The sequence below is a fragment of the Hypanus sabinus genome, chromosome 28 (assembly GCF_030144855.1).
Source record: "Hypanus sabinus isolate sHypSab1 chromosome 28, sHypSab1.hap1, whole genome shotgun sequence".
In the NCBI taxonomy this organism is placed as follows: Eukaryota; Metazoa; Chordata; class Chondrichthyes; order Myliobatiformes; family Dasyatidae; genus Hypanus; species Hypanus sabinus.
Window position 1 is genome coordinate 33,073,626 of NC_082733.1, and position 129,955 is coordinate 33,203,580.

General features: G+C 42.1%; 1 protein-coding gene across 1 annotated transcript; it reads left to right on the forward strand.

The window, feature by feature from the left end:
* Nucleotides 1–31,287: 31,287 nt before the first annotated feature.
* Nucleotides 31,288–104,011, forward strand: rlbp1b (retinaldehyde binding protein 1b). Its single transcript, XM_059952479.1, has 8 exons — nt 31,288–31,386; nt 81,596–81,638; nt 82,154–82,285; nt 88,333–88,537; nt 93,336–93,514; nt 97,649–97,807; nt 98,638–98,748; nt 103,433–104,011. The coding sequence occupies exons 2-8, from the start codon at nt 81,627–81,629 to the stop codon at nt 103,583–103,585; spliced, it is 951 nt and encodes a 316-aa protein (XP_059808462.1). The 5' UTR covers nt 31,288–31,386; nt 81,596–81,626; the 3' UTR covers nt 103,586–104,011.
* Nucleotides 104,012–129,955: the final 25,944 nt, after the last annotated feature.

Sequence of the window (129,955 nt, forward strand, 5' to 3'; positions counted from 1 at the left end):
GTTCTCAGCAAAGGTCTTGCCTTTGTTCCCCTTTCCCGCACCTCAGTGGGTTCTGCTCCCACCATGACACTGAGCTCTTCCCCTGTCTTCAAGCCCACTTTGGCAAGAGTTTTCCGTGACACACTGATGACCTCTGTCTCCACTCTTGCTCCTCTTGGGCACCCCACCCTGATTGTCTGCCTGTTCTGGATCTTTTCTAACTGCTGATGGGACATTAATGGGATTGACTTCAGCACTCATTTTCTTCCTCGAACCTTACCCCCTCTGAATCCATTGCTGCTTCACTCTTTCCACACCAATCCAACCATCATCAAACATACAGATAAAGGGGTTGCAGTTGTAGTGTGACTGACTGACCTTGCTGAGGCCAGATGGCAACTCTTAGGCACCTCCTCCCCCTTACCCCTTGAAAAGGACCCAATCCCGAACCATCAAACCACTGTCCCTTGCACCATCACTAACCTAATCAACTCTCAAGATCTCCCATCCTCTGCCGTCAAACTCATAGTTCCCTTACCCTGCGCTAGTAGTTTCTGCCTCCTGCCACACTGATATGTCCACATACCTCTATCCCCCTTGGTTCAGACCCTTCCCACTTAATCTGTGACAGTTCACATGCTCTTGAACTTAACTTTCAATTCCCTAGCCCTGACCACCTCATTTCACCATGCCTATATACTTGCATCCCCTATCAAGACTGTCTTAAAGCTCCGCTTCTTTCTTGACCAAAAAAACCCTAACCAGTTGCTTTCCTCTGCCTGGCAGATCTGAGTCTTTACCCTGAACTATTTCTCCCACTTTCACCAGGCTCTAGGGGTGGCCACAGGCTCTAACTAAGCGTGCCTTTTTGTAGGCTACTTGAACAATCCATGTTCCAAGCCTTCCCTGGTGATGCTCCCCAGTGCTTTCTGTGCTACATTAATGACTATACCTCTTCCCACCCTGTTCCCTTTTCACTGTTCCTTCATCTTCACTGTATCTGTTCCCAGGATGAGGATTTCCTTTCCAGGACTTAAGAGGTGTGCTTCTTTTAAAGAACAGTGTTTCCCTTCCTCCACCGCTGATGCTGCCCTCACCTGCATCTCCTCCATTTACTGGACATCCACACTCACCACTTCCAGTGGCCTTAACAAGGAAGAAGTTTGTGTTCTCAGCTGCCACCCCATGAGCCTCTGCACCCAACACATCCTCTTTTGCCATCTTCAATGTGATCCAGCAAACATATTTCCACTCTCCCCAGTTTCCTCAGGGATCACTCCCTTCGAGATTCCCTTGTCCATTTGTCCCTCCCCACTAATCTTCCTGGTTTGTGTCCCTGCAAGTGAGGGGAAATGCTGCACCTGACCATTCATCTTCATTCAAGGCCCCAAGTAGTCCTACCAGCTGAGGCAATACTTCACCTGCAACTCTTTTTGGGGTTGTCTGTTGTATCCAGTGCTCCCAATGCTGCCTTTTCTACAATAGTGACAGCCAACATAAATTTGGGGCTGAGTGTTGAGGACCTCTGCTCAATTTGCCAGAAGTGGAATTTCCCTGCCCAACCATTTTAATTCCTATCCCCATTCCCATTTTGACATGTTGATTTTGTGGTGTCCTCTTTGGCCATGATGAGGCCACTATCAGCGTGGAGAAGCAACACCTCGTATATCATCTAGGTAGCATCCACCCTGATGGCATAGACATCAATTTCTCCTTTTGGTATATTATTTTTCTCCTCCCCTTTCCCTCTTCTATTCCCCACTCTGGCCTCTTGCCTTATTTCCTTTCCTGCTTACTACCTCCCAATGGTGCCCTTGTTCCCTTTTTCCCATGGTCCACTCTACTGTCAGATTCATGCTTCTCCAACCCTTTACCTTTCCCTTTCACCTATCACCTAGCTTGTACTCCTTCCCTTACCCCCATCTTTTTATTCCAGTGTCTTCCATCTTTCCAAAATGTTGACTGTTTATTCATGTCCATAGATGCTAGCGGTTATGCTGAGTTTCTCCAGTTTTTTGTGTGTATTGACCTGGATTTCCAACATCTGCTGAATGTCTTGTGTTTAGAATTTACAATCTGTCTTCCCACCTTCCTTTCCAATCCTGAGGAAGGGTCTTGGCTCCATACATGCTGCCTGACCTGAGTCCCTCCAGCATTTTTGTGTGTTGCTCTGGATTTCAAAATTTCTTATATTTACTATTTACGTGTCCCCTCCATTGTCTCATTTTCACTCCCCCTTTTTAAAAGGTATTGAGGATTTTGCAAAATATAGAAGTGGAATTGTGATGATTTCCCTGTGATTTTTATCTTCGCCCTGTGACTATCTTCAATCTGCATCCTTTATTTCTGTAATTTACCTTGGCAAAATCCCTTATTGATTTTAGAGCTATCCATATTGGGAGCTATAATTAACCTGCTTCAGTGCAAGTCATAAAGATCATTGGCTTTGGAATGCATAGTTCTGTGCACAGCACAGTCCTACAGGAAATGCATCATGAAGTGAGTGGCTAATAATTTTGGTGGCCTGTTAGTTGAAGCAGCATTCCATGTTGTCTTGAGAGCAAAAATGAGATGATTCTAGAACTTGATGCATTCTTTGAAGAAATTTGAGTGTCCTGTGCAATTTCCACAATTATTACTATACATAGAAAGGGGGTTACAGTTGGTTATACTAATGTCAATTATTTAATTAAAAATGAACAGTACTGACATTTGGTCATTATGTGCAGTTTCATCCACTTCTTCAAACACTTGTACAAACCTACATAACACTTGCCCAAGCCTGAGGTTAGAGTTAGTCCATATAATAAAAAAACAGCATTTGGTTCTAATTCAAAACCATAGTTTCTGGATGTGTCTAGGACTCTGCCAACATCCAATGTTTTTCCATGAAATGACCTAGCCTGGCGCTGTTGCAAATTGCTTGGCACTTACAGACAAGTACTTGCTAATCAATCTTGATTATCAAGGGGACTGTTGCTTGGTTTGGAATGCATGCAAATACAAGGTAATATCCTGCACATTACAGAAATCTGGTTTGGGATTTTTAACAATGGAGGCATAGACCACAGAAAAAGGCTTTTTGCTCCAATTATAGAGCATTATTTTACTACTAATCCCATTGAAATTTTCTCCACATTTGTTAACTGTTTCCTTCCTGCTACATTCACCTGCATACTAGAAGTGGTTTGCCATTGCCTCCTTCTGGGTGTTGTCTTTATAAGATGGGTGACACCAGCCATTATCAATTCTCTTCAAAGATTGTTTGTCTGGTGTCAGTTGTCGCATAACCAGGACTTGTGATATGCACCAGTTGTTCATACGACCATCCACAACCTGCTCCCATCGCTTCACGTGACCCTGATTGGGGGTAAGGAGGTGCTGCACTTTGCCCTGCTGTCTAGCGGAGGGAAGGAGTGCCTTACTGCCTTCGGTCGAGACATATCTCCACCCTACCACCCTTTTTGTGGAGTATGTATTCATTTGAATCAATGTTGTACAAATAGCCTGAGGGCTAATGGTAAATGGTGAAAATCTGCTGTGTTTACAGAGATGGAGCAGTGGTGTTCTCTGTTAAGATACTTTGTCAAATAAAGTGGCCCTGAGACGACTAGCTATTTGTGCACCACAGGGCTGTGTGTTTAGCCTCCTGCTTGACTCACTTTACACTTATGACCTTGTGGCTAGCTGCAGCTCCAACACCATATTCAAGTTTTCCGATGACAGCACTATCGCAGGCTGTATCAAAGGAGGTGATAAATCAGCATACAGGAGGGAGACTGAAAATTTGCCTGAGGGGTTTTATAGCAACAACCTCTCACTCAATGTCAGTAAGATCAAGAAACTGTAGACTTCAGAAAAGGGAAACCAGAGGTTCATAAGCCAATCCTTATAGGAGTATCAGAGGTGGAGAGGATCAGTAACTTTAAATTCATGGGTGTTACTATCTTGAGGATCTGTCCTGGACATCATATAAATATAGTTGCAAAGAAAGCACAGCAGTGCCTCTATTTCCTGTGGAGATTTGGCATAACATCAAAAACTTTGACAAACTTCTATAGATGTGTAGTGGAGATTGTACTGACTGGCTGCATCAAGGCCCAGTATGGGAACACCAATGCCCTTAAATGGAAAATCCTACAAAAGGTGGTGGATTTAGCCCAGCACACCAGGAAATGCTGTTGTAGGAAAATAGCACCCATCTTCAAAGATCCTGCCCAACTAGGCCATGCTCTTTTCATGCTGCTGTCAAAAGTTACAAGAGCCTCAGGACTCACACCACCAGGTTTGAGAATAGTTACTACCCCTCAACCATCAGGCTCTTGAACAAAAGGGGATAATTGCACTCATTTACTGAGATGTTCTCCCAGCCAATGATCTCACTCTAAGAACTCGCATGTTATTTCATGCTCTCATTATTTATTTATTATTATTTAGTTATCTATTTGCATTTGCACAGTTTGTTGATTTCTATACTCTAGTTGATCTATCACTGATCCTTTTACAGTTACTATTCTATATATTTGCTGAATATGCCAACAGGAAAAAGAATCTCAGTGTTGTATGTGATGACATATATGTACTCTGATAATAACATTTATTTTGAACTTCATTTCTAATGATAGGTCTCGATCCATAATAACCAATTGTCTTCCTGACAATCATTACATTTACATCATTGCTCCTTACAGGTTATATTTCCTATACAATGTGTTCTTCATCATACCACCAGATGTCCCTCATCCCTAAACAAGATTCAGTTTTTAAACTTTGTGTCATGTGCCAAAAGTTACACTGAGGTCATATTTATCTTTTTACTACTAACAATTTGAATAAGTTGGCCTCATTTGAGCAAACTGATATATAGAATGGGTCAACTTAGTTTAAAACGCTTAGATTTTTTTTCTACATTTTCCTTCACTCCTTAAAGGGTTGACTACTCTTGTAACTTAATTACCCTTGGTTTGTCACTTCGTTCAGAATGCCTTTCATAAAATATACCTAGATAATTGGAGAAGGCTGTTGTGATTCAAGATCATTTAATGTCATTTCCAGTATACAAGTGAAACGGAGAACAAAGAATTGTTGCTTTGGATCCAATGCAGCACAAGAAAAAACAGTAAGATAAAATATGTAAAATAGCTTATATAGACAGATTGATTGTATGTCCGTAAAGTGACGCCTGGCACAGGAGTGTCTGTACATAAAGTGACTGACAGGAAATGATAAAGTAGTGGTGGTCAAGGGCGAGGAACGGTGGATTAGTGGGTGGAGGTATTGAACAGCCTTACTACTTGGCAAAAGTAACTGTTATTTGAGTCTGGTGGTCCTGACATGGATGCTACATAGCCTCCTGCCTGATGGGAAGGGGCAATCAGTCTATCAGGGTGGGAGGGAGCCTTCATGATGTTATTGGCCCTTTACATGGACCTTCCTGTATATATGTCCTTGATGGGGGGCCCATCAGTAGCTGACAATGAAAAGGTCCAGAGCAGGCAAAAGACCAGGGTGGGGGCACAAGGAGGAGGAGGAGGGTTGAAGATGGGAGAAGGGATCATCGGACCTGCCGAAGGGTTTCAGCCCAAAACGTTGACTGTACTTTTCTTCCATGGATGCCTCCTGGACTGCTGAGTTCCTCCAGCATTTTGTGTGTGTGACTCAGACTTACAGCATCTGCAGATTTGCTCTGGTTTGTCATCGCTAAGTAAGGCTGAGTTTATGTTTTTTTTAAAGTCTTATGATTTGGAGGGAAAATTTGTAAGTGACAGCATAAGAAAAGAAAAATTGGTGTAGATTACAAGGTGTAAAAAGAGTAGAATATTTCCAAAAATAGAGATGAGGTATGAAGGTCAAAGTCTGGAATTTAGAGACTAGTGTCCTGTTTTAAACTTGGTCTTTTTGCTTTATGGAAGTGGCAACGGATGACAGTGATCTATATGAGCTGGAAGGGAAGCAAGCATTGAATCTGACCTTGGGTAGGTCTATAGCAATGTTCCGTCTGATTTATTTTACAGCCACGCAGACCAACCATTGCTCTGAGCAGGAAATTTTTACACGGCCTGAAAATTGCGTGGCACTTTCATAAAGCATTATATAAAAGGCAATTCCGGCTGTGCGGCAACAAAGAATATGTGGGCGAGAGCATTTCAGTTACGGCGTGGCCGCGCACCTGCACAGCTTAGTGGGCACAGTAGTCTATATGGAAAAGGGGCTATTGTCAAAATGTGCTGCACGAAAATTGTAAAATAAAATTGAATCCTTTCTCTGGAAATCCTCTAGAGGGCACACAATGTCCAATTTTAAAGGTATTTGCACTTACAGATAAGAGTAGTAAATTGAATTGGTGAATTATGTTTCTGGGAAATATAGAGTTTAATCCATTTTAATGTTTTGAAGAATTAGTATTTTAGATCCTCAGTCCATTTTAAATATTTAACTGTTTATCAGATTCTCTTTTATGGTATTACATCGGTGAAGCTTCATATAATTGTAAATTACAAGGCTTTATTCATCAATAGATGACCAGCTGGAACTGGTTAACTGAAGTCAGCTGATTAAAACTAGTAAAACCTAAGAGTATAAATCTTCTAGATTCTGCTGAGGCACAATATGTTTTTGCACAACATGTAGTGCCTTAGTGTATGGCTATTGAGTAAGGGGGTTCTGTGAGTGAGGGCCAGAGGTATAACTCTGTATTTATGCCAGTTAAGACTAAAAGGCTGACAGGCGATGCTAGAACCTGATATAAACTTCAGAAAGTAGTTGAGAAGATGTGCAGGATAACGCAAGTATTAATGATAAGCGGGGTCTATCAGGAAGTGTGAGAACATAATTAAGAGTTAGAAAGAAAAGATAAAAGCACAAAATTAGAAGCTCTTTATCTGAACACATATAGCATTCATAACAGCATAGATTAATTAAAAGTACACAGAAGCCAAGTCTTGAAGCTATTAGGAAAATGTGGTTCTAAAGTAACCAAGGCTGGGAATTAACTATTCCATCATAATCCACTTTATACCTATTCCAAAATTTAAGAGGAGAGAATGGTGTCCTTAGTAATGAAGGGTATGAGAAAGGCAGAGGAGCAAAAGGATTTTAGTTTGGAAATTTCTACATGTTGCAAAAATGTTGCACTAAACCTGATGAGTTAAAGGGAACAGGAAGTCAAGCCCTGGTAGATTTAAGTGGCCTGTGGAAAACAGAGTTTCAGCTTGTTTGTCAGAACAAACTGAAACATACAAACATTTAAATTTGTGTGTTTCTCCAAGTAGAACCAGCTAGGGTCGAGCTAAGGAACAGAAAGGATCAGAAAACACATTTGTGAATTGTCTTACGTGCCCAAACTGTAAAGGTATAGTATAAATCAAGAAAGTAGATGGTGCATATAACAAGAAAAATACAATAATTTGGGATTTTACTCTTTTAAACATTCCTAATACAGTAAAATTGCAATAACCTGATGATTTGGCAGCTTGTTGATTTGGCAGGCTGATTCAATCATTAGTACAGTAAGTCTTTGTTATCTATGGACCCCTACTAAGCGCATAACCGCAGGATTGGCTGTGTGCACGGTTCACATCAATGCCGGTCCCTCAATACCACCTCTGTGATCAAGAAAGCACAGCAGCGTCCCCACTTTCTGAGGTGGGTGAGACTCCCATTCCCAAAGGTTCAAAAAGGTTCCAAGGTTTATTTTCTTGTCAAAGTATGCACTCTGATGTTCATCTTCTCCAGGTAGCCAGGAAATACTGGAAAAACCAGGGGAGTTGTTTAAACGCCATCATCCCACCCCCGACACAAAAAAGAAAAAGAAACAAAACTCACAAAACCCCTCAATCCACCACCCCCACACAAAAGAAGATTGACCCCCCCCAAAAACCACAAAACCCAACCCCTTTCACAGAAAAATAGTGACGATAACATCAAATCCCCAGCCTCCTCCCTCACAGAAAAAAACAGTGACAAAAATATCAAATCCCAAGACCCCTCCCTCACAGAAAAAAGAGCAGTGGAAATAACATCAAATGGCAAACCCTTTCTCACACACAAAACCTAACAGATTCGTCCACACAGGAAGAACACCCACATCAGACTCCAAACTCACAACTTTTCTCTCACATAAAAAGCAACACATTGCCCTTCACCAATCAACAATAAGAAAGAAAACACCGAAAGCTGAAGGAAACTAATAGAAAGCATAGTCTTATAATCACGTAAGTATCAGAATATCGAAACCATCCTTCCATCAGCTTTCGAGGAATGCAGCCGCATGAACTCAGACCTTCAGTGAAGAGCGACCGCCATGTCAGGTCCAAGCGTGAACCTGGCTACTGAACCTGTGGCCTCCGTTGAGAGCGACCGTTAACCTCCTCTACATTCACCTCGATGCTCAAATCTTCCTCAATGCTTCGAAATGGAGTTATTCATGACCCCTTCTGTTCTTCTCCATGAGGCCGCTTGCTCTCTCGGTCCTCTTCGGGGCCCTGTCTCTGGTCATCTTCACGAGGCAGCTCATCAGACATAGCACAGCGCTAGATCATTCCGTCAAATTCCAAACCGCACATCACAGGCTCCAAGAGTTTCCCTAACATTATCAAGACAAAAAGAACAAGCAGAAGATGTAGAGAAAATAAAATAATTGAAGAGATTGGCTATCTGGAAGATGTCACCCAAGGAATCATTGTTCGCTGTTGTCATCTTGACCTTCCCCATTTGAACCAATTTTTGCAGGAGCACCACTGGGAGTGTCCTGACCAGCTACATTTCCGATTGCAAGGCATCTGACTGCAAGGCCCTATGAAGGATTGAAAGGATTGCTGAAAGGATCATTGGGGACTATTTATCAGGAGCACTATGTACACCAGGCTCTTAGCATTGTCAATGACCATAATATTGACCCACGAGACGATGGAAATGCACAATAATGTAATGGTTTGTAGGGTTTCTTCCACAGAATAGAGGGAATGAGATAGGAATTACTTGTATTTTACACTCAATGGACACTTTATTAGGTGCACCTGTGTAACAGCTTGTTAATACGAATATATAATCAGCCAATCACATGGCAGCAACTCAATGCATAAAAGCATGCAGACATGGTCAAGAGGTTCAGTTGTTCAGACCAAACATCAGGGTGGGGAAGAAACCAAATGACTTCAACCTTGGTGGTGCCTGAAGGTGTGGTTTGAATATCTCAGAAACTACTGATCTCCTAATATTTTCATTCAGAACAGAGTTTACAGACAAAGTTGCAAATCAACAAAAAAAAACATCCAGTGAGCGGCATTTCTGTGGGCAAAAATGCCTTGTTAATGAGAGAAGCCAAAGGAGAACGGCCAGACTGGTTCAAGCTGACAGGAAGGTGACAGTAACTCAAATAATCAGGTGTTGTAACCGTGGTGTGCAGAAGAACATCTGTAGTAGCACATGTTGAACCTTGAAGTGGAGAGGCTGCTGCAGCAGAAGACCATGAACATACATTCAGTGGCCACTTTATTAGATACAGGTGGTGCCTTATTAAAGTGGCCACTGAGTGTTTGTTAACTGGGCTCATCAGGTTCAGGAGTCAATAGTTCCAGCTTGTCCACATCCCCTGGAATTAAAGCTATGTCATTCAAAGAACTATTCTGGAAACTGAGGTAGAATTTTTGAGGTGAAGTTAAATACGGTTAGATAGTGAATAAAACCTTGCACTAGAGTGATGAAGAGCCAATTTGTTTTCCAATTGGAGGAGAGGCAGTTAGTTTACAAGAATGGTTATTATTTCTGACAGAACCATCCTTCATCATGGACTGTGGCTATGTTGGCTTAAACTTATAATTTTTCCCTTTGTAGCAGAGGTGGGTTATTGCTGAGTCTCCTACTCCCTACCGCATCCTACCCACTCACTGTTTCCCCCTCGACAGGATTCACTGGATTGTGATTCAAAGCAGAAAGCCTGGGCAACACTGAGACCAATTGTTTACAGTATTTCATTTTTGTCACACTGGCTGAGTGTAACTTGCCATGAATTGGGAATCCAGCCTGAAGCCTTCCTGTTCTGCCTGACCCTGTGTGGCTGACAACATCCATGCAGGGGGTAGATGGGCAATTTGCATGTTACCAGGAGCAGCTTAGGTACGTGGATGCTGCTTAATGCTCACTCCTGCCATCCTCACCAGATCTCTAAGCATGGTGGCTCAGATTTAGGAACAGTTTCTTTCTTCTCCACCATCAGATTTCTGAATGGTCTATGAATCCATAAACGCTATCTCGATATTTTTGCTCCGTTTGCCCTACTTATATATACAGCACTGCGCAGAAGTCTGAGGCACATAAGGTGCTGTAATTGGGCGCAGAAGAGTTTTACAAACATGACAAAATCTTCAGATGTTGGAAATCCAAAGAAACACACACACACACACACACACACACAAAGTACTGGTGGAACTCAGCAGGCCAGGCAGCATCTAAGGAAAAGAGTAAACAGTCAACGTTTTGGGCCAAATCCCGTCATCAGGACAGACTTTTGCGCAACACTGACAATTTTATGCTGCTGGAAAAAAAAATTGTGACGTACGTGAGTGACGACAAACCTGATTCTGGTATGGGTCTTCGTTGTGGGTTGAGAGTGGGAAAGAGGCAGGCAGAGGGGAATCATGGTTGGGAAAATCGGAAGGTAAAGTGGAGGGAGTCAGGAAGCACCAGAGAGACATTCTGTCATGACCAATAAACCAGTTGTTTGGAAGCAAATGACCTTGCATAGTGTTGCAGGGTGAAGTGTGTCTGCACCCATACCACCGTCCACCCTGGGCACCCCTTCCATGCCACCTGTCCCACACTCCTCCCATGGTGCTGCACCCTCACCATTCCCAACATCTTTTGCTCTCGCCAAATTAACAAACTTGCTTTCCGCTCCACAGTATAACATACAATGTATATATTATAGACAATAGACAATAGACAATAGGTGCAGAAGTAGACCATTCGGCCCCTCGAGTCTGCACCGCCATTCTGAGATCATGGCTGATCGTTCACTATCAATACCCAGTCCCTGCCTTGTCCCCATATCCCTTGATTCCCCTATCCATTAGATATCTATCTAGCTCCTTCTTGAAAGCATCCAGAGAATTGGCCTCCACCGTCTTCCGAGGCAGTGCATTCCACACCTCCACAACTCTCTGGGAGAAGAAGCCCTTCCTCAACTCTGTTTTAAATAACTGACCTCTTATTCTCAATCCATGCCCTCTGGTACTGGACTCTCCCAACATTTGGAACATATTTCCTGCCTCAATCCTATCAAATCCTTTAATTATCTTAAACGTTTCAATCAGATCCCCTCTCAATCTCCTCAATTCCAGCGTGTACAAGCCCATTCTCTCCAATCTCTCTGCGTAAGACAGCCCTGCCTTCCCAGGAATCAACCTAGTGAATCTACGCTGCACTTCCTTAATTGCCAGAATGTCCTTCCTTAAACCTGGAGACCAAAACTGTACACAATATTCCAGGTATGGTCTCACCAGGGCCCTGTACAAATGCAAAAGGACATCCTTGCTCTTGTACTCAATTCCCCTTGTAATAAAGGCCAACATTCCATTTGCCCTCTTCACTGCCTGTTGCACTTGCTCATTCACCTTCATTGACTGGTGAACTAGGACTCCTAGGTCTCTTTGCATTTCTCCCTTACCTAACTCTACACCGTTCAGACAATACACTGCCCTCTTGTTCCTGCTTCCAAAGTGGATAACTTCACATTTATTCACACATATAATGTATGTGTGTATTATTTATTATAATTAACAGTAAATATAATAAATATATATTTTTATTTTAAATTTAATTTGTAGTACATTTTATGTATTGCACTGTACTGCTGCCACAAAATAAATTTCTCAATATATGTCAGTGGTAATAAACCTGATTTGGATTTTGATCTCAATGCATTTGAGCATTTCATCATTTTAAAAAATAACCTGCTTCATTATTTTGACAAGTAACGTGACTAGGCTGCTGCAGGGTAGAGAATGGGTCCTGCCCGAGAGGCCAATACCCCAATAAACTGGCTGCTAAATAAATGTTCATGGTCTTTGGCTGCTGTATCCCATCCACTTCAGGGTTTGAAAAGTTATACATTCAGAGATGCTCTTCTGCACACCACTGTTGTAACACATGGTCATTTGACTTCCTGTCAACTTGAATCAGCCTGGCTATTCTCCTCTGACATCTCTCATTAACAAGGCACAGAACAGCGGCTCACTTCTTGTTTTTCTTTTGTTTTCTGCACCATTCTCTGTAAGATCTAGAGACTGTTATGCATGAAAATCCCAGGAGTTTAGCAGTTTCTGAAATACTCAAGCTGCCCAGCCTGGCGCCAACAATCATTCCGTGGTCAGAGACCACATTTCTTCCCCTGTTCTAATGTTTGGGCTGAACAACAGCTGAACCTCTTGACCGTGCTTTTATCCATTGAGTTGCTGTCACGTAATTGGCTGCCTACCCACCCACTCACCACCACTCACCACCACTCACATGTACACTTCAACTCCAATCTCAAGGTAGTATGGGTTAACGTATATGTACTTTGATAATTAAGTTTGCTTTGAACTTTGAACTGTAATGCTAGCATTTTAGCGACATTGACATTCTGTGTTCAGATAAATTTCTGAATGTTCTACTTAAATCAAAAGATTCTTTCATAAAGGAATGAAACACTGCCCTTTTTGGACAAATTATAATTATCAGCGTTATAATAAAAGCCATCAATGGACAACAGACACAAAATGCTGGTGGAACACAGCAGGCCAGGCAGCATCTATAGGGAGAAGCACTGTCGACGTTTCGGGCCGAGACTCCAAGTCCTGACAGCGCTTCTCCTTATAGATGCTGCCTGGCCTGCTGCGTTCCACCAGCATTTTGTGTGTGTTGTTTGTGTGCGTTGTTTGAATTTGCAGCATCTGCAGATTTCCTCGTGTTAGCCATCAATGGATCAGTTTTCTAATTAATAACTGGTTTTTCAATGGCAGGATGGTCAATCCACTCAGATCCATTATGTACACGCTGAAGAACTTATGCCCAATGAAGATGAAGATATCCCAGTTCCAGATCAGTTCCATTCTCACCTTGTGGAAGGAATAGCTTAGAAACAGGATCGCATCCCCTCAGCACTGTCCCGACTGTGCAATCAGGTTCAGATTGCCTCTGCAGTTGGCAAATGCTTAAAGCCTTTCGATAATGACTTAATCTGTATGCATCAACATTCTGACCCACTGGAACATTGAGTCTCTGGCAGGTTAAAGAGGTACAAACATCAGAAACTTGGCCATCCGGTGAAAAATTCCTGACTTTTGCCAACTGCCCACGTGCCAGTATCCGGGCCAACTGGGGCTCCGAATTCCCATCTCTCTTTTTAAGTACTCCTTTGGACAAGCTTTAATCTCTGAGATCAGATGCCTCTGAGTGTGAGCCAAGCTAGGTAAACAACTTTAGAAAGTAACAGCATTGATCGGTGCTAAAGAAGAGCATGAGGATGGTAGCATATTGCATTACCAAACACAGATGATATCGCAGTCATTTTCTCGTACCACCTTCAACACAAAGCTGTTATAATAATTTGTGTTTAGAGCAGAGAACGTCAAGTAAAAGAGGAAGTAGCTCATGATCATTAATGTAAGATTCAATCAGTGCGCCTGGATTACATGTAGCAATTGGAACAGCTTTCCATATCCTAATAGATGGTTTTTCCATAGTATACATCAGAATATTAGGAAGGTTGGTTGGGAATTCAAATGAATTGACCCCTTCTAACTGTTGTGTTTTCTTTCAGCTCCCACCAGGTTTCCTGCTCAAAATAACCCTCCTCTGTGCTCCAGTGACTGAGAGCTGTGATAAATTCCAGGAAGGGCAACGTTCGGTTTGAATTTCCAACACCAGCCATTTCCTTCTGCTATAGTCAAAGCCTCGATTGTCTGAGATGGCTGTGACCCGTAGGTAGTGAGCAAAGCAACTGAGCACCATGGAAGACTCCCTGTCTCTCCATAGGATGTTCAATAATCAGAAAGCACACAAGGCCTGTCACTTGGCAGATGATCATTCTGCAATCCAGCTGTGACCAAAACAATTAAACTTTGTGAAAGTGAGGGAGAATTTTTAACTTTGGGTCTATGCTTGGAGTGCAGAGTGGCTTGAAATGTCACTAAGATCTCATTTTTCTTTGAATTACCTTTATTTCTGACTGAGCAACCTTGCAACAATAATTTCCTTTGGGATAAATAAAGTTTTATCTTATCTTATCTTAAAGCTTTTCACTTAAAGCTTATCCTGCTAATTGGAGATGGAATATATAAAGCTGTGCCTGAAGACATTTATCAACAAATAGGCTGTCAAAAATTGATTCCGAGGAAGATGTCCGGTTAGATCAGAGGCTCCCAAGCTGGGGCCCATGGATCTCTCATTTAGTGGTGTTGGTCCATGGTATATAAAAGATTGGAAACCCCTGGGTTAGATGACCAATGACCATACATTAAGCAACTTCTCTGAGGACGAGAGTGGAGATGAAAGCCACTCTCTCCAATGCAGAAGAAATAAAATCATTAGAATGTTAAAAGCCAAAACTGGGGGAACAAAAAGATCTTTGAGAATAGTATGGCTTCACAGAAAAAAAGAAGCTGGTGGAATTGAATTGGTCAGGCAGCATCTGAAGAGGGAAATGGAGGACAAATGGGGCATCCCATCTACTGTGGTTGACGTAACATGAACAAGGTCACCGGAGAGGCACGGAAGCTAGTGGATATTGAAGTGTTTTATTTATCTAAAACAAGCAGTAGGCATCATGTTGAGACCTTTTTGGAGGAAGAGGCCTCCCAATCCAATATTACATGACATTTTTATATGCTAAAGATCAAAGGTAACAGCTGGGATAATTCTATAGATTCAAGGTATTTACAGCGCTTCCTTTGAATTACATATAGTTTTCACACACCTCCTTCTTTGCACCCACACGCCATACACCTAAAATAAATGTTAATCAGCATTGTCTGGTTTGCAATCAACTCCAGAAAACTATTGTTCAGGGCTGCATTTTATATTCAATCTACAATCCATGTCCCTCATGGATTGCTATGGAGCTGGTCCCTCAACACCAGCTCCATAACAAAGAAAGCACAGCAGCATCTCTACTTTCTGCAAAGGCTGGGGAAAGTCCATCTCTCACCCCCCCCATCCTCATCACATTCTACAGGGGTTGTATTGAGAGCATCCTGAGCAGCTGCATCTCTGCCTGGTTCCGAAATTGCACCATCTCGGATCGCAAGACCCTGCAGTGGATAGTGAAGTCAGCTGTGAAGATCATCAGGGTCTCTCTTCCCGCCATTACAGACATTTACACTACATGCTGCATCTGCAAAGCAAACAGCATTATGAAGGACCCCATGCACCCCCTCATGCAAACTCTTTTCCCTCCTGCGATCTGGGAAAAGGCACCGAAGCATTTAGGCTTTCTCAACCAGACCATGTAACAGTTTGTTCCCCCAAGCCATCAGAATCCTCAATACCCAGAGTCTGGACTGACACCAACTTACTGCCCTCTACTGTGCCTATTGTCTTGTTTATTATTTATTGTAATGCCTGCACTGTTTTGTGCACTTTATGCAGTCCTGGGTAGGTCTGTAGTCTAGTGTGGTTTTTTGTGTTGTTTTACATAGTTCAGTGTAGTTTTTGTATTGTTTCTTGTAGCACCACGGTCCTGAAAAACGTTATCTTGTTTTTACTGTGTAGTGTGTAGGCCTCCGTTAGTCTCGATAGACCATGGATTTGCACCTTGGAAAGTTTCCAGGGCGTAAGCCTGGGCAAGGTTTTTTTAATGGAAGACTGGCAGTTGCCCAAGCTGCAAGTCTCCCCTCTCCACACCACCAATGTTGTCCAAGGGAAGGGCATTAGAAGGGTGTACTGTACCAGGAGTTATAGTCGAAATTACAATAAAAATGACTTGATTTGACTTGATGTCCTTGTCTGAAGATTGGTCGATGGTGAAGTTAGTAATTGCTGGAACCCCAGCATCAGAATATGCCCTAACAGATGATGGAACCTTAATACATATCTCCTCTAATTCCCAATATTCTGCTCTTACCCCACCTCTCCCCATACAGATTTCTCCCACATTCCCAAAGACGTACGGCTTAGTAGGATAATTGGTCACATGGGTGTAATTGGATGGTGTGGGCTCACTGGGCCAGAAGGGCCTGTTACCACACTGCACTTCTAAGTAAATAATAAACTAATACCACCTAGGGAGGTGCTGGGGGCAGCCCGCAAGTTTTGCAGCACAATCTGGTGCCAATATATTATGCTCCAAAATCCTGAACTCAACTACTGCAGCATGAAGCCAGTGAGATGGCCATGGTGGGTAAAGGGATAATGAATGAAAATAAAGAAATGAAAAAATTACATAGTATCAGGAGACCATAAGTTATAAGATATAGTAGAAATTAGGCCACTTGGCCCTTCGAGTCTGATCTACCATTTCTTCATGGTTGATCCATTTTTCCTCTCCTTTCCTTTTAAGATTTCTCAAAGCACTATACTTTTGAAGTGTGGTTGCTACTGTACTGTAGTAAAGAATGAAATATGTCAGACATTTTTTAAAAATTATGTTGGTTTGTGCATTGATGGTGAATCTCTTGTTCAACATTTTATTCTTTCCTGTCAGACACCCTATGTATAGATAATACTGTATTTAGTGTTACGTTATGTACAATCAGTCTACGAATGTATATAAGCTAATCTTATGTATTTATACTTATTGTACCTTTTTCTGCTCTTTATGCTTATTATGTTTTTTCCCATTATAACAGATCCAGAGTAACAATCATTTCATTCATCAGTACTTGCATAAAATGTGGACCAAATATTGAATCTAGTGAGGCAAGAAGCCGGTAGACAGGATGATAGAGGGAGGGCGACGAATAGGAGAGATGCTGCCAACAAGACTGGGTGACCGCAGTCAACTGCAGGCTTTCCTGTGACATCGGCGGAAAGAGCAGGCTCATCCTACTCCCGGCATCGCCAAAGAATGGCTGGAAACAGCTGCCGCGAGAATCGTGGCTGAAGGGAAATTGTGGCAAGATCAAAACAAGCCCAGTGGCAGGAAACACACGGCAGCCCTGAGCTCAGAGGGTCAATTAAAGGGGGAAATGCATATCCATTATCCAGGATGACACAGAACCTCCACAACAAAAGATTCATTGCTTTCTTTCATGGGACAATAAATGCTGATTATCTTCAGGCTCCTGACATTATTTTCACTCTATTTAATTGCTATAACAATTTCTTCTCTGCACTTTCCTGAAGGTGAGGGACTGTTCCCTCAGACTTCTAAACTAAATCTAAGCTCTTTACTGTGGAATTTGCACCCCTCCATTTGTTTATTTACTTTTAAAGTCTCTACAAAGTATTTTCTCACAACTATTTATTACTTATTACTACTATTTGTGTTTTTTTTTAGTAATTGCTTAGTTTGTCTTTTTATGCATATTGCTTGTTTGCCTGTCTTTGTGTGTAGTTTTTCACTGATTCTATTAATTCCTTGTATCTAAAGAAAGTGATTCTCGGGGTAGTGATGATATAAACGATGATATATTTGAACTTTGATAATAAATTTACTTTGAACTTTGAACTGTTATGACTAAATAGGAACCAGGCCACGTCTAAAGTTACACACAAAGAGCCGGAGGAACTCACTGGTTCAAAGTTCAAAGTTCAATGTAAATTTATTATCGATGTATGTTTATACTCCAAGAAGATCACAACCTTATTGTTGTTTGGAGGCTTGTGTGCCTCAAAGGCCCAGAGAGCTTTGCTAGCTGGAGTCAGAGCTTTATGCTTTGACTCTTGCTAGGGTCAACAGGTCAAAGGGTAGAGGCTAGACTAAGAGTGGTCCACCATTCCTCTAGCTCAGGGCTAACAACCCTGACCTGTCAAAAGCAAAATTGTCTGAGTATGACAATATTCCTGATACTTCACCTGGGACCTGACTGTAGAGAAATCCGAGAGGGAGCTACTGACACAATGAAGGAAGCCCTGAACATCGCTAGAGATGGAGGAACTAAACACCACAGTGTAACAGGTAGTTAGTATGTATATGCTGCAAAATACTACATTGACATTCATTTTCTTACATGCATTTACAGGAAACTAAAGAAATACAATAGAATTTATGAAAAACTGTACACAGGAAAAATGCATCTATGGAGGGAAATGGATGTTTCATGTTTTGGGCTGAGTTCCTTCGTCAGTATGGGAAAGAAAGAGGGGAGGTAGCCAATGGAGGAAAGGGGTGGAGCAAGAGCTGGTGGGTGATAGGTGGATCCAGGTGAGGTGGGGGGGGGGTGATAGGCAGGTGAAGGATGGGGCAGAGTGGAAATGATGTCTTGAGTTGGGTAGTGATAGATGGAAATGATGGAGAGCTGAAGAAGATGGAATTTGATAGGCGAGGTCAGTGGACCGTGGAAAAGAAGCAGCCGGTGAAATGTAAGTATTGGTCACCCTTACTGAGGATGAACTGAGAAGTCTTAAAAATTAATATCACACCTTTAAAAGTGGTGCTCCTGCTTTGATTTGTGCAAACTTCATGGCTGCCAGGAGAAATGACAAAGCACTGGTGGGAAACGGGCCACAATATCCCCTCAGTAGACTGAGTAAATGAGACTGCGTTAATCCTATGGATGGAAGGCAGACTGCCAGACCACCCAGAGAGCTGCTTCTGACTAGAGAACAATAATAAGCGCAGTAATGGCTTTAAACCAGGGGTTGCAAGCCTGGGGTCAACAGACCCATTGCTTAATGGTATTGGTCCATGGCATAAAAAAGGTTGGGAACTCCTAGTTTAAACTAAACTTTGTAATTAAAGCAAGATGGTGAAAGTCCATGAATAGAGGAATAAAGTGAAAGTAAAAAATGGGTTGGCCGGTGGCATAAGCACTGGACTTTAAGGCGGGTGGTCCTGGGTTCAAATCTGTGTGGCCCCAACCTGAGCAGCAGTAGCCTGGCAACCTACCTCCAGATCTTGTCATGTAAACCCTACAGACAACAGTCCACATTGTCACCATGAGTCGATAACAACTCGATGGCACTCAACCACAACAAAGGTGTAGAGATTTGAGAGTTGTAATGTCACTTTGGTGGGGGGGGGGTGCAAAAGTTACCATGTCAACCTGGGACATAAAAAGATTCTTTGGATGTTGTAAATCTTGAGCAATGCTGCAGGAACTCGGTAAGTCAGTCATCATGAATAGAAGGGAATGAACGGTAGACGGTTCGGGCTGAGACCCTTCAGAAGGAAATCAAAGTTGAAAGTACATTTATTATTGAAGTATGTAAGCAGTATACGACCCTGAGATAGCCACAAAACAAAGAACACCATTGTCAAAATGAACCCATGCAAAGAAAACATCGAACACCCAAAGCGCAAAAACAAATCACAGGAACGGCAAAAACAAGCAGAAAACGCATAATATAAAACATCAAACCACAGAGCCGTTGAAACAGTCTAGGAGTGTTCAGTTTAGATCAGTTCAGCTCAAATTAGCACTGTGCTGTTCATCGACTGCAGGCCACAGAGCCAGTCCACTCCGAGCCAAATCGCATAAAAAGATCAATAAAAGAAGGTGTAACAAAAAACAAACACACGTATAACATAAACTTGAGAGTCTAACCACAAACCAGGTTGATTAAATCTTGCCCAAGACCCAAGACACTGGCACCATTCTCCAGCAGCATCAAGTGAGAGGGGGAGAGAGAGGCACCTTCCTCTGGGAGCAGTGACCGAGAGCAATAGAGAGAGTCCGATCAAACATCAGACGGTGCTGAACACCCGCTCACCTTTCGCTCTTATCCTTGTCGATTTCGATCTTGCTCGACACTTTAGTCGGTGAGATCAGTGATAAAAGGGTTGATCGTGGCCTCGCGCCTCTAGGCTGCATGCTCCACTTGAAATCTCACCAAGCTCCCTCGGAGTTTTTGGGCTGATCGCTCCATCAGCCCAAAATCACACCATCAAAATGTAAATTACAGGTTCCAATAGTAGCAGAATCACATTTGAAAGAGGTAAAAGAAGCACTTTTTGTGAATGGTCTGGAGGATGTCATCTTTGGTCGCAGTGTTTACTGGTGCCAACTTCAAACTGGGGACGTACTGTGTGGCATCTGACTCACTCACATCCAATCTAGGCTGGGTGGAGATATTTTTCATGGCAAATAATATTCTTAAGTTGGAAGCCATGAATGAAAGTTGAGAAGCGTTGGATGCTGCAGGGATGAAGTGTGTGAGGACAATATAATTTACTTGACCCAATGACACAGGAGCACTATTAGGCCATTCAGCCCACTGAGTCATCTCTGCTATTTGATCATGGCTGATTTTTTTATACCCTCTCAACAATTTTTTCCTGCCTTTTCCTGATAACCTTTGATGCCCTTTCCAACCCAGAACCTATCAGCCTCCACTTTAAATATACCCAATGAGTTGGCCTCCACAACCATCTGAGGCAATGAATTCCACAGATTCACCACTCTCTGCCTAAAGAATTTCTTTCTCATCCCTGTTCTAAAGGAATGTTCTTCTATTCTGAGGCTGGGCCCTCTGGTTTCACAATGTATCCCAAAATTTCTGACTTAATTGTTCTGCAGAAAGTTGTAGTTGTAGTTGATGTAAGCATGATACTAAATCTATTCCTGATATTATTTAATAACAATGAATTAAGCCAAACAGTTGCAGCTCTCCCCAGTTCCAGAAACAAGTAAGAAAGTATGCAGCAGAAATCATAACTTCAAGAAAGTCAAGAACAGACTGAATCTATAACGTCTTTGTGTAACTGCAAAAAAAAATTAGATCAGTCCCTCCTCCCCTTCTTACCCCATCCCTGATATATTTGGTTTTTTCCCCCTCCTTGTTTGTTTTTCTCTCTGCCCATCACACTGCCTGTTCTCCATCTCCCTCTGGTGCTCCCCTCCCCCTTTCTTTCTCCTTCGGCCTCCCATTCCATGATCCTTTCCCTTCTCCGGCTCTGTATCCCTTTTGCCAATCACCTTTCCGGCTCTCAGCTTCACCCCACTCCCTCCGGTCTTCTCCTTTCATTTCGCATTTTCCCCTCCCCCCACTACTTTCAAATCTCTATCTTTCTTTTCAGTTAGCCCTGACGAAGGGTCTCGGCCCGAAACGTCGACAGTGCTTCTCCTTATAGATGCTGCCTGGCCTACTGCGTTCCACCAGCATTTTGCATGTTTTGCTTGAATTTCCAGTATCTGCAGATTTCCTCGTGTTAGATCAGATTAAATTAGTTTTATTTGTCTTATGTGTCTCAGATTAGTTTTATGTGCATTGAAACATATTTAGCATGCCCACACAACTCTAACTATAACCCTGACCATACATCTTTGTAATGTGGGAGGAAACAGATGCTCTCAGAGGAAACCCACATGGTCATGGGGAAAACATACAACCTCCTTACAGGCAATGTTGGGAATTGTACCCTGAACAACGACTGCAGATGCTCTAAAGTTTGCGTTCAAAAGTCAAGAGGTTATGCTGCAACTTTATAAAACATACTACATACCGTTCTGGTCGCCCCTTATTGAAAGGATGTTGAGGCTTTGGAGAGGGTGCAGAAGAGGTTTACCAGGATGCTGACTGGTTTAGAGGGCATGAGAGGTTGTTTTCTTTGGAGCAGCAGAGGCTGAGAGGAGAACTAATGGAGGTTTATAAGATTATGAGAGGCATAGATAGAGTAGATAGGGGGTGTCTTTTTCTCAAGGTAGAAATCTCCAATACCAGCGGGCATGCATTGAAGGTGAGAGGGGGGTAGGTTCAAAGAGGATGTGAGGGGTACATTTTTTTACTCAGAGTCTGGTGGATACATAGTATGTGTTGCCCGGTATGGTGGTAGAGGCAAATGCATTAGAGGCTTTTATTAGTCCTGACGAAGGGTCTCGGCCCAAAACGTTGACAGCGCTTCTCCCTATAGATGCTGCCTGTCCTGCTGCGTTCCACCAGCATTTTGTGTGAAAGGCTTTTAAAAGATGTTTAGATAGGCACAATAATATGAGGAAGATGAAGGGATATGAACATTGTGTGGTTAGGAGGGATTCGTTTTTTGGGGAGGATTTTTGATTTACTTTTTAACTGGTTTGACACAACTTTGTGGGCCAAACGCCCTGTTCCTGTGCTGTACTTTTCTAAGTTCCATGCTAACGTGCTAAAAAAATCCTAATACACATTTTCTTCAGAGGGAAAGCAATATGGTGTACTTATTTATGGTTACGTATGTAAATCATGTGGTCAGCAGCTGTAGTGGGTTTCCTCCAGGTGCTCCAGTATGTCCAAAGACGTACCAGTTTGTAGGATATTTGGTCATTGTAAATTGTTCTGTGATTTGGCTAGTGTTAAATAGATGGGTTGCCCAGCGGTGTTCGAAAAGCCTGTTCTGTGCTGTATCTCTAAATAAATAAATGTATATATCTGATGTGTAAGCACTGCATGGAAAACATTCCTTATTGTTGGATAACAAGAAAGGCACCTTTTTCTTCAGTGCTTTTGTCTTGTAACTGCTAATGATTGTTATAGAGAGAATAAATATTTGGGCAGGAGAAATAGTGGCAATCATACACATGGCTCTGAGTTTCTGGAATGTTATTGAAGCTGCCCTCACCCAGGTGGTTGGAGAGAATTCCTTCACACTCCTGGCTTGATCATTGTAAATGGCACAGAAGCCTTTGGAAATCAGGATGTGAGTCACACACCGCAGAATTCCCTACATCTGGCCCGTCTGCAAGGCAGTGTATTTATTCAGGTTAATCCACAAGGTTCTTCAATTGAAATCAATATTCTAGCAGGAATGCAGAGGCCACTTCCTCTTCAATGTTCCCCAATACAAGGATCTGGAACTCCATCCATCACCTTGGATTCATTCACATAACGAGATGTAATCAGACCTGGTCAGCGATGATACAGGGTTTTGATCTGAAACATCAGCAATGCTACCTCCCACAGATGCTGCCTGAGACACAAAGTTCTTCCAGCTGGTGTTCATTGATCCATATTCCAGCATCTGCTGTCCTTTGTGTCTATAATGAAACCTCTCTTCTGCTCCGACTGACATTTAAAATATATGCTATTTCAAATCATTTCTACGTGTTTTAATTTTTGTTTCAAAGCTCAAGTAAATTTTTACAGAGTCCCACAAATGTTTGCAATATCTCCCTGGGTAGAAGAGCCCGAAGTGGTTTCATCATCTTCTATTCAGATTTTCTTGGTCAGGAAGGTGGTGTTGTTATTTCCATGATTTGCACACCGGATATTTGGCTTTCTCTAACTTGTGGTATTCTCACCTCTATAGAGGGCCAAGAAGACATTTACCTAAATGATTCCAAAAATGAGTGCCTTCTGTTAGGTGGATGGACTTGTCAAGATGGGATTGAACTGGTTGAAAGCCCAAATTGGTTCAATTTGATTCTATTTTAATTCTATTTTGGATTTATTGAGAATTCCTGCAAGAAAATGAATCTCAGGGTAGTATATGGTGACATACTGTATATGTACTTTGATAGTAAATTTACTATGAACTTTGAGCTTTGAATGGAGGAAAATTCAAGGTGATCTGACAGAGGTGGTTAAATTGATGAAGAGTATGGCCAGAAAATGTAGGGAAAAATCTTCTCACTGCAGAAGGAGAAACGCCATGATACGTGGCATGGTAGCGTAATGCTATTACAGCACCAGCATCCCTGGGACAATTCTGCTATAAAGGAGTTTGTACGTCTTCCCCTTGACTGCACGTGTTTTCCCTGGGTTCCCAACCACATTTCAAAGAAATAAAAAAATAATAATAAAGGAAGAATGATGGTGATTGGCAAAAGAACCAAAAGTGATGAGAGATTTTTCTTTCACACGATGAGTTGTAAGGGAGTGGAACGTATTTATAGATTTAGAGATGCAGCACTTCCCATTTCCACCCCTATGACCACTCCATCACTGGTCAAGCCATCCCCACTGAGCACATCTATACAAAGCCTTGTTACAAGAAAGCACCATCTATCATCTGGGATCCCACCACCCGGGGCATGCTCTCCTCTCGCTGCTGCGATCAGGAAGAAGGTACAGGATTCAGACCACCAGATTCAGGAACACTTATTACCCCTTTACAAATAGGCTCTTGAACCAAAGGGGATAACTTCACTCATCTCCATTTGCCCCATTATTGAAAAGTTCCCAGGACCAAAGGACTCACTTTCAAGGACTCTTCATCTCATGCGCTCAATATTTATTGCTTATTTGTTATTATTATTTCATCCTTTTTGTATTTGCACAGTTTGTTGTCTGGTTGGTGTGGTTTTTGATTGATTCAATTATGGAGTTATTGAGTATGCCTGCAAGAAAATGAATCTCAGGGTTGTAAAAGGTGACATATGTGTACTTTGATAATAAATTTACTTTGGACTTTGAACCTACTAACCCATACATCTTTAGTAGGTTGGTGTAAACTGGAGCACTTGGAGGAAACAGACTGAGTCACAAGGAGTATGTACACACTCCTCATAAGCATTGGGAGAATTGAACCTGAGTCACTGGCGCATTACAGTAACCGCTAGCTACTTTATCATCCCATGATATTTTATGACAGTTAACTTAATTGCAGCAATCAAAAGGTAAATGTAAGTATTTGAAAAGCAATAATTTGCGAGGCTAAGGGGTGTGAGCTAGTATGGACTTGTCAGGCTGAATAGCCTCCTTCCCTATTATAACCATCCTGTGTCTGGCTGTAACCAAATGTTTTCCTCCCCAGCAAAATGTTTGGTCAAGTTTCACCGTGGGAATTATTGACTTGCCGTCTCCTTGCCCTGTGAACTAATCTACAGCAATTTAACCTTTGCCCTCAAATTAAGATCAGTAGATTCACATCAGCAGTTATAACCTACACTCTGACCCCTCTGGGTTATAGGCCATTAACATCTTGTGTCACTGGCTTTTCACAGATGTCCTTTGGGGCCTCTCTTAATTAGCCTCATCTCAATTAAGTACAGTTCACCCTATCCTCCTTAATCAAGTTGTCTATTAATCATATCATGACAAAATCCTGCTTAATCTGATTGACATTAAATGTGATTTTTTTCACAGTTGCGTCACATTTGTGTCTGACATGTTGAAACTTCCAAGAGTTTATTGTTTATGGTACAATCCACAGATTTTACAGGACAGTTCTCTCTTTCCACATTGTGACATAATGAAAGTAATCTGTCTGTTTAACAAAATACAATTACTAATAGGGAAATTGGTGAACAAGTATAACAGTGTGAAGGTGTCCATTCAAGAGTGAAAGAGTTTTAAGTCATTTTAAATCATTCACTTTTGCATTTTGTTTATTATTTCATTTATTTCTATTGTTCACTTCAATTGTTTGCATGATTTGTATTTTTTTCTTTCTCTTGCATATCGAGTTGGTTTTTAATTTTAATTTTTATTCTTTTATTAATTGGGTTCTTTCAGGTGTCTTACTTTGTGGCTGCCTGTGAGCAAACAAATCTCAGGTTGTATAATTTATACATTCTTTGATAATAAATGTACTTGAATCTTGAATCTTCAAATTGCATCTTTTTTTTCCATTGTATGTATTTTCAGTGATAATTTGCTGGTTTTGTACTCGTAATCAACGGGTGCCTGATGTTGTTCCAAGGTGTGGGCGTCCAGCCTGTAGGAAACTGGGGGCTGAATCAGCTGAGCTGCAGTACCCAGATCCCAGGTACTTCAATCACCAGCAGTCTCACCTCATTCCTCAATATCGACGCAGTGATCAAGAAAACTCCTCAAAAAAAACCTAAAAAAATGTTGGCTGTCCACGAGGATCCTCCTGAACTCCTGCAGATGCACTCCAAGAAGATAGGTTGGTGACACGCCATATGTACACAAAGTTCTAAGAAAGTAGAGGTGCTGGTGTATCTTCTTTGCTTCTTCTGCAGGTGCATTCCAAGGAGATCATTCTATGCTAGTGGGCTGGATACACTTTGTTCCTTGTCCTTCAGATTTTAAATAAGGTGGGTAATCCTTACTAAAAGCTTTGGTGAAATTTAAGCATTTCTTTCTATGCAGAATTTTTGAACAAGTAGGCCTGTTGACTTCATAACTGTTGATGGCCAAAATATAGCTGGTGGCAAATCAGTGTTCAGGAGAAAGTCTGAAAACCTGGTTGAATGGTGTCACAACCTCTCACCCAATGTCAGCAAAATCAAAGAATGGATTATTGACTATAAGAGAAAGAAGCTGGAGGTCCATGAGCCAGTTGTCATCACAGGATCGGAGGTGGAGAGTGTCAGCTATAATTTCCTTGGCATTATCATACCAGAGGACAAGGCCTGGGCCCAGCTTGTAGGTGCCAACACAAAGGAGACACAACAGCATCTCTACTTTCTTAGAAGTTTTTGTAGATATGGCATGTTGCCAAAAACTTTAACATCTATATTTGCACATTTGTGCAAATCCTAATTGGTTGTATCGTGGCCTAGTATAGAAGCACCAATGCCCAGGAATGGAAAAATCTTCAGAAAGTGGTGGATACTGCCCAGTCCTCCCCACCATTGAGCACTTCTACACAGAGTGCTGAAACACGAAAGCAGCGTTCATCGTCAAGGACCACACTGCCTCCCACACACCTACCGCCACCATCAGGAGTATGTTCTCTTCTTCCTACTTCCATCAGGAAGGAGGTACAAAAGCCTTGGGTCCCACACCACCAGATTCAGGAAGAGTTATTACTGTACAACTATCAGACTCTTGTACTGGCATGAATAAGTTCGCTCACCCCAATTCTGAAATGATCTTACCAACTACAGACTCACTTTCAAGAATTCTTAACTGATGATCTTATTATTTTTAAAAAATTATTTGCACAATTTGTTATCATTTGCATGTTGCTTAGTTGTCAAGTTCAAAGTAAATTTATCATCAAAGTACATATATATGTATATATATATATATATATATCATCGCACACAAGGTGCTCCCCCCCCCCCCCCCCGTACAAAGGTAGAGTGTTCCTGTGAAACATTTCTTAAGCCAAAATGGTGTAAAGCAAAGAACCATTAATTTATATGGGAAAAATTTTTGTTAAAGCGAAAATCCTCTTTGTAATGCGAAAACAGGTTACTAATGTAGGTCTTTTGTAAAAGCGAAGTGGGGTAAAGCGAACTTTGGCAAAGCGGGGTAACACCTGTACTACAATGAGATTCATTTTCTCGCAGGCGTTCGCAGTGAAAATGAAGAATTACAGTAGTATCAATGAGAATGAGACACAAAGACATACAAACAACCTATGTGCAAAAGACATAGAAACGCAGAAACATAGAAAACCTACAGAAACATAGACATACTATGCAAATACAAAAAAATCAAATAGTAATAAATAATAGAAGTGATCCAAGATGGCGGCGCGATGCAGCTTGCAGCGGCCACTCCGGAACTGATTATCTGTTATTTGTGAAGTGGGGTGCCGTGCGCAATCATAATTGATTGAAAACGGACGTGGAAGCACGGAGAAACATCGGGAAATTCCAGGAAGACCTTCTTCATTGCTGCTGCTGTGAGGTCCTGGACTCTGCTGGGAAGAACAGGCCCCCAGTCCTCAGGGTCACATTGCCGATGGCCGTTGGCGGGGCCGTCTTAATACGCTCGGCAGAGGATGGTGCTCGGAGAAGCTGTGCCGGAGGGGATGGTCATTGGCTCGGAAGTTCGACAGACTCAGGTCACTTTCGATGTGTGCTGCGTCTGTGAGACTGAGTCGGGTGGCGCCATGGAAGTCCGTAGCGGGGGTACTCCCTTCTGCCACCGCCGTGGGATGGTGAGTCTGTCAGTACTCTGGGGACTTGTGGAAACTGTGGTGATTTCTTTTGAACTTACAGTCCTTTAACATCTTGGGCTATTTTTACTGTGCCTATAGTCTGTTTTTTTTAATCAATTATGCTATTGTTTGCACTGTTGTAACTACATGTTGTATCTATGTGGTTTTGTGCAGGTCTTGTAGCTTTAGTTTTTGGTCTTGTTTTTGTCTGGTGGATTTGGAGCTCCTTTCCAGGGAATGCACTAGACGGTAGCATGATATTAATATGCAGCAGCCTCTCCGGACTCTGGATTGGGGATTGCCAAACGTTATGTGGATTTTCTGGTGTAGTCTTGTTTTGTCATGTGCTTTTGTGATATCATTCTGGGGGAACGTTGTCTCATTTTTTAACTGCATTGCATTTGTGGTTTCTAAATGACAATAATCTGAATCTGAAATAAATAATAAATAATATTGAGAACATGAGCTGAAGAATCCTTTAAATATATCTTTTTATAAATTCTATTGTATTTCTTTATTTTTCTGTAAATGCCTGCAAGAAGGTAAGGAATCTCAGCTTAGTTAGTATATGGTAACAACATATGCATGCATTTTGATAATAAATTTTACTTTGACTTTGATCCAACCCAGTGAACAACAGTGCAGGCTGGTGGGACTATATAGTTTAATCCTATTTCTAATTTTTACATTCTTATGTAACGCATTTTCAGATTGTGATCCTGAGTTTGCTGCAGCAGCAGTCCTAACACAAATGGAGAATATGGTGCCCTGATAGTTACTCAACACCAGCCAAATCCAGTCCATGAATGAAAGGCCATTGTCCGTAAATTAAGCTGGGAGGTGGAGTATAATTTAAAGTAAATATTCTAAGTAGCAATCAAGGTAAGCAAAATAGAATGTAGTCTTTATGTAGAAAGGGATAATCTCTGTTCGGATTACTTTTGGTGAACATTTGACCCAGAATCTTTAGCGGAAAACTTTTTATTCTGTTAAGCCTTATGATGTCACTCAGACAAGTTGCCCAGTTGGTGATCTTTTCCCTACTTTTCAGAATCAGAATGAAAACCAGGTTTAGTATCACTGGCATGTTCCTGAACTTTTTGTTATGCAGCAGTGGTACATTGCAATACATAATAAAAACTGTAAATTACAGTATTTGTGTGTGTGTGTGTGTGTGTGTGTGTGTGTGTGTTAAATTAAATTAAAGCTAAATTAAATCAGTAGTGTAAAAAGAGAAAAAAAGTTGTGAGATAGGGCTCTTACAGATACCTGGACTATACCTCGTCCCACCCTGTTACTTGTAAAAATGCTATCCCCTTCTCTCAATTCCTCTATCTCCACAGCATCTGCTCTCAGAGTGAGGCTTTACATTCTGGAACAAAGGAAATGTCCTCCTTTTTCAAAGAAAGGGGCTTCCCTTCCTCCACCATTAACACTGCTCTCAACTGCATCTCTTGCATTTCATGCACGTCTACTCTTACCCGGTCCCTTCTGCCACCCTACCAGGGCTAGGTTTCCTCTTGCCCCCACCTACCAACCCACCAGCCTCCCCGGCCAGCACATAATTCTCTGGAGCTTCCGCCATCTCCAACAGGATCCCATCACCAAGCACATCCTTGCCCTTCCCCCCACATTCTGCTTTCCACAGGGATTGCTCCCTACATGACTCCCTTGTCCACTTATTGCTCCCCACTATCCCCACCGCTGCTGGGGCCTCCTGGCACCATCCTTGCAAGCAGAACAAGTGCTACGCCAGTCCCTACACCTCCTCCCTCATTACCATTCAGTGCCCCAAACAATCCTTCCAAGTGAGGTGATAATTCACCTGTGAGTCCGCTGGGGACATATACTGTGTCCGGTGCTCCCGGTGTGTCCTCCTGAGACCCGACATAGATTGGAAGACCATTTTGCCGAGCACCTATACTCTGTCTGCCAGAACAAGCAGGATCTCCCAGTGGTCACCCATTTTAATTCCACTTCCCATTCCCATTCCAACATTTCAATCCCTGGCCTCCTCTCTGTTGCAATGAGGCCACACTCAGGTTGGAGGAACAACACCTTATATTCCATCTGGCTAGCCTCCAACCTGATGGTATGAACATCAGTTTCTCGAACTTCTGGTAATGGCTCTTCCCCTTCCCCCCTTCACCATTCCCCATCCCTTTTCCCTCTCTCACCTTGCCTGCCCATCACCTCACTCTGGTGGTCCTCCCCCACTTTCTTTCTTCCACGACCTTCTATTCTCTCCTATTGGACTCCCCTGTATCTTTTTCACTAATCAACTTCCCAGCTCTTTACTTCATCCCCCCCCCCTTCCTGGTTCCACCTGCCACCTTGTGTTTCTCTCTCCTCTCCCCCACCTTTTAAATCTACTCATCATCTTTTTCTCTCCAGTCCTGTCGAAAAGTCTTGGCCGGAAATGTCAACCGTACACTTTTCCATGGATGCTGCCTGGTCAGCTGAGTTGCTCCGGCATTTTGTGTGTGTTGCTTGGCTTTTCAGCATCTGCAGATTTTCTCTTGCTCGCGGTTGAAACCGGATTTATTGATTTAGAGATTCAGGCTATTCTGGTTCAACAAGCCACACTACCCAGCAACATTTAAGAAAAGTTTGGATATGTACAAGGATGAGAGGGGTAACTTCACTCACCACAAATCTGATCTGATTCTACAACCAACAGACTGACTTCCAAAGACTCTTTCCAACTCATAGTTCTTTGTGTTATTTTACCCATCTTCTTTTGCACAGTGTTTGTTTGTCAGTCTTTGCTTATAAATAGTATTTTTGTAATTTCTATCATGTTTCTTTATTTTCTTGCAACTATCTTCAAGAAAATAAATCTCAAGGTAATGTATTGTAACTTATATGTACTTTGATAATAAATCTTACTTTGACTACTTTGGAGGGCTGTAGTCTGGTTGCACTTAGATGGGACTAGGCGGAAGACCAGACTGACGCAGACTAGATGGGCTGACAAGCCTGTTTCTGCACTGTACTGCTTTAGGACTATGACATCATGCACAGAGGCATTTTTGTTCCTATTCTGAAGTATTTGCACCGATTTCCTGTTAAAAACACATCCAATGGGAAATTGGACTGGACACTTTTACGCTTGAATCACTTTGGCGTGGAGATCGATTTCCCATCATTGTTGCGTATGTGGTGATGTCATCAGCTGTGAGTTTCTGACTAATTGAGAGAAATTGGAACTAAGGTTCATAGCCTACAACGTTCGTTAATCATTCATCATCAAACAAGGAACAAGTCATGCAGCAGGTCAAGAATCAAAGGGGACTTAAAGGTTCCCTGTAGGGATACTGCTTTTCCCCTTTACTGAACCTCCCATATTGATTATCATGCCGGCAGTTCACTCTCTAGAATGAGCGGGTTAAAGTCAGAGTTATTTACTTGCTCGTGGTGCTCTAGTTATTTACTGTATTTGCTATAAGTATCTCATAAAATAGCTGTAACCACAAGCCTTACACCTCATTCCTAGCTTCTGAAGAACCTTGTGGACAATATCATCTCCAGATCCAACAGTGAGGACATCCCAGGTTAGTAATATTTTTGTCGAAAGCCTATTTAATTGCGCCACTCATTTAGTGCATCACAGTAGGTGAATTCTAACTTCTAACCTTATATGTTTAGTGTTTTACATAAGGGTCATGAAGTGGAGATACATCACTACCAAAGGAGGTGTAAGGCACTCTTTCCCATCACTAGCTTGTAGGTCATCCTTGGGCAAAGTGTAGCACCTGCTTAGCACTCAGATCAGGGTTACATGAAGCTATGGGAGCAGGTGGTGGATGGTTGTAGAAGCAGCTGGTGCATATCACAAATTCTGGTTATGTGACCACTGACACTAAGCAGACAATCTTTGAGCTGTATTGATAATGACTGGCATCACCTGCTTGTAAAGACACTGTCTCAAGGAAGGCAATGGGAATCCACTTCCACAGAAAGATTTGCCAAGAATAATCATGGTCCAGACCATAACTGACCACATCATATGACATGGAACGTAATGAACAAACGTTTAACATAAAGAGCTCGTAGAACATGGTTGAAGAACTTTCATCCAAAATGTTAGCATTGTAGTAGACTGGAATAACAGACTAGGTCTGGAAGACTCAAAATACAAGAATAATGGACCACAAGAAAGTTTATGAAGGCTAGGAGAAAACAGGTTTCTTCAGCGATCTGATTTACAGAGATTGAAAATGACTGAGAATCAGCTTACATTTATATTAAAAAAGGATCACTTGCTGTTTCCTTCTGGCACTGAGAATGATAAGAGCTATTTTTGAAAATAATTAATTCACTAGTGGAATGTTGACATCATAAATAATTCCACTTTTTCCTTTCATTAACTATCTTTGTTGCATTTCTCACCCACTGCACACATGGTGAAAGTATCCCCTTAGAGTTGAAATCTAGGCAATTCTAGGATTTAGCCTCAACGATATGAAGGAACAGTGCTATATATCCCAGATGGGATACTGTGAGCCTTCAAAGGTGATCTTGGTGGTAGTGGCATTCTTTGTACATTCTGATGAGAAGAGAGATAATGTTGGCATGGAACGCAGAGAACATAACATGTAGAAAATGGGAACAACAACACACACAAAATACTGGTGGAACACAGCAGGCCAGGCAGCATCTATAGGGAGAAGCGCTGTTGACGTTTCGGGCCGAGACCCCTTTGTCAGGACTAACCGAAAGGAAAGATAGTAAGAGATTTTAAAGATCAGTGAGTTTTGAACTTTGACTTCTCTAACTTCTGTTAATGCCCCTCCTCCCCTTCTTACACCATTCCTGATATATTTAGTTGTTTGCCTGTTCTCCATCTCCCTCTGGTGCTCCGCACCCCCCCTTTCTTTCTCGGGAGGCCTCCCATCCCATGATCCTTTCCCTTCTCCAGCTCTGTATCACTTCCGCCAATCAGCTTTCCAGCTCTTAGCTTCATCCCACCCCCTCCGATTTTCTCCTATCATTTCTCATTTCCCCCTCCCCCCACTACTTCCAAATCTCTTACTATCTTTCCTTTCGGTTAGTCCTGACGAAGGGTCTCGGCCCGTAACGTCGACAGCGCTTCTCCCTATAGATGCTGCCTGGCCTGCTGTGTTCCACCAGCATTTTGTGTGTGTTGTTTGAATTTCCAGTATCTGCAGATTTCCTCATGTTTGCTCATGTAGAAAATGGGAGCAGGATTAGGTAAATTGTCACTTTAAGCTTGTTCCGCCATTCAGTACAATCCTGGCTGATTGTCAGCTCCAAGCACTCACACCTTGATGCCTTTTTTCATATAGGCCAGGCAACCTGCTTCTTAAACATCTTCAATGACTCAACAGTGGTCCCTCTTTGCTAGAGAGTTCCACATTGACATTCAAGGAGTGATAGCATGGTCGGGGGCTGACAGTCTAACGAGTGTCATACTGGTTGGGTTGAGTTGTTCTCTGATCTTGGCAATTTACTCGCAAACGTTTTGTCACCATGCGAGGAGATATTGTCACTCTTAATTGTGGTGTGTCCTCTGAATGCTTGGCCTTTATATAGTTTTCAACCTCATTTGTGACATGGGGAGGAAACCTCATCGCTGATTGGCTGTGTCGCGAACTTTGTGCGTTGTGGTCTGGAACTTTGCCAGCATGCACTCATAAATAGGATCGAGGTCAACATGTTTGCTTACAGAATTGTTAAGGGAAAACCCCTCTTCTAGGAATTCTCTTCCATGCCGTGTAGTTACCTTGTGACATGACTTTCACTGATGTCCAGTTGAATTTGTGCCCGCTTGATTTTCATGGGTAGAGACTGTTACGCTGTTGGAAGTGGAGAGTTATAAATGGATCTTTAGGGAGCAGGTTGCAATGAGTCACCACCCTTCTGCACCATCTTACAGTAAATGTTAAGTTTTTTTGTAACCAAACTAACAAACAATTCTGCCAGTATAACTTCCCAAAATTCCTGACTTGTTAGATGCTGGAAAATTTTGGGGAATAATTGACTGTAGAATTCCTGGCCTTTGACCTGCATGTCGACACACATGACTACTTGATCTGTTTAGTCATTTTTCAGATCAATGGTGACTTCCAGAATTATTGATACCGGTACTGTTGAATATCAAATGGAGATGGTGTTCCGCAAAACTGATACCCAATAAGAATAATTGTGATGGGTGGATCCTGCAACGATTTGGTTTCACTTGATCAAATGGACCCAGACTCGGTAGTTCCTCCAACTCTCACTTTATTGTTAATACAGAGAAGAAATTAGAGAGTTGTGATAAATGCTTTATATTGTACACTACCTACACACGAATAGGTAGGGCTAACTTCAGCAACCCCTAGCAGTCTACACCACAGAGTATACTTAGCAACATCTGCGTGGTCCCTGAGGCAGGCGATCAACCGTGGACTGGCTAGGGTGGAGGTCAATTGGCACCAGCTCAGCTGTTCGGCCCGAAGGTGGGACCCAGGCGAGTGGTCTGCCCAAGAAGGAACTTGCCCATCTTTATAGCACTATCACCACCTCCTAGTCCTGTTAGAAGGGGCTAAGCATCCAATCCGATGCTTACACGACCCTAACTTGGGCCAATCCAATTCCTGGCCACGTATTAAGCCAACATATGTCCTCCATACCTGCAAGTACCATGGTTGGGTGACCTGTAACAACCTGCCTTTGCCCCCTCAGGGACAATGCATCCTATTAATCTTACAACCAAACAATATAAAAAAACATTCTTTAGAGACAAGGTGATTAGTTACTTTTACACAAATCATCACTTTTAGCTTGCTCTCAGGCATGTTATCTGGTAGACCAGAGCCACATATTGTTCCCCCCTTATCTGGTATCAAGGGTCAATCTGCCCAACAACATAACAGGCCCACAAATTCCTAATTGTGAACCATTTTCCTGCCGTGCCAATTTTCATACCCACACACCTAACCATACACCATACACTTACCTATACAGATGGTTAGTCTCTTAGTGTTTTGCAAAATTACTTCCCACTTTTCAGTCTAAGCCTGGACAGTTTTAAGGTTCTAATGAGTGTGGATATGAGCTGCTTCTTCATCTGAGGAACTGAGAATGGAATCAAAACATTTTGCAAACACCAATGAATATAAACATGTGTATGCTGGGATGGAAAGAGCCATTAATGACGTGACAGAAAGACAATGGAATCCATGGTTGGTATGTTTCTTTGGGGACAGGATATGCAAGGTGGTTTCCTAACTCCCTGGATAGTTGCCGGCATTGTAGCTTCACTGAATATAGTGCTTTGATTTCTTTTTTTACAAAAGGATTCAAATTCAGATTTATTTATCACATGTACATCAAAATATACAATTGAATGCATCATCCGCGTTAAAAACCCTTACACATGATGGTGTGTTAGGGACAGCATGCTAGTCTCACCTCACATTCTGGCACCAACATACAGCACTCTGTAGAAGTCTTAGGCATATGTATAGAGCTAGGGTGCCTAAGTCTTTTCCAGTTACTTAATAACTCTTAATACTACTGAGCTAATACAAAACTAAGTACTCTTATTCCTGTTTCCCAACCATCTTCCTATTGCAACCAATATGCAGTACTGAGCAGAAGCCTTAGGACCCTGGCTATAAATCTGTGCCTAAGACTATATACTTATTCATGTTGCATAATTTAAAGTTAATTTGTTATCAAAATATATATGCTGTATACAACCCTGAGATATATTTTCCCACAGACAGCCATAAAACAAAGAAACACCATGGAACACATTCAAAGAAAACAGCAAACACCTAACGTAGAGTACTATAGATTATGTCTTTCCGGTTACCAAATAACCCTTAATACGACCAAGCTAATACAAAGATAAGGACTCTCATTTCTGTTTCCCACCCACCTTTCTATTTTAATCACTATAGCACACAGTGCAAAAATCTTAGGCACATACAGTATGTATAACTCAGGTGCCTAAGTAGTTCTTGAGCAGTACTCTACCTGTAGTATGCCCACAGTGCTCGGCAGAACAACACAGAGAGCAAAAAAATTATAATTATCTTTTTCATGGTTAATTACTAAGAGATTGGGAGGTTAGACTCCATTTGTTACTTGGAATATGTGTTTCTACATGGTAACCGTTATTAATGTGTTCCTGATCTCTATGTATTAGTATTAATATTGTTTATTGGAAACTTAATTAAAGATTGAAAAAGAAAGAAAGAGAACAAAAAAACAGAGCGGAATAAGCAACAGAACAAGTTGTCATGGACAATCATTGAGCAATAGGGAAAATTTTACTCTGGATTTCCTGCTGTCCTATGTGTTTGCACAGAAAATTCAGACCGGAGATCATGAAAACTGATAAATTAGCATGGAAATAACATATTTGCTTAACTGATGATCTGGTAACTTAGAAATGAGTGAATTCAGGAAGTTATGTTGGCAGAACTGTTAGCTCAGTTACAAAAGCACTTTACATTCCCTTCAAAGTAACCCACGAAAATAAAGTTCTGTCTCGTGTTCAGTTTTACTAGATCCATGTACTAGGAGGCATACATAATGCCATCATTCTTGCCCACAGCATCCTCCCTTTTCCTGGTGCCTGTGTTAGAAAGGGTTTTACAATGTAGCCTCTAGTCAGCACAACTCGTATAAGATCCTGTTTCCACACGGGCATCCGGTAGGACTCTGGAGCACAGACAGGGGTTTCAGCTTCTCAATGAAGGCAGTGTGAGGAACAAGTCTTTCTCTAAGCCACCGACTTTCTCTGCCAGCTGCTTCTAATTAGCGGTGATCAGCTGGTTACTTCTCAGTTGTCAATCTCAGTTAGACAGACTCAAAGTTCTCTCATCAGGATGGAGTGCATGAGAACAATAAAAAAAAAACTAGGAAGCATTTGAAATCTTCAGAAAAGCCTATAAAAGGCTTTGTGTTACCTGTTTGCACCACAGAGTCTAGGACTACATATAAACAAATCTCCATGTACAATCATACTAAATCCAGGCTTTAGACATTAACAAATCTCTTCTGAATGGCAAGGACTGAAGCAACAGTGTTTTGTAACCTTACAACCCTATTAGATCCATTCAGAACATCGTCAAAAGGCAATACCTCAAGAAGGTGCTGTCTACAATGAAGGACTGTCACCATCCAGGACAAGCTCTCTTCTCAGGGAGGAGATGGTTCAGGAGCCTGAAGATGCACACTCAATACCTTTGGAACTTCTTCCCCTATGAAACCAGATTTCTGAGTGATCTATGAACATTATCTCACTAATGTAGACTCATCTTTAAATGACAGAAGACTTGGAGTCATAGAACACTACAGCAGAGAACAGCACTTTCAGCCCATCTAGTAGATATTAGACCACTGGAAAATGACACAGGAGAGATAGTAATGGGGGGGGGACAAGGAAATGGCAGAGAAACTGAATAACTATTTTGCATCAGTCTTCATTGTGGAAGACACATTGTGGAATGAGCACAGTTGCTAGTATTACAGAGATGGGACTTCTATGTACTGATTAAAGAAAGTTTCCTGAAGTCATTTGACAAACACTTCCCCATACAGCCCACTAGAGTAGCATTCCACTATCCTGCATGGCATCCCCACTGCTCTAACTGTGCAATAAAAAATAGGAAATGAAGAAAGAATAAATAACGACAAAAAATCTACTTACGGCCTCGCCTCTTCTCATTAAAGCCCACTCACCCAATGGCCAACTGCTTAAACCTTTCTTTTTATTGATCCTTGCCAAGTGCCTGATTATGTGAAATCCATTGTCTCTGCTGGACTGTGGTGAGCAAAATAAGCCAACTGACCGCATTTGCTTCCATTAAATTCTCCATCCCTCCAAGCAATCCAGTGTCCCCATGGGACTGTGGCACGTAAAGTCTGCCAACTGCCCCCCTCTCACTTCCTTTGAACCCTCTCCCTCCAAGCAATCAAATGTATCATCAGATCTTGCCATTCTCCTGCAGGGTCTGAAGCTGGCCCGGCGATTGTGAAACACAAGGGTTTGTGAGGACGACAGGTTGTAATGACAGGAAAGGGTTAACCGGAACCACTACCCATTTCATCTTTCGGTAGCATACTGGAGTATCAGGCAACCCCAAGCAACAGGAGCTGGAAAGGAACCACAAGGTGTGGAGCCCCTGCCCATCCGCCCGAGGTCCGAGCGGAATGGTGAACGTTTGTGGATGCGAGCAGTTCGCTCAGCTGGTAACCCCTCCTGAGTCCAGAAGGGACTCTAGACTGCCTCCAAGTGCAACACCTGTACCTGACGGTGGAGCTGAGGGAGCCAGTTCTTTGATTGTCTAACCCAGGCAGATGTGGCAAACACCAATGGGAAGCAGTGTGTTGACGAGACAGACAATCCCAAGACTCTATCTGCAGGCTCCCAGATTCTGGTCATACCTTTTGTCTGTTGCACACTGACTTAATGCCGACCCTTAATGAGGGTCCAAACCCAAATGAGTTAATGAGTTTGGAGTTTGGAATTGGAACTTAATGAGTTTGGAATTGGACAGTAGTGCATTGTTCCCTTCACTCTTCGAGCCTATGGAAGAGACAGGTGAAGACATCCATGTCCAGTGGCCAAGAAGCCCACTCCTCCTGAATGTGTCCCCCACCCACATGCCGAAGCCTGAGGAAAGTAGCACTGAGCCCGGAGGAGGCTGGACTTCCAGAACTCTGGCTCATTCAGATGAAGCAACGTAGGCAATCTATGGAAACATTTCCAGTGGAGGGAGGATCATCCCGAGGCTTCAGGATGACTGTCACTGGGTGTGGATGGTTGGAGACCATGACACCACCAACCAGAGTTTGCATCAGTGGAATGTCCTGCTTAGGGCAAACCAACCCATATTGTGAGCAACATGGGGACTGAGGGCATGAAAGCAGAGGATTAGGAAAGTCAGTCATGTCTGGGATGGAATCCCACCAAGGACCAGGAACCTGAATCTGAGGAAGACCCTTTGTGGTAATGCGGCAGTGAATGCTCCATGTTCTGCTCTGTCCTCTTCCTCCCCATCTCCAGCCCCTCCTCTCTCAGGGACTTCAACCTCTTAACAGCACGTGTTCTCTTACATTTGATGCGAAAATCCAATCCAGCATCAGACTTACATCATAGAAGATGCTGTTCAGGCAAAGTAGCTGAGACCACATTGATATCTCACTGGGAGAACAAATTCCGGCAGCTAGCAGAAGGACTTCCAGTCCATTGTGGTGCTATTAGGTTCTAGCTCAAATTCACCAAGTCCTGATGCAATCAGTGCCACTTCATTAGGAACACCAGTGAGCAGGAAGGTCCAAGGAGCAGATTTGTCACTTGGGGACTGTGTAAATCTCAACAGCACTGTCAAAGACCAGTGCAATATGTAGCCCAAAAGGGAGCATTTTTGAAGTATCATGTCTACACCAGCCTCCTGATCAGAAAACCATCCTCCTGCGTTCCCTGCTCCTGCATGGTCATTCTGCCTTTGGTCTCCAAGCGACCAGAGTTTCAAACCTGTTATGATGGTGCATCTCACTGTGATGTATCCCATTGGTGTCACAGTGGCTTTGTGATGTCAGGGTTTGACCTCTTCATATTTAGTAAAAACCTTAGTCATTTGCTGAGTTACAAAGGGGTGATAAGGGTAAAAGGAGTGTGGGTTTGCAGAGAAGGTGTGGAGGAGGATGGAAGGGGCAGTGTCGGGATTCATCCCCAGCAGTTGCGTAACCAAGGGCTCCCTGATTTATGGGCTGTTCCCAGAGACACACACAGAGACCAGCATCCGGTGCTGCTGGCAGATCATCATCTTGGTGAAGGACACTCTTTGGTCGGCCCGAAACTTGATGGTCTACCAGCACACGGAGATGACCGTGGCTGAATGCTGCCGGCTGGCACATTCTCGCCTGCAGGTCTACGTGCTAAGGGATGCACTCCAATTTGGTGCAGCCACCACAAAGGCGCGTTGGGGAAGGACAACAGCTTAAGGTTTGTCTCCTCGGGAGTGGGAGGGGTCGGGTGGCAGGGAGTATACCCCTCAACAATGGTGTGGGAAGATGAACCAACATAGTGCCATATGAGTGGCTGAAAGTGTGGAATGGTATAGTCGTTTAAGGAATGAAAGTCAATGACTGATTTATTGTAAATAATTTTTTAATCTTGGCTAAGGATTGAGAATCAATGAATGATTTATTGTAAATAACTTTATTTTTTGAATAAGGACAGACTCAATGAATGGTTTTTGTAATATTTATGAATGAAGTATATTTTTGGAAAAAAAAACTGGTTTTCCCATATCTGTGACCTCGGGAATGGGTTGCATCTCCTGTGTAGAGATGGGAGTATTCATTTCCCCTGCCTACTTCTCTCGGTTAAGGGAGATCCAGTACTAAAATGATGCTTTGTAACAAGAAAATGGCTGAGACATTGAAGAAAATAGTTTGAATTATTCTTCCCAGTTCAACTTAAACAAAGAATTTGGAAATAAAATGAAATATTATGGGAGAACCATAAATGAATCATGAAAAGAACGTTTGTGAGATTTTTGTGTACACTATCCCAGAAGTGGTAGTCCCCTGGAAAACACAACGATATTACTGATCAATTGCAGGCTGCTCCCAGCACATCTTCAGCTAATGCAAATGATGCAGTTCACTGTATGTTTCAATGTAAATATAACGAATAAAATTTATCTGAATCCGTCCTTTGGAAAACGTAGCAATATTACTGATAACCTCCTTTGAAAACTCCCTCACTCTCTGCTGATGCCTTGAAAACATCCTCAAACTTAGGGAGCACAGCTACACTTTTAGGAGTGTGACCACTGTCCCTCTCCTGGAATCTTGCCTTGAACACTCCCACTGTCGCACTAGGTGAACATATCTGTCTTTCGTTAAACTTTACAGTGTAGGTGATTGGAGGAACTGATTTCCATTATTCCCTTGCATACTGCTTCCATGAGGACTCTATCTATTCTTCCAAAGCCTCCCTTACTAAAAGTCATCTTCCAACTTATGCCTCAGTCATGGGCCACTTTTCCACTGATGACACAGATTAGTCCATTTCATTTTCCACTGGGATGGGAGAACAGACAGCCAACTTTGCCATCATATACTCATAACCTTCTAAACCTTTCCAATCCATGTACCCATCCAAATGTCTTTTAAAAGTTGCCGTTGTATCTGCCTCAACAGCTTCCTCTGGCAGCTCATTCTCTATAAAGCTCCCGAGATAAGGACTAAGGACAACAAAGAGGAGGTCGCAGGCAGTAGAGGAGTGACTATAGGGTTGTTTCAAGTTGGTGAACTGGGCTGTAATGAAGGGATCACCAGAGGATCTGAATGAATACATCACCATTGACATGGAACACAGCAGGCCAGGCAGCATCTATAAGGAGAAGCACTGTCGACGTTTCAGGCCGAGACCCTTCGTCAGGACCATTGACATGGACTTTGTAAAAATAGTCATAGACATGAGTGTCCCCCACAAAGTCATTCAGTGCCTTTCCCAACCAGAAGCCTTGGATGAAACATGAGATCCATAATATGCTGAAGGCAAATCAGTGGCGTTCAGGTCTGGCAACCAAGTAAGATACAAGAGGTCCAGGGACAATCTGCGGAAAGCCACCTCATGGGTGAAGTGGCAATAATGGACTGAACACGAATCACTGAAGGTTGCTCAACAGCTGTGGCAGGGCTTGAATGCTATTACCTCTTACCAAGTGAAACCAAGTGATATAGATGACAACAAGGCTTCATTTCCAGATGAGCTCAATTCTTTCTGTGCTCACTTTGACCATCAAAATATGGAGGAACTGTCACAAACTCCCGAAGCCCTCATTGACCCTGTGATTTCAGTCAAAGTTAAAGTAAAATTTATTATCAGAATACACAGGTCACTGCATACAACCCTGAGATTCTTTTTCTGCGGACATACTTAGCAAATCTATAGAACAGAAACCGTAAACAGGATCAATGAACAAAAAGCTGTGCAAATGCAAATATAAATAAATAGCAATAAATAACGAGAGCATGAAATAACAAGATAAAGAGTCCTTAAAGTGAAACCCATCGGTTCTGGGAACACCAGAAGAAGAATGAGTGTAGTTAGCAAACACGAGGAAATCTGCAGATGCTAGAAATTCAAACAACACACACAAAATGCTGGTGGAACGCAGAAGGCCAGGCAGCATCTATAGGGAGAAGCACTGTTGACATTTCGGGCCGAGACCCTTCGTCAGGACTAACCGAAAGGAGAGGTAGTAAGAGATTTGAAAGTAATGGGGAGAGGGGGAAATGCGAAATGATAGGAGAAAATCGGAGGGGGTGGGATGAAGCTCTGGAAAGGTGATTGGCGAAAGTGATACAGGGCTGGAGAAGGGAAAGGATCATGGGACGGGAGGCCTCGGTAGAAAGAAAGGGGGAGGGGAGGAAGCACCAGAGGGAGATGGAGAACAGGCAAACAACTAAATATGTCAGGGATGGGGTAAGAAGGGGAGTAGGGGCATTAACGGAAGTTAGAGAAGTTAATGTTCATGCCATCAGGTTGGAGGCTACCCAGCCGGTATATAAGGTGTTGTTCCTCCAACCTGAGTTTGGATTCATTTTGACAGTAGAGGAGGCCATGGATAGACATATCAGAATAGGAATGGGACGTGGATTAAAATGTGTGGCCACTGGGAGATCTTGCTTTCTCTGGCCGACCGAGCGTAGGTGTTCAGCAAAACAGTCTCCCAGTCTGCGTCGGGTCTCACCAATATATAAAAGGCCACACCGGGAGCACTGAACACAGTATACCACACCAGCCAACTCACAGGTGAAGTGTCGCCTCACCTGGAAGGACTGAATGGTGAACCCTCACCATCCAGGACAAGCCCTCTTCTCATCGCTCCCAACAAGGAGGAGATACAGGAGCCTGAAGGGACACACTCATGTTTTAGAAGCAGCTTCTTCCCCTGTGTTAACAAATTTCTGAATGAATCCTTGTACATTACCTCATTATTTTTGCTCTCTTTTTTTACTATGTTTAACTATCTATTTATGTATCTTTGCTCTTACTGAAATTTACAGTAATTTTCATGTATTTCATGACACCACTGCTGCAAAGCAATTAATTTCACCACATATGTCAGTGATAATATGTCAGTTGTGATCCAAGCAGAGTAAACTACTGCCAAGTCTTCCTTACCACTCTCGACTCCCTGCCTTGAATTTCAACTGTAAACTCTTCACTCCTCCCTCCTTCCTTACATCATTCCTACAAACCTGCCCATTTAATTCTGATTTTAATCATCTGAAGTGGCTTGGTCTCACGACTTTATGAAAGTGAGGCTATCTTGTGACATTTTAGTATCTAAAATGTGGTACAAAAATGCACATTGTTGTTATTAAGAACATAGAACATAGACTATCATAGTGTAGTACTTGATGCTATGCCGAACTTTTAACTTACTCTATGGTTAGTCTCACCCTTCCTTCCTATATAGCCCTCCATTTTTCTATCATCCTTTTGCCCTTCTAAGAGGTTCTTAAATGTTCCTAATGTATATGTCTCTACTACTTCCTCTGGCAGGGTGTTCCACATACCCACCACTCTATGTAAAAAAGTTTACCTCTGACATCTGCCCTTTACTTTCCTCTAATCACTTTAAAATTATGCCTATGTATTAGTCATTCCTGCCCTGAGAAAAAAAATGTTGCTGGCTTTCCACTCGATCTATGCTCTTAACACCTTGTACACTTCTATCAAGTCAACTTTGCTCCAAACAGAAAAGCTCTACATAGCTGATCCTATTCGCATATGACATTGTCTCTTGTCCTGGCAGCATCCTGGCCCTGGCAAATCACCTCTGCATCCTCTCTAAAGCTTCCACTTCCTTCCTACAAGGAGGCAACCAGAACTGAACACATTTCAGATGGCCTCATTCTGAAATTTTGAATACTCGAGTGAGTCTACAAGTATAAACATGCGTACTCTATCATCAGTTTTATAAATTGTTAGGAACAAAATCTTAACTGAGTTTGCTGAGATTAAAGCTGAATATTAATAAAGTCCTTAGAGAAGAATAACAATAATAATAAAGTGTGATCATTCAAGTCGAGTATGATGTTCCCCTGAGGGGTTGTCTAATGCTGGCTCCTCAAGTGGTTGTACAGACTGATCCTGGATCCACATATTTTAGTGCAGTGTGGACAAGAGTTAGGTGCTGGTTGTGGTTGGCTGTTGGGTCTTTTGGTTGTTCAGTCTCTCCTTTCACAGCTGCCACTTTATCTCTGTTGCACAGTGGCGGTCGCTCCCACGTAGTGCTGCTCCCTCTTGAACAGATTTCCTCCAGGTGCATCTATTGAGTCTTTCCAGTGTTTAGATGTAACTTCGAATTTCTTCAGGCCGATTTTGATGTTATCTTTGACGCATGTCCTTTGCCCACCAGGGGCTCTCTGACCATTCTTTAACTAGGTGTAAAGGATCAGCTTTGGAAAACGTGAATTAGGTATCAAAATGACGTGACCAATCCACTGGAGTTGTGATGCACCATCAATAACTCACACTGAGACGTAAGGCGAGATATCAGCTTTTATTGACTGGAAGAAGGAACCAGGAGTGGGTGTCTATCATACAATGTCCTGGAGACTGAGGCCGAGCGTCAGGCCTCAGACCTCCTTTATACAGGGGCCTGTGGGAGGAGCCACAGGAGCAGTCAGCAGAGGCGTGTCCCGACAGGCACATAGTTCACCACAAGTTGGTACAGCTCTATCGTGGAGATGTTGCTCACCTTGGCCTCCTCCTGTACACTGCTGTTAGTGCATCCGGCCTTCTAGCTGATCGTCAACATTTTTCATAACGATCTTTGGTGGTATTTTTCCAGGGCTTTCAGGTGTCTACTGTAGGTGGACCATGATTCAGCCTGGTGGCTGGGTGAAGATACATCTCTACAAAAAGGCTGTAAAACATTTCTTTCTTCCGTGACCTGCAGATCACTGTTGGTGAAAGTGCAGCATCTGCTTAGCCCCCGATCAGGATCATATGAAGCCATGGGAGCAGGTGGTGGACAGTCGTACGAGCAGTTGGTGCATATCACAAGTCTTGGTTTATGCAACCACTGACGCCAGGCAGAAAATCTCTGAAGAGTATTGATAATGGCTTGGGTTACCCATCTTGTAAAGACATTACCCAGGAGAAGGCAATGTCAAACCACTCCTGTGGAAAAATTTGCCAAGGACAATCATGATCATGGAAAGACCATAATCACTCATGTCATATGACACGACAAATAACGAATGAGTGGTCCATGATTCTGCTCCATACAGTATGAGGAATGAGGAATGAGGAACTATGCAACACGTAAAGATTAAAATGTTGTTCACAGCTTTATCACATTAATGGTGGGGAGAAAGTAGATCTGAATAACTTAGTTGCAAATGATTTTTTCCAAAGTCTGTTGCTATCATGGATATCTTATAGAAATGTTTGCAGAAGCTTTTCTTATGGGAAAGGATTGCTGGTATAAGTGAGCATGGTTAGGTATTACTTGAAGTTAATCTCCTAATCCTTTCTCTGCTTTATGTAACCCGCATGACTGCATTCCTTTCTCCCTTACATTATTCACCATGTTACTCTTTCATTCTGTTCCTGAAACTCTGTCTTGTTCAAAATAAAACAACATGGAGGGCGGCTGGAAGTAATGTTTGCTAGTCTTTTTCCCACTTCTGTCTGGGACAGGGACAAGTAGTGTCACTGATTTCATTCAGGCTTGGAATCAAGGACTCTGCCTATCAAAACCACAGAAGAGTGCTCTTCGCTTTAAGTGGTAACTCAGCTGCCAGCTTTCTTGTAATCTCACACACAACAGGAGGCCATTTACCCTATCGTGCTGTTGCCAGCTATATGAAAAATCCCTTCAATGTGTTCATTCCCTTAGCTTTACCCCCATGGCCCTCTAAAAATTGCATTGGAAAGTTACTTTAAATCTCCTTTTGGCACATTACAACAAGCAGCTTATAACAATTCTTTGTGTAAAATAATTTCCCACTATCTCCCACCTTGTTCCTTTGCCAGTTTTCAAAGTCCAATTGTAATCCATTGCTGAAAAGCATACCTTTGCTTCAGACTTGTTTTATAACAGCCGGTCTCCATTACGTGACTATAAATGGATCTTAAGAAGCTATTGGACAGCGATGTCTTTAGTAAAACTAAAAGTGACCCACAGAACATGGAAGCTTTGGAGAGTCTGCAGAAGAGGTTTCTCACGTTTCTGCCCAAATTAGAGGGTATGAGCTAAAAAGCTGAGCTGTTTTTGCTGGAGTATTGGAGGCTGGGGAGAAACCTAATAGAAGCTTATATAACTGTGAGAGGCATACACACGATAGATAGTTGGATTCTATTTCCTAGCATGGATCTGTTAATCACTAAACACCATTTCTCTTTCTCTCTGGCTATCCATTCCATAGGGTGATGATGGTTCCTTTCAGTCAGTTGGTGGGGTGTGTGCTTCCGGCAGTGGCTGTACAGGCCGATCCTTGACAGGCACTGCTTGCCACATACTTGGCATGTGAGGAGGCCTGGAGCGGCAGCTGGGGCAGAAGCTCTGCTGTGGCGCTTCCTGTGCCTTTCCTCTGTTGCCTCTATGAGCTTGTTCTCAGCACATCTTTTCTGATGGTGTCCCTCCACTGTGAGCGATCTTGAGCCAGACGCTCCCATGTTGATGGGGCAACGTCAGCTTTCTTGAGGCACACTGTGCAGAACATCCTTGTACCGTAGTCGCTGGCCTCCTCATTTTCGGGTACCACTGGACAGTTGGCCGTACAAGAAGTCCTTGGGCAGTCTTCCGTCAGGCATTCTGACATCACCAAGCTTGAAAGTGCTGGCATTCCGGCTCGAGAGAGGACCTCGGTATTGGAGACCTTGTCTTGCCAGGTGATCTTCATCAGAGAACGTAGGTGACGCTGTGAAGGTGCTGAGTTTCAAATGTCAGAAGACTGATAGAGGTAAGTTAACCACATTGATCCAACAAGCTATGCAGTGTTTGAGCAAGTTTATTGAGTTAGCAGCTCGCAAGAAGCACGATTACATTCTTGATCGGACAAATGTGTGTGCAGCTGCACAGAGAAGAAAGACGTGCCTGTTCACAGGCTTCCAGCGTAAAGCGGTTGTCATTTGTCCATCAGATGAAGAATATAAGGAGCATTCAAAGAAGAAAGCAGAGAAAGAGAGAAAGGATGTCCCAGAACTTGCTGTTCTGAAAATGAAATGTATCTTCATGCTCCCTGAAGTGGGTGATTTTCTGGATGAAGCACCATGGGACAAGAATAGGCCTTTTGACCCTGTATGTCTGTACCAGGCACAACAGTAAATTAAACTACGTCTCTTGGACCTGCACATGATCCACATCCCTCCATTTCCCACATATTCATGGATCTATCTAAAACCCTTTAAACTTAGCTTTAAATTGAGAAGGAGAAAGTTGAAAGGAGATTGTGGGTAAGGTTTTACACAGAGAATGGTAGGTGCCTGTCACGTGCTGATATGCATTGTGGAAGCACATATGATAGAGGCATTTAAGAGACTTTTAGATAGGCATAGGAACATTCAGTGCAGTGGGGCTGAGAATATGGGCCACTTGTGTGTAAAAACGACCAGTTTAAATTGGCAGGATCCGGAGTTCAAAGATCCCTCCAATTAGATTCCTTCTTTTTCAGCTCTTTCCCTCTTCCACCTATCCCCTCTCATCTTCTTACTTCATCTCCCTTCCACCAATCACACACTTTCCCCCTCACCTGTTCTCACCTATCACCTGCCAGCTTGTACTCCCTTCCCTCCCCCTTACCCTTCTTATTCCGATTTCTGCCCCTTTCCTTTCTAGTTTCAGCCTGCAAAACGGATTGCTTATTTCCCTCTGTAAAAGTACCTTCAGCTGGTGAGTTTCTCCAGCATTTTGTGTGTGTTGCTCAAGACTTCCAACATCTGCAGAATCTCTTGTGCATTATGCTAGGTACCTAACCAACTGGCCACTGATTGAATGTTCATGATCTTGTGCTGCTGTAGCCCATCCACCTAAATATTCCACATGTTCTGAGTTCTGAGATTCTTTCTACAAACCACTGCTGTAATGTGGTGATATATATGTACTTAGATAATAAATTTACTTTGAACTTTGATATGAAAACCTTTTTAAAAATATAGACTTTAACTGGAAAGGTGTTGAGGGGATACAAACTAATCAGTAAACTCCAAGACTTGGGCCTTGAGCAATTTCATCTTGGATTTCCATACTTGCTGACCCCAGTCAGTTCATATTGGCAGAAAACATCTCCTCCACAATCTCCATAAGTACAGGCGCACCACAGGGCTGTGTGCTTAGCCTTCTGCTCTGCTTGCTTCACATCGATAACTGTGTGGCTAAGTACAGCTCCAACACCATTCACAATTTTCCAGATGACACCACTGTTGTGAGCTATTATCAAATGCGGTGATGAATCAGCATTCAGGAGGGAGACTGCAAATTTGGCTGAGGTGGTGTTATAACATCTCAAAGCCAGCAAGACCAAGGAACTGATTGTGGACTTCAAGAGAGGGAAACCAGAGGTCCATGAGCCAGTAATCATCAGAAGATCAGAGGTGGAGAGAGTCAGTAACTTTATACTCTTGGGTGTCACTATCTCAGAGGACCCACTATATAAAGGTAATTGCAAAGAAAGCACAATGGCATCTCTACTTCCTTAGGAGTCTGCGGAAATTTGGCATGTCATCAAAAACCTTGGCAAACCTCTATGGATGTGTAGTGGAAAGTGTATTGACTGGTTGCATTACAGCCTGGTATTGGAACGCCAATGCCTTTGAGGTAGTGGATTCAACTCAGTGCGTCACAGGTAAATCCCTCCCAAACCCCTACGTGAAGCACTGTTGTAGAAAAGCAACATCCATTATCAAAGATCCCCACCACCCAGGCCATGCTCTTTTCTCACTGCTACCATCAGATGGAAGTTACAAGAGCCTCAGGACCTGCACCACAAGATTCAAAAACAGTTACTCCCCCTCAACCATCAAGCTCTTGAACAGAAGTGGATAACTACACTCATCTATTGAGATATTCCCACAACCAATGGTTACACTTGGAGGACTCTTTATCCAGTTATTTCATGCTCTTGTGGTTTATTGCTTTTTATTTATATTTGTGTTTGCACAGTTTGTTGGTTTCTATGCTCTACTTGATCTCTTATTGATCCTGTTCTATAGATTTATTGAGTATGCCGCAGAAAAAGAATCTCAGGATTGTATGTAGAGACATGTACTCTGATAATAATTTTTTTATTTTGAGCTTTATTTTCTTTAGAATATCCATTTAGTGGCAGTTTCATTGATAGGTGCAGTCACTGGGCCTTCATTCATAATACAGATGGCACAGCATGGTAAGTCTCAATAGGCATAATTGATGAAAAACCAGGTTGCTGTCTGTGAGCCAAGTTATAGTGGATGAAAGCATTAGTTGTGTTTTTGTCTCTTAATGAGGCCAAGTACTTGTTGCTGGGCAATGAAATCATCTTATCTTCTGGTTGTGACATCCTAATTAAGACAACTAGGACTGAATCCCATCAGAAGAGGTTGTGGAATTGTTATGAGTTGAAAGAGAAGTAAATGCTTTTATGAAAAGCCAACAAAGACCCATTCAACAAGCTAGACAATGTGTTTACTTGCAATCGTTAATTTGCAAAGTAAATGAGAGGAATGCAGAAATCCAAGACCATTGTAAATTTGCTGATGTTTGGAAGAGAATGAACTCCAGAAACAAACAAGGTTTATTGGAGTACTGTGAGCAGAAAAGATGTGCTGGCATTGGAGAGTGTCCAAAGGAGGTTCAGGAGAATAATTCCAGGAATGAAAGGATTAACCTATGAGGAGCATTTGATGACTCTGGGCCTGTACTCGCTAGAGTTTAGAAGAATGAGGGGTGATCTCATTGAATCCTATCGAATATTGAAAAGCCTAGGTAGAGTGGATGTGGAGAGGATGTCTCCTATAATGGTGGAGTCTAGATCTAGAAGGCACAGCTTCAGAATAAAGTTATGGCCCCTTAGAACAGAGATAGGAGAAATATCTTTAGCCAGAGGGTAGTGAATATATTGTCACACATGATTGAAGAAGCCAAGTTATTGGGTATATTTAAAGCGGAAGTTTATAAGTTGTTGATTAGTAAGGGTGTCAAGGATCATGGGAAGATCAGGAGAATGGGATTGAGAGGGATAATACATCACGATGGAATGGTGATGCAGACTCTATGGGCTGAATGGCCTATTTCTGTCCCTATGTTTTCTGGTCATATGTTCTTATTATTTTATGTGATATATGCGATATAAGTGCTATGTTCCCCAAGGAACATTGCTTCATTTAGCTGTATAGATGTGTATGGTTGAATGACAATAAATTGAACTTGAACTTGAGGTTGAACTGCATGTGGTTGGGTCAATTTTATTATGATGGGCTGAATGGCCTCGTTCAATGTCACAATGAAACATGAGAAAGGAAGCATAAAAATAATATCAAAAATGCAAATCCTGCACTCCAGATTGTGGTTTCAAGCAAGCCTACCCGTTGTAAACACAAAGTATGCTGCAGATGCCGTGGTCAAATCAACACGCAAAACGCGCTGGAGGAACTCAGCAAGTCGGGCAGCATCCGTTGACAAAGCCTACCAGTTGGTTGTCTACCTGAAGCACTAAGTAAGTGGGTGTTGCTAGGCAACTGGAAGCAAAAGGTCAGGCAGCACATAACTTCAGGTACACAAGATTCGTAAGAAAATATAAATTAACTATATAAATAGAATGATAAAGTCCATTTCAGTGCACAGTGAAACGTATTGCTATACTGAGGTATTGATTTGACATCCATGGCCTGGATGGTGGAGATCTCTGAAGGTTGATGTTTCTTTCTTGAGGCAATACCTACATGGTGAAGAGGGATATAGCCATACTGGGTTCATCAATCCATGAACACTAGCTCAGTATTTTTTCTCTCTTTTTGCACTACTTATTTATTTTTTATATAGAGTTGATTCTGGTTAATTGGGACATATCAGGACCAATACATTTTGGCCAATTAAATTGCTGCCCAATTAGCCGAAGTTTCATGGAAATAGTTAAAAAGGTATAAAAAGTCAATGCCTGTTTAACTTTGTAACACGTTATGTATTTAAGTGAATAAATTAGGGCACTACCAATACTACAACAGTACCATGTAACACCCTGGGAAAGGTTTCACTGCTAATGTAATGGTCTTTCTGTAGCAGCAGTGTTTGGGTTATGGTTTGAGATAATGGGTGCTTTGGAATGTGAGCTGTCCAACGAGGGGAGTGTGTTTTCGTGCTGTATGCCTGACACTGAGGTGGTCTGGGTCTTTTGTTTGGCGGAAGATGGGGAGGTCGTAGATACCAGAAAGGAATGGACTTGGAGAAGGGCTGCAAGTTGATGAAGTCCGGGGAAACCGACGGAGGATCGGCGAAAGGAAAACCGTGAACTCCAACTTGCGCACATTTTTGTTTTTGTTTTACTTTACTAACCCTTTAGTCAAATTAAGGAATTATAAAGTTAAATTGTTTAATTGCATACGGTGTACTGTCTGTTATTTCATGGTACTGGTATGTAACAGGGGAACAAACCACACAGTATCCACACAAACAGATTGAGATTTGGCACCTCAATCTCAGACGTTTTGGTGGGGCCAGAGATTGTCTTCCCTAGATTTATGCAGACAACAGAACCTGAGGGTTACAACGATAAAACTGTGTAATAGTTCCTAATAGTTATCAATGGAGGAATTCATCCAGTACATGCTGCTACATTCTTTTGATTGAGTGTAAATGAACAAAATCAGCGCAGATACCTTGTGTAGATAATGGACTGCCTTCATACAATGCTTTTGACATCTGTATCCTCTAAATCTTCATTTTCACTGTAACATTCAAGATGATTGTTGCTACCTTCAAATTCTTTGTAGTTCCTAACTGGTTGAAGTAGCTTCATTTTCACTCTCAGCCATTTCTGGCAACTACAAACCTGAATGCTTGAAACCACAGTGAGCAAAACAGTTCTGAATAGCCTTACTGTTAATTTCTAACTGTCAGTGACAAAAGTCACTGCTTTTTTCACAAGCATGAGTCTGAGGCTATTTAGAAGCTGTTTGCTCTAAGCACGGTGTGGTGTTTAACGGCCACACAAGTGCATGCGTCTGATGCTAGGTAGAAACTGTTCAGCAACAGTTTGTTGTCCCAGTTAAGCTGCATATTGTCTCAAATAAATGAAGGGAATCCCAGCTATTAGTTTTTGTTCTTTAAGAGTTGCCCCAAATAAGTGGTTCTCCGATTACCCAATGGTCCAATTAACCGGAATCCACTGTACATTTCTTACTGTATTTAAGGTATATTTTATGTATTGCATGGTATTGCTGCCACAAAACACCAGATTGCACAGCACACTGTATGTCAATTGTAACAAACCTGATTCTGATTCAGAAATATACTTGAATTCACCACCTATCAGAAAGAAAATTGCTTTGACACAATAATTCTCAAAGTCATTTACTGTGAGGGAAGACTTTTACAGTGCGGTCACCATGGTTAATACAGAAAGACAGTAGCAATCTGTGCAGAGAAAGCCCCCATATACAGCAATGTGATTCCAACCAGAAAAGCCACTTTACCCATAATGGGTGGAGAGTGAGACATTAATTGCCTTGTTGTTCTTTGATGTTGTACCAAAAGATTGAAATTACATTGTCAAATTGGTGAGGGTGCAGACGAGATTTGCAAGGATGCTGCCTGGACTAGAGGGTCTGACTTATACGGAGTGGTTGGCCACGCTGGATCTTTAGTCATTTATTATCAAAGTATGTGTACATTACACAACCTTGAGATTCATCTCCTTACAGGCAGCCACAAAACAAAGAAGCCCAATAGAACCCTTTAAAAAAAGACCATCAAGCACCCCATGTGCAGGGGGAGAAAAATAAATCATGCAGACAACGGAAGCAAACGACTGAAGTCCACAGAAGTGTGTCCACAGCCACGCAGCCCGTTATCACTGCAGCTGATCCAGAAGCCTGTTCGTTGTAGGCCACAGCCTCAGTTCAGCGCAGAGATGAGAAAACCTCACCTGAACCCTGGAATGCAGGAGAATGAGGGGTGACCTCACAGAAGTTTATAAAAACATGAGGGTTGTGGATAAAGTGGACAGTCATTGTCTTTTTCCCCAGCATTGATGAGTCCAAAACCAGAGGGTTCGGCTACAATTAAGAGGAGAGAGATTTAAAAGAGACCTGAGGGGTAACTTCTTTACACAGAAGGTAGTGAGTATCTGGAATCGCTAAGAAAGCACAGCAGTGCCTCTATTTCCTTAGGAGTCTGCAGATATTTGGCATAACGTCAAAAACTTTGACAAACTTCTATAGATGTGTAGTAGAGAGTGTATTGATTGGTTGCATTACTGCCTGGTATGGAAATACCAATGCCTTTGAATGGAAAATAATACAAAAGGTAACAGATTTAACCCAGTACACCATGGGTAAAGCCTTCCCAATGATTGAGCATATCTACATGAAATCCTATTGTGGGAAAGCAGCATCCATCATCAGAGATCCTCACCACCCAGGTCTTGCATTTTTCTCACTGCTGCCATCAGATAGAAGGTACAAGAGCCTCAGGACTTGCACCAGCAGATTCAAGAACAGTTACTACCCTTCAACCATCAGACTCCTGAACACAAAGGGTTAACTACTCTCACTTGCCCATCCACTGAGATAACCCCACAACAAATGATCTCACGTTTAGGACTCTTTATCTTGTTATTTCATATTCTTGTTATTTATTGCTATTTATTTATATCTGCATTTGCACAGTTTATTGTCATTTGCATTCTGGTTGACCTCTCATTGATCCTGCTATAGTTACTGTTCTATAGATTTGCTGAATGTGCCCACAGGAAGATAACTCTCAAGGTTGTATGTGGCGAAATATATGTATTCCAATAATAAAATTTACTTTAAACTTTGGAATAAGTTGCCAAAAGAGGTAGTCAAAGGGGGTACAATCACAACATAAAAGAAGCATTTGGATGGGTACATGAAAGTTATGGGCTGAATGCAGGCATCTGGGACTAGCAGGGAGGACACTGTGATTTGCATAAACTAGTTGGGCTGAAGGGCCTATTTCAGTGTTTGTATTACTTTACAACTCTAAGATTTGAAGATCTTTTATGATCATTTGATCAAGCAGATGGGGACCTGGTTTAAAACCTCGTCTGAATGACACCACACCCAGCAATGCAGTTAAAGACAAAAGTGATCTGACGGAGGGTCTCGGCCCGAAACATCGACTGTGCTCCTTCCTATAGATGCCGCCTGGCCTGCTGCGTTCCACCAGCATTTTGAGTGTGTCGCTTGAAATTTCAGCATCTGCAGATTTCCTCGTGGTTGAGTAATCTCTGTTGAAGAGTTTAGCTTAATAGCTAACAGCAAATTATATGGAAAGTGCAGAATGTGGTTTGATAGTTCTTTCTGAGTGAAATTTGATGATAAGGCATTTGATCGGGCTTCCATTGGTCTTGACATCTTTTATTTAATCACCCTGCTACATTTGACCACCAAACTTGCTTAGTTAATAAGATTTGGAAGCCCTTCATTCTATTCCCCTGCTGCCACTTCCTCCTCCTCCCCCGCCCCTCACCGCCTCCACCTGCTGTTCTCAAATGGCAGGCTTGCTGTTTTACGCTGGCTTAATTAAGTGAGTGATGCCTTGTGACAAGCTAATCCAAATCAACTGATTCTACAAAGCTTTCCTCCAAGGATCACGGCTTTCCAGTTGCATAAACCTCCGCGGAGAACCCAGTGCCTTCCTTCACTGGACACAGTGAGCTTCTAAACCACTTTCTGCCATCGGCTGGTGAGTGATAATTTGTCCTACCCATCCCAAGATTTCGTTCCGTGGTTAGCTTTATTGGCAGAACTTGGGCACACTTTTATCATTGGATATTAGAGCATATTGTTGAGTCCAGTAAAGTAGGTGAGCTTTTGCAAAGTGCACGAGGGAATGAGTAATATTTGCCTTAACATTATTGTAATGATGGAGGGTTTAAACTTAAAATAATTGAGGTAAAAAAAAATCTGTGAGTATCATTAATCAGAAGCAAAGCCAAAACTGTTGGAAATGTTGCAAATCTTACAGAAAAGTTATTCATTTGAATCATTCTCCCAAAGTTCCAGATGCAGCACTAATCTGCACCTTCTCATATATGCAGAAGTAACTTTACAATGTCTCAACTCCCCACTATTCACTGTTAGACATATTTTCTCCAACATTTTTCTGCCCATTAAAATAGGATTTTTTCCTAATGGTTTCAACATTTGTTCTTGGAATGTGTTCTCGCTGGTATTTTTCCTTCATTTCAACAATACTTGTCTGTGTATCTGTGCTTTCAGTGTCTGACTCCCATGATTTATGTGGAAAATTTTAAACCTGCTTTTAGGCTCACCAGCTTCACAATGAAGCCAATTTCAGTTATAGTCTTTGATTCTGAATTTAATTGGATTTGTTCTAATTGGCAGACAGGACAGTGAGATTGAATAATATGAGATCGATATTATAAATCTGCTGGTATGTCCAATTTAAGAGATGCAAACTTAACCATTATCAAAGATAACAGGCATTGTATGATGTGATTAACAAATTATGATTGCTATCTTTCCTGATTTAATATTAGAAAAAATATTCTTGAAAACTTGCTTCCGTGATTGAAACTTTATAAGGAATTGGTCAGTGTTTGGAATATTGTGAGCAGTTTTGGGCCTCTTATCTAAGAAAGGATGTGCTGAGAGGATCCAGAATGGTCATGATAATGATCCCGGGAATGAAAGGGGTTAATGCATGAGAAGCATTTGATGGCTCTGAGCCTGTATCCACTGGAGTTTAGAAGAATGAGGGGGAATCTCATTGAAGCCTATAGGGTATTGAAAGGCCTAGATAGAATGGATGTGGAGAGGATTTTTCCATGAGAGGCAGAGTCTTGGACCAGAGGACACAGCCTCAGAATAGAACGATGTTCCTTCAGAACAGAGATGAGGAGGAGTTTCTTTAGCCAAGCGGTGGTGAATTTATGGAATTCATTGCCGCTAATAGCTGTGGATGCCAAGTCATTGGGTATATTTAAAGTGGAAGCTGATGAACAAGAATAATGTGTTATTTATTTAATTGGGTTTTCTTTATCTAGTTTTAGGACTTGAATGAAGATCTGACCACATTTTGGGTTATTTTTATGTAGAAACAGAGAACACTCTACAGGGTTAACAAGAGTGTGTGTGTGTGTGTGTGTGTGTGTGTGTGTGTGTGTGTGTGTGTGTGTGTGTGTGTGTGTGTGTGTGTGTGTGTGTGTGTGTGTGTGTGTGTGTGTGTGTGTGTGTGTGTAAAAGACCTTTGCACAGTACTGTATATAAAATTAAATTGAATAAGTGGAGGGGAAGCAGCTGCTCTTGAGATGCCGAGTATGTGTCTTCCTGTACTTTCTTCTTCATGGTAGTAATGAGAAAAGGGCAGACCTTTGGTGATGGGAGTCCTTAATGATGGATACCACTTTTCTGAAGTATAGCCCTTTGAATGTGGCAGGCAAATGCCCTTGATGGAGTTGGCTGAGTTGACAACATTTTCCAATCCTGTGCAGTGGCCCTTCCATACAGACCAGTTAAAATGCTCTCCAGAGTACATAGCTTTAGAATATCTGAAGAAATTTGGAAGTGTCTTTGGTGACATACCATTTCTCCTCAAAGTCCTAATGAAATATGGCTGCTGCAGTGCTTTCTTGTAATTGTATTAACATGTTGAGCCCAGGATAGATTGTCAGAGATGTTGACACCCAGGAACTTGACAACTGCTTACCCTTTTCATTTCTGATCCCTTGAGGAGGACTTGTATGTGTTCCCTTGACTTCCCCTTCCTGAATCAATTCCTTGGTCTTACTGACGTTGAGTTCAGTGTTATTTTTCTGGCACCATTCAACCAGCTGATTTATCTCACTCCAGTACACCTCCTCGTAATCATCTGAAATTCTGTTGTGATGCTGACAAATTTATAGGTGGTGTTGGAGGTTTGCCTAGCCACACAGTGGCATTTGTAGAGAGTACGGCAGTGGGCTAAACACATAACCTTGAGGTGCAGCAGTATTGATTGTCAGCGAGGAGTAGATATTATTTCTGGTCTGCACAGACTGAGGTCACCCATTGAGGAAGTCAAGGATCCAGCGGGAGGTACAGAGGCCCAGGTTTTGGAGCTTTTTGATTGGAGCTGTAGGAATTATTGTGTTAAATGTTGAGCTGTAATCAATAAACAGCAGCCTAATGTAGGTATTACTATTGTCCAGGTAATCCAAGGCCAAATGGAGAGCCAGTGAGATTGTATCCACTGTAGACATACTGTGTTGATAGGCAAATTGCAGTGAGTCCAGGTCCTAGCTTAGGCAGGAGTTGATTCCGGCCATGACCAACCCCTCAAAGAACTTCATCACAGTAGATGTGAGTGCCACTGGGTGACAGCTCACCCTGTTCTTCTTGGGTATGGGTATGATTGTTGGCCTTTTGAAGCAGGTGGGAAACTCCAACTACAACAGTGACAAATTGAAGATGTCCTTGAACACTCTCGCCAGTTGGTTGGCACAGGTTTTCAGAGCCCTTCTGGGTACACGTCACGGCCTGATGCCTTGTGAGGGTTCCTGCTCTTGAACGATGTTCATCGGCCTTCATGACATAAATCACAGGGTTACTGGATGCTGGAGGGATTTGTACAAGTATAGCTTCATTCTTCCTTTTAAAATGTGCAGAAAAGACATTGAGCTCAACTGGGAGTGAAACATCACAGTCATTCATGAGGTTAAGTTTTGCAGTGAAGGAATTAATGGCCTGCAAGCCCTGCCAGAGTTGATGTGCAAATAATTCCATTTTAACCTCAATTGAAATTATTTTTTTTTTGCCCTTAATATAACCTTCTGTGGGTCATACCCGAACTTCCTGGACAGTTCTGGATCACTGGTCTTGAATACCACTGATCTAGCCTTCAGCAGATGACGAATATCCTGGTTCATCCTTGGCTATTGGTTTAGGTATATCCAATAGATTCTCAAAGGCCAGCATGCGTCCACGCAGGTCTTCATGAAGTCTGTGACAACTGTGCCGTATACATTCAGACTCGAAGATGAATCACTAAATATTGTCTAGTCCACTGAGGTAAAGTCGTCTGGTAATCAATCCTCTGCCTCCCTTCTTAGTCCACACCACCAGTGCTGTGGTCTTCAGTCCCTGCCTATACGCTGGGAGTAGATGTGCAGTCAGGTGATTAGACTTTCTAAAGTGTGGGCATGGGATGGCATAGTAACCGTTCTTAATGGTGGTGTAACAGTGGTCAAGTGTGTTGCTCCTCTGGTTCCAAAGGTGATATGTTGGTGGTAGCTGTTCAGAGAGAACAATGTGGTTTGCTGTTTCTGATCTACAGAATCAGAGTCAGGTTTATTATCACTTATTGAAATTCCTTTTTTTCTGGCAGCAGTACAGTGAAATATTTAAAAGTTACTGTAAATTAGAATAAGAATATATAATGAATAATTTGTGCTAAATTGTGTTCACTGGTTCAAGGACATTTCAGAAATCTGATTGCAGAGGGGAAGAAGCTGTTCCTAAAACATGGAATGTGTGTCTTCAGGCTCCTGAAATAACTTCTCATTACCCCCCAATAGAAGCAATGAGAAGTTATTACCCTTCAACCATCAGACTCCTGAACCAGTGTGGACATTTTCACTCACCACGACTCTGAATTGATCAATGAACACACAACCTTTAAAATAAAATTTATGCACCATCTGCTCATACAACTATCCACCACCTGCACCCATTGCTTCACATGACCCTGACCAGGGGGGTCAAGCAGGAGCTACACCTCACCAAGGGTGACCTGTAGGGTAGCAGAAGGAAGGTGTGCCTTACCCCTCCTTTGGTAGTATCTCTGTATACTAGTACTAGTATACAGTATACTAGTATCTTTTGTATCTCCACTCTGCCACCTGTCATTCAGTATATGTACTTTGATAATAAACTTACTTTGAACATTGAACTTTGAAGTGGGTATGTCCTGAATAGTGAGGGTCCTTAAGGATGAATGGCACCTTCCTTAGGCAATGCCTTTTGAAGATATTTTTGATGGTGGGGAGATTAGTGCCCTTCATTACTCTTAGTCCAGCAGCTAATACTGAATAGTGAATGCTGCAAAGTTCTAAATCAGAGTTCACCATGATCTCCCTGTGTGTGAATAACCAGCCCTCTGTCCTCTGTCAGTCCTCCATCCTATTAGTTCTGGTATCGGAAGGCAGTGGGAACTTGTGAAAGGCTTATGTTATATATTTTATATTTCAGTAATATTTGAGTAATGTTGCAATTATATTGTTTGTTTGATTAGTCATTCTTTGCCATTTATATAATTCACTACGGGTTGTACGTATAAATGTGTGGATTGTATACGTCACCATACTACTATGTGATACGAACACACCTCACTTAAAGCTAGACTCACATTTCAGACTCCCATGTCTTCCCTTGAATTAGTTTAATGTTTTGAAGTTACAAAACATAACAGCTTGGCTCAACAAGACAAGGCACAAATAGGGAACTTCAAGTCACAGTCAAATATAAAAACATAAATACTTTAGTTAGAACAATGATTTCAGGGCTTGGATGAGAAGTTCTCCAATTCTATATTATTAAGTAACCATTAATTCTATTAATTTCCATCTATTAATTTCAACGTAGAATTGTGAACAGGAGGAAGTAAACATGGAGGGTACTAGGGTGCAATCTGGAGTTAGGGTATATAGCAAATATTAATTTCACCAGCAACCAGTCTCCTCAAATTTAAATGTGGATTACAGGATGCAGCTCAGAACAATTAGATATGCATTAATGTGATCTAGAGACAACGGCAATTAACATTCATTTGGGTGTCTGGGGTGTGAGCACGAAAAAGGTGTTTGAAAACGATATGTAATTCAAAGGAAGCATTGTAGGTGCATTGTAATTGTAGAATTATCCTGCTGTTGACTTTGATCTTTAGCATATAAAAATGTCATGTGATATTGGGTTGAGGGGCCTCTTCTTCCAAGAGTGTCTCAAATTATGATACCTGCTGCTGATTTTTGTTAAGTAAAACACCTCTACATCCATTAGCTTCTGTGTTTCTCTGGTGAATTTGTTAATGTCACAACAGAGGGGACCAAGTTGCAGGATGCGGGAATCATTCTCCGGGCTGCTGAGTTGCCACGTTCAGCTTTTCCCTTTGCTGCATGCGAGAGATTATCAGTGGAGATTGGGCAGCTGAAGGAGGCAACCGGACTGTCAGAGGGGACAGCCTCCCGAGCTGATGTGCTGCACATCATTCCCTCTAAACATCAATGATCACTGGGGAACAGGATTATCTGCAGTACAGTTTTCACTTACACTTCTCTTAATGTACCTTTCCTTTATAAAATGCAAGTTAAGATAAACATACTATATAAATCATAATAACATAATGTAGGTGGTATAATGATTACATTGCTGTGTATTTTGTATACACAAGTGACAGAATTACTAATGTCTGTATTCATTACTCTATGAACTTCACTGTATTCATTACTCTACAAACCTTCACTGCCTCCTCGGTCCCTAAGTGCTTTGAAGACAATTAAGAGCTTTTGAAGTGCTGTCAAAAATGCAACGTAGAAATCAAAGTGGAAAATTCTTACAGATAGTAATATAATAATGATCTTTTTTTTTCAGTCTAACATAGACTGTGGATTAAATATTATTGGCCGTTACACAGCACTGTGGGATCTTCTATATCTAATTAAGAAGGCAGACAGAACTTTAATAGAGACAGTTGTGGGAATCAACCACCTTCTACAGGAGGAGCTCAATGGGTCAAGCAGCATCTTTCGCAGGGGTGGTGGAGGAAGGAATACAGAATTGTGGCCCAAAATGTTAAAAATTCCATTTCCCCAAACATATGTTGCTTGACCCATTGATTTGCTCCAACTGATGATGTTTGACTTCATTATAATGTCCAATCTGAAAGGTGGCATTTGCTTGGCAACAGTGCAGATGTTGAGTGGGCATCTACAAGCTCCTGTACCCTCTCCCTCATGGTAGTAATGTAGGAGGGAAGGTTAAAAGGTCGGGATAACATTGTGGAGCTGTATGGTGTTGCACTGTTCTATGTCGTGAGTGCTGGAGAGAACTGAGTGCAGTTGCTATCACCAAGGAGAAGGTGCTTGGGAAGCTGAAAGGTCTGCAGTCACCTGGACTAAATGGACTACACCCCAGGGTTCTGAAAGAAACAGCTGAAAAGATTGTGGGGACATTAGTAGTGAACTTTCAAAAATCACTAGTTTCTGGAATGTTTCCAGAGGACGGGAAAATTGTAAATGTCACTCCACTCTTTGAGAAAGGAGGAAGCAGAAGAAAGGAAATTCTAGATCAGTTAACCTAACTTCAATGATTGTGAAGATGTTGGAGTCTGTTATTAAGGCTGAAGTTTCCAGGTACTCAGAGGCACATGATAAAATAGGTCAAAGGTTACCGGGGGAGGGGAGGAGAATGGGGTTGAGAGGGATAATAAATCAGCCATGATGGAATGGCTGAGCGGACTCGATGGGTCAAATGGCATAATTCTGCTTCTACGACTTATGGTCTTATGGTTTTATGTTCTATCTTCTACCTGTGATGGGCTGGCTGTTTGCTGAAAGCATTCTTACTGAGACAGTCATAGGTTCAAAGGCCTTTCATCTGATGGTTTCAGTGCAGCCCTGAGGGAGTGGGGCATTGTCAGAAGTGTGACACATTAAACTAATCACTCAGCTGCATTCTCTGGTAAATGTTAGGGATCCTGGGGAATTCTCATGGATTCCACAAAAAGCAGGATGTCCATCCAGAGTTTTAGTTTGCAGTCCTCTCTCAACAGAAACAAATTAGCTGATTGTTCAGTATATTGCCTTTTGAACCTCTTACGTGGCTTCAAGCAATTGCAGTTCTCTTAGATAATAGTAACTGCACTTCAAAACGTTAAGTTATTGGTTCATAAATTAGAAATAAATTCAAGATATTGTCATTCAATCATACACACATATACAGTTAAATGAAATATTGTTCCTCTGGGGCTAAGGTGCAAAACAGAGTACATATAGTCACACACAGCGCATCCAGTCACAAAATAATATTAGCAGAAATACACACAAAATGCTGGAGGAACTCTTCAGGACCTGATGAAGGGTCTCAGTCTGAGATGTTGACTGTTTATTCTTTTTCATAGATGCTGCCTGTCCTGATAAGTTCCCCCAGCATTTTGTGTGTGTTGCTTTGGACTTCCATCATCTGCAGATTTTCTCGTGTTTGAAATAATATTAGCACACGTCCCTGAGGAACATGGCCTGAAAATTGACAGGTTGATGCAAAGTGCGAGGTGCATGTATATGTAAGACAGTTTAATGTCACTGACACTATTATAATAAAACAGTCGTATAAATATGTGAAACTGTAGCAATAAAAGATGACAAGTAACCAGTGCACGATGAGAGTGTGTCTGTGAGTTGGGGAGTGAGGCAAGGTGATGAGTGGGTGGCAGGACATATTTTAGTAAGTGTTAACATTTCCGTTTCTTTCCTCAATGTATCGTTTTATGTGGGAAGTGGATGGAGTGCGAGAAGGGAGCATGCAAAGGAGCCAGCATGGTTCCCTCAGCAATCATTAATTACACTAACTATGTGCACCTCTGTGTGTATGAGTATAAATTGTGCATGTCAAGAGGCAGTCAAATTTAATTTATCGTATTCAGTCCTGCTATGATCGATAGGACTCAATACCCAAGGAGTTGTGCTGAAGTGCTTCGTAACTGAAAATTTTTCCTGTCCTTTGCAACATTGGCAGACGAATATGGAAACTGAACATGAAAATGTACCTCAGGGGTGTTAAGAGGAATTTGTTGCTGTCAGATAAATACTATGAATGCCTGAATCCTGTAATAAAAACAGAAAATGCTGGAAATACTCAGCATCTGTGGAGGTGTAAGCAGAATTAAAGTTTCAAGGCAGCAATCAGTCATCCAATCATTTCTCAAGAAAGAGAAGTGAAAATATTTCTTTAAGCTGAAGTCAAGCTGGAGATGGCTTGAGGAACATCAACTCGGAACGTGGGAACACAAGAGATTCAAGAACACAAGATATTTTGAGTAACACATACAAATGTTGGAGAAACTCAGCAAGTCAGGTAGCATCTTGATAAAGCAAGGGTATCCAACATTTTTATGCGATTAAGCAAGGGATCAGGGACACCCAGGTTGGGAAACCCTGTGGTAAAGGGTCTCAGCCTAAAATGTTAACTGTTTATTTGCCTCCATGGATGGTGCTGACTTGCTGAGTTCCTCCAGCATCTTATAAGTGTTCCACAGAATATGGGAGCCCAGCTTTAAAAAGATGAGCATTGTTGAAGAGAGATTGTTGAAGGGGGCACAGGAGACAACAAGGTCTGGAGTCTGTGAAAACATTCAATGCAGATCCAAAATCAGAGGCAAGCAACGCCGAGAAGAGAGGACTAGGAATTTATGTAGGGATTTAGATCAGGGTAACAACAAGAGAACAATGACAGAGTTGTGGATAATTATGCTGGGTACCCAGGATGATCTGAACTCAACTCCCCTCATAATAAGGCTCTGATGGAGGGAATTACTCGAAGTAGGCATAATACAGGACTTACCATGGGATTGAAAGTAACACATCATCCTTGTCTTGTATATATGCAAAAAAACAACCAACTTATTCCAATAAACACATGCCAGTTTTCTTCATTGTGTGATAAACATAGTGTCATCTTATTCTTCTGCTAGATCACTCTATCCATTCTTGCTTTACTGTTTAAATGAGCCAATTCAGTACCAACAATAAACACTTCCATTTATTTCGAACAAACTTTGATACTGAGCATTGCAAGGAGGTGTCTGGGAAGATAGTTAACAGCCTGGGTCAAAATGATAGTTTTAAGGAATATTTTAAAGATGGAAGAAGACATAGTTGGCAAAATAATTCAGGTGTTTCCAGAGCTTAGCAAATGAATTGTAGAGTGACTAATATTAAGGATATTCAAGAAACAGAGTTCAAAGTTCAGTTTTCAAAGTACATGTATGTCACCATGTGTTATTTCTGAGATTCATTTTCTTACAGGCATTCAGAATAGAACAAAGAAATACAGTAGAATCAGTGAAAAACTACACACAAAGACTGACAAACAATCAACATGCAAAAGAAGACAAACTGCAAAGACAAAAAACAAAAAATAATAATAATAATAATAATGAATACTGAGAACGTGAGTTGTAGAGTTGTTGAAAGTGAGTGCATAGGTTGTGCAATCAGTTCAGGTTTGAGTTGAGTGAAGTTATCCATGTTGGTTCAGCAACCTGATGGTTGTAGGGTAATAACTGTTCCTGAACCTGATGGTTTGGGACCTAAGGCTGCTCTACCTTCTTCTTGATGGCAGTTACAAACTGAATTACTAAAACCAACTGTGAACTGTCACAATTCCACATTTTAAATCACCTTCCATGCAAAGGATCTTCTAAAATCTTCCCCTTAATTCTTTTTATGATTATCTTAAATTGATGCACTTTATGATAATGTAATATTCAAGTACACTAACTTGGCAATATTTAATATACTTGACATCACATTATGCTGGCATTTACTTTCTCCATATAGTCAATTCATGGCTGTAGTGCATGCCCACTACAAAATATAGTTACTTGCCTAGAGCATCACGTACAAAATGCTGGAGGAACTCAGCATGTCAGGCAGCATCAATGGAAAGAATAAACGGTTGACATATTGGGCCAAGACCATTCATCAGAACCCAGCCCGAAATGTGAACTCTTTATTGCTTTCCATAGATGCTGCCTGACCTGCTAAATTCTTCCAGCATTTTGCCTGTGTTATTCTGGATTTCCAGCATCTGCTCTATCTCTTGTATTTACTGTTACTTGCCTAGTTGCTTTAATGTTACCTTCCAAATTCACTACCTCACTCACCAAGAAAGATAAGGACAAAAGGGGACATCGCCGCCTACAGGTTCCCATTCTCATCATACATAGTCGTAAAATGGATACACAAGAACTGTTGGTGCTTGATTCTGGAGCAGCAAACAATCAGATGAAAGCAGATCCAGCAACATCAGTGGGATGAAGAAACTGTTATCTTCTTGGACTCAAATCCAATAACAGGAAGGGAATTTTGACCGGAAAAATAAGCATTACCTCTCCCCCCCCCCCACCCCTGCCAACACACATAGATACTGTTTATTGATATACAGTACAGAGCAGAAATCTCAGGCACAAATACATATATAGCTAGGGTGCCTAAGACTTCTGCACAGTACTGTATTTGTCGATGTGGAGCAGAGAGCAAGTTTGTAAATCAGGCATGAGCAAAGGATGTTTGGAATAACGAGGAAAGGGTGTGGGACAGGTGGCAGAGATGGAGAAGCAGAGGCGTGGGTGCAGACTCACCCAGCCCCAAGACACCAAGCAAGGCCATTTAATTCCAAACAATTGGTTTATTGATCATTACAGAATGTCTTCCTGGTGCTTCCCACTCCCTCCCCTCTCCCTTCCCCTTTTCCCAACCATGATTCCCCTCTCCCTGCCCCCTTCCCACACTCAGTCCACAATAGAGACCCAGGTCAGAATCAGGTTTATCATCACTCACATATGTCATGAAATTTGTTTTTTTTTCGTGGCAGCGGTATAGTGCAATACATAAATTTTTTACAGTGCTGGGCAAAAGTTCTAGGCACCCTAACTAGTGTGTGTGTGTGTGTGTGTGTAACCTTTGCCCAGTATTGTACCATCGTAACTCCACATTCAACATTGTTACAGGAGTACCATTACCAGTAGGACTCCATTGGTTCAAGAGTCAGCTCACTATCACTTTCACCCAAGCGATCAGGGATGGGATTATATGCTGATTTAAAACTAAGTTTGAGAGACATGGAACTATTAATTAGATTGCTATGGGATAAGAGTCTCTCAGAGTGTTGCTTGGCAAACTAAATAAAAACATCAGTTTTATAAAAAGGACTTAATTCTTGTCCTGTTGATATCAGAGTCAAGGATGCTGGTTGCCCATCCCAATTTACCTGATGGTCAAGATAGGATAGGGAGTTTTCCCTTCAAATAATTAAGCGACAAAATTTCTAACTAAGACATTAAAAGTTTCTAAGCACCAAAAATCCCTATGTCTTTATTCCTTGGATTGGAGGAGAATGGGTGGTGAACTTAAAGAAGTGTTTAAAATGACGAGAAGCACAGATAAGGTGATGGAAATTGACTTTACCCCAGGGGAGGAGACTTCAAAACCAGGCCACATAGTTTCAGGGTGAGAAGAGAAAGGTTAAAAGTGGTGTGAGTGACAACCTTTTCATTCAGAGAGGGGTTCGCTCATGGAATGAGGTGCCAGTGGAAGAGGTTGAGGCTGGTACAATATTATCAATTAAGAACACCAGGATATGTAGATGAAGAAATGGGGCTTAGAGGAATATAGGCTGAGTGCAGGAAACTAGGACCAACTAGATGTGTCAGCATGTACTGATGGGCCAAAGAATCTGTATCCATGCACTATTGGTCTATTACTCTATGACTCTATGAGATGGAATAGTGGGGTTCCCCCTAAAAAACAACAAAGCAATAAAAATGTCTTTGAATTTCAAAATGGCAGACATTTATTTAAACATTATCCAAACAGAGAAATAATCTATACTTGAGTTTAAGTCAGAATTAAATGGTATTTTTTTTACTTCATTTCCATTGAACTGAACTGAGCTGAAGTGAGCACACCTGGTCTTGGTCTCTTTCCATGTCTTTATGATTTGTTGCTTTGTATTCTGTGTTTTTTTGCTTGTTTTTTTTTTCTGTTTCCATGATAGGTTCCTTCTTTTGCACGTTGAGGGTTTGATATTTTTCTTTAAACTGGTTCCATGGTTTTCTTTGTTTTTGTGGCTGTCTGTGGGAAGATGAAGTCAAAATTGTATGCAGCATACGTACTTTGATAAGAAATGCACTTTGAATCTTGAATCCAAATCAGAAAGGACAGGAAGATGCAGCCAGACATCCAGATAGGTTACAATGCAGTCTAAAATTACTGAAATTCAGAGAAATCAGGATTACAAGCTGAATAAGTAATTTAAGAGCAGATACAAAAATCCTTATTGATTATTTATTTCAGACAGTGTTTTGAGAGGAACTTCTGACAAAATAAAACATACGTTTCCAAAGACAGTGACCAGGAATTAATCTGCAGTTTCTTATATCCCTTTCACAAATTTGTTCCTGACAAATTATCGTTTGAGAAGCATTTCGGAAATGGAATTGAACTTTACACATTAGAGGCTCAGATCAAAGGCAGGTCCAGAGGTATTCCCGGTTGGCCAATATAGTTGGGAATTTTTGGCACCATCTTCTATTTTATGACAAGGACTTGGGCCAGATAAGGTTAATTGCAAAGGGAAATTAGGAATGTTTTGCAGAGGATATGGTCATTCATTGGCTAATTTACAGCAGCAGTATGTCGAGGCTTGGGCAATTGATCTTGAAGCATCAGTTTAAATCCTTTACGGCAGTTATGAAATTTAAAGTAAACCAATTAATTGAATCTGAATTTAAAATAAAAGCTGGTATCCCTTAGTAAAATTCATCAGTCACTGCCAATTGTATGGCTGGGGTAGCATTGGAATTCTAGGCTGTGATAAACTATTGCCTCTGGTCTGGTCTGATTTTACCCTGCTTCAGTCATGTCACCATATCCTTTAACCTTCTCCTGAAACAATTATTCCTTGCTACACTCAGTTCCTCATCACTCCTCTCCTGTGGCATGGTGTTTCGTATTCCTACTACTCCAAGTGTCAGTACAGTAGGGAGCATACTGGTTAACACAACGTTTTACAGATCCAGCAGCCCAGGTTCAATTCCCGCTGCCGCCTATAAGGAGTTAGTACGTTCTTCCCATGACAGCCTGGGTTTCCTCTGGGTACTCCAGTTCCTCACACAGTCCAAAGACTACCACCGATTCGTAGACTAATTGGTCATTGTAAATTGTCCTATAATTATGCTAGAGTAAAATCAGGGGTTCCTGGGTGGCACGGCTCAAAGGGCAGGAAGGGCCTACTCCACATTACATCTCAATAAATAAAAAATGCTATCCACTTTACGTATTCTGGTGATTAGCCTGAGATCACAATCTTCAGTGTTTAATTTATTGACAAGTGAAATCATCTGTATCTGTGTTTGTCAAGTTCACCACAGCTGACACGGTTTACTTGCTGGGAGTGAACCAGGCTGCACACTGAGGCATTTCAACTTATATTTATGACATAAAACAGAGCACGTGGAATGTTTCCTTAAGAGAAAAATCAAGCAATCTGCTTCATTCAGTTCTCAGTATCACAGCATCACTCTGTACTGATTAGCAGTGTTCGGCCACTCTGATTTGCTGTGTGGCGCGTTTGTGTGGCCTAATCGTATTTTACAAGATTACATGGTAATCCTTAAAACACTGAGTGTCTTTGTGTAGCTGCCTGGGCAGCAGGGCTTCTGGTTACAGACCTGTCCTCACACTTCCCTCTCTGCTAGATTTCCATCCATCTCTTCTCTCCTGAGTGCCGATTCCTGCTCAGGTATGTCTCTGCAAGTGCAAACCCTGCCTTGGTTCAGTTGATAGTAATTTTGTTTCAAAGCCAGCAGGCTCATAGTTCAAGTCCTATTCAGTGAGTTAGTCCAATGTCCCACTGCAATATTGTTGAGGTGCAGCACTGCTCTAAGTTCCATTCGTCAGGTGAGACATTAAACTAAAATGTTGGACAGGTATAAAACATCACAGGGCACCATTTTGAAGGAGAGTTAGAAGAGATGTCCTCAGAATTCTAAGCAATATTTATTGTCCAATTGACATTATCAAAATTCATCTGGTTGCTATCAGGATGCTGTTTGAGGGAGCTTTAGCAAACTTCAACAGAGCATTCTAATTGGCGCATCACCATCTGATCTGGAAGCGCCAATCTGCTGAATCGGTAAAAGGTGTAGAGGGTTCCAAACACATCTAGTTCCATCCTGGGCACTAGCTTCCTCACCCTCAAAGACATCTTTAATAGGCAAAGCCTCAGAAAGGCAGCGTTCATTATTAAGCACCGTCACCATCCAGGACATGAGCTCTTCTCATTACTGCCATCAGGGAGGAGGTACAGCAGCCTGAAGGAAGACACACACTCAGCATTTTAGGAGAAGCTTCTTTCCATTCGCCAGTAGAATTCTGAACAGATCTCGAACACCTCCACACTTCTTGCTCACTTTTTTAGTCATTATTTATGTTTTGCTCTGTACCGCTGCTGCAAAACTACAAATTTCATAACTTAAGTCAGTGATAATAAGCCTAATACTGAAACTGATTTTGATTGTTGTACACTAGTCACAGAATTACACAGCTCAGGAACAGAGTCTTTGGGCCAATTTGTTATTGCATACCAAGGTATCTCCCGTTTACCCGTTTGGCCCATTTCCCTCTAAACCAACCATGTAACTATGTGTTTCAATGTACATGTGAAAAATAATACTAACCTTTAATAATTAACATTTAATAACCACCACCCTCTGTGTGGAAGCGTTGCCTATCAAGTCTCCTTTAAGGTACCCTTCATCAGCCCAAACTTCGGCCGTTGAGTTCCTCCCCCATTTCATAGGTTAAAGTTCAAAGTAAATTTATTGTCAAAGAACGTACCATATACAAAACTGGTACTCATTTACTTTCAAGCATACACAGTAAATACAAGAAAAACAATAGAATCAATGAAAGACCATCTCCAACAGGATTTACAAACAACCAACGTGCAAAAGACAACTGTCCAAATTCAAAATAAAAATAAATAAACAAACAAATAAATAAATAAACAATAAATAACAAAAACCTGAGATGAAGCGTCCTTGAAAGTGAGTCCATAGGTTGTGAGAACAGTTCAGTGATGGGGTGAGTCAAGTTGAGTGAATTTATCCTTTGTTTCAAGTGCATGATGTCTAAGAGGTAATTACTATTCCTGAACCTTGTGGTATGGAGCCTGAGGCTCCTGTATCTTCTTTCTGATGGCAGCAGCAAGGAAAGAGCATGGCCTGGCTGGAGAGCTTGAAGATGGATGCTGCTTTCCTGCAACAGTGCTCCGTGTAGGTGTGCTCAATAGTGGGGAGAACTTTACTCATGGCGGACTGGGCTGTATCCACTATTTTTGTGGGATCTTCCATTCAAGGGCATCAGTGTTTCCATACCAGGCCATGATGCAACCAGTCAATATACTTTCCACTATCTCATCTATAGAAGTCCATCAAAATTTTAGGTATCTTCACGCGCATCTAAGAAAGTAGAGTTGCTGCTGTGCTTTCTTCATAGTTGCACTTATGTGCTGGGCCCAGGACCTATCCTCTGAAAGATATAGATGCCAGGCAGCAACTATAGGAAGTAGTATGGAGAAATGAAGTAGAGGGAATATTCTAACCAATGTTATCATGGTGTAATGTTTCACTCTCATTATGGGAATGTAGAACAGAACCTCATAATGACCGTGTGATGTTGTAGGGACAGTATCATAATGAAAACTCATAATGAGACTGCAATGAGTCAACGAGAATGTTATAACTCACCCTTGGGGTAGGACACATCAATATGCATCCTGTATCTTTTCAGTCATTTATCCCAATGTTTCTTGGATGCCGATGGATAGATGAAGTGTATCTGGGCCCCTAGAACCGCTAGGAATTTCCCCCCAGATGAACTCACCTGGTGGGTGATGACTATCTTGTCTTAGCTCATGTCTAGGTTGGGCTTGAAGTTGAACAGAATCGGGAATGGACTGTAGTGAAAGCTTGCTTGGAGGATCGGAACATTGTTGTCAAGACCAGGATCAGAGAATGAATCACAAACATGAGAAAATCTGTGGATGCTGGAAATCCAAAGCAGCAGACACAAAATGCCGAAGGAACTCAACAGGCCAGGTGGCATCTATCGAAAAGAGTAAACAGTCGACATTTTGGGCCAAGACCCTTCATCAGGACTCTTCACCCAGCAATTCTTAATTTAATCCTAGCCTAATCACGGGACAATTTATAATGATCAACTGATCTACTAACTCGTATATTTTTAGAATGTGGGAGGAAACCGGAGCACCCGGATGAAACCAATACATTCATGGGAAAAGCTTACAAACTCATTACAGGCAGCAGCAGGAAACAGCTGCTAATTGTGCCTCTATAACCACTGTGGACAGAGCATAACCAGTCAGGGAGAGGATCCTAACCAATGATAAGGAGGCATGACATTTCAGAGAGGCTGTTATAACAGAACCTCATAATGACATATAATGAAACAACTGTAATGAAAACTCATGATGAGATTGCAGTGTTTCAGTGAGAATGTTCAAACTCACTCTGCAACAATAACTTGCATCTAAAATTCCTTTCATGTGGCAAAATGTGCTTCCCAGAAACATTGTCATATACCTCCTATCCCATCTCAGCAGTTTCCAATGGGATGGCATGAACATTGCTTTCTCTAACTTCCAGTAATTTATTGCCCCTCCCCCTTCTCTCATTTTCCATTCCCCATTCTGGTTACCCTCTCACCCTTTCTCTACTTCTTACCTATCCATCAGCTCCCTTTGGCTCCTCCCTCCCCTTTCATCCATGCTCCACTGACCTCTCCTATCAGCTTCCATCTTCTTCAACCCTTTACCTCTTCCACCTATCAGCTGCCTGCTTCTGACTTCATTCACCCACCCACTCACCTGGTTTGACCTACCACCTGTCAGCTCATACACCTATCCCTCCCCCCACCTTCTTATTTTGGCTTCTGACCCTTTTTTTCAAGTCTTGATGAGAAGTTTCATCCCAAAGTATTAACTGTTTATCCCCTTCCATAGATGCTGCCTGACTTGCTGTGTTCCTCCAGCATTTTGTGATTGTTGCTCAAAATTTCCAGCATCTGGAGAATCCCTTGTGCTATTGTCAAGGTAGTTGTGTCCTCTGTTTCTTCCCTGTATTAAAGTACTTTATATTCTAAACGTAGTTTACTTGTATATGTAATCTCAATATGAAATGAATAATTCATCATTTGCTGGTTTAGGGCTGTTTTGATAGTGTGTACAATTAACATCATTTCAAAAATGATATCGTATTAAATGGCATTCTGCTGTTCCGAGTTTTATTTCCTGTCAAAACAGGAAGATCTGTTCTTTAATGATTTCTTTGAGAGCTGCCAATAAGCTTTAATAATATGAGACACTTGCAGAGTTCCTGATTGTCTAGTTGTGGGAATGAGCATATTTCCTGAGGAAACCGAGAGATGGGACATTCAGACAAGAATCAGACAATGAATCTCAAAGCACAGAGTAAAACAACACTTCACAGGTTTTAAAGAGCACAGAGCTTGGTAAGTACGCTATTATGAAACACAGGCTAATTGTACCTCTATAGCCACCAAGAATAACAAAGTCATTGTGGACAGGGCCTCCTACTTCCCTTTCTGCCAGCAGATTTCCAAATGGTCACTGAATCCATGAATACCACCTCACTACTCTTTTGCACGACTTACTTAATTTAACTATTATATGTATACTGTAATTCACAGATTTCATTATTATGTATTGGAATGCCACTTAACAGCAACTTTCACAATGAATGTGGGTGATATTAAACCTGATTCTGATTCAGAGCAAAGCCAAAACATGTGCAACAACAACAGCAACTTGCATTTACTGAGTTCCATTGATGTAGCAAAATGCCCCACGCTACTTCCCAGGAATCCTGTCATACAATATTCACTATTTTGGGAGGTTTCCCCTCAAAAGCTGGAGGCTTTTGCACAAGGAAGGTACAGCAGCACCTCTACTTACTTAGAAGTTTGCGCAGATTTGGCATGGGATCTAAAACTTCAACGCACTTCTATTGACGCACAGAGGAGAGTAGCCTGAATGGTTGCAGCAGTACCTGGTATGGAATACAGCCCAGTGCATCACGGGAAAAGCTCATCCCACCATTGAGCACATCTACAAGGAACGCTTCCACAAGAAACCAGCATCCATCATTAAAGATCCCAACCATCCAGGCACTGCTCCCGTCATGCTATTGTCATTAGGAGGTGGCCTCAAGTCGTACATCACCAGGTTCAGGAACAGTTAATACTCTTCAACCATCAGGCTCCTGAAACAGCATGGATAACTTCACTCCCCCGTGGATCACTTTCAAGGGCTCTACAACTCATGATCTCAATATTATTTATTACTTTACTCAAAAGTATTTCTTTACATTTTAGATACTGTTGAGGGGGATGACCTACCGGAGGGAACCACAGCAACCAGGTCTCTGGCACTGAGTCTGGTGCTGTGGCTCAGAGGAGAGGAGAGGTGAAGAGGACTGCAGTGGTGATGGGAGATCCCATAGTTGGAGGAATAAAGACAAGATTCTGTGGATGTGATAGAGACACCCTGATAGTACATTGTCTCCCAGGTACTAGGTCTATGGCATTCTAAAGGGGGAGGAAGAGCAGCCAGAAGCCTTGGTACATATTAGTACCACTGACATAGGAATGGTGAGGAGATCCTGATAGAAAATACATATCAAAAGGACAACGTTACAATAGCCATGGGGGATTTCAATATGTAGGTTCATTTGGGAAAATCAGGTTGGTGCTGGATCTCAAGAGGGAGCATTTGTAGAATGCCTAAAAGAAGGCTTTTTAAAGCAGCTTGTGGTTGAACCCACTAGGGAATCAGCTATTCTGGATTGGGTGCTGTGCAATGAACCAGAAATGATTAGACAGGTAAAGGAAAACAAGGTAAAGGAAACGTTGGGGGAGCAGTGATCATAATATGATGGTGTTCACTCTGCAATTTGAGAGGAAGAAGCTTAAATCAGTTGTATCAGTGTTACAGTGGAGCAAAGGGAATTACAGATACATGAGAGAATAGTTGGCAAAAGATGATTGGAAGGGGGACACTAGCAGGGATGACGGCTCAGCAACAATGGCTGGAGCTTCTGGGAGCAATTTGGAAAGCACAGGACAGATGTATCCCAAAGAAGAAGAAGTAGTATTCTAAAGACAAGTTGACATAATTGTGGTTGACAAGAGAAGTCAAGGCCAAAATAAAAGCCAAATACAGGGCAAATAATGGAGCAAAAATTAATGGGAAGTTAGAGGATTAGCAATCTTTTATAAAGACAACAGAAGACAACTAAGAAAGTGATAAATAGGGAAAAGATGGAATATGAATGTAAACTAGTCAATCTTATTAAAGAAGATACCAAAAGTTTCTTCAGATATATAAAGAGTAAAAGAGAGGCAAGAGTAGATATTGGACTGCAGTAAAATGAAGCTGGAGAAGTACTAATGAGGGACAAGGAAGTGGCAGATGAACTGAGTAAATATTTTGACTCATTCTTTACTGTGGAAGACACTAGCAGTGCGCTGGAAGTTTGGGAGTGTCGGGAGGCAGAAGTGAGTAAAGTTGCTTTTACAGGGAAGAAGGTGCTTGGGAAACTGAAAGGTCTGAAGGTAGATAAATCACGTAGACCAGATGGTGTACACCTCAGGGTTCTGAAAGAGGTGGCTAAAGAGTTCATGTAGGCATTAGTAATGATCTTTCAAGAATCAATAGATTCCTGCATGGTTCAGGAAATGTCAAGAAGGGAGAGAGGCAGAACAAAGGAAATTATAGGCCAATTAGCCTGGGGAGATGTTGGAGTCGATTGCAAAGGATGTGGCTTTGGGATACTTGTCAACATGGTTTCCTTGAGGAAAAATCCTATCTGACAAATCTGGTGGAATTCTTTGAAAGAATAAAAAGCAGAATAGACAAAGGAGAATAGGTGGATGTTGTATCCTTGGATTTTCAGTAGTCCTTTCACAAGGTGCCACATATGAGGCTACTTAACAAGCTAAGAGCCCATGCTATTACCATTAAGATACTAGCATGGATAGGCCATTGGCTGATCAGCAGGAGACAAGGTATGGGAATAAAAGGAGCCATTTCTGGTTGGCAGCCGGTGACTGGTAGGGTTCCACAGGGGTCTGTGTTGGGACCACTTCTTTTTACATTTTATGTCAATGACTTGGATGATAGAATTGATGGTTTGCCACCAAATTTGCAGATGATATGAAGAGGGGTGCAGGGGCAGGCAGTGTTGAGGAAGCAGAGAGGCTGCTGAAGGACTTGGACAGATTAGGAAGAAGGGCAAAGAGGTGCCAGATGAAATACAGTGACAGGGAGTATATGTTCATGCACTTTGGTAGAAGAAATAAAAGAGCAGACTATTTTCTAAATGGAGAGAAAATACAAAAATCTGAGGTGGAAAGGTACTTGGGAGTCCTCGTGCAGGATTCCCTAAAGGTTAATTTGCAGATTGAGTATGTGGTGAGGAAAGCAAATGCAATGTTTGCATTCATTTTGAGAGGGCTAGAACGGAAAAGCAAGGATGTACCATTGAGGCTTCATAAAGCAATAGTGAAGCCTCACTTGGAGTACTGTGAGCAGTTTCGGGCCCCTTATCTAAGAAACATTGTGCTGACATTGGAGAGGAGTCAAAGGAGGCTCACGAAAATGGTTCAGAGATTGAAAGGCTTATTGCATGGAACATTTGATGGCTCTGGACCTCTCCCCTCTGGAATTCAGAAAAATGAGGGGAGATCTCATTGAAACTTAGTGGAAAGACATCAACAGAGCAGATGCAGAGACGATGTTTCCTGTGGTGGGGAGTCCACAATCACAAAGGTATACAAAACCATGAGGGGTATAGAGAGAGAGAATGCAAGCAGGATTTTTTCACTGAGGTCAGGTGGGACTACAACTAGAGGTCATGGGTTAAGAGTGAGAGGTCAGAAGCTTAAAGGGGACATGAGTGGAAACTTTTTCACTCAGAGGGTGGTGAGAGTGTGGAATTAGCTGCCAGCATGAGTGGTGCATGTGAGTTTGATTTCAACATGTAAGAGAAGTTTGGATAGGAACCTGGATAGTAGGGATATGGATGGCTATGGTCCTGGTGCAGGTCAATGGAAGTAGACAGTTTAAATGGTTTTAGTTTGGACTAGATGGGCTAAAGGGCCTGTTTCTGTGCTGTACTTCTCTATGACTCTGTGACACAGCCTCACAATTTAGAACTCGGATGAGGAGGGGTTTCTTTATCCAAAGAGTGGTGGATCTGTGCAATTCAATGCCACACAGGTGGCTGTGGAGACCAAGTCATTGGGTACATTTCAGGTAGTGGTTGGTAGATTCATGATTAGTCAGATCATGAAGGGTTATGGGGAGAAGGCAGGAGATTGGGGCTGAGAGGGAAATTGATGAGCCATAATGAAATGGTGGAGCAGACTCGATGGGCCAAATGGCCTAATTCTCTCCTATTGTTACCAGGTTCAGACACGGCCCAAGTGCGGAGTGAGAGACACTGAAGTAGGTTGGCAGTTCACAAAACTTTATTGCAAACAGTGTTAAAGGGAAAATAAACAATAAATGCTAGGCCAAATAGGGCCATTAGCTAAAACTCTCAAACAGGAAACAAAGCCTACACTGCAGCTGAAAAGAAAATCTAAACATTAAATGAATACCACTAGTTTTCGTTGGCATGCTGAAAATAAATGTGCTTATTCTTATGAAGAACCCTGATAAAGGGTTTCAGCCTATCGACATTTTATGTCCATCCATAGATGCTACCTAACCTGCTGAGTTCCTCCAGCATTTTGTGTTTGTTACTCAAAATTTCCAGTATCTGTTGAATCTTTTGCATTTATGCTTATCTTTTATGCTTCATGATGCATTCAAATAGAAATGAACAGAAGTGAGGATAATTATCCAACACTAACTCTACTGACAAATCGTACGAAAATGGATCTCAGCTCTTTGATGGTGTACTCTCCCTACACAATTCCGTTGTCTTTTCCTGTTCATCGTCTCAGTTTCATTCTCAGTCTTGCTTCATTAGCTGATGCTAATTTAGCATCGATGCCTCTACTTCCCTAGAAGTCTGTGGAGATTTGGTATCACATCTAAAACTTTGACAAATTTTTACAGATGTGTAGTGGAGAGTATATTGACTGGCTGCATCACAGCATGATATGAAAACACCAATGCCTTTGAACCAAAAATCCTACAAAGGTAGTAGATTCCAACCCGTACTTTATGGTAAAGCCCTCCCAATCATTGTGCACACCTACATGAAATGCTGTCATAAGAAAGCAGCATCCATCATCAGAGATCCCCACCACCCAGGTCATGTTCTCTTCTTGGTGCTGCCATCAGGTAGAAGCTCCAAGAGCCTCAGGACTCACACCATAAGGTTCAAGAACAGTTACTACGCCTCAGGCTCTTGAACAAAGGGGTCAACTACACTCACTTACCCATCCATTGAGATGTCCCACAGCCAATAATCTCACTTTAAGGACCCTTTATCTCATGTTCTCATTATTTATTGCTATTTATTTATATTTGCAGTTGCACAGTTTGTTGGCTTCTGCACCCTGGTTGATCTTTGATTGCTCCTGTTATAGTTACTATCTTATAGATTTGCTGAGTATGTTCACAGGAAAATGAATCTCAGGGTTGTATGTAGTGACATATAGGTACCTCGATAATAAAATTTACCTTGAACTTTATAACCATATAACAATTACGGCATGGAAACAGGCCATCTCGGCCCTTCTAGTCCGTGCCGAACGCTTACTCTCACCTAGTCCCACCAACCTGCACTCAGGCCATAACCCTCCATTCATTTCCTGTCCATTTACCTATCCAATTTTTTTTAAATGACAATATCGAACCTGCCTCTACCACTTCTACTGAAAGCTCATTCCACACAGTTACCACTCTCTCAGTAAAGAAGTTCCTCCTCATGCTACCCCTAAAACTTTGCCCCCTAACTCTCAACTCATGTCCTCTTGTTTGAATCTCCCCTACTCTCAATGGAAAAAGCCTATCCATGTCAACTCTATCTGTCCTCCTCATAATCTTAAATACGTCTATCAAGTCCTCCCTCAACCTTCTACGTTCCAAAGACTAAAGACCTAACTTGTTCAACCTTTCTCTGTAACTTAGGTGCTGAAACCCAGGTAACATTCTAGTAAACCTTCTCTGTACTTTCTCTATTTTGTTGACATCTTTCCTATAATTTGGTGACCAGAACTGTACACAATACTCCAAATTTGGCCTCACCAATGCCTTGTACAATTTTAACATTATATCCCAACTCCTATACTCAATGCTCCGATTTATAAAGGCCAGCATACCAAAAGCCTTCTTCACCACCCTATCCTCATAAGATTCCACCTTCAGGGAACTATGCACCATTATTCCTAGATCACTCTGTTCTACTGCATTCCTTAATGCCCTACTATTTACCAAGTATGTCCTATTTTCATTAGTCCTACCAAAATGTAGCACCTCAACTTTGACGTTTGAAATCATCATTAACTTTGCACCCTACCTTACCATACCTAAGAATGAGCTAAGTTCTGCAAAGTTTTTGTATTTACTTGCCTTCATAATTATTTCCATTTGTTCATTGACTGGTTGCATTCTATAGCCCAAGATAAAATACTAATGCAAGCAATGCATTTCACTGCATGTTTCAATGATGACTTCATGACTTCAATCTTTATTGCTTCTTGTACATATGTACAGTTAATTCTACTGAGCTTTGCAGTACTACTCTGACAGAAACCTGATCATGTTAACTTTTAAAGATTTAGTTATTTAGTGTTTATGGCCATTAGGTTGTCCTGATTGCATAGACACTGATCTATACCTTGAAGTATTGTGTCTATTGTATCTTGAAGGAGCTTCAGAGATTTGTTTCTAACTGTAGTTACAGATGTTTTTATACAAATACAGGTTCTTATGGGGATTATTCCTTGCCCACATTCAACTGAGCACTTGTATGTGACAGATCTAGTTTTTAGTCAAATTTACCTCCTGTCAACTCTGCATCGATGTCCTGTGAAGCAGGTAATGATTACTGTTCACCATCGGCTGTACTCATCACATGGTTGAAAAGCTTTCTTTGCATTAGGTTCCATTACAGTCACTTTAGCCCATTCCCAGTGGGTTGGCTTGATAAAAAATCCATTGTGTCTTAATTTAACTAACTTTTCCTCCAGATGGTTCTTCAGGGACAGTTTGAAGTTTACAGCAGACTGGCTTTACAACAGACTTGATATGAATATAAGCATCATAGCCTTTTATAACTGAGTAGGTATCATAGACCCACAAAGTTATACAGCACAGAAATGGGCCCATTAGCCCACTATGTTGTTGCTGACCTTTCTCACCCATCTACACTGATCCCATCTGTCCATATTATGACTGTTCTTCTATTCCTTGCCTATCTAAGTGTCTGTCTAAATGCTTCTTAATTGATTCTGTCAATGTCTCTACCATCAAATTCCAGATATCAACATTCTGTATAAAAAAAAAACTCAGATCCCTTTTAAAACTCCTTCTCACCTTAAACCTATACTGTCTTGTCCTCCCACCATGGGATTATACAAATATTCTTTGTATTAAGTGAAAGGCTCAGATGTCTAGACATACACTCCAAGATTCAAAATGAATGACACAGAATCATTGAAAGATCAGCACAGAAAGAGGCCCTTCAGCCCATCGATTCTGTACTGACCTACAACCACTTTTACTCAATTCAACATTAACTTAATTAAAAAGATGGGAAAGTCTGCAGAAGCTGGAAATCCAGAGCTACACACCCAAAATGCTGGAGGAACTCAGCAGGTCAGGCATCATCAATGGAAGTGAACAGACAGTTGACGTTTTGGGCTGTGAACCTTCTTCAGGATTGAGAATGAAGGGGAAAGATGGCAGAAAAAGTAGTGGGTGGAGGGGAAAGAGGCTAGCTGGAAGGTGATAGGTGAAGCCAGGTGGATGGGAGAGGTCAAGGGCTGGAGAAGTATTTCATTTTATTTCTCCCCCCATTCTCATCAGTTCTCCCTGATTCTACCACACACCCTCATAGCAGGGGTAATTTACAGGCATGGTTAGTGACTAACTAACCAGTGTGCTAGCACTTTTTAGGATGGGGAGAAAAAGGGAGAACCTGGAGGAACCCCACAAAGTCACAGGGAGAACATGAAAACTGCACACAGGCAGTACCCAAGGTCTGGTTCGAACCCATACCTGGATGTGCTACAATGTAACCAACTGGAATCAAAATGGGCATTTTGTCTAATTCTCCTTCTGATGATTTTGCCAACAAAACAGATGCCGTCACACCACAAGGCTTGAATTTTGCCACTGTTTCAAACATCTATGGTGCATTATTGAAACAATGGGAACTAGATAATTGCCAGCATTTAATGGCTACACCATTTGATTTATGAAGTTACCGGCAAAGGCTCCATTGTTAAGATTCCTGTGCGAGTAAACCCAGTCTAACCACTATATATGCACACGTTTGAAGTCCCTCTTCTGGGGTACTATATCTCTTTAGTTTCATTCTGCTCCCATAGAAGAGTTACAGGAGCAATTTGTTGTTTTCCTTTCTCCATTGTCTGCTGAGATTAAATAGTTTTTAAAGCTAAAAGTAGGAAGGGAATATTCAGGTTAAACACGTTGATTTAACAGTAAAAAGTGTGCTCTATGGCCACTTAATTAGGTACCTCCTGTACAGAATATATGTTTGCGGTCATTCTGCTGCAGTAGCCCATCCACTTCAAGGTTTGATGTGTTTTGCATTCAGAGATGTTGCAACACGTGGTTATTTGAGTTGAGCTTGAATCTGTCTGGCCATTCTCCTCTGGCCTCTCAAGTTTTACTGTTTTTTTTAATCTTATGATTCTCTGTAAACTCTGGAGACTGTTGTGCATGAAAATCCCAGGACAGCAGCATTTTCTGAGATTCTCAAACCACCCTGTCTGGCACCATCATTCCATGGTCAAAGTCACTCAGATCACAGTTCTTCCCTATTACGATGTTTGGTCTGAACATTAATTGAACCTCTTGAACCTGTCTGTTTGCTTTTATGTAAAGAGTTGCTGTTATATGATTGGCTAATTAGATTTTTGCATTAATGATGACCTAATAAACTGGCTACTGAGTGTAAAACACTGGTTGTTTGAAATCAGGAAAGTTGCTACAGATTCTCAGCAAGCTGGGCAGCACCTTTGGAGTATAAAATAAAGTTAGCATTTCAGCTAGTGACTATCAATAGAACAGGAAATGCAGATTACCCACAACTTTATTAATAGTGAAGCAGGTTTAAGGAGTTAAAGACAAAGAAGAGAAAATCTGCAGATGCTGAAAATTCAAGCAACACACAAAAAATGCTTGAGAAACTCAGCAAGCCAGGCGACGTCTATGGGAAAAAATCAGAGTCAATGTTTTGGGCTGAGACAAATCATCTGCCAACTTGTATTCCTTCCCCTACCCCCCTTATTGTAGATTCTTCCCCCTTTCCTTTCCTTCTGATGAAGGGTCTTGAACTGAAACATTGACAGTTTATTCCTCTCCACAGATGCTGCCTGACTTATTGAGTTCCACCAGCACTTTTGTCTGTTACTCTGGATTATCATCATCTGCAGAATCTCTTGTGTTTTTGAGGAATTAAAAACCTGTTCATTTTCTTGCACTCCTACTGCTGGCTAATACTATTTTGTTTATTCTTTCAGCATTTAAAACAGATTGGACATTCTGAGAAAAATGGCTGAGATTGTAAGTATGCAAAAAAATCCACATAATTTTGTTTTGATATTCCAAATTATTAATAGATAACACGATAGAATGTAGAGGGCTTACTCTGATCTATCACCAGGTGACATAGTTACATAAATTATCATAAGGGCAAATTGGTGAGGAAAATACATTTTTTCAAAAGGTAGCCCTTTTATCTTTAGTTCATGTCAATGTGTGTTCTAATCTCTCCAGTGATGAACTACCATCCACCTGCTATGTTTAGCTGCTTATAATTTCATTACTAAAATATTTGAGTTTTTTTTCCTATGAATTGTTAAGAGGAGATGTGGTTCTTTTTTTCTCTTTATATTAGCTTAATGCTATATATGATTCTGACAGTGTATATTCTTTTCTCTGTTTGTACTATTATTGAAATATGTATTTGAGATGACCTCTCCTCTGACTTGTATTTATCCTTATTCTCTTAAATCAACAAAAAAATTGAAAATGAAAATGAAATGAAAATATTGTAATCGGTCCGTCCCTTTCTTTAGCAGACAGGAACATTCCGGATGGTTTCTGAGGAGGAACAAGAACTACGGACTAAACTTGAACACCTTACCACCAAGGATCATGGGCCAGTGTTTGGCAAGAGTGAGGTGCTACTTCCTCACACTCTCCAGAAGGTCAGTGAGTCAGCTCGCTGAGTTTCAAGGAGAGAAAGTCCAGGCTGCACAGCTTCCTGTATTATCCATCAGAATCAGAATCAGAATCAGGTTTAATTTGTTAACATTGCAGCAGCAATATAATAATAGAGAGGGAAAATGTGAATTACAGGAAAAATATAGTTAAATAAGTTGTGCAAAAATATGGAAATAAAAAATTAGTGAGGTAGTGTTCATGGATTCAGTGTCCGCTCAGAAGTCAGATGACAGAGGGGAAGAAGCTATTCCTGAACTGTTGAGTGTGTGCCTTCAGGCTTCAGTACCTCCTTCCTGATGGTAGCAACAAGATGAGGGCATGTCCTGAGTGGTGGATGTCCTTAATGATGGATGCCACCTTTTTGAGGCATCACTCCTTTAAGATGTCCTGGATACTACGGAGGCTAGTGCCCATGATGGAGCTGACTAATTTTACAACTCTCTGCAGCTTACTCCAATCCTGTGCAGTAGCCCCCTCCCCCCACCAGTTGATAATGCAGCCAGTTAGAATGCTCACCACAGTACATCTGTAGAAATTTGTGAGTATCTTTGTGACATACCAAATCTCCTCAAACTCCTAATGAAAGATAGCCATTGTCTTGCCTCCTCTATGGTTGCATTGCTATATTGGGTCCAGATTAGGTCGTCAGAGATATTGAGACCCAAGGACTTGAAGTTGCTCACTATCTCCACTTCTGATCCCTCTACGAGGACTGGTGTATGACTCTCACATACACACACACACACACACACACACACACACACACACACACACACTTTTCTGTGCTTAAATACATCAGGATGAGTCAACAAGGTGGTTAAGATGAGATAATTTCCTGTACCAGCCAAGGTATAGGATTATGGGAGACTGCAAATGCAGGAATCTAGCTCAACAATCTACTGGAAGAACTCAGCAGGTTGAGGAGCATCTGTGGGGAAAAAGAAATTGCCAACATTTCAAGTCTCAGCGCAAAACATCGATGATTCCTTTCTCCCGCAGATGTTGCTCAACCAACTGAGTTCCTCCTACAGATTGGTCATTACATGAGGAAGGTTACACTGCATAGAGCTAATTAGGCTACAGCTTGAGGATGGTGTAGCCCCCTGTTCACCACATTAAAGAGATGTGATTCCACACAAGGGGATGCAAGGAGAGTTAAGTTGATGTTGCCAGGACTGAAAAGTTATACCATTGAGGAAAGATTGGATAAGCTGGTGTTATTTTCTTTAGAACGTAAGACTTTATGACAGACTGAATTGAGACATATGAAATGATGAGGGACCCAGATACAGTTAATAGGAAGGAACATTTTTTCTTTGTTGAGGGGTCAAAAAACTATAATGGAGTGTGAGGATGAGAGCTAAAATCAGAGGGTTACATGGAGGTTAAGTATTTTCAGAAATTATAGGCGTCTGGAATTCCCTGCCAGAATGGATAGGGAGGCAGAAATATTCAGCACATTTCAACAGTACTTGGATGTGTACTTGAAGAGCTGTGTCCTACAGGGGTATGTACCCAGCGATAATGGGCTAGGTGGCTCTTATTAACTAGAATCTGCAACATGGTGCCTTTCTTCCATGATCCTATATATAAGTACATATGTATACCTTCATACATTGACATGGGCACACAAGACTGCAGACACACACATACACTAAAGCACATGTACACACAAAGGCACACATATGTAAACAGAGATACACACATGCACATGTATACAGATACGTTTATGCACACACACACACGTGTATGTGCATGCACACACAAAGGCACATGTATATATGAACACGTGAGAACACATACACACACACACACAATCTCTTTCGCTCTCTCTTAAGTGTGAAGCTGAAGGTATACTGACAGTCGAAGGATGTGTACCGTGCAAGAGACAACCTCTCTCTCTCTCGCTCTCAAGCGTAAAGCTGAAGAAATACGGACTGTCAAGAGCAATGCTAATATCACAGTAGCTCATAGACATATTAGCTGGAAAGTCCTGGATAGGGTCGATGTTGAAAAGATACTTCCATGAGTAGGAAAGTCCAGGATCCAAGGCTATAGCCTCAGAATAAAGGGACAGCTTTTAGAACTGCGATGAAGGGGAATTCTCCAACCAGAGGGTGGTGAACCTGTGGAATTCTTTGCCACAGACGCTGTGGAGGCCAAGTCAGTGGATATATTTGAAATGGATGTTGATAGGTTCTTGATTAATAAGGGTGTATTATGGGCAGAGATTGGTTCTTGATTGCTAAGGCGGTGAAGGTTTATGGAGACTAGACTGGAGAAGGATTTGAAAGAAACAAAAATTCCTTGATTGAAGTCAGAGGGATTGAAATGTCAGGAGAACACACACCAGTCCTTATCAAGGGGTCAGCAATAGAAAGGATGAACAGCTTCACATTCCTGGATGTCAACCTTTCAGATGTGTGCACATGCAATATGCATTCACACACAAACGCAGGATGAAAATAAAAAGAAACAGGTGAAAACACCAAGTAGGTCAAACAGCACCTGCCCAAAAGGAAACAGATTTAAAGTTTCAAGGACTTAAAAAACGTCAGAAATGCAGAAGGTAGAAAACAAGTCAGATGTAAGTTGCATAATATATTGGAGATGGGTGGATATGTACAAATATATTGAAATACACACAACATAAATTTAATCGTACCTGCATTTGCAAGGACACAAAGGGGTCCTTAACTCCTTCAGGTTTTTGGTACACAAATCTCAAACTGGTGGGACATAGGTTTCATGATTAGAGGAGATGTGAGGAAGAATATTTTCATGGTGGTTGTAATCTGAAACTCCATTCCTGGTGGAAGCATGTACTCTCATAACTTTTAAGTATTTGGATGAATGCTTGCAGAAGTGTTAGTAAGTGGGATTAGTATAGATAAATTATGAGTGGGCAGCATGAACATGAAGAGCCTGTTTCTGATTTGTATGTCTCAATGACTGATGGTCTCTAAGATTAATTTCTGACCACTTGAAACAAGGACCATTGAAGGAACTATGGTGAAACTTGTTCGGCACTCTTGCTACATCTACTTAATTCAATATTTTTTTCCTGAAAACTCAACATCATCTTTTCTTGGATCAGTTACCATTCAATAACAGGAAAGTAAAACACTAGGGATATTGGAAAGATGGTGGGGACATTGGAGGTCAGGCAGCATCTGTGGAAAGAGAAACAGGTTCAGATTCCTTCACCAGAATTGGGAAAATGAGAAACCGGTTCGTCTAGATTGTAGAGTAGGTGGGGCAGACATTGTGTGGAACACAAAGGGTTTTCTCTGATTGGGTGAATCAGTGAGGTAGTTAAAGTAAGATTATGCTTCTTTTTGTGATGTGTTGCTGATGTTGTATAATCTGTGTAATTCACAAACGCAAGAAAATCTGCAGATGCTGGAAATTCAGGCAGCGCGCACACAATGCTGGTGGAATTTAGCAGGTCAGACAGCATCTATGGAAAAGAGTAACCAGTTGTGTTTCAGGACGAGATCCTTCTCCAAGACTGAGAGGGGAGGGGAGAGATGCCCGAATTAAAAGGTGGGGGGAGGGGAGAAGGCTTACTGGAAGGTGATAGGTGAAGCCAGATGGGTGGAAAAGGTCAAGGGCTGAAGAAGAAAAAAATTCAAAGAAGAGGAAAATGGACAATAGGAGAAAGGAGGAGGGGACCCAGTGGAAGTAACAGACAGGTGAGAAGAAGTAAAAGGTCAGAGTGGGAAATTGGGGGGGGGGGAGGGGGAGGGCAGGGGTGGATTTCCTCACTGGAAAGACAAATCAATTTTCATACCATCAGGTTGGAGGGTACCCAGACAGGATATAAGGTGTTGCTCCTTCACCCTGTGAGTGGGTTCATCTGTGTAATAATGTATAGTTTGACCACAACAAAAAAGGAAAATAATGTCATTTTTGCTTCTCCCTTAGTTTTGATACAGGATTCTGAACTTGAAATGTTAATGGTTTCTCTTTTCATGGTTAAGCATTTTCTAATTTATATCAGGTTTTTGGTATCTGCCGTGTTTTCTTCTGACCTCTACAAGAGGAGATCTGTCTTAAGGTGAAGGCAGGTAAAATAATAGAAGTTTAACATCTGCCTGTTCTCATAGCTGGATATCAGAATCTGAATCAGTTTCATTCTCACTGACTTACATGACATGAAATATGTTGATTTGTGGTAGTGGTACAATACAATGACAAAATTACTATAAACTACAAAAATCCTCAAATAGTGCAGAACTAAAAGGAATAACAAGGTGCATGAATGGTTTACCTGGTCCCAATGTGTCGATGCAGTTATAAAGAAGGCATGACAGCGACTATACTTCATTAGGAGTTTGAAAGAGATTTGGTATGTCAACAAAAACACTCAAAAACTTCTATAGATGTACCATGGAGAGCATTCTGACAGGCTGCATCATTGTCTGGTTTGGGGGGTGGGGTTTGCTACTGGCCAGGACTGAATGAAGCTGCAGAGGGTTGTAAATTTAGTCACCTCCATCTTGGGTACTAGCCTACAAGGTACCCAGGACATCTTCACGGAGCACTGTGTCCATTATTAAGGACCTCCAGCACCCAGGGCATGCCCTTTTCTCATTTCACCATCAGGTAGGAGGTACAGAAGACTGAAGACACACACTCAATGATTCAGGAACAGCTTCTTCCCCTCTGCCATCCGATTTCTAAATGGACATTGAATCCATGAACACTAACTCACTTATTCAATAAATATTATTTCTGTTTTTGCACGATCTTTAATCTGTTCAATATACATACACAGTATTTATTTATTTATTTTCATTCTATATTATGTATTGCATTTAAATGCTGCTGCTAAATTAACAAATTTCATGACACATATTAGTGATAATAAACCTGATTCTGAAATCTGATAGCAGAGGTGAAAAAGCTGTTCCTGAAATATTAAGTTTGGATCTTCAGGCTCCTGTATCTTCTCCTTGACAGTAGCAGTGAGATTAGAGCATATCCTGGATTGTTAATGGATGCCTAGGATGTTGAGGAAGTGTTGTGCTCAGTCACTGGTTGATTGCTACTGTTACTTAGGAGGCTGAATCTATTAGTCTAGTGATGGAAAAATGTTTTGTGAATTCCTGCATTGTCTAACGCCCTACTTCAAAGGCAGCAAGGCCTTCAAAGCAGAGATCTGAAAAAATTATCTCATGCCTACTAAACAGTATACAATGGGCAAGCAGCTTGGTGTTAAATCTACATAGATAGCTGCCATTTATCCTTATTATCCTTTGAATTGGGGTCAGTGAACTTCACCATGTCAAGTCAAGACAAGAATAGTCAGGATTAGAGTTTTATTTACCATCTGTTTTGTTTAAGTGTCACTGAAGAAGCTATCTGCACGTGTTGATTGACATGCTGAACTGTTCAACCAAGTCACACTAGTGGATGGCTTTATGTGAGCAACAGTCTTTCCTCCGCTGATGATCAGAATAGATATCTGAGTATGTATGCTGAAGGGTAGTTGTGCAATATCTTTTGTTCCAAATATGAAACCAGCTGGTGGAAAAGGCTATGTCCAACAGATGCTGATGTGTTTAGTTACTCAGATTTACACAAACATCTTTAACAACTGCTAATGTACTACAGTCATCAGTCAACTTCCAGGCCTCTCCGGCATTACTTCCAAAACCAATTTCCTAGATATTTCTTCTCTTATATGAGTGTTCCATTAGAGAAAAAAAAAATTAAATTAAGCTTAATTGTACCATTGCACCTTCATTTGCAAATATTTTTTCCCTTTTAAGAAATTCCCTTTAGTCACAAGGAATGCATGAAGGCATATTCTAAGTTAATTGCTGGATGTTAATTGTGATAAGAGAAATGAAAATTGACTTGCCACCTCTCCACCCAGTTCCTCACTTCCTTGCCCACTTAATTCTAATTCTTAAAGAAAAGGCCATTTATCATTTGAGATCTAAATCTGTGGTACAGCCCAAAGGTCACCCAAGGTGGCAGAACTTTCTGCAGAATGATTCTAATCTTCCTTTTCTCTCCAAAGGCCAAGGATGAATTGAATGAGACAGAAGAGAAACGGGTGATGTGTGTGAAAGAGCTTCACAACCTTGTTGAGGACTTTGCCAACTCAGGAGAGGAGTTTGCCAAGACTGTGTACGAGAAAACAAAAGACAAAGATGATGCTTTCTTCCTGAGATTCGTAAGAGCAAGGAAGTTTGACGTGAAAAGGTCTTATGATCTTCTCAAAGGTGAGAGGTGTAGGTTATTAAGGTGTTTGTAAGTACAGGAATCAGCTTCCTAACACATATTAGATACTGACTTTCCAGAAACACCTCATCTGATTTTACTTACAGGCTATTTCCTTAAATTGTATTCGGTTGGGCAAGAAATGATTTTGTCAGGTCTGTTCCCACTGACACCTCCCAGCCTACACATGCAGACACCTCTCAATCTCCACCCATCTAATAGGATGCACCTGCCACTCATTCCAAACTCATCACCTGCAGCCTATGCCATCCAGTTCCCATCCACCCTCTTTATTCACTCATCGAACCACCTGGCCTCAACCTACTGCTCCTCACCTGCATTCTACCTGCATAAGGTTTACCTTATTGTCGGTCATGTTTAGTTTCTGTTCTCTCTTGTTTTGTGGCCCTTTGTGCCACAATTTTGCAGGTGACTATGAAAGCTATTGCTCACCACTAAATTTTCTCCGCTGCTGTACTTTTGGGTCGAGCCACCTCCACATTTCTTGACAGACTTATCTTTACTGGTTTGCGAATGAGGAGATGATTAACCTTCACATCTAAGTTGCTTCCAGATGGTGGAGGACTCGGACTCGGTTCAGCCAATAGCTCCAGCAATGAAGTTCAAAGTAAATTCATTATCAAAGTACATGTATGACACCATATACAACCCTGAGATTCATTTTCTTGTAGACATACTCAATAAATCTACAGAATAATTACCATAACAGAATCAAAGACTGCCCAGTGAGGGTGATCAGCCAGAGTTCAACGAACAACTAACTGTGCAAATAGAAAAGAAGAAATAATAATAATAATAAATAAATAAGCAATAAATATCAATGAACAATTGCTTTGACGGCTGAGGTGGCATTGCGGGAAATAGCAGTTGTGCTATCATTCCAGTTGAGTATGATGCTCTTCTGAGGGCTTGTTCCATTAATGGAAAACAACCATGCGTGACTTTGTTTAACATGGAGAAGTTAATGCATGGGCAGCCACCACACAGTCCTTGACAGATTGGTGTCAGGGTCCAACGGCATGGGTTATAAACTGACTGCAGCCCTTCTCCACCTTCACTGCCATTGAGGGGTATCATCATCTGCTGCCAGCTCTACTGTTGAGGTCCTTGTTGGATCACTTTTTGTCTGGAACCTCCCCTTGACCTTACCATCAGGGGTTAGCCGACCAGGAGCTAGCATCACTCTTGGGATCTCAGGAACACATAAGCCTCTCCACTGTGTGGAGGTGACGATCCTCAGAGAAGTGTGCTAAATACTGTGTGGACACCCATGGCTGGCCACCTTATTCTTGTTTTGACAACAAGAGGATCTTTACAGAGGAGGATTTGGTTGATGGATTTCTGCTACTTTGCCAAGATACAAGGCACAAACCAGATAATATATCCTCAGAGTCAGAGCCAGTCAGGATCATTATCACTGACATACGTTGATATATTTATTGTTTTCCAGCACTGAGACAACACAATATATTAAAAAATTACTATAGGTCACAACAAGAAATATAAAAATAAATAAAGAAAAGAGAGTAAAATAATGGTGTCGTGCTCAAGGGTTCGAAAATCTGATGGTGGAGGGGAAGTAGTAGTTCTTGAAATATTGTGTGCATGTGTTTTCAGGCTCCTGTATAACTTCCCCGATGGTAGTAATGAGTAGAGGGCATGTCCTGGATAGTGAGGGACTTCTCCGATCGATGCCACCTTCCTGAGGCGCCACCTTTTGAAGGTGTCTCCTATGGTAGGAGGCTCATGCCTATGAAGGAGCTGGATATAACCCTGTTTTTCAGAACTGTGCACTGGAACCTCCACACCAGATGGTAAGAAAACCAGCCAGATCTCCTTGGCATATCTCTAGAAATTTATCGAGCTTATTATGAATTTATTGTGATGTATAAATTCACGAGAGGCATTGACAGGGTGAATGCGCAGTCTTATTTTTCCCCCCAGAGTTGTGGAATAAAGAACTAGAGGGCACAGATTTAAAGTGAGAGAGAAAAGATTTCACAGGAACCTGAGGGACCACTTTCTTTAATCTTGGTTTGCGAGGGTAAAATAGTGAGGTGGTGTTCATGGGTTCAAAATTCTGATGGTGGAGGGGAAGAAGCAGTTCCTAAAATGTTGCATGTGTGGCACTGAAGGCATGGCAACACGTGCGAGCTGTCTCCAGCACATCACGGACTGTGTTGGTCATTGAAGCAAACAACCCATTTCACTGTATGTTTCGATGTAAATGTGACAAATAAAGCCAACCTTTAATATTTTATACCTTTGCTTTTGTACATGTAAGGTTGACCACTGAGTGGCTGCCCGGGGGTGGGGGGGGGGGGTCATTACCATCACAACTGACTTATATATAAGCACCTCTCATTTGGAGAAATTTCTGACCAACCAGCTGCAGAAGCTTACCCTTCTCACCCAGAGACACAACAGCAATTGCCTTCACCTCTCTTTTCATCTTGGCTCTCTCAATATATACAGGAAACTGGATCACAACCAACAATTGATTTGATTTCTGCGGAGTCCCACACTCAAACCTCCCTCAAAATCTAATCACAAGATGAGAACGGGGTCACTTGACCGAGATACTCGTTAAACTAGAGACTTGTTTCCTCGGTCTGTTGTTCAGTAATTGCTCTTGAAAAAGAGCCCAACATTTGGCATGGGAATGTCCATCTTTTTTGAATTAATTAATTAATGGCTTCTCCAAACATAAGGTTCTTTTTATCACATAGGAGACACAGCAAACATTGTCTGTCAGTAGAGCAAACCAGGAAAGAAACAACTGAGAGCAGGAAGAGGAGTAAATTCTGATGCCTAAAAAAAAATCCAGAAAACTTTTAAATAAATGAGAGACGAAATGGTTAAAACCTGCTGATCTACCATCCCTCTGAAGAATGGTTGAGACTCCAAGGAGTCAGATGTGCTGGCTACTGATCATCGGCAGAAACCACCGTTTTATTGCATCAGCTAAACAATTATTCAGAATATACTGTACACTCAGTGGCCACTGTACCTGATAAAGTGGTCGCTTGAGTGTATGTTCATGGTCTTTTGCTGTTGTAGCCCATCCACTTCAAGGTTCAGCGTGTTGTTCATTCAGAGATGCTCTTCGGCACACCACTGTTGTAAGGTGTGGTTATTTGAGTTACTGTTGCCTTCATGTCAGCTTGAACCAGTCTGGCCATTCTCCTCTGACCTCTCTCATTAATAAGGTGTCTTTTCCCACAGAACTGCTGCTCACTGGATGCTTTTTCTGTGTGCCTTTTTTCTCTGTAAATACAAGAGACTGTTGTGTGTGAAAATCCCAGATCATCGGTTTCTGAGATACTCAACTCACCCCGATGGGCACCAACAATCATTCCACGGTCAAAGTCACTTAGATCACATTTCTTCCCCATTCTGATGCTTGGTCTGAACAACTGAATCTCTTGACCGTGATTGCATGCTTTTACGCATCGAGTTGCTGCCACTGATTAGTTATTTGCATAAGCAAGCAGGTGTACAGGTGGACCTAATAAAGCAGCCACAGAGTGTACGGCAAAAAGCAGCACAGAGCCATAGTTATAAGCAGAAGGGAAGCTGCAGATGATGGAAATCCAGAGTAACACACATAAAATGCTGGACTTGCAGGTGAGGTGTTGCTTCAATTAGGACGGTTTGGGGCCCCGAATGGTGGTGAGGGAGAAGGTGAACAGGCAAGTATAGCACTTTCAGGAGGGAGAAGATGTGGAGGGATGATCGAAAAAGAGAATCACAGGAAAACAATCCCTACAAAAGTGAAGAGTTGTGGGGGGTGAGGGGGAGAAGGAGGTAAAAATGTGTTTGGTGATAGAATCCAGTCAAAGATGGCATAAGCTGCAGAGCCTCATTTTGACTTCCTTCCCCTTCCTTCCCAGTCCTGATGAAGGGTCTCGGCCTGAAACATCAACTCTTTATTCCTCTCCATAGGTGCTGCCTGATCTGCTGAGTTCCTCTAGCATTTTGTCTGTGTTTCAAAGGTGTAGTTAGTAGAGCTGTTCTCTCACAGACAATGATCTCTGCTTTAGTGAACATAACGACTCAGCCTCCACATCTATCTGGAGTAGAGAATTTCTAGGATTCATCACCTTCTGAGTAAAGATATCGCTCCTTGTTAGGCTATCCCCTATTCTGTAATTTTATATCTGGTCCTAGATTCCTCAAGAGAGGGGAAACATCCTCCATAAACGTTGCCTGCCAAATTTCTTCAGAAGGGCAGCACTGTAGAGTAGTGGTTACCTTAACGCCATGACAGCACCAGCAACGCGGATTCAATTCTGCCTCTGTCTGCAAGGAGTTTGTATATTCTCCCCATCAGCGCTTACGTTTGCACCAGGGGCTCTGGTTTCCTCCCACATTACAAAGTTAACTGGTCACATGGGTGTATTCGGATGGGCTCATTGGGACAGATGGGCCTGTTACCATGCTGTATCTCTAAATAAATAAAAAAGCTTTGTAAGTATCTCTAAACGCGAGAGATTTTGCTGATGCTGGATATCTGGAGGAAGAGATCCAGATATCGGGCAAGTCGGGCAGCATCCACGGAAAGGAATGAACAGCTGGCATTTCGGGCCAAGATCTGGAGTTCCTCCTGCACTTTGTATGCTTTGTAAATCTCTCTTCTTATTCTTCTAAAATCCTGACCTAGTCTACTCACTTCCACTCGTATAATAAATTTGCCACCCAGGGAACCAATGTCGTCAATACTGACATTCCAATACCAACACAGATAGGCTGATTAACCCAGTTTTCTCTCCCCACTAGGCTACGTGCGTTTCCGTGAACAATACCCTGAACTTTTTGAGAATCTGACACCAGAGGCAGTCCGCTGCACCATTGAGGCGGGTTACCCCGGCATTCTCACAAACCGGGATAAATACGGCCGTGTTGTCTTGCTCTTCAAGATCGAAAACTGGGATTACGAGGAAATTACTTTTGATGAGGTAACAGTACTTGTATCTGGTGAGAAATCAAACAAAACATGCTGATGCTGGAAATCTGAAATAAACAGAAAATGCAAAAAGCATTCAACAGGTTTGGAAGCATCAGGCTTATCATTTCAGGTCAGACTGTAACGTAGTTTTTCTCTTCAAAATGCTGCCTAACCTGCAGGGTGTTTCCAACATTTTCTGTTTTTAGTTCTGATTCTTGTATATCACAGCCTCAAACAGAATACCAAAAAGGATGTTTCCAATCAATTGTTCCAAGGGTGTTTAAGAGACAAACAGCTTAGAAACAAACCCTTCAGCTCACTGATTCTGTGTCAGCCATCAACCACAAGTTCTATGTTAATATAATTTGTTACTTTGCCAGATTCTTATGAACTCTTCACAGATTTTACCACTTGTGTGCACACGAGGGATAACTAACTGTGAATACTTGCCCTACCAACTTGCACGTCTTTGGAATGTGACAATAGACAATAGACAGTAGGTGCAGGGGTAGGCCATTCAGTCCTTCTCGCCAGCACCACCATTCACTGTGATCATGGCTGATCATAGACAATCAGTACCCTGTTCCTGCCCTCTCCCCATATCCCTTGACCCCGCTATCTATAAGAGCTCTATCTAACTCTCTCTTGAATGCACCCAGAGACTTGGCCTCCACTGCCTTCTGGGGCAGAGCATTCCACATATCCACCACTCTCTGGGTGAAGAAGTTTTTCCGCATCTCTATTCTAAATGGCCTACTCCTTATTCTTAAACTGTGGCCTCTAAATCTGGACTCCCCCAACATCGGGAACATGCTTCCTGCCTCCAGCGTGTCCAATCCCTTAATAATCTTATATGTTTCAATCAGATCCCCTCTCATCCTTCTAAATTCCAGTGTATGTGGGAGGAAACCAGAGCACCTGGAGGAAACCCACATGGTCATAGGCAAACTCTACGTAGACAGCATCCAAGGTTAGATTTGACCCTGGAGTTTTGGTGCTGTGAGGCAGTAACTCTCTCTATGCTGATGAACTTTTCCCTTTCCTTACCTTTTTCCCGAACTGAAGGCCTAGTCATGGAAAATACATTAGTATATAACCACTGGTAATTTACTGCTTTCATGGCCAAACCCTTATCAAAACCACCCGAACATCAGCTCAATCCTCATGACCATGAAGAAGATCAAACATGGTCTCTAGTGAGGTTGAGTTTTACACTTGTGAGTTAAAATGACTCCAACTTTGTCCTGAATTGTACATGGGTTTTACAAGTTGAAGACTCTTGTCTGCTCCAGGCATGTCCACAAACCACAGGAGTGTGATGTTATGGTGACTGGAGTTTTTTTCACAGAGAAGTCTTTGTGGCCAAGACCCACATAAGAAGCCCTGAAAATTCAATAACTAGACTAACTGGCAGACCATAAGTCACAGCAGCAGATGTAGGCCATTTGGCCCATTGAGTCTGCTCTGCCATTCAATCATGGCTAATCCTTTTTCTCTCTTCCTCAACCCCACTCCCTGGCCTTCTCCCTGTGACCTTTGAAGCTGTGGTCAATCAAAAACCTATCAAGCTCTGCCTTAAATACACCCAACAACCTGGTCTCCACAGCTGTCTGTGGTAACAAAGTCCACAAATTCACCACCCTCTGGCTAAAGAAATTTCTCCGCATCTCTGTTTTACATGGACGCCCCTCTATCCTGAGGGTGTGCCTTCTTGTTCTAGACTCTCCCACAATGGGAAACATTTTTTCCCACATCTACAATGTCTAGGCCTTTCAACATTTGGAAGGTTTTAATGAGACCTCACCACCTCCCCCCTCATCCTTCTAAATTCCAGCAATTACAAACCCAGAGCTATCAAACACTTCTCGTATGATAACCCTTTAATTCCCAGAATCATCTTCGTGAACCACCTCTAAACCTTGTCCATTGCCAGCTCATCTTTTCTTAGATGGGGAGACACAGTAGACTGGCAAGGGGATGCATGGGGTATAATATTTGGGGGGGGGTTTAGTTTCTTACCATGGCTTAAGCCCATAGATTGCAACTTTTCAGGATGTCGTGGGCGATCTTATGAATTGTTATTGAGGGGAAGTAAAACCCAGCGGTCTGTGTTAACCAGAGCAGCTACACCAGTCGTTCTGGCTTGGGTTGGATGGGGAGGTTCTATCTGCACCTGTCATGTGGACGGAAATTAGAGAACCAAATCTTCATCTCAAAAAGTCTTTCAGCATCTGCACCAAAGTGATGTGCTAGCATAGCAGTTAGTGCAACACTATTAAAGTTCAAGGAGTCAGACTTCAGAGTTCAATTCCGGCATCCTCTATAAGAAGGGTTGTTTGTGCATGGGTTCCCTCCAGGTGCTCCGGGTTCCTCCCAAAATCCAAAGATGTACCGGTTACTAGGTTAATTGGTCGTTGTAAATTGTCCTGAGATTAGGATAGGGTTAAATAGGTGAGTTGCTGGGCAGTGCAGCTTGTTGGGCCAGAAAGGATCAGTTCTGCACTGTATCAATAAATAAATTTAAACAATAGAAGATCCCAGTGAACACAATCACAGCAAAGATGAAAATTGAGTGCCATTCACAAGAGGATGTGATCCTTGCCCATTTATTCAAAAAAATGGCTGATTCTCTTTCTTTTTCAATCTTTTTATTAAATTTCATATATAAAAAAAACAACACAAAATAATGAATAGATTACAGATTCAATAGACTTGAGATTACATTAGTAATAGGATAATAATATCCTATTAAAACATCCATCAACAAAAGGTACATAAATCAATCAAGTCTATATAAATATATATGAAAAACAAAAATAATCGTCGAAAAAAGAAAAAAAAAATTGAAATTATATATGAGAGAAAATATATAATGAACAAAAATACTAAACTAAAACTAACATGGGCAATAATAGCACTTTATAAATATATAAAGGTGTCAAGAAAAACTCCAGAACTCCATACCTGAACAAGTATAAGTAGAGAAAAGGATCTGAAATAAGCCAAATTAATTCATATGAAAGTGTCGAATAAATGGTCCCCAGGTTTCTTCAAATTTAATTGAAGAATCAAAGATAGTGCTTCTGATTTCTTCCAAACTCAGATAAGAAATAGTTTGGGAGAACCACTGAAATGTAGTAGGAGGATTTACTTCTTTCCAGTTTTGAAAAATGGCTGATTCTCAGCATTGAGCATTGGAAGATTATCTGGCAAACACGAGGAAATCTGCAGATGCAGGAAATTCAAGCAACATGCACAAAATGCTGGTGGAACACAGCAAGCCAGGCAGCATATATAGGGAGAAGCACTGTCGATGTTTCCAGCCAAGACCCTTAGTCAGGACTAACTGAAAGGAAAGACAGAAAGAGATTTGAAAGTAGGAGGGGGAGCAGGAAATCCGAAATGATAGGAGAATACCGGAGGGGCTGGGGTGAAGCTGAGAGCCAGAAAAGTGATTGGCAAAAGGGATACAGAGCTGGAGAAGGGAGAGGATCATGGGACGGGAGGCCTAGGGAGAATGAAAGAAGGAGATGGAGAACAGGCAGAGTGATGTGCAGAGAGAGAGAGAAAAAAATGGGGGGGGGGAACTAAATATATCAGGGATGGGGTAAGAAGGGGAGGAGGGGCATTAACTGAAGTTAGAGAAGTCAATGTCATCAGGTTGGAGGCTACCCAGCCAGTATACAAGGTGTTGTTCCTCCAACCTGAGTGTAGCTTCATCTTGACAGTAGAGGCCATGGACAGATAGATTATCTGACTCTGAATGACATTGTTCTCCTTTTGCTCTGCCCTCCCCCCCATTAATCATGCACATTATCAACAGGGATTACTTAATAGGAGTAGAAATCCCAGGTATATCCTTCCCGTTTCTAATTGTAGTATGTCCCACATGAACCAAGCACAAATCACATGACTCAGGGAAGAGCAGTGCTCAATGTTTTCAGTGTTAGATTGGTTGGTTATCCAACCATCAGAGGTCATCCCCATTCTTCCATTCCAACGTACAATGATCAAGCGGAGGAATCTCAGTGCTGGTACCATTTTGTGCAGTACCTCAGTGAGCTTTACTGAAAGAACTTTCGTTTCAGAGAGCTGAACCATAAAAATGACTGGGTGTGACGTGAGCTGCTCTCTTTCTCGTCAGATCCTACGCGCTTACTGTGTGATCCTGGAGAGACTTCTTGAGAACGAGGAGACGCAGATCAATGGATTTTGCATCATCGAAAATTTTAAGGGATTTACGATGCAACAAGCATCTGGTATTAAAACCTCAGAACTCAAGAAAATGGTGGACATGCTTCAGGTGAGCATCAGAAGCAATGACGAGGGTTTAAAGATTACATTAACTTTAATCGTTACACGTGCTTTGAAGCATACAGTGAACAGCATCATTTGCATCAAATCAGATCAGTGAGAATGTGCCAGGCTACCTGCAAGTGTCACCATGCTTCCAGCACCAACATAGCATGCCCACAACTCACTAACCTTAACTGTATGTCTTTGGATTGTGGGAGGAAACCCATGTCATCACAGGAAGAAACGTACAAATTCTTTACAGACGTTGGCGGGGATCGAAACACATTGCTGGCATTGTAAAGTGTTTGTGCTAACCAGTACACTATTGTGCCGCACCCCTGTGAGGGGTTTGTGTTGGAAATTGTAAGTGCATTTATTATCTTTTAATTTCCTTTTAAAGGAATTTAAAAGTTCCTTTTATTTTGACTTATTGGGTGGCAGGATGGAGATACGTCTCTACCAAAGGAGGTGTAAGGCACTCCTTCCCTCTGCTAGACTGCAGGTCACCCTTGGGCAAGGTGTAGCACCTGTTTAGATCCACTTTCTATGAAACTAAAGGAATATTACAAGATCTATTGTAGTAAGAGCTTACCAGGTAGACAAGGACGTTCTCAAAGTTAAAAAGCTATAACATCCCCACCAGTTCCTGGGAATCTCTTGCCATCATAAATTCAAAATGAGGAAGCAGCATTCAGGATAGCACTGAAAGCCTTGAGTCCATTGGTCAGGATTACAGAGAGTAAACAGCAGAAGATGACACCTTCTCCCAGACTAGATATACATCAGACAAGAAAATGGAGAGGAGTTTAATAGTTTGACGTCTGTTTCTCTTTCTAGGACTCCTTCCCTGCTCGGTTTAAAGCCGTACACTTCATCCATCAGCCTTGGTATTTCACCACCACCTACAACATGGTCAAGCCTTTCCTGAAGGGAAAACTTCTGGAGAGGGTAAGTACATGACAAGAGAGATTGTTCCTCTAACCCAGGGGTCAGCAACCTTTACCACTGAAAGAGCCACTTGGACCCGTTTCCCACAGAAAAGAAAACACTGGGAGCCGCAAAACCCGTTTGACATTTAAAATGAAATAACACTGCATACAACGTTTTGTTTTGCCTTTATGCTATGTATAAACAAACTATAATGTGTTGCATTTATGAAATTGATGAACTCCTGCAGAGAAAACGAAATTACATTTCTGCATGCAACAAAAACATTTTGACCTCCGAAAAAAAGACGTTCGGTTGAAGGTTACTTTTAAGTAAAATACTCAACGTCTATTTGAGTCCTTCTTGTATTTATGAAAAACGCCAAACTTAAATTTGCCGCCAGCAGCAAACCAAAAATAACGTCAGCCAGCTGTCAACCTGAAAAATAAAAGGACTATTTCACTGAACATTGAAAACATATGAATATACGTAAAATAATAGGCAATTAAAATATTTATCATACTTGTTCAGGTTGACTCACACCTGACAATGCAGTCGTATTCAGTAGGGATGGATCGATGCTTAGGGGAGTGACCGGGAAGGATAATGTGTTTTTTTCCTCTCTGAACTCACAGAAGTGTTTCCCAAATGATGTTTACATTGCGATGATTGCAGAATGTAAATACTCCGAATTTATCATGTCGTGACCTTGTTTGAACTCTCTCAAATTGGGGAAGTGAGACAATGTGCCTGTCTGTAAATCTCTGGCAAGCAACGTCAACTTGCGCTCGAATGCCAAAACATCCTCCAACATGTGCAGGGCTGTACGTCCTTACCCCTGAAGAGCTGTGTTCAGCGTGTTCAGGTGCGCTGTCATGTCTACCATGAAGTGTAGCTTTTCCAGCCACTCTGGCTGTTCCAGCTCAGGAAAGGTGAGCCCTTTGCTGCCCAGGAAAGTTTTCACTTCTTCCAGACACGCGACAAAGCGTTTCAGCACCTCCCCTCTGGACAGCCAGCGATAAAAACACGTTGTAGCGGTGTGCTACACGCAGTCAGTAAACTGCAGTCAAAGATAGCTTTATTCAAACTAAACAGCCTTGCTTTTAAGCCTCCCTCAACCCGCCCCCCATGGGCGCGGATGCTGCAAAAGACACGTACTCACAAACCCCCGTAGGCTATCTCCCTTAGCCTGAACGCTGGCTAATTGTGAGCCGGTTCGGATGTGTCAAGAAATGGGTCGCCACAACGTCTTATTTAGATTGTACAAGATCACCATAATACATTTCAAAAACTAACAAACTAACATAAAATACATTTTAATTAAATACTGACCATGTAGCGGTGTGCGACACGCAGCGCTAAAATTACGTCACGGAGTCGGTAACTGCAGTCGAAGGAAAAAACTTTATTCGAAATCTTCAGCCTCACTTTTAAGCCTCCCTCAACCTGCCCCCCATGGCGCAGAGGCGCCAAAGCTCTGTGCTCGCAAACCCCCGTAGGCTATCTAATTGTGAGTCGGTTCGGATGTGCCAGGAAAAGGGTCGCCACAACCAATTATTTCCCAAAGCAACAGGGAGCCGCAGCACAGACGTAAAAGAGCCACATGTGGCTCCGGAGCCGCGGGTTGCCGACCCCCGCTCTAACCGATTGTTCTCACTGAAATCCCAACTAAGATTTGTTCCGTAATGCTCTGTGCATACATTTTTTAGATACCCCATGCAATTCTCAGCTCTGAATGCAGAAATTGCTCATGCACATATTGAAAGATGAAAAAGAAAGACAGAATTTCTTTGTTTGTTGCATGTACATTGAAACTTATGGCAAAATGTGTTGTTTGCATCAATGACCGCACAGGTCTGAGAAACTGTGTTGGGCTGCCTGCAAATGTTGCCACGCTTCTGGTGCCAACATAGCATGCCCACAACTCACTGACCCTAACCCACATGTCTTTGGAATGTGGGTAGGAACTGGAGTACCTGGGGTCAAACCACACGGTCGTGGGGAGAATATACAAACCCTTTACAGACAGCAATTGAACACTGATTGGTGATGAAATGGTAAGGACAAAAGCAGCAAAATCTTATCAATTCTTATGGACATACCAAAGGAACTATCCTCTCCACAAGCATCATGGGTCAGTATGGCAGCTGCCCCGACCAAAGCAATGAGAAATTGCAGAGAGCTGTGAATGCATCTATTCCATCACAGAGACCAAAGGTTCAAAGAACATTTATTATTGAAGTGTGTATACAGAACACAGCTCTGAGTTTTGTCCTCCAGCAGGCAGCCATGAAACAAAGAAACACCACGGAACCCGTTCAAGAAAACATCAAACACCCAATGCGTGAACAACTTGCACAAACGGTCGAAAGCAAGTGAACAACGTATAGAATATCAGACGTTAAACCGTGAGCTGAGAATTCAGTTTAGGTCAGTTCAGTGTCGTGCCCCCTGAAGGACGCAGAGTCATTCTTTGCCAAAGCACCCCAATCCACATCGATCACCGCGGTCAAACCACTCAAAAACCGCAAAAGAAAAGAGCAGCTGGAATCCAGAGAAACATCCAAAATGAACCTCAAAGTCCTCAAAAAAATGATTCCACAACCTTGTTGATCAATCCTTGAAATGTGAATCCCAAGGTTCCTGCACTTTCTTCTGAGAGCAGCCAGTGTGAGGGAGAGGAAGAGCAGTCGAATGCAGGCAGATGGCACCAAATACCCACCCGTCCTCTGCTCTCATCCTCATTGATTTCAACCTTGATCAACCCCTGAATCGGAGAGAAGCAATGGAGTTGATCGTGGGCTCAGGCCCTGTCTCGAGGCTTCCAGGCCTCCGGGCCGCACACTCCACTCCAAACCTCACTGAAACCCCTTGAAGAGAACAAAGCACCAGACCACTCAATCGGCGCAAGAGCACAGCATCAAACTGTAAATCATGGGTTCTAATTGCATGCAGCTTAGTAGTAGAAAGAAGATTTGAAAAAAAAGATGAAGTAGTAAAAGAAGCAGCTTCATGAACTGTCTGCAGAACATCGCCTTTGGCTGCATTGTTCTTTGGTGCCATCTTGGAGCCTCCCCTCCATTGACTTTGACTTTGCCTGCACTTCGAGAAAGCAACCAAAAAAATCAATGACTCTTCCCACACCACTCATTCTTTCTCCTCTCCCATTGGGCAAAAGACACAAAAGCCAGACACCCTAATCTGACCTCTAACTCCCCCACATCCCTGTCCCTACACCCTAATCTGACCTCTAACTCCCCTTTCTGAACCCAAAATCATCCCTAAGAATTTAAAAAATAACAGCTGAGTCTGAAGTCATTGACATTGTCCTTTGAAAGATTCCATTAGACTAGTGAATGTTAAACAAATGGTCTGCTATAATACAGGTACCTGACATGCAAAATGAAGCTAATGGTGAGGTAGAGCTGGAAGATAAACTGTATTTCCATGATTTTGCTGTGAGGGTGTTCTGGTCAGATCATGAGAAATAGAGAATACAAGTCAATAAAGAATATACTCCCAGACTCTACTCCTCAAACCCTCTTATGCGAACCATTCTTTCCCTTGAATCAACAGACTTATAATATTTCCTTAAAAATCAAATAAGGCTGTCACTATCTCTCTTGTACAAACACAGGGCTGACAATGCTTTTGATTAGCAGCCTGTTTCCGCCTGGCTACAACAGAATTTAATCTTAAAACCAAGTGTGATATGTCATGGGGGTCACATGATTGGGCAGATAGGAAAATTTGCGATAAATTCCCCATGCACTGAGAGAGCCAGGGAGGGACAGAGGTGTCAAATAGTGTATATACATATCTTGATGTCTCTTGTGTGAAGATCCTGCTTGGCTCGTACCAATAGATTGGCTCAGTCAGAGAGAAGAAGGGAACTAACTGAGCCATGACTGTGTTAAATGACGGGGTACGCCTAAGAGGCCTGGTGGCCAACTATTACTCCTATTTCCTTGTGTTCCTGTGTTGAGAATTTTTCATGTTTTCTCCCCAGCAGAGTCTGTCCATCCGACCTGCCCCCTGAATCGTGTCACAGACCCACTCACACCACTGGATCTTGGCCTGGTTTGTTTCCTCACAACAACCCACACCGGGCAACCCCCACAAGACTGGTACGAGGTTTCCACACAAAGTACATCTCATGAATCCCATGCCCGTCTCTCTTTAGGAAAAACATTCAGCGTAGGTTTTAAGCAACAGACACACACATACACACAGAACGCTGGAGGAACCCAGTGTATCAGGCAGCATCTGTGAAGGTAGATAAATAGTCAGGACATGCCAAATGATAAAACAACAACAATACAGCAAACCTTTCCTCCCTCCTTCCCACCCACCCAAGTACATACACAGTCCTCTAACCCCCATCCTCCAGTGGACTCATGGATTCACAGAAATTGGGCTTCCAACGTCCCCTGTGGACACACTCAAGGTTCACGCCACTGTGCCTCGACTTCTGGACATCCAATAGACCTTTGGGCTTTGATCTTCAGGACACTTCTCTGAGCCAATCATTTGGAAGAGAGTCAGTGCTTGAGGGCGGGAGTGGGGTGATAGTCTGTCCTGATGACCTCTGCCAATTATTTGCACTTGAGATCTAATATTGATGAGACCGCAATTTCTGCAAAAATATAGCTTTGGTAGCAACAAATTATTTATAGCAATGAATAATTGTCAATATTTCTTCCAGGTGTATGTCCACGGTGAGGAGCTGGAAGATTTCTTTAAGGAGATTGATATTGATATTCTCCCAGAGGATTTTGGAGGGAATCAACCCAAATATGATGGCAAAATAATTGCTGAGAAAATCTTTGGTGCTGAGTCAGAAGATACTACCCTTTAATTATTGGTGAATTGCATTGAAGAAAGCCTTAGATAGGGAAGGGGCTGGGGGAGCTGTTTGCAGTCTAGTTACCACAGCAGCTTGGTTTTCAAAGAACAAATAAACCTGCAGATGCTGGATATTTGGAATAATTGCAGAAAGTGGTGGAGATGCCCAATAGGACAGGCAGCATCTGTAGAGAGTGGAACAGTTAACATTTCAGGTCAGCGACCCTCCATCAGGTGACTAATTAAAGATAACTAATGGAATATTAACTGCATTTTTCCTCCCCACAAATGCTAAATGATCTGTGGGATTTTCTTTCAAAATTGTCCAGGCAAAGCATTGCACCATATACAATGACCACTCGTGAAATCTCCCTATATAAATGTGATTTGATGGCAGGCTGTAACTGTTTTGTTTTGTAACTTCAAAACATTAAACTAATTCAAAGGAAGATGCAGAGAGTCCAAAAATTGCTTTGTCTTTCCTTTTAGAGAGGCTCACATGTATCAGGTGGAAGCATGATGTGTGCAATTGAAGTATTGTTACATATAACCCACAATGAATTATTTAAATGAACAAGAATACTTAAACAGTATATAGGCAAGATTACTCAAATATTATTGAACACGCAACAGTAGCTACCACAAAGCTAGTTCATCCTTTGTCATTGCAATTAAAATAAGCAAATATGAGAATTTTTATGAAGAGTAAAATGCAGTTCCACTGGTTGGAAGATTGGAGTACACTGTGCATCATCTCGTACGTCTTTGCAGATTTTTTGATCACCTTGCATGTACAGTTGGTTGGTTGGCCACTGTATATGATGACGACAGATTTGTGCAGTTCCTCTTATGATGTGAACAACACAAAGAAACCTGTGCGGGAGAGTTCTTAAATTGGAGAAGCTATTGCACTGGGGCAGTTCCACTCTCTCAGCCTCAGAAGTCTGGGTCCCGCGGTATGAGCAGTCACAATTGTGGTCTTCCTTGGTTGCACTGGAAGACCATGACTTATTGCTGAGCCATGCAATCTGCTTTGCTCTCCTCGAAACATTGCAGAACTGCCTTTCCGGCCGTTGGACCTCACTGTTGATCTCATCTGCGTAATCCACCAGAGCTAGCTTTGCATGCTAGGACAGACATGGTCCTATTTCACCAGGCTATGAGGCCACTGACTACCCTCAACTGGTTTAGCCTCCCTGTCAAAGTAGTGTGGCCAATGTCACATGCAAACAGCTACCTGGAGCCACAGGTGAGAGCTGAGGGTCCGGTGTGCACTTTCGGATCCTGATGCTTTTTGATGTCCAAAGGTTCATTGGAAGTCAAGAATGAGGCACAAAACTTGTTGCTTACAGCCATTTTACTAGGCGCTATGACAGCAAAGAAACTTGTCGAGAGAAATAAAGAGCAGACTAAAAAGTAGTCGCAGTCTTCTGACAGCAGACTAGAGATAAGAGAAATTCCATTGATCACAGTTAACCAATAAAATAGCCAGATTCAAGTAATATGACATCACTGAAACCGTGATGTTTCCAAAGAAATACAGAAACAACTTCACTGCAGGAACTGCAAAATACAGACGTATACAAAGACAAATGACAATTCTGCAGTCCAATCCAATGAGTGAGCGAGCTGCCCCAGAATGGCCATCACTACCCCTCCATTTTGCTTCAGCTCTGATCAAGTCAGTCACAGCAGCTTGGGTGGGTGAAAGAAAGGTTCTGCCACTGTTCAGGGACTCGCCAGTGGCAACCATTTATTACTGAGGTGAGGTTGCAAAACTGGCTGGCACAAAACAGAAATTATACCTATTTTACTTGGCCTACAGCTTTCAGAGACCGAGTTCCAGGACGGATTGCCTCTACATAATGCAAATACCTTAATCAAAAAGCAAACAGGAGGAAATCTGCAGGTGCTAGAAATTCAAACAACGCAGCAGGCCAGGCAGCATCTATAGGGAGAAGCGCTGTCGACGTTTCCGGCCGAGGCCCTTTGTCAGGACCTTAATCAAAGATTGATTGACAAGCAAATTCCTTATAATATTAAACATTTTCTTTCAATCGCAAAGGTAGAACACAGAACATTACAGCACAATACAGGCCCATTATGTTCTTCGGGAACCATGACCTTCTCCAAGATCAATCTAACCCGTCCCTCCCACATACCCCTCCATTTTTCTTCCATCCATCTACCTAAGAGTCTTTTATAAGTCCCTAATATAGCTGCTCCTCCCACCACTTCTGGCAGCTCGTTCCACACACCCACCACTCTCTGTGTAAAAACCCTACCTCTGACATCCCTCCCGATATTTTCCTCCAAACACCTTAAAGTTCTTCCCCTCATATTAGTCCTGATATATAGCCATATGGAAGGAGGTTTTAAGAGAAAACACAAAGTAAAAATGCAGCTGTTGTCCAGATCAGTGACTGAGTGGGTGTATTGTTTGTTCAGTCTGAGTGACTACCAGGGAAAGATGTTCACTACAGACGTCCCCCAGGTAAAGAAAGGATTCTGCTTTTATCCATAAATTGATTTTGTCCTTAAATCGGAAAATACACAAAAATCACTCAATATGGAATCCTTATCTCCACAGTATTGTAATGAATGGTGTCAAAGGTCAGAAAGAACAATTCCTAAAGGTGCAGAGAGCAGAGAAGCTAGTTCTGCCATTCATAGCAATGAACAGATGTCAGACTTAAGCAACACACACACAAAGTGCTGGAAGAATTCAGCAGGTCGGGCAGCATCTATGGAGATGAACAAACAGTTGATCTTTCAGGCCGAGACCCTTCCTCAAGATTGGAAAGAAAGGGGGAAAATGCCAGAATAAAAAGGTTGTGGGAGGGGGAGGAGGAGGATAGTTAAAAGGTGACAGGTGAAGCCAGGTGGGTGGGAAACATCAAGTGGTGGAGAAGAAGGAATCTGATCAGAGAGGAGAATGGACTGTAGGAGAAAGGGGCCCGGGGAAAGTGATAGGCAGGCGAGAAGAGGTAGAAGGTCAGAGTGGAGAATAGAGGAAGGCTGGGCGGGGCGGAGTTTGTTTGCTAGGAGGAATCGAAACTCATGCCTTCAAGTTGGAGGCTACCCGGATGGAATAGAATGTGTTACACCTCCACCCAGAGGGTGGCCTCATCATGGCACAAAAGGAGGCCATGGACCGACATGTCGGAACAGGAATGGAAAACGGAGTTAAATTGTTTGGCCACTGGGAACTCCACTTTTGGCAGATGGAGCAGAGGTGCTCGACAAAGCGATCCCCCAATTTGGATGTATATTACTTATGAATTTAGTAATATAATGGAGCTCCTTTGTGTATAGGGGTGTCGTTAACATTGAGCTCAATGCTGACTGGCAACTCCTGCGAGCCTGCTGGTACCAAACTGCATCAGTCTCTGCCATTCCTTTGGGTTCTCAGATGCATGGAGAGGGGGAGTTTGCTACGTGGGCAACAGCTTGCCCTCCATATCGTACTGCCCAGGCCTGCATATATGGACAACTAGGAAGTAATATCCACAGTCAACTCTGACCAACGGAGACCCTCACTTCACCTTTGTAGGTAGGGGTGTCCTTAAACAGGGCACTCGTGACCTGGAGATGGTGTAAAAGAAGCTTGCATCAGATGTTTAGAATGCTTAAGCTCAGGCACATTTTACTCAAACGGAAGGTTCCTCCTTCCAACACCCCATAAAATAAAGTAACACCATTTACCTTTGGGAAGATTATGGCATTAATTGCTCATTGTTAACCACATGACTGAGTGGTTGACTGTAGTTGCTGCATGTAAACGTGCTCCAGTGATGAGGGTTCGAACTTTACACATTCTCCCCAGTGACCACAAGGAATTTCTTCCTGACACAACATCCATCCTGCATCCCAAAGACAAGGGGTAATTTCCAGTAGGCCAATTGCCTACTGAAAATTACCCCTTAGTGTAAATAAATCATAATCATAGGGGCATGTGAGAAAGAAATTGCCTCTGGGGCATAGGGGATATGGAAATAACGGTATTGCGCTACCTGGACCAAATAGCCTCCTCCTGTGTTGTAATAAATAAGGCAGATCAGAAGACAGTGAAAGGCATTGGAAATACAGAGAGGAAAGAAATACCCTTCTCCAAAAGATGTTCATTTACAAACTTTAACGTTACTACAACCTGACAATTTTTCACAGTGATTTTAACTGGGTGCATGCTATTTGCATTGCAAAACTTCAAAGGATTATGGCAGGATTTAAACTACTTAACTACGGCGTGGTCACACTCTCACACGCTGTTGTCATGCTGTGTTTGGAAGCAGTGGTTTAGGACTATTAGCTTTTTATGTGAGGGGAGAGACTGTGAATTTCCTTGGGGACTGCCCTGCTTTGACACTGTAACCTTGAAGAGAGTTAAAGGGAAACCTGTTTACAGAGTTTCTGACCACTACTATTCTGGGAGTGTAGAAGTGTTGGAACAAGGTGATGGGAGAGTGTAATACACAAGCTAATAATGTGTTTTATGATTTACATTACTGATGATAGTGGATCAAAACTGGGCTATGATAGTGGTTGAGTATGCAATAGTTCCAGCAACTAAGTACCTTATAAATTCATTTTACAAACATTTAGAAATTTCTAATCCAGAAGGGCAATCTTACTGTAATTGAAAGAAGTTCGCTTAGTGTTTTCTGCTTATATAGAATATAAAATGGAGCCACTTAATAAGCACATTTAAGATCATCCTAAGGGACTTCCACCAAATGGGACCTCACTGAATAAAATCTGACACTGAATGACAAAAGCGATTTTAGGCTACGTGACAAAATGTTGGATAGACAGGTGGATTTGATTAGTGGATGGGATGGCGTACAGGGACAAGAAGGTTGAGGGATGAAATTCCAGAACTCAGGGCGTAGACAAAGACATCAGTGTCTTTGATGGGATAAAGCCTCCAGACATTAATGCCACAAGAAAAGCCCCTCAGATGGTCTTCAAAATGCCTTCAAATCATTTTTATCTGCTGTGACAGAATGATTTTAATTTGGGGCCAAGCATTTTCTAGAAAACATCTCCTGCAGATTGTTCAGCGGCCAGACCTGGGCCACATTGATTAGCGCTCACCGTTGGGTCAAATCTTCAAACTTGGACCAATAGTTGCCCAGAAATGACAAATTAAAGTTCACAGAAAGTCACAGTAAGGTTGTCTTCAGCAGAGAGCTCTCCTGAAAGATGCACTAATGTTGCACTGAGCTATGAGCCCAGTCCATAAAGAAGCAGCTATTTTACTGGAGTGATAGGGTGGGTAGGTAGGGGTTGGTATTGTGTGTTCTCAGAATCCCAAGGCAGACGGGGACAAATATAAAAAGGAGATCCTCGTACCGTATCCATCCTGTGATCTGTTCGTTCCTGCACACGTGCAGGGCACCATGGTAGCTTGCGGTTAGCGTGACGCTATTACAGCTCGGGGCATGGGAGTTCGGAGTTCAATCTGGTATGGAGTCTTACGTCCTCCTTGTGGCGTGCATGGGTTTTCTCAAGGAGTTCCAGTTTCCTCCCACAATTGGTCATTGTAAAGTGCCCCATGGTTAGGCTAGGGTTAAATTGGGGCTTGCCGGGTGGCGCAGCTCGAAGGGCATGAAGGGCCTGTTCTGCACTATAACACCAAGTCTGAGTCTCTGAACCCTCAAACAGTGAGGAAGATGCCAGGAATGAAAGAGTTAATGTACAAAGAGCGTTTGATGGCTCTGAACCTGTACTTTGAGTTCAGAAAAATGAAGGGAGGTCTCAATAAAGCCTACTGAATATTGAAAGGTCTAGATAGAGTGGATGTGGAGAGGGTGTTACCTGTAGTGGGGGAACCTTGGACCAGAGGACACAGATAGAGTGGATGTGGAGAGGGTGTTTCCTATAGTGGGGGAGTCTAGGACCAGAGGACACAGATAGAGTGGATGTGGAGAGGGTGTTTCCTGTAGTGGGGGAGTCTGGGACCAGAGGACACAGATAGAGTGGATGTGGAGAGGGTGTTTCCTGTAGTGGGGGAGTCTAGGACCAGAGGACACAGATAGAGTGGATGTGGAGAGGGTGTTTCCTGTAGTGGGGGAACCTTGGACCAGAGGACACAGATAGAGTGGATGTGGAGAGGGTGTTTCCTGTAGTGGGGGAACCTTGGACCAGAGGACACAGATAGAGTGGATGTGGAGAGGGTGTTTCCTATAGTGGGGGAGTCTAGGACCAGAGGACACAGATAGAGTGGATGTGGAGAGGGTGTTTCCTGTAGTGGGGGAGTCTAGGACCAGAGGACACAGATAGAGTGGATGTGGAGAGGATGTTTCCTATAGTGGGGGAGTCTAGGATCAGAGAACACAGATAGAGTAGGTGTGGAGAGGATGTTTCCTATAGTGGGGGAGTCTGGGACCAGAGGACACAGATAGAGTGGATGTGGAGAGGATGTTTCCTATAGTGGGGGAGTCTGGGACCAGAAGACACAGATAGACTGGATGTGGAGAGGGTGTTTCCTGTAGTGGGGAAGTCTAGGACCAGAGGACACAGATAGAGTGGATGTGGAGAGGGTGTTTCCTGTAGTGGGGGAACCTTGGACCAGAGGACACAGATAGAGTGGATGTGGAGAGGGTGTTTCCTGTAGTGGGGGAACCTTGGACCAGAGGACACAGATAGAGTGGATGTGGAGAGGGTGTTTCCTGTAGTGGGGGAACCTTGGACCAGAGGACACAGATAGAGTGGATGTGGAGAGGGTGTTTCCTATAGTGGGGGAGTCTAGGACCAGAGGACACAGATAGAGTGGATGTGGAGAGGGTGTTTCCTGTAGTGGGGGAGTCTAGGACCAGAGGACACAGATAGAGTGGATGTGGAGAGGATGTTTCCTATAGTGGGGGAGTCTAGGATCAGAGAACACAGATAGAGTAGGTGTGGAGAGGATGTTTCCTATAGTGGGGGAGTCTGGGACCAGAGGACACAGATAGACTGGATGTGGAGAGGGTGTTTCCTGTAGTGGGGAAGTCTAGGACCAGAGGACACAGATAGAGTGGATGTGGAGAGGGTGTTTCCTGTAGTGGGGGAACCTTGGACCAGAGGACACAGATAGAGTGGATGTGGAGAGGGTGTTTCCTGTAGTGGGGGAACCTTGGACCAGAGGACACAGATAGAGTGGATGTGGAGAGGGTGTTTCCTATAGTGGGGGAGTCTAGGACCAGAGGACACAGATAGAGTGGATGTGGAGAGGGTGTTTCCTGTAGTGGGGGAGTCTAGGACCAGAGGACACAGATAGAGTGGATGTGGAGAGGATGTTTCCTATAGTGGGGGAGTCTAGGATCAGAGAACACAGATAGAGTAGGTGTGGAGAGGATGTTTCCTATAGTGGGGGAGTCTGGGACCAGAGGACACAGATAGAGTGGATGTGGAGAGGATGTTTCCTATAGTGGGGGAGTCTGGGACCAGAAGACACAGATAGACTGGATGTGGAGAGGGTGTTTCCTACAGTGGGGGAACCTTGGACCAGAGGACACAGATAGAGTGGATGTGGAGAGGGTGTTTCCTGTAGTGGGGGAGTCTAGGACCAGAGGACACAGATAGAGTGGATGTGGAGAGGGTGTTTCCTATAGTGGGGGAACCTTGGACCAGAGGGCACAGACTCAGAATTGAAGGACATCCCTTTAAAACAGATGAGGAGGACTTCCTTGGTGGTGAATGTGAAGTTAATTGCCATAGTCAGCTGTGGAGGCCAAGTCATTGGGTATTTTTTAAAATGGACGATGATAGATTCTTGATTAATAAAGATGCCAAAAGTTATGGGGAGAAGGCAGGAGAATGGAGCTGAGAGGTAAAATAAATCAGCCATGATTGAATGGCAGGGCAGACTCAAAGCCTTTTCTAGAGAATACAGTACACACGTCTCTGCTTAGTGTGGTGGGTCGGGAAGTACTAATGAGAATGGCCTAATTTTGCTCGTATGTCTTAAGGACTCAACATAACTAGACATAAGCAGTGTGCACAGCACTCATCGTCTTGCATATTAGATAAAGCACCATAGGATAGAGCATTTTGTAGATTCATAACTCATTAAGAACACAGGTTCTCAAACACGGTGTGCCTTGGACAGCATGGAAACAGGCCCTTTGGCACAACTGTTCCAGGATGACAAAGATGCAACCCCAAGGTAGTCCCATTTGACAGTTCTTGGCCCATAACCTTCTAAAGCCTTTTCTAGAGAATCCACATATTGCTGCTTAGTGTGGTGGGTCACGAGGTATAGAGAAGAAATTATGCTATAATGGACATTTACCATAGGTGGGGAAGGAAAATGGAAGGGTGTTGTGGGGGAGGGAATGCTTAAGGTGATGATAATAATGGCATCTCAGAGGTTAATAGTCAGAGTGTATTCAGGTAAATCTAAAAGGGGTGAACAATGAAGAAACATTTGGAACCTTTTCTTTGGAAGGCATGGAAAGAAAACAAAGTGAAATGTTCATATGACAAAGCATAACACTAAATCAAAACAGCTGTTCATGCAACCCTCAACCACGTATTCGTTAAGACATATTTCTGATTAACTTTGAAACTGAAGTAGAGTTGGGATTCCTGTCCTCCAACAGAAAGGGAAAGGAAATAGAATTTGATGTGAAAAATATGCAAAAATCTGAGTGTGGGCCCCAGTGTTGTTCAAACATCTTCTCAACGCACCCTCAAATTGTCAGCAATGAGCCATTTTAAATGCTGAAAGGATTGAAGACAATGCTGACGATCCTTGTTATAGAACAGAAGGAGGGGTTTCTCTGTATCTAGCCCACACATGCCCAGAGTTCTGCTTAGAAAAAAATGTTGAGGAACCACTATTTTAATTCCATCCTCTATCCATCTGACTTGTAACATCGTTAGGCCTTCTGATCTGGAGTCATAGGAAAGTATAGCACAGAAACAGACCTTTCGACCTATCTAATCCATGTTGAACCGTTCAACCTGCCTACACCTATTGAGCACATAAAAGCAGTGTCTCATACTTCAAGCACAGAATCTACACGAGAAAATCAAAGAATTTCACTTCCCCCCCCCCCACCCACTTTGTTATTCTGGCTGCTGCTCCTTCCTTTCCAGTCCTGATGAAGCGACTCGGCACAAAACATTGACTGTTTATTCCCCTACATAGATGTTGCCTGATCCACTGAATTCTTCCAGCATCTTGTGTGATCACCTTTCCCTTCATTAACTTTCGCCTATCACCTGCCAACTTGTATTCCTTCTCTCCCCCTATATTCTTATTCTGGCTTCAGTCCTTTCCAGTCCGGATGAAGAGTCTCAGCCTGAAATGCTAACTATTTGTTCCCCTCCACAGACGCATCCTGACTTGCCAAGTTCCTCCAACATTTTGTTGCTCCCAATCTCAGTGCTCAGTCATGGAATCAACTCCTGATGCAAATTCCCCACCAACTTGAAAATATTCTCAGTGTCCACTCTGTTCGGTACAGGAGTTACCAAATAAAGTGCCACAGAGTGTAGATCCCTGTTTCTTCATCGTCGCTGTGAATCAGAATCAGGTTTATTATCACCGGCATGTGTCAGGAAATTTGCTAACTTTGTGGCAGCAGTACAATGCGATACATGATAGAGAGAAAAAGAAAACTGTGAATTACAGTAAATACATAATCATTAAATTAAATTAGTGCAAAAAAAATAGAAAATAAAAGAAAGTAGTGAGGTAGTGTTCATGGTTTCAATATCCATTCAGAAATCAGATGGCAGAGGGGAAGAAGCTGTTGCTGAATCGCTGAGTGTGTGCCTTCAGGCTCCTGTACCTCCTTCCTGATGGTAACAATGAGAAGAGGGCAAGTCCTGGGTGGTGGAGATCTTTGATGATAGACACCACGTCTCTGAGGCAACACTCCTTGAAGATGTCTTGGTTACTATGGAGGCTAGTGCCCATGATGGAGCTGGCTAAGTTCACAACTCTCTGTGTTTACTTCAATCCTGTGCAGTAGCCCCCACACCCCCATACCAGATAATGATGCAGCCAGTTAGAATGCTCTCCATGGTACATCTGTAGAAATTTGCGAGTGCTTTTAGTGACATACCAAATCTCAAACTCCTAATGAAATATAACTGCTGTCTTGCCTTCTTTACAACTGCATCGTTATGTTGGGTCCAGGTTAGTTCCTCAGCGATATTGACACCCAGGAACGTGAAATTGTTCACTCTCTCCATTCCTGATCCCTCTCTGAAGACTGGTGTGTGTTTAAATGTTGGGACTCTCCAACCAAAAACCCCATGGGAGTATTGTTATTAATGGTGTTTAAAAAGGCAGTTTATCACCAGCTTCTCGGGGGCAACAGGGAGTGAGCAATAAATTGTCAGTAACATCTGTGAAGTAACTTCGGAATAGTTTCAAGTTTCAGTGTCAAAAGGAGCATGCTTGGGGATTTGAATGTTTCTGGTGAACTGGTGTGCATTAAGGTTAAACAGGATTCACTGTTCCCTGGATCTGACTTATCCATGGAATGTTAGAAAGACAAGCAGAGGGGAATGGCACGATAACGGGTGGCCTGTCTTTTATCAGCTGCCGGTCACTTGTCAGCATCCAGTATTCTTTAAAGGCGATAATGACTTAATTGCATATACTGTCTCTCTCATGGTGAGGAAGGTCTATTTCCACATTGCCTCACACACTAAGCCCTGATAACAAGACATTAAACCACTTTACTGACCCACTACCAGTGCTGGTCCCCCTGCACAGTAGCTATAGTACATCACTTAACAATCAGTGATAACAAACGTATCCCCACCCCGCCACCCCCACAGTTTTAATTCTAATTGGCCCTGGAATTCCACAATTTGGCACACTCCCTGGGGCCTCATCAAATGGTGTCATGACATGTACCAGCAGGACCTTCAACTGTGCAGGAAGCCACCAGTGCCAAACCTGGTTCTATCCCCATCTAACCACTTGGATCAATATAGGCAAATCGTTGACGGAGAGGAGAAGGAATAAAAAAGAAGAAAGAATGAGGAGAGGGGGAGAGGGAGAGAGGGTTCAAATCCTCTCACTATGAAAGCCAATACATCATTTGCCATCCTTGCGACATCTGCGTGTTTCTTTTCAGTGACTGGTGTTCACAGACATCCAAATTTCTTTCTAAGTCTCTCACTTTTCCTAGTCAACCATCCCTCTCTCACTCTGCGTCAGCACTCTCTGTGCTTGTGTGTCTGTCTTTCTATATGCCTGGCTTTCTCTTTCTGTTTAAAAGTCTCCCTCTCTCTTGTCAGAATGAGAGTCAGGTTTAATATCACCAGCATTTTTCGTGAAATTTGTTAACTTTGTGGCAGCAATAAAATGTTTTACATGAAAATTATAGGGAAAACGATTACAGTAAGTATATATATGAATATTAAATATTTAAGTTAAAATAAATAGAGTGAAAAGAGAAATTTTTAGAAGTTGGATGTAGCCTGTTTTGCTGTGCTGAAACATGACTGCATTTAGTGCTGATTCCCATCTGAATTCCCAGCAAAACAAAATCATCAGGTTGACAAAATCCAATCTAAAATGCCATCAATGATGTTAGCAACCCAGAATCAAGCGCTATATGTGACCAACAGAGACCCTGATGGCTCCAGCTATGACTGAATGCGACTTCAATATCGTAAACACAAAGTACACTGCAGATACTGGGGTCAAAGCAACACATACAACAAGCTGGAGGAACTCAGTGGGTCGGGCAGTATCCGTGGAAATGAGCAGTCAACGTTTCTACGGATGCTGCCTGAACTGCTGAGTTCCTCCAGCTTGTTGTACGTGTTGTAACTTCAATATCTTTTGGCACAGGGTTAAAGGAACGACATCAACCCTTAAGAGCACCCTGTCCTCCTCTTAGCAACCAGACAGCAGCAAGGCACCTATGGGTGTTACAGAAGGAGGGATTGCGGGATAGAAAGAGAGAGCCCCCTCATTCTCTGAGATGCTTGCTAGCAGGTGACTATGAGGAGATGTGCTGTAAAACCTGGAGCCTCTTGGCTAATCGAGCTCCCTCACCATAGGGCTCTCTGAAGTGGCCACAGAAACGAGGTTCTTTTGCCTGCATCCATCAGCAGATGTGGTGACATCATCCCTGTGCGCCACGCAAGCCAGCCAATCAAAGACAGCAGCTGGTGCTAGAGGAGCAGCAGTATACAGGCTCCAAGCCTGAGGAGCATGAGGCAGGGGCTGAAGAACAGAAGGGGAGAAAGAGCCAGAGGCACAAGAAAGCGACACAAAGTGCTGGATTAATTCAGCCGGCAGGCAGCATTTATGGAGGGGTATGGACAATCAACATTTCAGGCCGAAACCGTTTATTTGGACTGGGCTGTATTGGAATTAAGGGTTGGTACGTTGCCACTAAGGGTTGGTATGTGAGGAGGGTCACTCTGTTTGTACTAGTAACAGTAATTTGGCACGCTTCTTATGAAAATCGACCAGCCATATTGTAACTATTACAGGCCACGGAGGAATCTGGTCTGCCAAAAAATTGACCCTTTGTGCTTTTCCTTCTTCTTTCTCACCTTCTGTTCTTCAGGCTCTGCCTCGTGTCTCTCAGGCTCAGAGCCTCTATGCTGCTCCTCTTCTAGCACCAGCTTCTGTCTTTGATTGGATTGGGTGTTACAGAGAGATGATGTGAATACACTTGATGCAACCTTTCTCTGTAACTTAGGTGCTGAAACCCAGGAAACATTCTAGTAAATCTCCTCTGTACTCTCTCTATTTTGTTGACATCTTTCCTATAATTCGGTGACCAGAACTGTACACAATACTCCAAATTTGGCCTCACCAATTCCTTGTACAATTTTAACATTACATCCCAACTCCTATACTCAATGCTCTGATTTATAAAGGCCAACATACCAAAAGCTTTCTTCACCACCCTATCCACATGAGATTCCACCTTCAGGGAACTATGCACCATTATTCCTAGATCACTCTGTTCTACTGCATTTTTCAAAGCCCTACCATTTACCATGTATGGCCTATTTTGATTATTCCTACCAAAACGTAGCACCTCAGCATTAAACTCCATCTGCCATCTTTCAGCCCACTCTTCACCACCCTATCCACATGAGATTCCACCTTCAGGGAACTATGCACCATTATTCCTAGATCACTCTGTTCTACTGCATTCCTCAAAGCCCTACCATTTACCATGTATGGCCTATTTTGATTATTCCTACCAAAACGTAGCACCTCAGCATTAAACTCCATCTGCCATCTTTCAGCCCACTCTTCTAATTGGCCTAAATCTCTCTGCAAGCTTTGAAAACCTACTTCATTATCCACAACACCACCTATCTTAGTATCATCTGCATACTTACTAATCCAATTTACCACCCCATCATCCAGATCATTAATATATATGACAAACAACATTGGACCCAGTACAGATCCCTGAGGCACACCACTAGTCACCAGCCTCCAACCAGACAAACAGTTATCCACCACAAGAGCACCTGAATTGGTTAATTATTGTTTAATCATTAACCATTTAGTCCTCTTAGTGTTTTTTCTCGAGCAACTCACTCTTTGCAATGTGGTCTCCCAGTGCTTTCTGTTTAAACTTACTAAGTTTATTTTGATAGACTCAGGATTCTGTGTTTACTTGTACTATTTAAGCTAATGCCTGATGAGTGCTAATCGCGGGGTCCTAGTTTTGAGAATGTTACACCTCGCGGTGTCGCTTGGCCGAGCCACCGATGTTCTGTTGGAATTCTTATGAACAAACACTGGTTCTCATCTCTACACCAGAGTCTGTCTTTCCTCTGCACTTGGGTTCCAACATTGCCAGCGCACATTGTGACAAGTGAGGGCTGAGATATCCCGGAATATCTAAACAGCTAACTGTGCAAAACATAACATCCCGTTACTTGAAGCAACTCTGTGAATCTTGGAAGTTCATTGAGAAGCCGATGATTAATTCTGAGAGCAGCCTATCAGGATAATCTCCTTTTAAGCAGCAGAAAAAAAAAGCAACAGACTCACACAATATGCTCCAATTCGACCAGGGCTCTTCCACACATGACGTAGCGTGGAGGTTTGAGAATCATCATGTTTATGCAACCAGAAATGAGCATCTCCTGAACAATGACTTTACCAGGTACCAACCTGATGGTGGGTAAACACGAAGCCCACAGACATGAGTACTTTATGGAAAACCTGGTCCAATTTCACCCATAAGTCATGTCCAAAATGATCCACTCTGGGTGAGTTCAGTACTGTGAATAACTACATTCAAGTAGGTTTTATATGATTCAATTTCTTGATAACACATAAATGAAAAGGGAGCCTCTGGCCTTCTCTTTTTTTCTCCCATCTCTCTCCTTCCCTCCCTCTCTCTTTCATGCACACAAATCTAGGGACAGACAGAATGTTATTCCTCTCTTTTCTCAGATGAGCTAAAGTCCTAATTCATTACATCCACCTTATTGTAATATCCCTTATCAACCACCTTCCTATTCTATTCTTAAATGTCCAAAGATGTTCCTATAGGTTATTTGGTCATCGTAAATTGCCTCATGATTCGGTTAAGGTTAAATCAGCGGTTGCTGGGTAGCGCAGGTCAGAGGGCCTATTCCACGCGGTATCTCAAAGAACAAACAAACATACAAACAAAAATGTTCAGTGTAATCAGTAGCTAGTTGTGTGTGTCACAGTCACATAATCCTCCGCATCAAAATGTTTTCTTTCGCTATTGGCACCAAATCGGCTGCATTTTCTGAAGTTCCACATTCTAGGCCAGTCACCATTCCGCTGACTCCGTCTCCACCTTTCATAATTCTAAATACTTCTGTCAGCTCACCTCCTCGGGTTTGGAAGATTGAGTCTGCCCTGCTCAAACGCAGGCTTCATGCTGAATACTGCCCCTGTGAGTATGGAGCCGGGGTCGGTTATTTTGGAGAATCGCCGCTTGTGCTGTGCGGATGAAGGCTCCTGTATTCACTGCGAATCCAGGCGAGGGAGTGGGGTCGGGTTCCTTCAGGAAATGAATGCTGATGCAGTAGGACACATGCCAATGATTAAGAAATTTGCCCTAGACAGCAGTTCATTGAGGTGTTTAATAACACTATAATTACTCATTCTTCGGGGGCCAGAGGTTCATTTCAAGGAATTTGCTTGAAAATGTTTCAGTGTTAACGGCATCTTTGCCCTCCCCTCCTCTCTAATATGTGGCATTCCACTCCTGATCTATTCAAGGCCTTTAAGTTTGGTGGGGGGGGGGGGGGGGGATATACAACGTTCAGGGTTAATTAGCAAAGGGCTCTGTCTCCAGGACTAAGAAACAACCGCGGTAAACGAACGAGATTTATCATTTTACTCATCCATTGATTAGATTACTTTTACACATTCGAATCTACGCTGACATCACTTTCAAAATGCCCTCCTTCAGTTTTATCAGGAAAGAAAAAATCTTTCAGTATTTCCGCCCGATTTTCTGTCGCCGTCTCGCTGCATGGCAGTGAAGTGAACCGCCACTAGAGGGTGGTGTAACCCACCACTTGCGAACGGACCAACTTCTGGAGATCTCAAGCGGCTTATTTTCGACAAACAGGTCAAATTAGCAGACTATTCGCTGGTCGTAAATCTGCCAATAAATGCTTGGAACCAAATTTTAAGCGAAGAGTTTAAAACGTGTATAGAGTACTTGAAATATAATTTAGAGGAATTTACTCGCATCTACTACTGCGAAGAGAAACAAAATATTCTTATCATCGGGCTGATTGAAATCCAGTGTGAACTCTTAGAACTAAGAATTTATAGACTGGATAAAGTGAAGCTATGTCACCAGGTGAATAAGGTTAAAATTGCGACGACAGACTTTAACAAGCAGATAGTTTCCCAAGAATCTTTATCAACTTGCTTCCATTTTCCTTTTTTAGTTCTTTGGGAAGAGGGAGTGTGGTTAAACATCAAGTCAATTCCATTATTGTTATGCGCGTACGTACCGTGAGGTACAAGTACAATTATAAACGAACTTGCTTACAGTAGCGTCACAGGCTCAAGGGTACAGACAACAAACACACAAATTATAAATTAGACATAAGTTATAAAATAAGAGAGAAAACGTCCAAAAACATTGGTGGGGAAAAAAGACACAATCAGAGACAAGTTCAGGGTGGTGCAAGAGGTGATGGTCTGTTGTGTTTCACTGCGAGGTAGTGATTAGAATTGTGCGGGTTGCTTCTCACTGTTGCCATCAGGAAGAAGGTACAGGAGCCTCAGAACTCCCACAGCACTAGTTTCAGGGAGAGTTATTACCCTTTAATCATAAGATTCATGAACCAAACGGGACAACTTCAAACGTCAACTGTACTTTTTTCCATTGGTGCCGCCTGGCCTGCTGAATTCCTCCAGCACTTTGTGCGTGTTGCTCGGATTTCCAGCATCTGCAGATTTTCTCTTGTTAGTAACTTCACTTGCTCCAATCACTGAAATGTTCCCTTTTCAAGGACTCTTAATCTCATGTCCTCAATATTTATAGCTTATTTTATTATTATTATTATTATTATTATTATTATTATTATTATTATTATTATTATTATTGTTGTTATTAATACTACTGATGTTTGTATTTGCACAGTTTGGTGTCTTTTGCACATTGGTTGAATGCCCAAGTTGGTGGCATCTTCGATTAATTCTGTTATGGTTATTATTCTATTACAGATTTACTGAGTATGCTGGTAAGAAAATGAATCTTGGGGTAGTTTATGGTGATGTATATAAACTCTGATAACCAATTTACTTTGAACTTTGAAGAACCTGATGTTGACAGGAAAGTAGCTGTTCCTGAACCTGGTGGTGTGGGGACTTGGGCTTCTGTAGGCAATTCAAGTCTACCTTGCTTCACAGCAGCTAAAGGATTCTAGCTAACATATTGTCTAGAAAATTAGGATAACATAATTCTGTACTTACATAATTCATCTTGATTAACCAAATCTGAATTAAACTGAATCCTGATCCTGAAATAAAAATATTAAAAAGTAGTCTGCATTTTGTTGATGATAAGAAGCTACTGAAGATGCTGTTAAATTGCTGCAATGAAAACATATTTTTGCTGGATTAACTTTGTTAAATGCTTTTAATAGACAAAGATTTAATAGGTATAAATATTCTCGTTGACTGGTGTCAATTTAATTGTGGATGGAGAACTGAGGCAGGTACTGACTATAAAGCAGGCACAACAAAACCAATGAATTTCCTTGGTGCAAAATGTTTTTCAGTTATTTGCTTATTACAGAACACATATTTGTGATAAGGTTAGGAACTTAGACTGAGCAAGGGGTTAAACATAGTCACGCGATAACTAGGTTCAGCTGAATCCCAGAGTCAGGGTAAGTGTAAGTCAAGAGTCCGGGTCTTACAGAGGGAGGAATGTGCTTTGTCTGAAGGTGGTGACAGAAAGAAAATTAAATTGCTCCAGAGTTCGAAAGCCTGGTTTCATGTGCAAAGAGAACTTCATAACTGCCATCAGAATAGAAATGATGAAAAAATGATCAGATTTTGATAACTAAGAATTATTTAATCATAAGAGGGATCTTAAAAGGCACTTTGAATGAGCAGGGTGCAGATGGATTCTTAATTAGTGCAGGCAAGAGGGATGAGAGTAGCCAGGCATGATGGTCAACACAGATGCTGCAGGCTGAACGGCCTGTTTATAGGCTGCACGGTTTTGTAATGCTATGACTGTCTAACCCATCTACTAAAGATGTAAGATATTTGAGCTGCTTTCATTTTTAATCAAAACTTTTCTCAGCCTGTCTCACACATATTTAGTTATACACTACATAAAGTGAAGGAAGTGCAATTGCATTTCAGGTATATACAAAGTTTATTTGGGAAGATGGCTGTTCCCATTTTGGGATGGGAATGGAGATGAATTGGGCAGGAATGTACTCTATTCATTCCCCCTAACCTCGCTTTCTTCACCCTATGACCACCTGCTTGCCAATGACCCATGAGGTCCCAATTTCATGAGAGTGTGGAACAAGCTACCAGCAGACTGGTACATGTGAGCTCTATCTCAATGCTTAAGAGACGTTTGGATAGGTACATGGATGGTAGGGGTAGGGAGGGCTATGGTCCTGATGCAGCTTGATGGAAGTAGGCAGTTCAAATGGTTCAGCATGGACTTGATGGGCTGAAGGGCCTAGCTTTACTCTTCTATGACTAATCTGTGCTGTAATTTCCAATGACTCTATTCTATGTGTTGGGGACATATATGTTTCATTATGCTTCCGGCACCAACATAGCATGCCTGTAACTCATTAACCATAACCCGTACATCTTTGGAATATGGGAGAAAACCAGAGAATTCGGAGGAAATCCACGCAGTTACAGGGAGAAGTAAAAACTCCTCACAGATGGTGGCAGGAATCGAACCCAGATCGGTGATCAACAGCTCGGTAAAGCATTGCCAATGTATCTGCCTTGCCTGGTCTGAGTTTGAGGATCCTGATGCGGGTAACACAGGACTGGTGCACGGCTTTGACCCCAAACATTGATCATCTTTTCCTCTCTGAGAAGCTGCTTGACCTGCTGAATTGCTTCAACAGATCATCTGTTGCCAACACAGACATTCTTGAAGGAACCTCAGGCTAGTGTGTAGAATGGAGGTGAGGAATATAGAGGGCAGGTGGAATGGTTATCAGGATGGCCAAAGAAAGAGCTGATTGTTGTTTTATTACTGAGTGCAGTCATAATATTTATGGCCATCCAATGTTGTGCCGTAACAAGCTTGTAAAAAGAAACTTGCCTGATGTAAAACTGGCCCTTGGCATGCGAAGAATTTTGGCCTCTCAGTCAATAAATCACTCCGCAACGTGCAGGTCCAGAGCCTCCACAGTACTACTGTTGTCAGGAAGGAGGATACACAGCATTCATGCCAGGACCAGAAGACTCAAAAGCTTAGTTCCCCCATGCCTTAAGGCTGATTAACAAATCCACACTCCCCACCACCACTACTTTATTGTTTCCTGTCAGAGTCACTTTATGTACAGATGCATGTGTATCTAGCGTCACTTTATGGACATACAATCCACAGATGTACATAAGCTATTTATGTATTTATATTTATTGTGTCTGGACTATTGTGGAGTTTTTTTTGTGCTACATTGGATCTGCAGGAACAATTATTTCATTCTCCTTTATATTTGTGTACTGGAGAAGCTGTCTAAGTTCTTCCAGCATTTTGTGTGTGTTTCTCTGGATTGCCATCATCTGTAGAATCTCTTGTGTTTAGACACGGGTCCATGAAAGCTTCCAACCTCGTGCTGAATCTTGAAGTGTTCAACTTACTGAGGCAACATCAGCAGGTAACTGAATGAATCATCTTTAAAGGCATATGACGCACATTGGACGAAAGCAGAACAGACAGTGGGGCCCGCATGAAGAACTTCTGAGCTCAAGATGGACATGGGTCCCAAAGAAGGGTCTGGGTCTGAAACATTGACTCTTTACTCCCCTTCATTCCCCTGTCCTGCTGAGTTCCTGCAGCACTTTGTGTTTTTGTTGGTGGTGGTGTTCCTTTCTGTGCCTTGTGGCACATTGGGCGGCAACCTTGCCATTTCTCTAGTTTTTTTTTCTCAACCCAGCACAGAGCCGGCACGATTCGAACCTGGGACCAGTCACCTGGAAGTCCGGTGCAGATTCACTACACCACCAGCTGGCTATCTTCTTCCTCTGCAGAATCTCTTTGTGTTGAGTCCATGCAAGCTTCCAACCTTTGTTTTAATCTCCTGACTGCTATTTTATTCATAAGGTTTTCAAATGCTTCCTTTTCATTTCATACCGCTCTACTTTCTGTGCACCGTTGTAACATCCCTGTAACCTCTGCTGATGGAGGCATTCACAACACTGCTGATCACAGCTTATTCTTCCCCAAAAGGTAGAGCAATACAGCACAGGAATGGGCCTTTCAGCCCACAGCATCTGTCCCAAACACAATGTAAAATTAAACTAAATCCCTTCTGCCTGCAGGTGGTTCCATATCCATCCATTACTTACAAACATATTCATGTGTCTGTTTAATAACCTCTTAACATCACTGCCGTATCTTCTTCCACCATTCTGTTCCAGACACCCAACAGTCTATGTGTTAAAAGCTTGCCCTGCAAAGAGAACAGAGAACGTACAACAATACAGGCCCTTTGTACCAACCTCTTAACCTACTCCAAGGCCAATCTAACTCTTCCTTCCCCTACTGCTCTTCATTTTTCTTTCGTCCACATGCCTATCTGAGAGTTTCTTAAATGTCCCTAATAAATCTGTCCCTACCCCAGCCCTGGCATTTTTTGTAAAAAAAATTTTTTGTATTTTTGTAAAAAAATAGCTATCTCAGACATCTGCTTTGCTTTTTTCCAATCACCTTAAGATTAACCCCCCTCCCCCCATTGTATTTGCCATATCTTTAAATGTTCCCCTCTCACCTTAAACAGTACTTGATATTTCTACCCTGTGGGGAAAGATCTGACAGTCTACGCTATCTATGCCTCCAATAAACATCCAAGTCTCTCCTTGGCCTCCAGCACTCCAGAGGGTACAACCCAATTTGGTCAAAGAGGCTGCAGAGGGTTGTAGGCAGCTGTTCCATCATGGGCACAACACATTGAACTGAAGGTGAGAGGGGGAGGTTGAAGGGGGAAAGTTTTTTTTACTCAGAGTCATTGATGCCTGGAATGGTGGCAGAGGCAAATATATTAGAGGCTTATAAGAGATGTTTGGACAGGTGCATAGATGTAAGAAGATGGAGGGATTAGTGTTTGGATGTTTTGATTTGCTTTCTAGCTGGTTTGGCACAACAGTTTGGGCTGAATGGCTTGTTCCCATGCCATTCTTTGTGCTATATGTTCTAACACTCCCCACCAGAGGACATCTTCAAAAGGCAATGCCTCAAGAAATCACATCCATCATGAAGGGCCCTCTCCATTTGATACATGCCCTCTTGTCATTGTTTCATTGGGAGGAGGTACAGGAGCCTAAAGGCACACACTCAGTGTTTTAACAACAGCTTTTCCCCTCAGCTATCAGATTTCTAAATTGTCCATGAACCCAATTTCTCTACTCTTATTTTATTTCACTCTATTTATTTTTCATTATAACTTATGGTAAATTTTTACATCCTGCACTGTACTGCTGCCACAAAATTTCACGACATAAGCCAGTGATAATAAATCTGATTTGGACTCGGATTCAGAAGCTGAAACTTATACCTAGCCAATCAGAATCCTCAGTTTAATTGGGCAGTGAACATATCAAGCTCTCATGCCCCGCTGAATGGGAAACTTGTGGCAAGCCAAACAAGCGTAAAGAGATTGAAAGAGTCGTGTCTCTGGGTCATGGGTGAACACAACTCAGGTCCGGAGCTGAAACCCTCAGGCTGAAATTAACAGAAAGCAGAACCCTACAGAGTAATGAAGGCTGGCTGAATTTACAAGCTGACAAGATTACACAGCTAATTCCCACTGTTTAAATGTTTGTTTAACTATGGAACACATGCTTGTGGAATAGTCTGAAAAAATAACAACATCTGGCAGGCAGCTGTTAAGGGAAATACCTGAACTAGCAAGTGCGGATAACAATGGGATGGGGTTTTTGGGTCACAGAGCTCTCATTGAAATATTGTCACAGTCAGAGGGTGCTGAGAGGTTAATGGCGATGATAGCAGTATCAGACAGGGAGTTATGAGAAAAAGGTTAAAGTTATTGGCTGTGAATGATTTGGAAATTGAAAGATTTTGAAGGAAATTGGCTCAATTGGTTCAGTGTTTGCTCATTGTTAAGTAACTGAAAAGTGGCTTTTGTCTGGAGTGAAATATGATAACTTTTTCCAGAATGGTTCCTGGTCTTCTCTCTGAATTAAAACTTTAATCCCAACTCTCTGCTGAATGCAAATCTGTGTTGGTCAATTTCCTAGCTCCCCCACTAATGGGCATAAGGTCTCTGACGGTCTGCTTAGTTCTCCTTCTGATTTCCAAGTATTTTGTGTAATGTGAATAAAAATCTAGTTAATCTTCACTAACATGTGTGGTTGATTGCTATAGCACTCAGTACCCGTCAGTTTAGTCTTTCTTCCTGTAGTTGATTATTCAGAGATTCAAAGTACATTTATTATCAATATATGTCTGCAATATACAACCCTGACACTCATCTTTCTGCAGACAGCCACGAAACAAAGAAGCACCATGGAACTCCTACAAGGAAAATATCAAACACCCAATGCGTAAAAAAAAAGTACAAATCACGCAAACAGCAAAAAAAATGAGCAAATAACACACAGACTATTAAATATCAAATAGAAATCGCAGAGTCCTTGAAACGTCTAGGAATGTTCAAGCAACACACACAAATTGCTGGAGGAACTTAGCAAGCCAGGCAACATCTATGGAAAAGAGTACAGTCGATGTTTCAGGCTGAGACCTGAAACTAGGAATATTCAGTTCAGTTCAATTTAACATGCATTGTTTGTTGACCACAGGCCACCGAGCCAGTCCACCCTAATCAAAATCATTCAAAATAGCAATAAAAAAGTGTTAGTACTAGTTACTATTATTAGTAGTGGAATTGAAAATAGACAGAGGTCTAGGTTTAACTGATTTTGATCTTCCACTACAAGCAATGAATGGATTTGATATAGAGATAATGATATTCAAACGAGGGATTTGTTATGCAGATTTTGTTTCATTCTTCAACTCACAGCAAATGCCAGTGACCCCTGGTCATATCTGGTGCCCTATATTGCAATGGATAGAGGTGATGTTAAGTGTAACTTCTCTTAAGATATGGTTTGCTTGGATTAGGGCATTAAATTAGAAGGTCCGAACTTGTATCTGAAATATTCCTAGGTAACTGACAGAGGTCTGCCCTCTCACCAAATCCCATTATTCACCCACCATTGTTCTAAAGGAACATCCTTCTATTCTGATTTTGTGCTCTCTAGTGGTACACTGCCCCATGATAGGCACATCCACTCCATCTAGGGCTTTCAATTAGGTCCACCCTCATTCTTCTAAACTCCAGCAAGTATAGAGCCATCAAATGCTCCTCACACATTAACCTTTTAATTCCTAGGATCATTGTCATGAACCTCCTCTGAACCCTCTAAAGTCCAGCAATTCAACTAGGGGCCCGAAAATGCTCACAGTACTCCAAGTGTGCTTAACCAATGGCTTATAAAGCCTCAGCATTACATCCTTGCTTTTATATTCTAGTCCTCTTGAAATAAATGGAATAGTTGTGTTTGCCTTCTTCAGCACCGACTCAACCTGCAAATTAACCTTTTGGCAAATCCCACACGAGGACTCCCAAGTCCCTTGGCACCTCCAATTTCCGAATTTAGATAGAGGCTGCTATTTAAGGACAGAGGAAACAGAAGTGGGATTTACAGCCCTGTGATTGTTCTGCCATGCAGCAAAACAATCTAATCTTCCACCTCATCCATTTCCTGACTCATTCTCTTAGCAGAGAGAGAGAACTTTGAAATATAGGAGTGATGATTAGACCCTACTCTGGCGACGTGTGAACTTGCAGCAGTTTTGTTACTACAGAGGATGGAAGAATGGGTTAAGTTTCTATTCTTAGCACTAACTTCTTAAGTTAAGCATTGTTTCTAAGTTTTTAAACTAAACTTTGTGGGCAGGCTTTGTGGTATCATTTTGCAGGCTGCCCCCAGCACATCCTTAGGTTGTGTTGTTTAGAATAGTACAACACAGGAACAGACCCTTCAGCCCACAATGATTGTTGACCCATTAAGTCAGTGATCAAATGGCTAATCTCTTTTGCCTACATAATGTCTTTTCCTTACATTCACATGCCTATCTAAATGTCTTTTAAAAGTCTCTGATGTTTCTGCCTCTATCACCACCCCAAACATCCACCACTCTGTGTAAAAAACTTGCCCCTCACAACTCCTTTGAAGTTATCTCCCCCCCCCCCCCCCCCGCTTAAAGGCATGCCCTTGTCAACGTAATGGATGCATTTCACTGTATGCTTCAATGTACGTGTGATAAATAAATGGAACAGAAATCTGCTTATACACAAAAGCATTCTGAACGCTTTCCTTTTTAAAACACAATTGACATCTTCATGAGGTATTCACTCGCCATTTACCAACTTTATAGTTAAATGTCTCATTTTGAAATTGTACGTCATAGGGTAATATCAACTGTCGCAGAACCATAAAACTATGGAATTGTTTTGCACTTTCAGTTTAACCCAATCTCCTTCCTTGCCCAGGGGAGGAGGTGCCAGAGGCAGTGTAGGAGAGAGCAGAGGAGCGGCGGGTGGACTGGAGTCTGTATGGGTTGGGGGCTGGTCCCTCCTGTCAGCACTGCTCTCTAATGTTCACTCAGTTTGCCTGCAGCTACACTAGTGTGTGATGAGGAATTGCTACATGCTTGTTCTTGCAGAAACGTGGCTCCAGGACAACATCCCATCCAACTTCAATCTTCAGCTCATGGCACTCAGGGATGAATTGATATTATTTTTGTGACTGTATGTGCTATCAGAACAATATAAGACCATAAGATAAAGGAACAGAACTAGGCCATTTGGCCCATCGAGTCTTCTCTGTCATTTCGCCATGGCTGATCCATTTCCCTCTCAGCTCCAATCTCCTGCCTTTTCCCCATATTCCTTCATGCCCTGACTAATCAAGAATGTATCTACCTCTGTCTTAAATATACCCAATGACTACATGTGGTGTGTGCTGTGCTTTAGTATGGACTGTGCTTTGCATCTTGGCCCCAGGTAAGGTCGTTTTATTTAGCTGCAGACACATGTATGGTTGAATGACAATTAAACTTGAACAAACTTCAAGTCATTTAATCATTATTTCCTGATCTAAAAAAATGTGTTTAGAGCTGACTTTACATTAATAGTCAAATAGTGGATTGGAGGTTCACCAGCTTGACTCTGGAGAAGAGATTAGTCTATGCTTCACTGTCTTATGATCTTATAAAGGTCCATGACATCTAAAGGCCTTATACATGCTGAACAAGCCTGTGCAAGTGATGCTGAAATATCTGCTGCCTACTATTTGACATTTCTGTGCACACTCAACTGGCACTGTCCATATACACTCAGTGTCCACTTTATTGGGTACAGGAGTGGAAGCCAGTGTGGTCTTCTGCTGCTCGTCCACTTCAAGATCTGACACATGCATCAGAGATGCTCTTTTGCACACCACTCTTGAAACACATGATTATTTGAATTACTGACACCTTCCTGTACAACTTCTTTGCACAACTTGGAAAGAGTGGGAATGGAGGTTAAAGCTGTTTACTTTTGTTTCTTAAAAATAGTGTAACCCTCCAGTTCCGTTGGCTGTGTGAGTCTTGGGAAGGCAATCTCTGGTCCCACCAAACGTCTGAGACTGAGGTGTAAAAGCTCCTGTTTGTGTGGATGCTGCGTGGTTTGTTACCCTGTTACAGATCAGTACCATAAAATAACAGACAGTACACCATATGCAATTAAACGATTTAGCTTTATAATTCTTAATTTGACTAAAGGGTTAGTAAAGTGGAAAAAAAGGCCTATTTTAATGAAACAGTCTAATGTGTACAAGTTGGAGCTCACAGTTTCCCTTCTGCTGGTCCTCCATCGATTTCCTCGGGCTTTGTTGACTCCCGGCCCCACTCCAAGTCCACTCCGTCCTGCAGTCTACGACCTCTCCGTTCTGGTACCTTCTCTCTCCATCTTCCGCAGAACAAAAGACCCAGATCACCCCGGTCTCAGGCACACGACAAGAAAAAACATTCCCTTCATGGGATGGCTCACGTTCCAAAGCCCCCATTACCTCTAGCCATAACCCAAACACTGCTGCTACAGAAAAACCATCACATCAGCAGTGCTTCTACAAAAAGACGCTTACATTAGCAGTGAAACCTTTCCCAGAGTGCTACATGGTCAAACCAATTTATATAAACCCCTTTCTGAAATTTTATTTAGCACTTTTCTAGCCAGAAAATTCCAGATCTTCAATTCTCAATGTAAAGCAACTAAGTTTACAAACAATACAAATATTGAGGGTCTTGTTGATATTGAGGAAGGTTAACAAAAGATTTGGATGAAATAGGCCAATTGGAAATATGGGTGAATAAATCACAGGTAGAGCTTAATCCTGACAATTGTATGATGTTTTACTTTGGGAAGTCAAATGTAAGAGAAAAGTATGCCTTAAATGGCAGGACTCTTAGGAGCATTGATACAGATGGATTTTGGGGTACAATTCTGTTTCTCCCTGAAAATGCTGTGTAAGCACACTTGCCCTTATCTGTTGAGGATGCAGACTAAGTGCAGGCAGCTGGGAATAAGTTAATTTCAGATTATGGTGGGACGAAGAGCCTCTTTCCTGTGCTTCCCTGTTCTACTAACTTTAGACTTTCTTTAA

Coding starts and splice junctions, on each gene's coding strand:
- rlbp1b (XM_059952479.1), top strand. Junction 82,286..88,332: donor TTCCTCACACTCTCCAGAAG/GTCAGTGAGTCA, acceptor TTCTCTCCAAAG/GCCAAGGATGAATTGAATGA. Junction 88,538..93,335: donor GTCTTATGATCTTCTCAAAG/GTGAGAGGTGTA, acceptor TCTCCCCACTAG/GCTACGTGCGTTTCCGTGAA.